Source organism: Eulemur rufifrons, chromosome 1, assembly GCF_041146395.1.
Source record: "Eulemur rufifrons isolate Redbay chromosome 1, OSU_ERuf_1, whole genome shotgun sequence".
In the NCBI taxonomy this organism is placed as follows: Eukaryota; Metazoa; Chordata; class Mammalia; order Primates; family Lemuridae; genus Eulemur; species Eulemur rufifrons.
The window spans coordinates 54,725,622-54,848,382 of NC_090983.1; the positions used below are offsets into that span (position 1 = coordinate 54,725,622).

Here is a 122,761-nt window from a genome sequence, read left to right on the forward strand (position 1 = left end):
GCCCTTCTCTCAACTATTTACCTAGCTAACCCTCGTTTATCCTTCAACTCTTTTATATGTCATTTTTTTCCCTTCAGTCACTCACTAGCTGATGAGGCTACATCATACAAGAAACACATGGTTCATACCAACAGAGTTTACAGCATTTGATCATCTGGGTCCAGGTTTACTTTTGATGTTTATTTTCCTTTTGTTATCCCAAGACTTTAGTAAAACTTTGTCTAAACATCTCAGGACTCCCCCAGCTGTTCTCTGGATTATGACAATTAAGAAGGCCAGATGGTCAGAGTATCAAAAGTGTAATGGAAGAAAGAGCAGAACCCTCCACTGAGCTCAGCCAGGGCAGGTAATTTACATAGTGAGGAATACCCAAGGTGAAACTATTAGGGTACAAGGATTGAAGCTGCAAAGTCTAGCTTCCCTTCTTTCACAGGTTGTCTGTCTCTACGGAGAGTCTGAGGGTTTTGTTATGTGTGTTATGATGAAGTTTTATTCTGTTTAAACACACACACACACACACACTCTTCTTATATGTACAATTTGTTAGCTCTACTATAAATTAGGTTGATGTAGCTGAAGACCCTAAATGACCACTGGGTGTCATTGCAGTCTTATATAAAACTTGGTGTGGCTCAGTGTTCCAATTTTTTCTGGAGTGTGGTGATAAATTGTGCTCAGTTCTAAATGGAACCAAAGCACATCGTCAATTCAGAACTTAAGCTATGTGATAACACGGGCAAGAAGCACATAGCTGAGGACTGGGAAAGAAACAAAAACAATGTCTTGAAATGGCCTAAAATGACATCCCAAAGTCCTTTCACTTAAGTTTGTATACTTTCCTAAACATTTGGGCCCTTTTAGTGGGAAGTTTCCTTTTTCACTTTTTTCTATTAGAAGTTATTCATTATTAGTACTTCTTGCCTTTGTACTGCCTTTGCCTTGGTTCATCCCATTAACCTAGGTACAATAGGCCCAAAAAAGACTACAGTAGGAAGTGGGCTTATCACCCCATGACAAGTCCTAAGCATAATATGCATGTGCCCAAGGGAAGAGTGACACTGACATGGAGGGGAGGGTCCTATGTGGCAGGGTAACAAAACTTCTACAATCCATCACCTTTAAAAGGAAACACATATGATTTGGACTTAGACCTGCCAGAACCCCACTAATGATCATTTTAAGACTTATGCTCCTAATGATAACAAGAAGCTGTGCTATTTCTATTCACAGGCTGAATGCACCTGAGAGTCAAATGGTTTGAGTTCTGTGCTTGGCTCCCAATTCATCTATTTTCTCACAGATAAAGGATGTTCTGGATTTTTTTCCCCTGTAATTTCCTGACAAATTCATTGTGCCCTGACTCCAAGGTCATTGTATTGGTGATAACTAAACTGCTATATTTATTTTAAATCCCACAAGTCAGTAGCTTAAAATATGAGAAGCTTATGTCTTGGTCAGATAACCTCCCAATCAAGTGCTGAAGATTCCCTTAGGAGTAATTTTCCTAGGTGATTTCCTAGGGCTATGTCATCTACATAGTTGAAGCTGGTTCCAGCCAGTGGAAGAAGAAAGGGAGCAGGGAGGAGTCATAACTCTGTCTTAAAGGTCCTGTCCCAGGATAGGCACACACAACTTCCACATCTGTCCCAGTGTTTAGAATTGAGTCACATGGTTACACATAACTATAAGGGAGGCTGGGAAATGGCTTAACTGCATTCCTCTAAAATCAGATTTTGGAAGACAGCACTTGAACTATTCTACAAGTACTCCTCACTACTCCAAATAATGAAGTATGAAGTTTTATTTTGATTAAACATTAAATTGAGTCACAGAGACGTTAAATAACTTTCCCAAGCTCACACAGCTAACAAGTGACCAAGTTAGGATTTGAGCCCAGAGTCCATACTTCTAACCACTGTATATGTCAACCCTAAAAGTATTAGAAGCAGCCAGGTACAATGGTTCATGCTTGTAATGCTAGCACTTTGGGAGGCCAAGGTGGGAGGATCACTTGAGGCCAGAAGATCAAGACCAGCCTGAGCAACATAGTGAGACCCCATCTCTACAAAAAAAAAAATAGAAAAATTAGCTGGGCTTGGTGGCACAAGCCTGTAGTCCCAGCTACTTGGGAGGCTGAGTCAGAAATTTGAGCCCAAGAGTTTAGACTGCAGTGAGCTATGATCATACCACTGTACTCTAGCCCAAGCGACAGAGTGGGATTTTGTCTCAATCAATCAATCAGTGAATTAGAAGAAAATATGGAGAAATATTTTTATAATCTTGGGGTAAAGATGGCAGCTATAATCATGACCTGAAGACTCAGAAGGCCTAAAAGAAAGCAGTCACATATTTGGCCACACAAAATTTAAAATTTCTTAATTTCTTATTTTGTTTTCCAAGAAAATAAACAAAAGTAAACGAGAAGCAATTAACTGGAGATAAATATTGACTATAAACACAATAAAGAGTTAATCTCCACACTATAAAGATTTCTTACAGATCCATTTTTAAACACAGAAAATGGACAGAGGACATAAACAGGCAATTCACAGGAGAAAATCAAACACCAATATAAGAAGACGAGCCTGGTTCTGCAGCAAGTGCCTGTAGAACCAGCTACTTGGGAGGCTGAGGTAGGAGGATTCCTTGAGCCCCACTGTTGGAGACCAGCCTGGACAACATAATGAGACATGTCTCTTTAAAAAAAAATACCCAACTCCACTAATAGTAAAAGCTATGCAAATTCAATATGGCAATATTTTATGCCTATCATATTGGAAAAGTTGTTGAAGATTTCTAATACTCATTCTTGGTGAAGGTGCTGAGAAATGAGCAAAGAACTTAAAGTGTCCTTTTTTAAGGGGAACTTATTATTATCTATTAAAACCTTGACCCACAATTCAGTTACTAGGATTCTAGCTTACAGAAATAATTGGACATGTGGGCAAACTCTCCAGAAGATATTCATCAAGTGTTTTTTGTAAATACTGCAAATAGCCTAAATGACAATTCATAAGAAGATAAATAAATTATGATACATTCTGCGTATAGTCCTTTTTTTTTTTTTTTTTTTTTTTTTTTTGAGACAGAGTCTCACTTTGTTGCCCAGGCTAGAGTGAGTGCCGTGGCGTCAGCCTAGCTCACAGCAACCTCAAACTCCTGGGCTCAAGCGATCCTCCTGCCTCAGCCTCCCGAGTAGCTGGGACTACAGGCATGCGCCACTATGCCCGGCTAATTTTTCTATATATATATTTTTAGTTGTCCATATAATTTCTTTCTATTTTTAGTAGAGACGGGGTCTCGCTCTTGCTCAGGCTGGTCTCGAACTCCTGACCTTGAGCGATCCACCCGCCTCGGCCTCCCAGAGTGCTAGGATTACAGGCGTGAGCCACCGCGCCCGGCCTGCGTATAGTCCTTAAAAAGAAAGTAGTTGGTCTGTAACCACTCGCATGGAAAGAAAAGATTTCTAAAAAATAAAAATGTAAGCATTTCGATCCCATATTTACAAAACAAACAACATATGTTTACATATATTGATGCATACATTTTTCAAATGCATAGAGAGAGCCCTACGAGGCCTTTTGCCCAATATATTTCTAATACTATTTGATTCTCTGGCAACCACTGTATATTACTTTGTAATTTTTTGAGCAGTAATATTTCCTTTTATTTAAAAAGGATACAGGGAGGGCATAGCTGTCCAGAGTCAGTTCCCTGTAAATAACTCTTCAAGTTTCCTCCCCTCATCCCTCTCTCCATTTTCAAAGAGGCAGAAGAAGCACCCCACCCGTGCCAGGCCAGGAAACTATGGAGAGGCTCGGCTCAGGAAAACTCTGCCCAGCATACTGAATAAGGGCGTCCAGTGCGGTACTGGTTAGGAGCAGCTCCGCTTTTCCAAAGTTCAGTACTGCAGGAGGCCCTGCATTTCCCCACGCCCAGCGCCTGACCTCTTTCCAAAGTACCTGGACCACACACTGCCGCCGCCTGGGAGCCCCACGCCCCAAGCTCCCGGCCTGCTCTGGTCCACTGGAGCCTGGAGACAGCGTCCACCCTCACCTCGCCCGGCCAGAAGGCCTGCCTACGCACGGGTGAGCAAGATGGGCAACAGCCTCTCCGTCTGGACCTAGGCAATTTAAAACCTGTGGGGCCTAGGCCCAGGTTTCGTGGTGAACCTGGCAGCAGACCACAGAACATGTAACGATGTGTTTCCAGGCAATAATCCCATGAGGAAGGTATCATTATTACCTGCATTCCATAGATGCCAACAAGGAAGCACAGAAAAATTAATTTTTCCAAGGTCACAAAGTAGCAGCAGTGATTCAAGCCAGCAAAGCCTGGGTCCCCAGCCTGCTTGTCAGCTCATGCTCTGCATCCATAGGAGGTGGCACAACTCTTTAGCTGAGCAATGGGTAAGATGAGGGAGTGGACAGACTGGGTGGAGAGAAAGGAGTACTCTGAGTTCTGAGTTTCTTTCTGAGGTCTCCCAGTTTGACGCTGTGTGTGTGTGTGTGTGTGTACGTACCACTGAATAGACAATAAAGTGAAATGGGCCTGATTCTGGTCTAAGACTGGGAGGCAGACGGGAAATTGTCTCTGAAAGTTCCAGAAACATGCTGTACTGACAGCCCAGCCCTGTGGATGTCGAGTTTGGGCACACGCACAGGGTTCACCTCCGCGGCTCCCGTAGAAGAAGTTGCCATTTCAACCTGACAGCTGGAGCCAACCAATGCGGACACACAGAGGACCCTAGGGCCAAGACCAGGGCGACGCTCCGCTCCAGGCTCCCCAGCGCAGCTCCCCCGCCACCCGCAGCACAGCGAGGCACAAACATTCCCTGCGGAGAGCTGGTGGCTGCAGAGCTTAGTGTCGAGGACCATAGGAGGTTGTTTTCTTTCAAATTTGAGAACAAATCTTGTTATGGGCCATTTGCACACCTCTCTTTACAACGCCAGTGCTTCTCTAAGTGCAAAGTGAACGTCCCAGCGGTCTTTTTTGTTGCGGGGGGGGTGCCGTCTGGGGGTGTGGGGGAATTAGAGGGAATGCAACTTACTCCATCAGCGTTCGTAGCCATCACGACCTGGGCACTGAGATCTGGAAGCTTTTAGCCATTGAAGATCCCGTCTCTCGCTCCTGCTGAAGCTTGCCCACCTGTGCTCTGAGTGTGGGGCTTGTGCGTTTGGGTTCCACACTTGGGCCACTGGCCCAGAGCGTCGGAGCCTGCGGGATCCCTCGCTCCATGCAAGGCGCCCTCACGAGTCAAAAACCCTAGTTCTCTTTGTTTTAACCATCGAGTCGACAATAAAGGGACTAGGGTCAGAAAGACCTAAGAAGGCAGACGAGAAATGGAGTCTGAAAGATCTTAGCAGCATGCTGAACTGACCACCCAGCGCTGCAGAAGGGCCGACTGGGAACGTCTAATATCCACTCATTCTTGTTCAAGCACCTGTGCTTACACCACAGCAGGGAGCAAAGGCAATCCCTGGCGGAATCCCAGCAGGGACAAAACACCCAGCCCCAGAGCTGGGCTTTTGTGTGCGAAGCCTGGGGGCGCGCGCCTCTCGCCCTCCCCAGCGACGCTTGACGCTCGAGTCAGTTTGGGAATCTTCCCGGGGTCCTTCCCGGGCTACCTTCGACGCCGTCCGGCGCGCATTCTCCTCTCCCAGCAGAACACGCGGGTTCCCCGGTCCTCTCCTTGGGACCGGAAGGGCGCGGTCGACCTCGGGGCTGCCAATGCCCCTTGCCGTCAGTTCCCTGCGCTTGCAGCACCACGCCCGGGGCAGGCATGATGCGGGTTTCTCCCGAGTTCCCATGGCCAGAAACCTAGCCTGGAGCGACAGTGGCCTTGCCTTTGTGACCCAGATCTGAGTTCCAGTTTGGATTCTGCAGCATGTCCATTAGCAAGTGATTTGATCTAAGTCTTGGTTTCCTCAATGTGGATGATGGCGTACCCACCAAAAGGGCGATTCCAGGAGTCAGTAAGATAACCAAGGGAACAAGCTTGGAGGAACGTCGGGCGCTCAGTAAACGCTCAATAAACACATGCTGGCTATAGCTATCTCCACTAGCCTCTGCGCTGCTGGAAGACAGGAACCCCTCGCGCCTAGCATAGTGCCTCTCCCGGGAGGTGGAGGAGCAGTGGCTGACAGACTCTCAAGCTCAAGGGGAGGAAGGGAGTGTAGGCGGAAATCCGAGACAGTCCCGGAGCTGAAGGCCAAAGGAGAGGTAAGGAATGCGGCTGGGGGGCTGCCACGATTGCGGAGATCAGAAGACCCATCCACTCTCTTCACCGGCCCCAGTCGTGACCCCCAAAGAGTTTCTCCAGTGAGTTTCCATTGTATAATCTCGCTGGGTCTATGCAGGGGGCGCGGGGGTGGAAAGTGAGATCCAAGGACGCAGACCCGGGAGTCAGGGATCCTGTCTCCTTAAGGGCCTAAGGGGCTGCGGAGAGCTGACGGCTCAAGTCCCTCGAGGCTGCGTTAGGAACGAGCAGGGAAAACCAGGTTGAGAACACTAGCAACACGCAAGGGTGGAGCGAGAGTTGTCCCATGAAGCCGTCAATGAAGGAAGAACAGGAGCGCTGCGGGTTTGGTCGCGAAAAGGTAGATCTGGGAGGTTCTCATAAACCAAATCCACACCCTCTCCCAACGTCGAGTTCGAGGACAAACCCAAAAGGATTCAAAAGCTTAAGTTCCTACAGCTACTACTTTGGGAACGAAAACACGAAGGAATGTTTCCGAAACCCGCACGGCCTCTTGGACCAACAGCCGGGAAACTTGCGTCCCCGGAACCCTGGACGAGAAAGTGCGGAGAGGGAGACACAGGGCAGTCCAGCAGCAGCGCGTGTGACCCCCGAGTCGGGTAAGCGACTGAGCATGGGCCTGGCCCCGCTGCGCACATGGGGCACTCAGGCGCCCGCCGCCTCCACCAGCCCGCTCCCCGCTCCCTGCCGGCAGGGGGCATCCTCTCCCCGACGGTACCCCTTCCGATAGCCGAGCTCGGGCAAAGCGCTGAGCCACGCCAGCGGTGGGGCAGAGGCCTGAGAGCGAGGCTCAGATCTGTCCTCTCCAGCTCGCCGTCTGCTGGAGACCCGCAGCTGTTCAACTGAGGCTTAAAATACCCTTGAACTGGCGCTATAGCAACAGAGAAAGACGGCTTCTGGCAAGGGAGGAGGGGCACCTAACTAACTTAAAGGAAGTAGTTTCTGTCCTCGAGTCCCAGTGTCCATCTAAGCCGTGGGAATGATGATTCTATCCCTGCCTGGCGCAAGGATTGGCACTAGGCTCCCGCTGGAGGAGACGCCGAGACTCTGAGATCAGATATAAAGTGCTGTGGCGAGAGCCGGGGACACGGGATCCAAAGCAGAAAAATCTCAGCGATGGGCTTGGAACACGCAAGGCCAGAGCAGAGACACAGAGCTACTCTCCTTCCGCCCGCCTTCTCTAGGACCCTGCGGAGGAACCCAGAAAGAGAAAACTGAAATGAGAGAAGGGGAAAGAGGGCGCCCTGAGGGGGTGGGGGGAGGAAGCTGGCTGCACTCAAGCATCCGTATTCCCCCCAAACTCCTCTTACATCACCACCGAGAGGGGCATCACCCTGCTCTGAACTGTGGAAGGAACTGTCAGTTCTCTATGGTATTGTCTTCCTGGATTTAAACCAAAGTAAGGAAATGGTTTGGCTATTGGGATTATTGTGATGTATTAATCAGGTAATTTGGGCAAACCCAAGTTTGTGTTCAAATTTTCAGAATTAATACTTAACGTCTCTATTTGATTCTCCAAATGCAGTTGTGGTTTCCACTTTCTTCTCTCTCTCTCTCTCTCTCTCCCCATCGTCTTTTTCTCCTTGCTCATTGCCTGCAGTGTCTTCTCCCCCAACACACAGTGCCTTGTATCCCAGATAAGGGGGGACTCAAGTCATATTTCCATTTAGAAAGGTTCCATTTTCCAGATCTTGGCTGACCTGGACGTTAGGCTGTTAATGGAGGTTAGAGAAGAAGTAAAATACAACAAACTTGCCACCGTGAAAAAGTCTGGAGTACATGCTTGCAGTGGGAACAAAGGAGCAGAGGGAAGACTAAGGTAGTTGGATTTTTAAATTTTCATTTTCAGATAAAAATTGTTCTATATTGGGTCAAAGCAGCTAGCACTGTGGTGACAGAAAGAGTTGGAATTTGAAGTTAAGACACCAAAAGGCAGTGGTGATTAAATATCAACCATAAATATCAATATCATGATTAAATATCAGAACTATAATTTTGTACCTGGGGCTCACAAGGCAGGCAGAGCACAGGGTAAAGGAAATGTAGTTTGGCGGTGGTGAGCCCCACCGAGTGTGTCTAATAATCTCATTCTTCCCATCTAGGGGCCTTCTTTTCTTGTTTTGTTTTGAGACAGGGTCTCACTCTGTTCCCCAGGCTGGAGTGCAGTGGCATCGTTGTCATAGCTCACTGCAACCTCAAACTCCTGGGCTCAAGTGATCCTCCTGCCTCAGCCTCCTGAGTAGCTAGGATTACAGGTGAGCAACGCTACGCCCGGCTAATTTTTCTTTCTTTCCTTTTTCTTTCTTAGAGACGGGGTCTGCCTACGTTGCCCAGGCTGCTCTTGAGCTCCTGGCCTCAAGTGATCCTCCTACCTTGGCCTCCCAAAATGCTAGGATTACAGGCCTGTACCACCGCGCCTGGCTTTCAAGGACCTTCTTTAGTCAAAAGAAAGCTGGGGACTAAATCCAAGTAGAGAAGGCGCGTTACCCGCCTCATTATTCCGCTGTGCGAATGCTGGAGTTTTAATTACACACTTGATTTTTCTGGAGAAGAAGACCAAAGATCATATTTTTCAAAGTATCAACTTGTTTTCCATTAGACAGTTGTTGCAACAAGTTCTTTCAGCGACATGTTATGTCTTCAGGAAGGGGTGCTTCAGATGGCGCGCACTAGCACAATTTTGTGGCTTTTAATTACTATTTTGTTCTTTTGGGGGGTTTCAGAGGCTGGCGCCTGGGCGTGATTAGACCGTCTACCGGACCCGCCGCAACCTCGAACATTGCCCACCAGGTGGCGCCACAAAGCAGGCGCTGCCGCGTGACCTTCGGACTTGGAGTCCCGCAAGGCGTGCGTCCGTCACCGCCCAGCCAAGGTTCCCAACAACTAGGATATACATAGACATATAGAGGAAGTCGCCACTTCTTATTTAAAAAAAAAAAAAAAAAAAACCAAGAGAAGAAGAAATTGCAATGATAGGGCGGAACAGAGTAGTAATGTGCAAAACTGTAAAATAGGGTCAAATTAAATGTATGAGACAAAAATTTTCTATCCATTGTAATTTAGTAAGACGTGATAAACCTAGTACCTATATTTGATAAATCTGTAATCTCACCTACGTATTATCCCATTTCCTCTTTCGTAAAAATATGGAATTATGAGTTAGAATGAACTGTGAAGGCCATCTGGTCAACGTTTCCATCCTAAGGAAGTCTTAGGGATCGCTTCGCGAGTGTTAATTACCCATCAAATATACATAATTACTCAGCCTCGGTTTGTCAAGAAAGTACAAGGGAAAGTGGTTTCAAATATATTATTAGCAATAATACCTTTGAGTTTATATTGCCTTTCCAGCAACAAGGGGGAAACTTTTACATATTATCTAATTAATTGTCCTTATATCCCTGTGGATTGGTTAGGAAGCGAATATTATACGTGGTTTATGGATAATTTAAATCCATTGACTACGTCAAGTGTCGAGTGGCTGCCAAGAGTAAGCGCCAGACACTTCGAGGAAAATCGGAGATAGAGCTGGCCGGGCTCTCGGCACCTATTTATTTTGATCAATGTGTTTGAAAACTGACCTTGGACATGAAAGTACGAATCACTGGGATTGGCACTTGCACACAGAATGGGATGGGGAACGCGCTTCTTCCTCTGAGGCAAAACGCCAGTCTGTCTTGACGACTTCTGTCTTCCCGCGGCGGGCCACCCGACTCCCCCCACCACCTCGGCCCCTCGCCTAGCTGCTGGCTTTCAGCGGCCGGCAGTGTGCACTCCTCTGTGCGCTCGCGGCCGCCGCCACAGCGCAGCGCCAGCCATGTGACACCGGCCCCCCGGCCGGGCGTTCCCGGGCGCCTGGAGGCCCGCGGCCCGTTGCTTCTGATTGGCTGTTGCTAGGTGACGTGGCCAGTGCTCACGTGACAAGTGTTAAATGCCCACCCTGCAGGAGCCCGCCTGGCAGACAATCGTAAAGCCGATCCGGGCCGCTCACCTGCTCCCGCCTCCCGGAGCCCCGACCCGGCCCCACCACCCCTGCCCCCTCCACTGCCCGCCCCCCGCCCGAGCCGCGCTGGGCAAGGAGCCTAGCGGGCCAAGAGGCCGAGAGAGGATGTGGCCCACGGCAGCTGCCCGGAGCAGTGCACGGTGATCACCTCCCTCGGAGGAGGAGGAGGCGCCTAGACGGTTGCCTCATTTCTTGTTTTTCCCCCCCACCCCCGTAATTACATTGGCTGCTGGAGGGGACCGGGAGAGACGGAGGAGGCACCTCGCTTCCCCCGCGCGCCCGCCACCCCTGCTCTTTCCTGTCCCGGGCCAGGATGACTGGAGTCTTTGACAGTCTAGTGGCTGATATGCACTCGACCCAGATCACGGCCTCCAGCACATACCACCAGCACCCGCAGCCCCCAAGCGGTGGCGGCGCGGGCCCGGGCAGCAGCAACAGCAACAGCAGCAGCCTCCACAAGCCCCAGGAGTCGCCCACCCTTCCGGTGTCCACAGCTACCGACAGCAGCTACTACACCAACCAGCAGCACCCGGCGGGTGGCGGCGGTGGGGGTTCGCCCTACACGCACATGGGCTCCTACCAGTACCATGCCAGTGGCCTCAACAACGTCCCTTACTCTGCGAAGAGCAGCTACGACCTGGGCTATTCCGCCGCGTACACCTCCTACGCGCCCTATGGGACCAGTTCATCCCCGGCCAACAACGAGCCCGGTATGTATAACTCTGGCGTCAGGGGTATCAAATCGGTCTAGTTACTGGGATGGATGGGTAAACATATTTGGGGAGAGGGGCCGAAGCCCTGGATTTTCACACTGCCTGCTCACCACCTGCTCTTGCCCTCTACCCTCCCCAAACTCCAATCTGCCGCAAGTCACCGGTTACATCCCTCAGTGCTCAGCTGGTGAGAACTGGTGGCCTCCTGGGCCGGGTGGGAGCGCGGTGCATGCCTCGTGGTTACTGCATTTCCATGCTACCTGCTAATTTCTCTCGGGTGTGCGCCTGTCTTCCCCTTTCCTGGAGGGTTCAGCTGCCGGCGGTGATGGCGCCAGTCCGCGCGCTGCAAAGTTGAGCCTGTAAGCCTCACATCTCAGGGAACCCGGTTTTTGGCTCAGGCCAAGTTCCCTGCAGGGCCCTCCAGGAGGGCGGGAACTCTGGGACCCATACGTTGCGTGGTCCTCATGATTCCGTTTCGTTGCAGAGAAGGAGGACCTTGAGCCTGAAATCCGGATAGTGAACGGGAAGCCAAAGAAAGTCCGGAAACCCCGCACCATCTACTCCAGTTTCCAGCTGGCGGCTCTTCAGCGGCGTTTCCAAAAGACTCAATACCTGGCATTGCCCGAGAGAGCCGAGCTGGCGGCGTCTCTGGGCCTCACCCAGACTCAGGTGGGGCTCTCTCGCACAGCAGGCGCGGAGGGCACTGGCCTGGAATGGCCGCGAAACAGGCGGGTTCAGGACAAGGTTTTTAAAAATGTATTTTATGTAGCTTTAAGGATTTCCAGGCCCGCGTCTCAGGAGTTCTAAGCTTCTAGGCCGAAAGCTGAAAACTTCTAAGGGGCCGTCGCGTGGGAGGGAAGGAAGGACCCGGGTGGACAGAAATCCCGTACTTCTCGCTTCTGATTAAGCGGGTGACATAACTGGCCCTCTGACCCACCTCCCGCCATCACCATCATCACAGTGCGCATAGCCTGTGGCACCGCAGAGGCACCGCAGAGCCTCCGAGGCGGCCACGCGTGATCCGCTTACCCCGCCAGAGTGCTCTGTGTGCTCGGGGCCCACCTCTAGCTGGAGGTCTTTCTCAGCGACCTCCCATCTCCTGCCCCTTGCCCAGGTTCCTCCACTAATGCTCGGGTCTTATTTCCACAAAGGTCAAAATCTGGTTCCAGAACCGCCGGTCCAAGTTCAAGAAGATGTGGAAAAGCGGTGAGATACCCTCGGAGCAGCACCCTGGGGCCAGCGCTTCGCCACCTTGTGCTTCGCCGCCAGTCTCGGCACCCGCCTCCTGGGACTTCGGTGCGCCGCAGCGGATGGCAGGCGGCGGCGGTCCAGGCAGCGGTGGCAGCGGCGCGGGCAGCTCGGGCTCCAGCCCGAGCAGCGCGGCCTCGGCTTTTCTGGGCAATTACCCTTGGTACCACCAGGCCTCGGGCTCCGCCTCACACCTGCAGGCCACAGCGCCGCTGCTGCACCCCACCCAGACCCCGCAGCCACACCACCACCACCACCACCATCACGGCGGCGGGGGCACCCCGGTGAGCGCGGGGACGATTTTCTAACCCCAGGGAGAACACGCCAGAGACTGAGAGAGCAGAGAACAGTTACCCTCATCGCTCGCCCCCGAAGGTCCCTCCTTCTGGCCCGCCGCCACCCACTCCTCCCGGAGGTTGCGACCTGTGATGGCCCGCCCCAGGCTCCACTCCCTCGTGCAGCCACCAAGCGGCCGGGAACTGGGAGGCGTCTCCTCGCCCGGTAGGCTCCTCTCGGGAGAACCGGACAGCGGTGTACCGAAGGCCTCCTCCCCACGGCCGCATTTCCGACCTGAGCCCCTGGGCTCGGCCACTTCGAGCCCGCCTCGGACTTTCTCCTCTCTTCTCTCCGCCGGACAAGCTGCTCCGGCGCCTTCCTTGCCCCGGGCCAAGAGCTGGGTCCCAGAGAGGGAAGCCTCCCCCGCCCCTGAGCCTTCCCGGCGTTCTGAGGCTCCTTTCTCCTCGCCCGCCCTGGGGCTCAGCTCTAGTCCGCTTCGGTGATTGACCCCCGGGGTCCTGCCTGGCCGCCCTCCCCCACGTGCCCCCTTGACCCGGGCGGCCCCGCCGCTCTTTTCCGCCGGGCTCTTCCCAGCCCTCTGAGCCCCATCCCCTCCCCCAGCTGAGCGCTCCTCCGGGCGCGCTCCCTTAGCTCTCTCCTTATCCATCACCAGTGGAGTTTTTTTATTTTTATTTTTTTAAAAGTTTAGGTGCCTTTGCGGATGACCTCATTTTGATGTTGAAAAAATGATTTTTTAATATGTGAACATTGCAAAAAAATGCGTTTAAATTATCTTTTTTAAAACCTATTCAGGATTATTAGCCTGGACTTGGACACAGTTTGTAAATAAAGGTGTCTGTGCAGATTTTTCCCACTGATTTATTTGTATAAAAATACTCATCTTTTCAGGCTTTTTTGTAAACCCCCAGTTGTGAAAACTGCGGTTTAGCAGTGACCTCAGCAATCCCTCCGTTTTATTTTTCCCTTTGAAAAAAAATTCTGTTAAATTAAGCTACTGATTTGGATTTGTTATATATTATCCTAAAGTCTTTGTTGTTGAAATGAAAGGTATTTTGGGGTTATTTATTATGAAAACAACGTGCTCTTAATGTTGATTTTACAATATGAAGAGATTATTTAAATAAATTATTGTTTTCTTTGGATGTATGCGCCTTTTCCTTGGTCCAAGGTTTGATCGATCGGTCGTGTGGTCAGAGCTTGAGCCGCTGCCCAGGCTGGGAAGCCTGTCAGCCGAGAGCGACATTGACATCTTTCGGAGGTGCGGCGAGGCGAAGACAGGCGCTCTGGCGCGGGACCCAAGCGGAGGGTTCACGCTCCGCTGGCGCCCGAATCCTCGCGCAGGGTTTGCCAGCCGGCGGCGCGGTGACTCACTGAGCGCCGGAGGCTCCAGCCTCCGCCCGCTCGGCCCCTCTGGCGCCTGGGCCACCGCCCCGCGCCTCAGCCCTCTTGGCCGCCCCCGCGTCCGCCTTGGTGGCCAGGCTGTGCATCCGAGCTGCCGCGGGGGACTTGCTGTCCCAGGCTTGAGCTCAGCTGCAGCCTGGGGGTCAGACCCCTACGTTGGATCTCCCCTCCGTTTGCCCCACGGCCCTTTGGGAGCTGGCTGAACCGAGAAGTCTGTGAGTCACCCTGGGGAGGAACGGTTGGCTGCTCTGGAATGCAGGGCGACCTCAACGCACAGGGCTGCGCTAGCACATACACAATCACACACTGATGCACACTCTCACAGTCCCATCTATACTGTTCACACTCTGATACAAACACAGTCACACTCTTGACCTCGTTCTCACACACAGGCATACACACGATGACACGCACTAGAACACCATCACAGGCTCATAATCACAGTCTTACACACAACACTGACGTACAAATTCATACACATGCACATACACACTCATGTATACACACACAGAAACTGACACCCACTGGGATGAGAGTGACATCTCTTCCATCTCACACTCTTGGAGGGGAAAGGTCCACATATCATGCAGCTCTCTTTCTACCTTGGGCCCCACACAACCAGCGTCCAGCTTTGGAAGTGACCCTACCTTATGGCATTCTCTGCAAAGGCCAGGAGTTGGTTAATGCTGGTTTGAACTATTAATAAAAGTCCCTTTCCTTGAAAGCTCTGAGGCCTAGAGTTGGAAGCTCCCTGGCTTCAATCACTGACTGTGTGACCTTGGGCAACCCACTTAACCTCTCTGTTACGGCTTGCAGATCTATAAGATAGGAGAAGTAACAGCTAAGGCTTAGAGTTGTAAACATATAATGATGTAACAGTGCCTGGTACATAATAAGCACTCAATACATTTTAATTAGAATTTAGTATTACCTGTTGTATACAGTACCCCCAAACAGAGAGGCTTTACTTTTGCCTGTGATTGTAAAACCTGGAGTTACCCAGATGCCTTTCCAACTTCACCTTGTGAAGCAGCATCCTGGGGCTGGGAGAGCTCTGGCCGCTTGGGGAGGGATAGGAGAGGAGGTTGAACCCCAGCCATCCCCTCTGAAAGTACTCTCCTTTACTGGAGAGGAGATTGGGCACAGGCTATAGAGCCCCGCTTACATGGTCCAGGCCTCCTTTCCTTTAGGATGGTCATTCAGGCCATCCATATTGTAGTGTGTCTTCAACTCATCTGCCAAAAACAGACATTGGGCAGAGGTGACTTTCTGGCCTCAGTGGCATCATCCTGAGAGGAATCCTGACTTTTCTGGCCAGACTGTTTTGGGGAGTCCTCTGAGTCTGGTTTACAACAGAGTGCTATCCAGGGTATTGGGGTGCTGGGAGCGGCAACGAAGGCTACACAATCCAGTGTCTTTTTGCATTGTTTTCCCAGGCTAGGGGGGCCTGGGCTGAATGAAGCCTGTTGACCCGCGTTTCTGGTTTTCCCTAAGCAACCATTGCCTGGCAGACCCCCATCCGTTTCCACCCACCCCCACCCCAGCTCCAAATTCTGTGGGTTTTTTGAGTGCCAGTAGCTGGTGCCAGCCTTCCTCCTGCGGTTGACTGTACCCTCCCCTCCTTTGCGCGCACTCCCCTCCCCCCTCCCGAAACCAGCAGGGAGAGACGGGCAGTAAATTGGCTGGTGTCGAGGATCTGCAGCAGACAAGATGATTAAGAGGCCTACGCCGGAGCGCCCGGGGCAGGGAATGTCAGACCAAGTTGGAATCACGCAACAGGCCTTGGCATGAGCCGAGCCTGGGAGTCGGGAGGGCGGGCGGCCCCAGCTCCGGGGTGGGCCGAGGCCCCACAGACTCGCTGGAGTCACCGAACCTGGCACCCAGCGGCGGCGGGGTCGGGCCGGGCCACGGTGCGCCTTTCCCCGGGGTGCTGGCGAAGCCGAGGGCAGGAGGGTGCAGGGGCCATGCGAAGGGGGCGTTTCCACAGACAAGGAGAAGGGCAAAGAGAAGGAATCCCAAGGACGCACCCGGGTCCCAGAAGTGAGGGGGCGGGGAGGAGGAGGGGTGGGCCAGGGGAGAGACAAAGCCCAGCTCCAGGAGGCGGGGGCCGGCTCCAGCTCCGCCGGGGGCGACGCGCTGGCAAGCCTTTCTCACAGTCTCCCGGCCCGCCCGGAGACGCGGAGCCCTGTGATCAGCCCGTCGCCACGCAGACAGGCTCCCCCCGCTCTCGGCTGCGCTCCCCAAGGCGCGAATGAAAAATGGAAATGGGAAGCAGCGATCTCAGCTCCCTACACTGGGAAACCAGCCGCTCTCAGAATACACATAAATCTCCATTGTAATCCCTCTCCATTTGCTTGCGTGAAATATCAGGCCAGAGACAGGATATGACAAGCGCTGGGAAGCAGGGGGAGGGAAGCCGAAGAAAGAGGGGTGCCTGGCCCTCTCCGCTCCACTCTCTGGCAGGGCTCTGCGAACTCCGGCAGAGCGCGGGCACTGAGTTCCAGTGCCAACTGCAGGCCGCCGGGCGCTCCCGCGTCCTCCTCGCGTTCAATCCTGCTCTCCCCCAACCCCGGGCGCGCTCGGCCCACAGCCACCTCGCCCCAAGTGCATAGCTCTGCTGGGCGCAGACTCCCCTCCGGCTGCCCGGAATTCCCGCCGGCGGCCCCGAGGCTCCCGGGACTTACTGGGGAGGGCAGAAAAGAGAGGGAATGGATCCCAGGCCTAATCAGCCCTGCTGCAATGTGGGATCGTTTAGGAAGTTTCCCCCACTCCCCACCCCGGCCTTCTTTTAGGATCACTTGTGAAAATTGTGAATATCCATACTGTGTAACGATTTCTGACATTGGTGGGGCGAATTTCGGGGAAGTATCAGATTTGGTGGGGGCGGAGAGAGCGCGGGAAGACTGGAACTTTGTTTACAAACAGTTCTGTGATAGAAGACCGGGCGGGGTGGGGGGCAGAGAGAGCAGGTCAAATCCGAAGTAGCCAAATGGTCCTGGTCCCCTCCGCTGATAGGAGTCCCACCCTGGTCCCTTCTGTTGTTAGGAGTCCCACCCACTAAATAGAAGGACGTTGGGGAGCAGAAAGCCTCCTTGCCTTTCAAAAAGTCGTTCTCACGGCCAGTAAAACCCAAGCACAAGCCCCCTACTCCCGGCGCTCCCAGCACTTGCTCAAAAGTCACAAGCCTGCTCCTTTCCCTCCAGGGAACAGCGACCACCAGTGGCTTTAACCTGTTTAGGGTCAGGGACTCCTTTGAGAATAAAGCTACAAATCCTCTCCTCCTAAAATACAGACAGGTCCCTTGGAATTAAACTTTGGGGTTCGGAGTTCTAGACGAGGTTAGGTGGGGCGCTATCCCGGGAGCCGAGTTACACAAAGTCCCCCGTGGCGCTAGGGGACCTAGGTTTTGCGGAGACTGGCGACCTCTCGCAGGGTCGTGACACTCAAAGCAGCCCCAGGGAAGCCAACACTACGGACCCCCGGCTGATCGTCCCTCCCCACCCGAGATCTGCCGGGCAAGCCGCGGCACCCCACACTCCTCACACACACACACCACTGCGGGAGGATGCCGAGGCCCCACATCCCTCCGAATCTCCTCCCCACGGCGGGAGTTCCCCTCGCGGGGACGAGTTTGGCAGTGATTGCCACATTACAAGATGTTACATTCCACCCTGGGGCCTGGGGCCCGACGGGTTGGGGGAGACTATGTTTCCTGAAAAGAAAGAGCAGGCAGGTCTTGGAGTAGCAGCTGCTCGGCGCCTCCACCTAAGAACGCAGATACAGTCTCCAGACAGACCTTTCTTCCGGGGGCCGCCCCGGCTCCGGCTTCCCACTCATCCTCCGGAACCACAAAGCAAACACTGCAGTGTCTTAGCAGCTTGGGGGCTGCATGGAAGCGCTCCGGGATTCTCCAGAGGCCACTTTAGGGGTCCCCAGTTGAGTCGAGTCCCACGCTAGGAGTTGGGGGCAGAGAGTAAGGTGCAGAATGGGGTAAGACGAAGAATGGGTCCGCCAGACGGGCCCAGGCTGCTAGGTAGAGGACTGCAAGTTGGGTGAAGGAGAGGCGAGGGGGAGGAAAGGACTGGATTCGGAGTGCTCTGGGGTGACCCCAAGGGGGCCGACTACGGCCCGCAGCGAGCAAACATGGCGGGCTTGCCACACTCCCGCCCATCCTCCCGATTTGGGTCCAGAAGTCTCGGACACTCAGAGGTGAAATCATCACTCCTGGAACAATGGGGACCTCTGGACAGAGAACCCAACCGAGTCCCCGCTGCTCCAAGCCGCTGCGCTCTTGTCGGCTTCTCACGCCGAGCGCCACCCGGCTCCCCCGCCTTAGGGGCAGCCCCCGCCCCGCCCCCTCCTCCGCGGACCTGGCCTCGGCTTCTTAAAGTCGCAGGGTGTCTCAGTGCCCGAGAGAAGCGCCACTCAAATGGGGAGTTAATGGCTTTTTTTCTTCTTTTTTTTGGGGGGGGGTGGGGGGACGCTATCTCCCCGCCGTAGAGACAAAAGAAGAGCCTAGGCAGTCTCAGGGTGGGCCACGAGGACCCTCAGGTCCTTCCCTCCTCGTCCCACCTCCCCAATGCCTCCAAATAGCAGGCTCGTATTCGCCTGCACTGGGCGACCGCTGGCACTCTCTCCTGAGGTGATCACCGCTGGCACCAACACCCGGTTAGCCAGCTCTCCCCCACACCCCGCCACCCGCCCCAGAGGCCCGGCCTGCCCCTTCCAGGGCCCTGCCTCAGTGCACAGTGAAACGGGTTAGCAAGAATCCGGGAATGGGGCCGAAGGAAGGAGGTGGGAGAACTGAAAAGAAAGAGAAAGGAGGAAGTGGCGGGCGGGGGGATCCGGTTCAGTCACTTTCTTTCTCAGTTGCTGCGTTTAGGATGGGGGGCCCAGGACCTCTGGGGCATCCAAGCGGGGAGAGCAGGCGCGCTGCAATGGGATTCTCTCCTCGACATGTTCACGGGGAGGACGGTGAAAATTTGCCCTGGGTGGCCAATTTCTTCATTTGCCCCTATTAAAAGAAAAAGCCCAAGAAATTCAATTAAAGCCACCCTGGCCAAGGCGCTATTTGAGGCATGAATGTCTCCCCTAAAGCTGCAGCAATCATGTGGCATTAGACACTTCCGGAATCCTATAGCCAACCTGAAAAATCCCAGACCCCCTTTTTCCCTAATTTTTGCTCTGATCTGTAATTTTATCCACATTTGCACTAGTTTGAGCATTCTGGCTCTCCCATCTGAAAGCCTGCAATTACTATATAATTCTTCGCAATTTCAGATGTCCTAATATGGACTGTAATTTTTGCGCAAGACAATTTCCTGCTATTTCAAGCATCAACATTGTCAAAGTTGTATGTACATAATAAATGGGAATATCAATGCATAGTTTTTAGCATAACATCTTGACTCCTCGATAATTATATCCGTTCGGAGCCTACGCAGAATTAGCCTGAATTGCATGGTAACTGCTGCTGCTTTAAAATTTTTAAAAATTACTCATAATTTTCCCAAAGATTACCAAGATCTCGAGTGCACAATGTCATCAGCGTAATGAAGAGTAAACATTTATGCTAATAATCTGCAATTTTTTTCATCAGCTATAAAGACAGAGGCTATATAGCCGAAAATTTCAGTCCTATTCTGCAAGCGCAGCGCTGCAAAAAGCCTGCGGCGCTCGGAGGCGCCTGGTCCTGGGGACCTCTTTCCACTCTTTACTCTCAGGATAGGAGGATGGGGCTGGGGGAATTCTTTTTGGTTTTCTGGTTTTGTTTTGCTGTGGTTTGGTCGGTTTTGTATTTTTCTATTTTTCCTTTTTTTCCCTTTTTTCTTTTTTTGCCTTTTCTTTCCCGTTATTCTCCCAGCCAAAAGCTGCCTTCGACCCTTTTGATTTGATGTAGCAAAGAGTGTGTGTCCAGATTATCTGAAATTGACACTGAAGAAGGTAAGGGTGGAAACCGGTTTCATTTTTCAGAGGGTTGGAAGGCTGCGCTGTGCCCGCCGCTGCGGCTCCCGCTCCGGGAGTAGGAGGGTGGGGGAGTGATTATGTATGCACCAGCTAATTCTTCCATCAAAACTTCTTGTCAGCGATGTCAGGATTATTTTTTTTCCTTTTTATAAAAACACTTGATGTTTCAGGAAGTGTTAATCCCTGAAGATTGGGGGATGAGGGAGGGGGTAGGAAAGCGGTGGGTGGGGGTGACATGTTTCTCGAGGCTGGGGAAGGCACCCTTCAGAGGCGTTTGCCAGTTTACAATGGAGTTGGGGTTTGTCGTGGAGCTAGGGACCAGAGGAGGATTTCTTTAAGGCAAGGGAGGGAGGGACCCTTGCCCTCTGTATTGCATTTGATGGAGGTTCCTATGGCCAAGTGGTATGAAGAGCAGAAAAGTTTGCTTTAGCCTATGATTTCAAGGGTGTTTAACCCAGGCGGTGGAATGACAAAAACCAGAGAATTCTGAAATCCGTTTACAAAAGATACAGAAAGAAAGAGATGGAGACCAGGTAAAGATTTAAAGCTGGGAAGCTTCTTTCCTCCCAGTTTTCCTTGATCTAGTATCTCAGATCCTACTCCAGCACCCAGATCTAGCTTTTGCCTTTGGGCAAAAGAAATTGACAATTTCTTCAAGGGAGAGATTCAGTTAGTTTCTACATCAACTGACTCTCTAAGAATAAATTCACGCTTCTGTGCATATAGATGCAGGGGATTTTAAAAGTTTTTGTGGCCCTAAAAACTAGTACAGAATTAGGAAGACTAAAGAGCCATCCATCCCAGCCGAGGTGCAGATTCACAGAAGAAATAAAAATAAAAGAAAATGATCAGTGAGAGAAAGCTGTGAATTATAAATAGGTTTGCAGTATTATATTTTAAAAATCTTGCCTAGGTTTAGGATCTGAGTTCTTCCCCAATTAGATTACCACTCACAGGGCTACTTAGCCTCTTCAGGCTTATGAAAGCCAAGACCAGTGAGGAAGGGGCTGGGGACTGTTTCTTCTGTCCCCACCCCTACCCCTACTCCCACCCCCACCCCCTTTTAGAGCTAGTGTGTGTGAGAGAAGATATTAAAGGGGTATCTGTTGTTTGGCAATTTTGCTAAGTCTGTCTTCATTACTTTGCTGCTGTGCATTTGCTAATTTGGAGGCCCGGCCATTGACAAGCTTGCTCCATACACCTGCAAGCAATTTGCCGGCTCCGGTACGGGAGAATTGCAGAGATGGCAGCTCGCACCTATTTGATTTTTTTTTTTCCTTTTCTCAATGCACAGCAAATTTGGCTTTCAGTGCGTTATCTCTTTTGTTAATGCAAAAAGATTCCCTGGGCGAAAAAATTGCTCATAATTACCAGAGAGATGGGGAAACTGCATTAGAATAAATAAACCTGAAATTACTGTAATTATGTTGTGTTTGATGGGCCCGGCTTGTAATCAAGAAGAGAATACAGTGAAATGATGCTGACCCTCTTGGGTTTGCAGCTGTACGCGCACTTTGGGGTCTTTTTTTGCAGAAAAGAGTCATTTTGATAATCATTAAGCTGTGTGTAACCTATTTCAGAAGTGTTTTAAAATGAGGTTCACATTTTTTGAACAAGGGGAAAAAATCCCAAAATTGCATTTTGCCATTACAGACTCATGCATAAGGAAAGGTTGTGTTTTCTAAGTGACAATTGTTAAGACATAATATTCGAAATCAGTATTTAATCTTTATAATGAGGTATTGTTTAACTATAACCACCTTTAGATTATTCATAGTTTAATTAATATACTCATTATGAAAATCTTTGAATCAGATATTTGATGAACTACTTGTCAGTAACAAGGCAGCATTAATTAGGCCTATATTGAGATTAACATTTTTTAAAAGTACAACCGCTTATAATTATAATAGAGCCTAACTAAAGACCGCCTTCGTTGAGCTAAAACTAATAATTTCTCTATTTGAACTGTTAGCAAGAGATTATTAAATTAGTATAAGCTAATATCTCAAAGTATTAAAATCTGCTTGACCAAACAGATTTCTCCTGTGGCTTGAGGCATTGCGCCCTAGCTGTAGTCTGGGAGACCCGAATCAGTTGCGTGATTCTCCCACAAGCAAAGTCACATCTCCCAGGGGAATCCAAATCTAGGAAGACCCCTGCCCCGGCGCCGCCAGAGTCTAGCCTGGAAAATTGGTTCCCTCTTTCAGCTTTGAGGCCGGTCCAATTGCTCTCGCCCTGGTCTCTGAGATCTGATCTCCCTCATTAGCACTCATGGTTCTAGGGGTCACTGGGAGAGGAAAAGTCCCAATCCCAGGCCCAGAAGGAGCCTCGAAGTCCCAGGCTTCATCTTCCACTACCTCCCTTGCTTCCTCCATCACGCCCCCCGCCCCCCAGCCCTGCCACTTCCTCCTCCCCTTCCCAAAGGGCGTCGGAAGAGCCCGGCGCATCTGATCTTTCACCAGCACCAATTGAAAAATGGGTGCTTGTCACAACACAGATCACTGCCTTCCAGGCTTTGCTCCCCACCGCGCGCCTGAAAGGGCCCCCCAAAGGTGGAGGGCCAGCCCCCGCGGGCAGCAGCGATGGAAGGCGGATGCAGGGAAAGCAGAAGTCGCCCAAAACAGCCAGTCTGGGCCTGCACCTTTCCGGAGCTGCCTCGGCTCGGCTGCTGGGTCTGGGGTTGGGAATGGGGTTAGGCTGGGGCGCGGGGCCACGAGGAAAAGGGAGCCAATTTGGTTTTAGCCCCTTGGAGCCCACGTGCTTCTGGAGGGAACTGTCCGTAGCACTTCACTGCAGGCGTCCCCCAAACGGCCAGGCCTTGAGACTTTCGGGCTGGGGTGGAGTAGGGATGATGTACTTGACTCTGGTCAGCTCCCTTTCCCATAGCACCTCCATTTCTCGGTAGACGCAGAGAAAAGCCCCAGATCATTAGACAGGAACAGGCCTTTGGGCCTTTTTCGATGTGGAGGGGCCAGCCAGGGTGGCTCCCTGGGACAGTACCCTGTCCCCTGGAATGCACTGATTGATTGGGGAGTAGCCTGGCAGACGTGTCCTTCCGGTCCCTGCCTGGCGTCTGGCCCCGTTTTTTCCGCGACAGACTCTAGCGCCTCGGGGCAAGCAAAAGCTGGGAGGCCAGAAATCCGGGTTGGAGGTTAGTGGCAAAGCAGAGTGTCTCTGCTTCCTGGCCTCCAGGCCTCCCGAGATGTGGCTGGGCGTGGGAAGAACTAAAATCTATCAGGCGGGCTGATTTTGAACTCTGGCTTCACCTCTTCTCATCCGGTCTTCACCGTCCTTTTGGTTCCTATGCCTCAAGCTCTGCCCTGCAGCACCTGTTCCTGAGCCCCCTTACCTGGGACCCTCGCCAAGCACTCTCTCCCTAACCCTCCAACTCAGGTAGAGTTCAGACACCTTAGGGGTGGAGGGAGCAAGGCAAGAAGAACAGATCCAGTGGGGCACCCCACAGACCTCAGACAATATCCTGGTGTGTGGGAGGCTAGTGACCTCACTCAGTCCTCATGAGTTGCCGCTCTGGGCTACCTGTCTCCAGAGCTGGGAGTCTGGCCCACCCGGGCACACCCTCACACAGTGCACGAGATAGCAGCTCTTTCTCTAAATCATAATTTTACTGTCTCAAAGAAACTTTATAACTTATTTACAAAGTTCTTTTTTCCCCCAAGATACAAAGCAATAAGTTAACATTCTCAATATAAAACTAAACTTTGACATAGAGAACACAAACACGGTTGATTTCAATTGATCACATTTTCCAAATTTCACAAGTAAATGTCAAGATTCTCATTTCACAAAGCATGGGGTTTTACAGCCACACAAAACAGAACGGAAAAAGGCTAAGCTTGTGCAACATGTTTACAGAACAATAATAATAATAATAACAATAATAATATGTACAGTGATTTGATCCTGCACTGGAGACTGTGCGTTCAGGGTGGTGACTGGCATTATTCTGTGGTCGAGCCTCTAGAAATTGTTGTAAAGTTGCTTTTGTCTTACTTTAAAGCCCACTGGAATTAGGGCGCTTACTCAAGCCTGTCTGTTCTCTCTCCGCTGCCCATCGGTCCCCTCTCTCTTTCTACCCAAGGTGGAAATCAGAATTTTTCTTCTTGTCCAGGCAAAGCAACCAAGAGTTCCTCCCGGGAGGAGAAAATCATGTTGGCTTCATTTATCTTTTTAAAAAAATTTTTAAATCAATACTGGACATGTAAAAAATGCAAATCATCCGGCTCCAAACTCTCCATACCAGCAAAGTACAAAACTTATGGTATAAATTAAAAATCACCACGTCCTCCTCATTCGTTTTTCCGGGTGCGTTTAAAGTAAACAGTGCGTTTGAACAGTGTGTTCCTCGCTCTCCACAGAATCTCGAATTGGCAAACACTCAGCCTCAGGCCAAGTCTATTCCTCAATAAATAAAACCCCCTCCCTCCAATTTCCCCCAATTCCCAAACAAGCTACACAGATGGTCAGGCAAAACGTCCCAGGATCAGAAGCCCGGCGGCCAGGCAGGACCCGTGCCGCTGGGATCTGGTGACTTTTTGCAGAGGGCGCAGAATGAGGACAGCGGATGAACGAGGACCTTGACTTTGTCAGCACACAGAGCAAAAAAAGACAAGAGACTGACAGGACAGAAAAGATCTTTTGCTTTTTCTACATTTTTTTTTCCTGATAGTCCCACAAAGCTAAGGGTCGGTGGGTCGGGTCGAATGGGTTTGTCTTGCTGCTCAGGGCTGTCTCTGGTGGCTGTGCCTCTGAGGCCACTCTCCGCTGTCACCGCTCGGCCCAAACCGGGATTCGGGCTGGAGCAAGGCCGCCGGGAGGGGAAGTCGCTGGGCCGGACCTCGCGGGGAGGAGATGGAGGGTATCCTGCCTTCACTGTTCCTTCTTCTTCCCTCCCTCTGGGCCCTTCTTTTCTGGGCCCAGGGCACGAGGACGGGGTAGATGGACCTGGAGGCGGAAGGGGCCCGGGCGAGGGGAGGCGGGAAGGAGGCAGGTGGGCAACCTCACATGAGTTGGGGTTGCTGCATAGCTTCTTGGTGCGCCGAAGGGTACCAAGACGTGTAGCTGGGGATGTAGGACCCCGTGCTTCCGCCTGAGCCCTTCCCGGATGAGGAGTTAGGGTTCCAGCCTGGCGGCACGGGTGGGGAGCCAGCAGAAAGGGCCCGGCCGTTGGCCAGCGCGCTACCCTCCAGAGCCGCCCCTCCCTGCTTCATCAGCTTCTTGAACTTGGAGCGCTTGTTTTGGAACCAGATCTTGACCTGCAAGAGCGGACAACAAAGTGACTCGGGCTGGGACTACTGAGCCTACCCTTGGTCTGGGGAGGAAAGAGAGGGGACCGCAGGACAGTAAGAGATACGAGCCCCCCACTACCCTGAATAAGCTGGCAGCTCCGTGCCGGAGGTGGAGATTCCCCCCCCCCCATAAGAGCCAAAGGATCCAAGGCCAGACTGCCTGCCACCGGTCCATAGGGGCAGCTCTCAGAGAGCCAGTGGGGAGTTGTGGTGAGGGGCGAGCCGCGATCCAGGGGCTCAGTCTGACCAGGGCTACGGTCTGCGGAAGACGCAGAGCCTGCACAACACCCAGCCAGCAATTCCAATATCAACATCAATAAAATAATCAAAAACCTAGGAAGGAGTGGAAGAAATTTATTTGCAAAGCTACCCGCCTTCTCTTGCACCGTCCTTTCTGCCCATGAGTGAGTTGGGGATTAAGGGAGCCGCAAGCTTTTGTTGCACTTTTCTTTGGACTCAAACCAATCTTTCCCTAGGGTCCTTTTGCTTTCCCCAACTCTGCTCCAAATTCCGAACTTGACGTTGGAAACCCGTGCTGGCGGTGGTCAGAATGCCCATGGGCTCCCTGGGGTCTTAGAGAAATCCGGGAAGGAAAGTCCCGTTTCTCCTTGAAGATCTGGGACTTGAGAGGTGAGAGGGCGGAGGAAAAGGTTCGCCCCCACCCCCTGGCCGGTGAGAAGGAGGAGGAGGAGGGAGACAGAAGCACGAACCCAGGCCCAGAATGATTAGTCACACACTTTAAAGGCAAAGGAGGGATTAAACCCCGAGTCTATTGTTCCAGTTGTTCAGGCACGTGTGACCTCAGTTCCCAAACAAAACGTCTGGGGAAATCCTTCCTGCGCCCTAATCAGATTGTCCAGGGGCAGAGGGCCAGGCGGCAGACAGCTCAGGGTATAGAGAGCAGCTAGGGCGGAGAGAATGAGGGAGGAAGGAGAGACGCTGAGAGCCAGGGGTGAACACAAACACACACACAGTGACACCCCGACCCTGAGGCCCAGCGAGCAAGAAATGAAGCCCAGGGCGCAGGCCGGCCGCGGGAAGCCTGCTTGGCGCAGCGGAGTGGCAGCTGCGAGGTACCTGCGTCTGCGTGAGTCCCAAGGAGGCCGCGAGCTCCGCCCTCTCGGGCAGAGCTAGGTACTGAGTTTGCTGGAACCTCCGGTTCAAAGCCTGCAACTGCAAACTGGAATAAATCGTCCTGGGTTTGCGGATCTTTTTCCCCTTGCCGTTGAAGCGCACTTCACCGCCTTCCACCACCGTGCTCTTCTCCGAGTCTGCCCCTGGAGGGACAGCAGAAGCGGGAGCCGTTGTTAATGCGAGGGGCCGCCTTTAGTACGGAGAGACGAGAGTGAGTGGCTACCGAGGGGTGGCAGAGGCAGGGACGGGGAGAGAACGTTCAAGAAACTCTGAAAGACATGGAAGGGTTTCCCAAAGTCCGAAGGCCTGTCCTGGGCTGCTGCAGGCGGGATGGGGCCATTCCCAGGAGCGCTGCTCCCGCCTTTGCAGGGAAAGTTTGCTATTTTTGCAGACGGTAGTTGAGGTTTAATTACCCTTAATTGCATACATTGTTTATAGCGCTACGCAATAAATAATTACCGAGACTAATACGTGCACATGTGGGTTTCTGTTTTCCAGCGGGGCATTGTATGCTTAGCGCACCGAGCCGCCCAGAGGCCCAGCCAGTGCCAGGAGACGCTCTCGGATTTATCTCCTTTGCTGCATTGTTGCAAATTGAGTGGATTTTTAAAAATTTTTCTTTGCTATGACAAGGATCCATAGATTGATATTTGAAACCTCTACTACTCCCACGTCCTCCCCACCCCCACCCACCTCTGTCTCCCCCTCTCCTCTCCTTCTCTATTCTTCCCCTTTCTCCTCCTTTCCTTCTCTCCCTAGTACCTCCTTCTCTCCCTCTCCCTGGCAAGCGCACGTACCTGGATCCTCCAGGCGGCTCTGGGCGAGGCTGGCGCTGCCCGGGTAGGACTGCACCGAACTGATGTAGGGGCTGGACGCGTGGCTGCTGACCGAGTTGACGTAGGGGTAGCCCAGCGGTCGGGAGAAGGATGAAGCTGAGCTGTAGGCGCCGTCGGGCTGCGAATGGCCCGCCGAGTGTAAACAGTGCATGGAGTAGTGCCCGTGGGACATGGGAGAAGGAGACATTTGCTGGTTGGGCGGCCCAAACTCCATAAACACCGCCTTGCCCGACACGGGGCTGTTGAGACTTTCTGGCATGGTGGTCATGGTCATCTCTTCTCGCGGGGTCTGGGTGTGGGACTTTCTCTCCTCTGCTTCCCTTTTGGGGGTCTCTATGTTTCTCAGGACAGGAAGGAACCCAATTTAAGCGGAACAGGGGTTTTCACTTTCCATTCATAAGAAAATGGAGTTTGTCTCTTTGAAAAGTCTAAGCATGATGCTGCCGAGCTCCCCAAACTCGGTTCAAAGCTTTGACTCAGCCACGGTCATAAATATTCATGAGCTGGCGGAGCTGATTGGTCCGCTGTCTTGCATAATCACTGGGGATTGGTCCGAGGCGCTCGGGCTCCGCTGGACTAGAGCGGGCGAGGCGGCCGGGCCTCTGGAGAGACGTGTCCACGCTTCCCGGCCGGGGCTTCTCTGCAACAGAGCGCGCGGTGCGGGACGCACAATGGGCTGCGGCGTCCGCTCCGGGACCTGGGCGGCCCGCGACTCTTCGGCCTCCCCCCTCCCTCGAGCGCTTTCCTCCCCAGAAACCAACTAGCGGCTCGGCGCCGCCGCCCTCTCCCCGACTGTCCCCACCCTTCGCCCGCCCCCAACGCTGGGGACCCGGGACCGCTTCTAGTCTACGCCATCCAGTCCAGCCCTGAGCTAGGGAGGCTCAAGAGCCTAGCCGCGGCCTCCAGAGCTCGGAGTCGCGCACTGGGGGGCGCCCAAGGAGGCCAACAGACTGCGGTCCTCCCGAGAGCCTTGTGCCTAGCGCAGCGCCTCCTGGCCGCGCCTCTCTGGCCCGGGTTCGCTGTGCCACATCCCTGGAGTCTGGGTTTGAGGGCCCTCCGGGCGAACTCACTCGGCCGCCGCGCCGCCGCCGCCGCCGCCGCCGCAGCTCCCTGGGGCCCGCTCGCATTTCTCCAGGCCCAACTGGCCACTCCAGCTCGAGGCTGCACGGGTCTGATTAAAGCAGTGCGCGCGGAGAGCCAGAAACCCGCGCTTCTCCTCCCAGGAAAGGCGGCCGCACCGCCCCCTCCCCCAACACATCCTCTTTCCCTCCCAACCTTCCTCCGCCCCCCTCCCCTCTCCACTCCCTCTGAGCCGAGCGCCCCGGGCTCACTCGCCCCGAGGGCGCAGCGCAGCGTGGAGCCTAGGGGCCGGCGAGCTCGAATCTGCTTGAGTTGCGGACTCCAGGGGGTCATTCTTCGGCCTCCTGGGGTCTGGTGAGAGTACCTAGGATTTCGAAGTCCCTGGGGGACCGAAACCCTCAGCAAAACCAGGCCTGTGGTGGGCTCGCATATCTGCGTGTAGACTTCTCTCTCATTGTCGCCCACGATCTTCCTCACCTTCAGTGGCCAAAGCGGGCGCCACGGGGCCGGGGGCAGGGGGGGCGGGAGCAGAGCTGGTGGAGGCAAGAGCTGCCAAGGCGCCTTCTGATATCTGGGGTGCTAAGTACAGAAAAGCGCACAACCACCGCCCCCCACTACTACCACACAGCTACCCCCTCGCGGCGTGGCGCACACCACCCTGGCTGCTAGGGGATGTTGTTCCCCATCCCGCCAGCCCACGGTGAATCCCAAATTACTTTGTTAGGTAATTAGAAAGTGTTGATAATTATTTCTTTCATAATTTAGCGGTGTGACGGGAACGGGGAAATGATCTTGTGAAAGTTCACACGTGCAGATGTATTAGTTACTGATTCATTTGATTAAATGGTAGTCTCAAGTGCTCAAATCCGCAGCTGAAGGCGCCCCATTAGCATAACACTGATGTTTAATTTTCATACGCATAATTAGCCATATATTTAACACTAATAGCAACATGCAGCCTTTCAGCGTTAAACAGCCCGGGATTTGATCTGGCCTGAGCTGAACCTTCGTCGCTGCACCTTCCCCTGTCTGGAGTGTGCAATGATCACAGGACAAACCTCTGTAATCAAGCACATTTTGGCAGAGGGAACACCAATAAAAATGAACATTCAAAACAAATTACATCGGTGCTGTCATTACAGATATTAGTAAGAGGGGGTTTCTCTCTTTTTTAACTTGTGTAGCAGCTGCGGGTGCCCGCAGAATTCCTCTCCTTTGGTTTAAGGGCATGATGCTGGGGGCAGAAATATTTCAGGAAGCGTGGTTGGAGCAAAAAGAAAAACAAAAGCCAAAGAAAACCCCCCCAAAACCACAAACCCATTCTCCAAACCAATAACGGGTTTGCCAACGTTTAAAAGATTTTTTTTTTTCTTAATCACTGAACCCCACACGGTGAGGCTTTGTGGCAACAACCAGCTAATGACTCCGCCACCAGACAACACCGGGAGCCGCTCGGCTAGTCCCGATTTCCGAGTCGCACTTGTGGTTTTAATTGCTCCTTTCTAGTGCCTGTTTTGGGGTGTGGAGTGCCTTGCCGCGTGCCCAGCACAGCAGCTCGGATGCCGCACGGGCCCCGGGTCTCTTGCGCGCGCCTTGAGGGCCCTGCCCACGTAAGTGATCGCCGTGGTGGGCGCGGGGTTGGGGTTGGGACCTGGGAAAACGGAATTGGTGACTTCTCGGAGCTCAGGGCAAAGCGTGAGGAAACCCGACGGCCTGGCTGCCTAGGCACAGTTTATTCCAGAGAATTGCGAGGTGGGGGAAGGGGAGAGACCGCTGCACGTTGTGGCAGTCTCCTGGTTGCTCCGTCCCTCCACATCTGAAGGGGGATCGAAGACCTTCGCGGCGCAGGGGACCTGGCTAGCTCCAGGGAACAAAAGTCTAGCATGCGCTCCCTCGGGAATACGGTTTCAGAGCCTTGTTTAATTTAAAATTGAATTGTGTGTGGGCGAGGAAGTGTCTACACGCTGAAATTATTTCTTAGCCCAGAGAAGCAGGTCTGAGGAGGGGCGCCGAGCCGCCTGGCCCTAGCTAACTTGTCAATGTGGGATCTCATCTGTACTCAGTGAGCTTGGAGTAAAACCCTCCTACCCCCACCCCCACCCCCACTGCTAAGGCGACACCTGTTCTGAAATTCTGGTTTGCTTAGATCGTTGCCTGTCCCAACTCTGAGAGGAAACAAAACTCTTCCATTTGTCCTGAGGGTTTCGGATTCTGAGTAGAACCTACTGGGGGGTCACCTCAGGACGCGGTGGCCCTCGGTGGTGTTAGCGGTAGCCACACTTGGCTGGAATCCCGGTGGCTCTGCGTGAGGTTTGGGGCCAGTTCAGCTGGCAGAGTGGTAGGGAGGCGTGGACGAGGTATTTTTAAATCTACTTCTTAATCTCTATTTCAGAGCATGTTAAACGGAGTTCCTTCTAATTCAAGTTTGTTACCTAGGGAGCTGCTGAGTGTTGGCAGTATTGACATACGCGCGCACGCACACGCGCGCGCGCGCGCGCGCACACACACACACACACACACACACACACTTTAGGTTAGTCACTTTAATAAGTGGGATTTTAAGCCTGTCCCATAAATACCTCCACCTCGAAATAATTGCTGCACAAGCAGCGTGTTACCCAGTGGTTGGTAAAATCCTGTGGTCCTAATAAAACCATCCTTGGGGAAGCTCGTAGTAAACCGATTCGCAGATAAAATACAGCACTAATGGTTGTAATCCAATTGCTCTAGGAGAAAAGTGAAGTCACTCTCTGGCAAACTTTTCAAGGCCAGCTGGGCCCTGTTCCTCTCTAGATAAGCCGGATTGTTCTAGGGCAGCAACCCCAGTCTCTGGGCCTCTTCTTGGCCAACTCCTGAGCACATCTAAAGTTTTTCTATGGATGTTGTAAATCCTCATCCCCTCCCTCGTCTTTTCTAGCTGTCAGACCCACTAGACTCAGACTCAGCTCTATCCAAAAATCTACATTCTGGACGCAGAGAAGCTGAGCTGGAAGGGCTGGGGGCAGCCGAGAGAATCCCATGTTCAGGGAAAAGCTGGAACTCATCATGTTAGGAGCCCACTCATTGTCCTCAGTTTCCCATCTTCTTCCCCACCCACCACTCTGAGTGTCATAAAGATGAGCGGGCCCTTGGTCCCAGCCATGAATGCCACCTGTCCTGGTAACTACAGGTGCCCATGTTTCCTTGGCAGTCCCTCGAGTCTAAGCTATATTTAGCCGAAGGCAACTTTGCAAAACCCGCTTCAGTAGAAACAAGAGTTAGCACAACCAGTGACCGCCCCACACCCTCACTGTGCTTGTTCTTAAAACCATAACCAGAAGGGGACGGCTTCCTTCGTGGACTGCTAAAGGCCCAGCCGCTCCCTACCCTTGAGCCCAGGTGTGAACAGGTACTGGAGAGCAAGCGCAAGGAAAGGAGGGTGCTGGGGCAGGGAGGGGCCTGGGGAGACAGAGCGTGGGCCCTTGGATTCCTGCTCCTCAAGCGGGTTGGAGATGCCCGCCGGACGAACCGGAGTTAAACCCGCCAGCTCCAGCCCGGCCAACTAGGCCCTTTCTCCCAAATGTGCAGGTGTCTCCTCTCGCTGGGACCTGGTCTTCAGAAACACCAGATCTTCGCGAACTCTGCAACGCCCCAGCACGGGTTCGTAGAGGGCCAGTCTGGGAAGGGGTCAGTTTAGGGACTAGACGGCCCGCTAACCCGCCAGAACACTTCACTTCTGAGCGAGTGGGGCCGAAGCTTTAATTCCTAGTGAAACAAACGGTCTAGACTGCGTGTGTGGGAGGGGGTGTGGGGAGTGGGGAGGGTCTCAAACTTAACCTCTGGGATGGCCCAGGAGGGCTGGATGCGGGCGGGGGAGGAAGAGCCACAGGGGACAGGGAAATTCGCGTTTCTGGATTGATAAAATCCTGCGGGCCAGACCCAGGGTCCACTGCCAAGGAAATGTTTGTAATCAGTGCTTCGGTTCGCGGGCTAATCTTTTCATCGCAAAGCCGTGATGAAGGTGGATGAAGGTCAAAGAAACGCAAGGGCTGGGGGTGGTGGGCAGGTGCTGGCCTCTGCGATCGTCCTCAACAGATTTTAAAAAATTCCCAGCTAACAGGTTCCAGTTTTTCTCTCCGTGTGCCCGCCTTTAAAAAGTTCAGACACTCCAAATTAACCACCCGCACTCTCTCCCTTTTAACTGTCAGAGACGCAAGGCGCGCAGGCACAGTGGGTTTAAGAGTTTTTATTTTTTCACTTGGGCAGTGTCCGCGTAAGACAAAGAGGAAACCGTGCTTCTCCTGGAATCTCTTGTCTCCCAAACGAGGGCGTCCCCGTTCCCCTCCAAATGCGTTTCCCTAGCTGGGAAACCAAGCCCGAAGCCACATGGCCCTGGCAGGGCTTCGGATCTGAGTCTCCAATTGTCCCCAATCCCCACCGCGTTTCCCAGGACGCTATTAGGTGCTAGGTAGGTTATCGCGCGACCTGTCGTCCCCCCGTTTCTTCTAAAAGTTCTTCCGCTAGATTTCAGCAATTTAGAAAAATAAGACGCCCGGCCTCGGCGACCTTTTCGGGCTGCTCCTCAGGCCTCGTGGGGCAGTTTGGTCAGGATCTGCGAGCCCCCCGACGTGATGAGAATTGTGTGTTCGAACTGGGCCGACCTGAAACACACATCGCAGCCGTCAGGACGCGCCCGCGGGGCCGCGAGCTTCCTCGCCCTCGGACCAATCGTCCCTTCCCATACAATTTAAAAGCAGTGGGCAGAAAGCAAACACCTTTGATTGTCTAAGGAGATCGCAGTCCATGCATCCTCCAGGACTTTAAATTCTGGGGATCCTTCGGTGATGATTGGCTCTGTAAGAGGGAAAATATTTACTGCAGTGACCTCACCAGATTCTTGTCAAACATTGTTTCGTCTGATTATCAAAAAAGAATAAGAAGGTTCTCCCTCCCGCCCCTCAAGTGCTTCCCCCACGGGTTCATGTTGTCATCTTGCAAGGGCTGATAATTGATGTTGCTTACATGGTATACTACAAACTAAACAGTAGGAAGAGGAAACACTACGGCATTCAAAAATGTATGAAGTTGCCTAGTTCATAATTTTTTAGAGAAAGAAGGGCATTTTAATCAAGACTTAATTAGGACCCCGTGGATAATAACCACCCAAACACCAGTCCTACTTATAAATACCCGTCACTTTTTAAAAATATTTGAATTTTTAAAACATGCTCAAAATGTTCATTAATCAGCAAATAACAATTTTCTTATTTCACTCTAATTGCTTCCCCATTAAGTCCCACAGTCAGAAATATGATGCCTTTGCGGCCCTAGGTGATTGGAATTTGGTGGTGACACCAATCACATGGGCCACCAAAGAGAACATGCCACTTGCTGACAAGGAGCAAGGCACATAATCGCCTCTAGTTACTGGGTGTTAATGAAAAAACAAAACAAAACAAAAAACCAAGCATCACATTATGTTGGTAACAGAATTAGAGGTTGGATGACTGCCGTCTCCTAAATGTGTCGGTAAGTATCTGATTTAGGAAGATGGGGCTCAAGGATATTATTTAATCAGATTTACTATGCATCTGAATTATTTCATTATGCTGATTGGCTTTATTAGTCCTTCATGGGACTGCCGGGCCTAGGCCAGCACTGCAGCTTCTGCCCAGCAAGCTATGGCCTTGGGAAGAGCTCAGCATTTACCTATAGTGAATGCCATGCCCTCCTCCATGAGTAGATCGTTGTCATTTGCTGCAAAACAAAAAACATGGGGGCAGGGATGAGAACACAAAATGGGGAGGAGAGAGAGTAACAGGATTGGGGGGGTTGGGGTCCCTTTTAAAAACGTGGTCATTTTGTTTCTTTTCTTTTAGAGGAGAAGGAAGGGTGGAGGATTCTAGAGTCCTAGGCTCCGAGCGGGCCTCAGTCTTAACACTATCTATGCTCTGAGTCGAGGCCCCTCCAGAAGAGTCTGCCAAGGCCTGGCAGGGGCAGCCTGGGTATTTTAGACACATGTCTGGCTTCCTCTTCCCCTCCCACTGTCCCTCCAGGCCAACTGCTGGGTCCTGACCCTTGCCCCCATCACTACCAGAAGAGAAAGAAGTTTTGGGAAAGTATAGAAAGGGAGGGCAGCCTCCTTCTGTGTGGGTTGGAGGAGGAGGTAGGGTCCCAGCTTCAAATAATTTAACTCCAGGTATTGGCACCTGGTAGGGCAGAGGGCTGATGAGCCCTTTCTGCACTGTCACCTGGACCTCTTCCAAGCTGCCTCAAGTGAGGCTCTTTGGCCAGAAAGGAGTTCTGACCTGCTGGATCTCCAGGGATCCTCTAGGAGTTGGGTCCCAGGCAGTAGTTCCTCTATGGACCAATCCGACCTCAAATGCACAGGTCAAGACCCCAGGACCAAATTTCCTTTGGTCCCTGTCTAGGAATGTCTCTGTCCATACAGCTGTCTCCTACCTTAACCCAAATCTCACCCCTTCAGGCCCACCCCTGCCTTCTCACCGTAGGGTGCACACCCAAGCAGTGAAAAACAGGCGATTCTAGGGAAGGAACACAGGGTGGGCATAATCTAGAAATCACTAAAGAGTACATGCTGCTAAATACATCAGCTGTCAACGCTGTGTAGGATGTAATGAAGTTTAACCACAACAGTCAGCAGTTAGAAATGGGGGTAGAAAAAGAAAAACAGAAAACAGTCATATGTGCACGCTGCTGGGACACTGATGCAGTGGTGTTTTGTTTTCAGTAACTTTTTCTAGACAAATATCCCTTGTGCCTTCCAGCCATGTACCCTTCAGGAGAAGACAAAAAGCAAAATAAACCTTATTTTGGGATTGAAAAAACTGCTGGGCTCTAATCCAGTAACATAGTAATGTGCTGGTTAAAATTAAGTAGACACTCCCCTACCAACCTCACACACACACACACACACACACACACACACACACGGATGATAATGTGGATTTGAAGTTGGAGGAAGAGCTTGAGGGGCAAAACTGCCATATCCTGAGCCCATTCAAGAAACAGCTTCCAAATTAACTTTCTTACCATGATGCCAAATTTCTGGATGTCCATGAAAGTAAGATCCTATTCCATGTCCTACAAAATATGGACAGACTTGCAAACCATTCTGATGAGTTATGTTGCTTTAAAAGTGACCAAAAAACATTTAATTAAATTAGGCATGTTTTTAATGCATACTAAGATTAAAAAGTCTTTAAAAATATTCTCTGAAAAAGAAAAGAATCAATTATAGCTAAAGTCAGATGATAACATTGTTTTCATTATTCTGTAATAATTTTAGTTTTTGCTGTTGCTTGTAACAACTCCCTTTGGATATATGAAGAAAGAATGTATCTAGCATAGTAGGTTGAGTCATTTACCTAAGTACACCATTCAACAAGGACCCTTCTAGACAACAAATGAGTGTGCATACACACATATAGGTTGATATACATAACCAAGATATATGCACATATAATGCAGGTCATAAAAACCTGCCTGGTTTTTATGGGTTTTCACAAAAAGACTGTTCAAATTACTACTAATTTGGGAACCAGAGGGGAAAAATACAATATAGAAATATGAATTTCTACTTCTATGGTTCCCTTTATTCTTCTCTATTTCAAAACATTATGCATTTTACAGACACATTCACACAAAAGGTTGAATCTGCTTTGTCAACATTCTTGAAACCCTCCAAAACTTTGTGATCATTTGGGAATTCTATTCAAGAGCTACAACACTAATAATATTCATAAAGAATGCTTTTTAATCATAAGGATCCTTAAGAAAGCTAATATTGTGATTCCTAATTCTTTTATGTTGTCGTTGTTGTTGTTGGAGACAGGGTCTCACTCTGTTGCCTGGGCTAGAGTGTAGTGGCATCATCACAGCTTACTGCAACCTCAAACTTCTGGGCTCAAGCGATCCTCCTGCCTCAGCCTCCTGAGTAGCTGGGATTACAGGCACACACCAGCAAACCTGGCTAATTTTTCTATTTTTTTTTGTAGAGATAGGGGTCTCACTATGTTGCTCAGGCTACTCTTGAACTCCTGACCTCAAGCGATCCTCCCACCTCCTGAAGTGCTAGGATTACAGGCATGGGCCACTATGCCCAGCCTGTGATTCCTAATTCTTAATGCTTCATTAGTTACTTCTACATGCAAATGTTTTGGGTTCCATCTATCCCACATAAATGAAACCTAGCACATAGAATCCAACCCTAAAATCTTCACCTAAAAGTTTGAAAAGCTGTTGAAATCAGGTGAACATGTTTATTTTGGGGAGCATCAGATAAGAACACATATATCATTAACAATTTATATTTTCATGTTATCAAAGGGCATAATGCCCCTAACCTTAACCATAACAATGGATTGGGACTTATAGGAATACTATTTCAATTCTTAACAGAACCAAAGTTTCTAGTTATCAAGCTGGAGTTTCCAACAGACCCTAGGTTTACTTTAACATGAACCCAAAGGCTTTTAGCCAGCATCCTTATGGGCATTTGTGTCTATATACTTTTTTCTAAACACTCCAGACTTTTAAGATATCTTCACTTATACCAGGATGTCACTATAACCAGCAACAGACAGCCTCTTAGTCAGATTTGATTTTGATGTAACTGATAATGCAGAAATAGGTAAGCTATGCATATGTTGAGGACAGGAATGGTCAGTCAACAGTTTTCATCTCTTAAGGTTTATTTTATGGTTATTTCTGCTGGTCTTTGCACTTTGGGCAGGAGGTATTTCTATTTGAGATGGGTGTTTAACCCTCAGCTGTGAAATCCTCTAACCTTTATATCCATGACAGCTTTCCCAAGGTGTTTCTATTTGCACCACACAATTTCTGAATAGAAAGTGAGGATAGAGAATGGATAGAAGATAGAAGAGAGATTATTACATAAGACATAATAATTTAGATTTTGTTTTAACAGGAATCGGTTCTACCCAAACCTATAAATTATGTTAGTTTAGTCCCAATAAACCTCGATGATTCTAAGAGCATTCAATATAAACTATTCTATTTTCTTTAAAAAAAAAAAAAAACTCTAGGTTTTTTTTTGTTTGTTTTTTAAAGAATCCAACTGATTGGCAGGTATCATGGCTACATCTTAAATGTGTGTTACAATGGCAATGTTCATTTTAATTTCCGATGGGAGGAAAGGAAGAAAGCCCATTCTGGAAAAACACTTGGGGTCCCACCCCCATCATACCTCTCATTCGTCTTCATATAATAAAAGAAGCTGTGCAATTACTAGGTGGCTAAGGATCTGAGAGCATTCTCCTATAACTATCTACTCCCTGGTCCATCTGGGACTTCTGGCTATAGGAGGATCACAGAATCTGTGTGTCATGGATGCAAAGGTTAGAGGATTTCACAGCCAAGTGGAAAAAAGAGGACAAATTTTGCTCAGTTCCTTGGTTGAGCACCCATCCCAATACATGATTCCCAGGAGCTAAGTACATACTTTTGTCTGCTTTTCAGGGTATTTTCCTTTTGGATTGGTAGTTAGTTTTTAACGTCTATTTATTGGGACTAAATAGGATAAAATCTCACTAATGTTCCTAATTACTGTTTAAAAGCATGCCCCTTCTACTATTTCAGGATAGACGGGGAACACAAGATTGTTTACCTGATTGTAGGCTTTAAATCTGATTCTTAGAGACAATCCAAGTGACTTGTAGTAGCAAATCCCACTCCTCTAACATGAAAGCAAGAGCTAGTAACCCTAATTGTGGGTAGGTGGAGCATATCTGCACCTCTTGGCTGGTGTGTTGGGGGAAATGGAAATAGCAGAGCGGGCAGGAATGTCCAAGAAGTGCCACAATTGCTCCCCAACACTGGCCACCACGGGGCCATGACCCTTTTCTTGCCTGGACATTTCACCGATGAAATCTGCCTTCTCTTTGCTAAAATCTACTGAGAAGAACGCTCCTGGTATTAGCTCTTCTGATTTTTTCTAACTAAAGTCCTTTAAGACAGTACAACACCTACCTACCCATGAACCCAAGCACATTTATGATTTGAAGCCCTTCATATGGAATATTTGGGGAGGGAGAAGAGGAAGGTGTATAAAGGTAGTTTATGAATTTAGGTTTCAATTATACTGTATCATTACAGTTCATGTTTCAGTTATGGTTTATAGTTGAAAGAAAAATCTCTTTTAAGGAATTTCACCTTGTGACCATTTTCTTCTGTTTAATTCCCTTTCATGAGGCAGTTGTACTCAACTGAAATGCTGTCTAGATAAATTTCTTAATACATTTCAGCTATTTTTTATGATTAAAAATACATTCCCCAAGAGGGCAGAGGAGTACTGTGTTTAAGTACATGCTCTTATAAAGAAATAAAAATGCACATGGAAATAGTTTTATTACCATTTTTTTACATGAATCCTATAAACAACACTAATCTCCAATGGTCACATCTCTAATAAAAGATCTCAAATGACATCTGATTTTGTAAGTTAATGGAATTTTACTTTGATCTTTCTAGATATTTATTTTAAGCAGTTGTCTTTGAATGAAGGAATGCACAAATCCAGGGATTCCCTGGGATGACAAGGGATGTTTAAGTACAATTTGTAATATTTTTGAAAGCCAACAACTGTTTTCAAAAAAAGTGATATTTTTTTTGTTTCAAACTGGATCACAAATTACTGTATTTTTCTTACAATAGTGCTGAACTTTTATTGGAGGTTTTCTGTTTCTGAAAAGCAGACATGATAGATTGAAATAAAAGATAATTTATTGCAATGCTTACTTTCATGTGCAGAGAGAAGCAGTGTAATTGTAATTTACAGTAGCTGTCAAGAAAAATCCATCACAGATGACATTAAAATGACTTATTTTGCCTGAGCCACTTATTGTTTAAATGTGCATAATCTAATAGAAAGAGATTATTTTTTAAAAATCTGCTTCATATTGTTCTAAATTAATATCAAAACATATACTTATGAATTAAACATTAAAAACCATTTATTGATACTTTCATCATGACATTTACAACTCTAAGTTTAAATTATTTTTGATTGAACTGTCACATATTTGTGATGCATGAATCTACACATTCACAATATACTTGTATATACAGATCATATAATCTAGAGATAATTACAAAAATACAGATTTAGAAATATTTTAAAGCAAATGGAGGTGCAGTGAGTATGATAACACTATGACCTAAGGATCACTAGGCAGCCCTCCCAAAGCAAAAGGGCACATAGAGAACTCTTTTCATTAAATCATCTTGACTGATACTTTTTGAGAGACATCATCCTATTCTTTAGGTTTCAGAGGAGAATTTCAGAATTTCCTATAGAGAGCTCAAGGTTTTTGGTAACATAATACTAAAATAAGCTGCTTGAATGCTCTTTTCAGAGTGTATCAGTGGAGGGGAGGCTATGCAAAAGATGGTAAATATCTTTAAATAAATGGGACTGAGTTGAAGGATGTTTGTAAACCTTTGGTCTGTAATGATTTCAAGTACTTTTGGCTTAAAGGTGGATATCATTTGTTTATTTACTCCCTTAAGATTCTGCCTGAATAAGAACAGGCAAAATAATAGATGTCCAGCAACACAGCTTTAACACATCAGAACAAACATTTGTTAGAATCAGGGCAGTTTCCTCTCCTGTGGCAGACATAAACCATCTAAATAATGAAATGTATTGGGGTAAAAGTAAAAAGTTCATTGTCTATTATTTTCCACATAGTTTTGTAAGTGCAGTTGTTCGGACTGATCTGGTTTTCAAAGGAGCTTGTACATGCAAATTCATACTCTGCGAAGACTGACCTTTGTATCCAGATAGCTAAAATCCAATGTCACTTTCAATTCTACTCTTCTTCTTCTTCTTTTTTTTTTATGTAGCTAGAATTAATGTAGTGAATATGTAATGAAATGCATTATCCTGCATGGAGATTTATCAGATTTTCCAACTGAATGCTATGCTTTGCTAGTACTAGCTGGAGTTCACCTGCATGTTGGTGTGGCGTGTGGCTCTTTTTTGTAAAGAGTTAAGTCGTACACAAAAAAAGGGAACAAAGGTCAGCACCCAGCCGCCACTTGAATGTGAGATTTTTCTTTTTATTCCCCTTGATGTATACTAGGCTCTGTGTTATTAGTCTTAATGATGGAAAATTGTAGTGTTGATACAAATCTTTTTTTCAAAGTAGTAGGCGGGAGCTCCATTTGTTAGTAAGTTTTTTTTGTGACTAAAAGCCACGGACAGTACATTTATGTAGCAGTAAAAGGCCTAGATGCTCTTTCCATAGCAGAGCTAATTATTCCTACTGTGACCTTACTGATCTAGCCTGTTCCTAGTACATCTCATCTGCACGCCTGTTCCTCTGTGTAGATGGTGTCAGAGAATATGAAAAACCCTATAATGAAACCATTTTCATGATGGAGAAAGGCTACTGGAGTTGCACTTGCTACAAAGAGGCTCAATTATATGAGTAATTGTGATAATTTTCTACATTCATAGCCTTCAATGGGGAAAAAAGAATGAGAGCCACAAAGGAAAATTACTTTAACAAGAAAGTACAGAGAGTAAAAATGGAAGAAGAGACAAAAAGGGGAAAAAATAACCAGAAAAAAAGTTTAAAAAATAGATCTGGAGGGAGGAATAGCGAGACAGGGAGAACAACAGAAATGCTCAAAAGCCCATGTGCAGCTGTGTTGCACAATTAAATTGAATTTTTTTTTTTCTGCAGTTGATGAATGTGACTACTGCAAATGTGCCTCTGTAGTTAGCTATCATTTGTTGTTCCGTGACAGGAAAAGGATAATTACCTCTCAGAGAGAATCAAAGGCTGACATGCCCTTTAGACACAGCCATGAATGCAGAGCTCGATAGAATGCTTGAATAAGAATCTAGTGTTCTCTGCCCCCTTCTACTGAAGAATAAATTTTGTTAAAATGCAAGAACACCACCAGTAAATTTGTTGAACCCTAGGTGTTCAAAAATATGAGGTGCATCTATCGACTCATCCCATTTGCAAAAATAAAACTGCATTTTGAATTCATTTCTATTATATTCATGGACAGTAAGATAGTGAGATATGCATTAAATTTCTTTTCCCAGTAGGGGTCTGATTCAACATTTCCTATGAAAGAACAGAGAGACACTATCCTTTTTTCCCAGGCTAGTTAGCCTATAATTTAAAACTGTCAAAAACACAATTTTGTTCAAAGTCTTCAATAAAAGCTTCTCAGATATAACCCAAAGAGATTTTACTAAAGTTTGATTCAGACACTGTTACAATATTTTTAAAGCCATACATACATTTAACTGATATTTTACTGCCTTTTTTCTTAAAGTATTTGAAGGCTTACAAAGAAAAAAGGCAGCATCTTTTCAAGGTGACTAAGCCTTCCATCCTTTAGACAAACGGGAAGTATTCAATGGTTCATATTAATGAGAACAGTACTTTAAAGGGTACTGATGTGATCATCTTTAACAAAATGCATTACTTTAAAAGAAAACACATATTCTGCATGTCTACTTCAAAACACTTATGGGGGGAAAAGACCTAAAAGTAGGTAACATGTTACCAAGAAAAGTCTTAGATTCAGAAAATATACATACACTCAAAAAGTAAGCATAGAATACTGTGTGAAAAACAAACAATGGTTTAGAGGAAAAATGAACCAGACCAAAAAAGGACAGAAGACCATCCTTGCAGGCTATTTGCTAATCTATTAATTTGAATGGTAAGGCTTGCTTGAGCTGACACTTTTTATCTTTGTATCATAGGAATACATTTCACTTCATTCCTTTATAAAATTTAGCTTTTCTCCTGTCTCATTATCCAAAGATTGGGATGCTTATCCCTTCTTAGGTACTTTCTTCCCTAGGGTGTGATAATATATCAAGCTAAAACAAAAGCAGCTATATAAATATTGCTTGCTCCTCCTAGAAGTTGCTTTGCTGACCCTGGTATAATTCACTTGTTTAAAACCCCTTTTTTTTTTCCAATCCCAGGGAACAACATTGCAGCCTGGCAGTTCACATACTGATATCAGACTGAAATGATGGTTCTGAATCATAAAACATGTCATCAACTTTATACCAAGCCACCAATAACCTTTGTACCATTTGCCAACCCTCCCTTTACTTGTCAATGTAAGGCTTACCTGATTGTGTTTCCAATTACAGAGAAGGGAGCCCCTGCTCTGCAGGCTGCAATTGCTTCATCTCTACACCTTCTGGCAACCTCCACTAACTTTTTCCCACATTCATCCACATTGCCCACCAAAAATGTTTCAGCGGTGTCTCCATGATAGCCATTGTAATAGACCTAAACACAGGCAAAAATTTTAAAATATGTGTCCTTGTTTAAAAATCTACTCTCCCTCAGTATATATTGTGTTCATCTATGTATTTAATAGACTCATGTGTTTTACCCTTCCACAATTACTCTCCAGTTTGTGTATAAAAAAGAAACATATATACCAAAGCCTTGCAAAAATTAAAAAGATGAAGCCATAAAATGATATCATAAAATTTAAAAACAAATAAGTAACTACTATGGCTAGTTCAGCATTATGATTGGAATACTGCTGTAATATTTTGATTCCTCAACTTATTTCTAAGAAGACAAAAATATATATCCAAAACTTAATGACCAAAGACAATGATCTACAATTACCACAATAGGTTTAGAGAACCAAGAAGTATTTAAGAGTGAAAAGTTTTCTTCAATGTCATGAAGACTTACTTGATCTTTTCTTTACCAGTTCTATATTTGGAAGTAATATATAATGACAAGAAGAAATAAGATAGACGTGTTGCTATTATAATAGACAGTAGGAGAATTTAGTTCTAAGAATTGAAGTGGCCCAATATAGGAGTGCAATATGGTATAGAAAAATCCTATGTCGAGACTTGAAATCATAATCAAATGTTCCTGATGGGGAGGTGGGGGGCCATGGGCAATATACATAACCTAAACTTTTGTACCCCCATAATATGATGAAATAAAAAAAATCTTAAAAATAAATAAAATTTAAGGTTTTGTGAAATTACAAAACAAACAAAAAAAAATGTTCCTGATAGAAGAATGTTAGCAGAAAATACTATATATGAATTTTTAAAGAATTAGAATATAATAAAAACAGGCTTAAAAGTAAAATTACAGAAAATAGAATTTTATCAGTCTTCATTGATTCACTAGCCCTACAGAATCTTGAAAGATACCAGATTCATTATAAAAAATCAATGATTACCAAACACTGTAACAGATATAGAAGGCAGAGGAGACTGGTTGAATATTGATCCTTTGATGTAGCATGGAATCTGTTATTTTGCATAAATTGTCCTATCTAATTATTTTTCATATTTTTCTCATAAAGTATTAGAATGCAGAAACTATTATAAAAATATATTTGAGCTTTCTGTTTTGACACTGAATTAATATCTTAAATCTGTATACCATCCTGCATTTTAAAAAAGCTGCTTTCGTACACTTTGTGAAGGTAGCAAGAAAGGTCTTCATTAGATCTTCACTTTATAATTCAGGAAACTGAGGCATGGACAAGTAACTTGTTTAAGGTTAGTGACACAATAAAAGGGCAGATTCAGACTAATATGATGCATTATTGGCTTCTAATCGAGTATTTACTATATCAAATTATCCCAATTACCTTGCGATAGAGTAGTGTTTTATACACTTATTCTCCGTGACAGTACTTTGCAATCCAGGAAAATATAAGTTTGGATTTTATACATAAGAATATAAAATTTGCTAAAATAAGCATGATTATTCAAGAATATTGGCAACTGTGAATGTTTATATAACTGCTTGTTAAGTAAAAATGTATTATTTTTTAAAAATCTTTATTTGCCTTTTCATATTACTGTTACCTTTCAAAATGACTACTTGAAGGATTCAAAATATATGGAAATACAATACTTTTGAAAGTCTATGGGGTAGTCATCTGTAACTTCTGTTTGTACCCACAAACTATTCTTGTCTTATACTTCATTTATTTAACAAATATTTATTGAGCAACTACTATAGGCATCAAGTCTTTTTTTGAAAAAACATTCAATTTTCAAGAGGGAAAGAAATCCATTTTCTTGTGATGTATACTAGATGTATGTAAACAATTATAAAATTCAAGGAGTATTTTTCTGATAAAAGTATAGGATCTGATAATGGACTCCTTCACTTAATAAAATATTTCATAAAAAATATAATTTGTTAAGATACTAACCTGTTTCCTAGTTCCTTCACATTTCTACACACTTGAAAGTATTTTATTTTGCTTTATGAGTTTCACAATTGTAAAAGAATCTGAATGTTAAAAACAAAACTGTTTATTAAAAGTCTTCAGGAAACTTAGAAAAGGCATATAGTATTCTCTTTGGACACATTGGAAACAGTAGGGAAGAATATGCCGATTTCATTCAAAGCAGCAATGTTTTATAGAGGGTGATTAGGTGAGATAATAAATGTAAAACCCTATAATCAGATACAATCCAAAATAAAAGCATACCATGAAAAAGATTTTACTCCAGGTACACTTAAAAAAATACCTCCTTCTACATGATTCTGAGTTGGAAAGATACCAACATGATATATGTGGAGCAAACATTCAAGTATTCTAAATAGGACAAAATGATATAGGAAATAGTATCAGCAATGAAAGAATCTTTGCCTATCTCCCCACACAAATTGATATGAAGAAAAAGGTTAAATTAATTTAACTAACTAAAAATCTGACTGAATACAACCATCAGATGCCTGTTTCCATCTCATTCCCACTCCTGCGTAGGTCTCATGGTCTAGATACAATTCTTAAAAATATTTCATTAATAAAAACCATATTCCTTGAATAGTGTCCATCTCAACTAGTTCTCATCAGATGTCTAAATTTCATTTATTTATTTAAAATTTATTTGTTAATCATCAGATGTACAGAATTTATTTATGATCTACATAATCCAAAAATACCGTTACAAATTTTTTTAATAAAAGGAACTGTGAAAATATAAATAATCCAAGTCTGAGAAAGGTTAAGAAAATTAGAAAAGGGTAGAGCTTATACAATTTGAAGTCCCTACATTAAATTACTTAGGCTTGTTATTTAAAAGAAAAGCTATTAACCATTTAGTGAAGACTTAAGTTCAGACAGAAAATCACTCTGCTTGTAGGGCTCAAGGCTCTCTATACCAGAAATGGAACATGACGATATCTTCAGGGATTTTAATAAATCTAGGGAACACTGCTAGCGAAAGAGTTGCTGTCCAAATAGACTGACACACACAGGCCAATGTAGCCCCTAATGACAGAGTAAGATAATGACAGGCCCCACTCAAAATCAGCAGGAAGAGGAAGATCAATCTTGGCAGAGTGAAGGAAAAATGCTGGCTTTCTTCGTGTTAGCTCATCTCATACATATCTAGCTTCAGCAGCTGCCCAGTGCTATGGTGCTCTGCGTTAACTACACAGTGGATCAATAACAATTACACCTTCTCAAAAACATGACACATAGCAGGATTGGGTTGACATTTCACTTAGGCCAACATTGATCTCAGTGCATCTGATTCCAGCCCTAAATTCAAGTCAGGCCTGGGTTTACTTGGAATAAACACAGAGTTAAAGACAAAAAAGGAAACCAGCTGCTTGCGTCTGGGTCTAGAAGTAAACAGCACTTCCACCGGTGCAGTTCACATTTTCAATTCACTCTTCCTGTTGCTACCAGCAATTCTGAAGTTGATCAAAGACTATTTTTTATATGATTTACTCACTGTGACATCAATGTTGATAATATCTCCATCCTGAAGAGGTCGACTGAAACATAAACAGAAAAAAAATGGTGATAGGCAGATCTCAATAAAAGGAATATAAAAATAAATAGCTAATGACTGCTATCATAAACCCAATGAGTTAACAATGATGATGTGGAGTGAAGGAGGAATAAATGGAATAAAGATATCTCACCTTTAACTTATGTCAGACACATCACATTTTACAAGCAATATATAATATGAACACATTGCCATTGTTTAAAAATCAACTATTTTTTTTCAAAACATGCACTTGTTACCTTAATTTTACCAAGAACTAAAACAATAGTTGATAGCAAATATTTGCCAATATTTGGATTTTTACCATGTATATGGTTAAAATCTAAGAAGGTAAAAGAAATATTTAATGCACAACCTCTTTTCTAGATTACATACTGCTTTAATAAAACATTAAATGGTGGTGTTATATCCATTTAGAAGCAAAATACTTCCAAATTTCTATTTTACCATATTCAACTTCAGAAGTTTGTCAGTGGGGTTCAAAAGAATGATAGTATCTTTCAACATATGTTATAGATCTTAGTTTCATGTTTTACTTTCCAAAGGAACAATGTGTTATTAAGAAATGAATACCTGTCAGGAATACCATGACAGAGCACGTTGTTTACAGAGGTACAAACAGATTTTGGAAAACCTCCATAGCCTAGAGGTGAGGGATAGGCATTATGACTGATGATTTCCTGATGAACAAGAGCATCTATCTCTTCAGTTGTCATGTCAACCTAAAATATTCAATAAAGAAATTATGCAGTGACAGTTGAAGACATCTCCTGTATTTATCAATTATGTCTATAGCAATGGTACTTCTATATGAGACTGTATAAATGTACTATGACAAACTTATGGTACAACATTTTAATTAATAATGATTAATGTTACAATCCTAAATTGTGCCTTTTTTGACAATCATTTGGGTATATGATGGTGTTATAGACTATTGGGAAATAGGAATTTTAAACTCTAGGATTCTCTAAATCATTTGTGAATCATTAAATGATACAACTCCATTTTAGCTTGAAGATTTCAAAAATATGTTCTTCAGCAATTCCTTCTTCTTTCTTAATGGTTAGTGCCCTGAGCTAATGAAGGCATATAAATAAATGCTCAAAAGGATCTTCAGTTTAGACAACAAAGCTTAAAAAGTAGGTCAACCCACACCTTTTTATCTCAGTGAAACATTACATGGTTTTTGCAGCAATGGCATGGATATTATGGGGTATCATTTAAAAAACTGAGTCTGCTATATTTTGTAGAGATTTGATTTTCACTAATCTTGATTTCTTTCATGCCTAAATAATCTTTTTTTCTTTTTTTGGAGACAGGGTCTAGCTATATTGCCTAGACTAGTCTTGACTTTTGGGTTCAAGTAGTCCTCCTGCCTCAGCCTCCAGAGTAGCTGGGATTACAGGCGTGAGCCACTGTGCCCAGTTAAATAAATGTGTTTCTAAAAAAAATTTTTCCCTCACTAGAAGGTATCCCAAACTAAATTGCTCCCAAACTAAAAGAAAGCTGAAATTGAGTTTTCTAAGTTCACGAACATTATCTCCATGAACTTATATATAGCATTCTCAACCAAAAATAAAATCTCTTATTAAACATTAAGTATTTATTCAACAATGTTCTTTGTGTTATTTTATATTCACATTATGCTTAGTCATGTTGCTATAACAAGTTTATTACATAGACGATACCATAAGTTATTTCATCTTTGAGTATTACTTCCTAAGTCTGCAGGCCCTTATTTTGGAAACTATAGGCTCATATTTTCTTTCATGATCCTTATATTTCAGGGTATTTCAGATTATTATGAAAGAACTAAATCTTGCAGGACAGTTTACACAATTACATTGCTATATTACATAGCTGTGCATATCTGGTCTGATCTTTCTTTGCAAAGCTAACGCAAGAAAACAGGAGACAAAGTACAAGGTAGGGCAAATCTTCAGGTACACACAAATAATGTGGGGAATAAAAGCAGAAATTACAGGCAGGAGCAAGAGAGCAAAAGTCAAAGCTATCTGCCACTGATCAACCTGGATTGGCTGATTCAACCCAAAGTATCTCTAGAATTCTGTTAGTTAAAACTGAATTTGGATTTTAAATTACTTCTTGAATGAACACATAAAATAATAAAATTCCTTTCCCCCATATTGAGGCCTTACTTAATGCTTTAAAACAAATTAGACATGTACAAAGAAAAGTTAAAGAGTTAAAAGGAAAGAAAAAAAGCAGAGTGTTTGTGGCCCCTTATGTAAGTCGTTCGGAGGCTTGGTGAGACGCCACCTTTAAACTCTTTCCAGCCAGGAGGAGGACATGACGGGCCAGCTGACAAGCCTGACGAAGCCCTTGAATCTGATCTTCATTCTTAACTTCTATGCTGTCTCCCCAGTCGGGTACAATGCCTGTCGTCACATAGTCTGGCTTCTTTATGTGCTTGAGGAAAAAGGATTGAAAACGAAGATCAGAACCCAGCGCACGACAATGGGATCATTTTTTCGGACACAGCCTCCTGCTTCATGGAGCTCTGCCCTTCCTGCCGGAGCACCGACCTCCGAAGCCAGCACAACAGACCCTCCAGGCTGCCCTGGTTCCTTCCCCTGCCCTTTTGAACTTAACATTGCCTGTTAGTGCTGCCTCTGGACGGTCTGTTAACCTTACCAAGCTTTGAGTCAAACTGGACTGAAGTAGACTTCTGGTCAAAACAAACAGTAGTTTTCTTTTCTTCCTACTCCCAACCCGGTTAGAAGTATGTCACCATTGATGAAAAATAGCACCAAGCTTCCAATTTGCCAAATGGTTAATTAAGAGCACTTTCATCTTCTTAACACAAAGATAAAATTTATGCAAAGGATAGCTCCCAACACCCTCTCTCCATGAAAAATATGTAAAAAGGCTGCCTGTCAAGTTCTCTGAAGCCTATTACACACACACACTTCTTACACTTTGCAACCATACTCAAACCGAGAGGCTAGAATAAAACAACTTTCTTTTTTCCCCAAGTACATAAAAATCACCTAGAATATTTCCATTATCTGTCAAGAACAAACAAAAAGCACCTCCCAAAACTCAAAACAGACGACTCTGATCACTCTTACGGACCATTCTCCACCACTTACTTAAACTTGTGGGCAGTATTGAGAAAATAAATACTATCTTACACACAGAGCTTCTTTCAGTCCAAGGTTTTGCACAGTTCTTTACAAACTATTTATAGTTTGTAAAGCATTACAAACGATTAACATTGTTGAACCGTACATAGTAAGGCTACACAGCAGTTTAGGACAGGAAGCTGAGGGAGATAACAGTATTCAATTGAAACATCGGCAGAGCTCCGGAAGAGCTGAGGTTAGGGCTCGCCTCTTTGTGAGGTCCACCACGCAGGACTTCAGGATCTTTACTTGTTCTCCTGCTCAAATGGGCTTTTCTGATACAGGTAACGCTGTTGTCTGGCTTGCCACAGCTGAGCTCTGGAGGAGCACCTGCTCTCCTGCAGCTCCACTGCACGTGCCCACAAATGCTCCCCAGGTCTCCCCCAAAGAGCCTGTGTTCTTGTATCCACTCTGCTCTGTGATCGGGCAAGGTTATAGCTACAGGCAGAAGGGCTGTTGGGTTGTCACTGAAATTGACTGAAATGTCTAAAACAATACATCTCCTCTCTGGAGATTTCTTTTTCTTTTCTACTAAGGAAAAATAATGTCAATTTTGTGACTAATTCCAAACGCTGGTTCTCACTGTGCCGGCCAGGCCTCAGCCGAGCCAAGGAACGTACTCTGGATCTCGAGGCCTTTCTGTCACAGCAGCCTTTGCCACGAAAATGGGCCACTCATCTTCAGGAAGCATAGCACATTTAATGTGGGTTCAGTATAAAAAAATGCATAAAAGGGAGAAAGCAGGTGATTTTTGTGACAAATCTATATTTCTTTTAGCTGTTCTTCTTCCTAAAGGACTCACACACCTCCTTTATATTGCATTTTGAAAAATGGATAGACTGCTTTCCACAGAATTGCAATCTCTGGGAAAAAAAAAAAATCAAGAATGCTCTGAGACGAGATGTTTTATTTAATTTACTCTAAAAGACAATTCAAAGACAGTGGCAGCATCAATAAAATGGAAAGTATAAGAGCAGGCTTTCAAAAAAATCTACTGTATTAGCTTTGAGAAATCTCTTTGGAATCACCCCAATTTTATAGTCAATTTTTTTCCTCTAAAAAAGTTAGGAAACTACATACATGGAGTTTTATCTTCATCTTAGGAATTTAATATAGAAAATTTCATGATAGAAATTTTAATTCTAAATAAGCTAAGCAGTTGAAAGCTCAGAGCTTTATTTTTAAAAAATTGATGTTACAGCAATGCAGGATGTTAAAACTTCTCACATCACTATTTTAAATCACAAACCAAGTTTTAAAATTATGACTCAAATGGCTCAGAAATCAAAGATACAAAAACGTTTGATCGCTTCTACAGTCAACCTTTATCTTGGCTGGAAAAAGCAGCAGATAATAGGCGACACGGTACCTTAGGGACTGGATGAGCTGAAGAAACTGCAGCCGGCAAAACTATACTGTGTGAAATATCTCTTTGTCTCCGAAAAAAGAAATTTCTTCTTTGTTGACTGCTTGACTGCTTGTGTAAGTAGATATGATTGAGTCGTGAAGAGAAAATTCTATGACAACCTATGAGCAGAAATAGACATATGTTAAGTTAAAAAAAAAACCTAACATAGTACTCCATTTGAAGATGTTGTACTGTTATCTATTAAATCATCATTCTAATACTTTATTGACTCAAAAAGGAAAAGCCCCAAATAGAAAGGAAAGCAGTGGTATTCTGAGCTCTAGTACAATAGTAGCACAGCATATTTATTAGCTAATACTATGTTTACATAAATGCTTGACAATGGAAAACTCTAGTGGGAAACTAACATATAGAAACATCTGCTAAGCACCAGGTCTGTAAAAAGAACAATTTCTGCTGTGATACCTTATGTGGCAATGTCCAGGCTGACCCTGGATTCAGGGCACTGTTTTGATGGCTTTATACTCTTTAAAGCCGTTTTCCTTTCAAGAATCACGGACAAATTGCCAGCTGCACTTTTTGCCCTCCATAGGATTACTACCCTGTGTTAAGTTCTCGGGCAGTGAGGTATTACACTGAAATTCATTGTGATGAATGCTCAAGGCAGATAAAGACTAACTAGCAAAAATGTAGTAGGTGTAACCTCCCCCCATAAATGAACATAGGGTTCAAAGTACTCACAACGGCAATTTAGAAATATCTATTAAATTTTTAAATGCACGTATCCTTTGACTCAGTAGCTTATCTCCGAGGACTTTTTCCTGCAGATATTATACAATGATAGATGTATAAAAATATACCCTCAATGTAGCATTGTTTATGGTGGGAAAAAATGGGAAACAACCCAAATGTTTCTATATGGGAAACAGCAACAGGGACTGGTTAGATATATTATGGTATATCTACACAACAGAAAACTCCGGAGCCATTAAAAAGAATAAGCTAAATCATCTCTATGTAACAATATGGAAAGAGGTCACAATACACTGTTAGGAAAAAAGCAAATGCTGAAAAATATGTATAAAAAGCCCACTAATGTAAAAAGAGCTTATACACTTAAATAAGCTTATACATGTCTATAAAATTTCTGGAAATTGATATTCATCAATAGTGGTTATTTCTGGGGTATGTGATTGGGGCTGGAGGTAGGAAGGAAGACTTTTTGATTACTTTTATTTTCTCCTATACTGTTAGGATTTTTTAACTATACATTTCCATTATTTTTATAATAACAATAATTTTAACAAATACCCAACAGGTCACAACTGCACGGCAGGAATTGGCAAACTACACTCCAAGGGCCAAATCTGGCTTGCTTCCTGTTTTAAATAGCCCAAGACCTAAAAAATGATTTTTGCATTTATAAATGATTGCAAAAAAAATAAAAAGAAAAAGAACATATTGTAATACATGAAATTCAAATTTTGGTGCTCATACATAAAAGTTTATTGGACCATCGCTACCCTCATTTGCTTACAATTGTCTATGGCTGATTTTGCGCTACAGTGGCAAAGTCGAGTAGTTGTGACAGACACCACATGGCCCACAAAGCCTAAAATATTTACCCTATGGCCCTTTACTGAAGAAGTTTGCTGATTCCTGGTCTAGAGCACTGTTTCTCAAAATGAGGTTCCCAGGCCAGCAGTATTAGCGTCATATGGGAAAACAGTGCAAACGTGGGCCTTTTGTGACTCAAATTCTGAGGATGAGGCCAGCAATCTGTGCTTTAACAAGCCCTTAGGGCGATCCTGATGCCCTCTGCACTCACGTTTGAGAACTACTGGACCGGAGTAACATTTCAGCTGTGAAACGTAATGAAAACCTGAATTGCAGGTGAGCACTGGCCCCAGTACTCAGGGTCTCTGAGTTGGGGAAAGACAATGATGCAAACAAACCCCAATGGTCAGAGACTCAGAGTCACAAGGTTCACTTGATTATGTTCTTCCATAAAGTTGAATGGGATATTGTTGAATCAAACCTACGGAGGTGTTTTTAAACAATTCCAAACACCAGACAAAATGCCAGTAATATCATTTCTTTAAAAAAAAAAAAAAAGTTGCAAAAGCTGAGCAGGGTGATTCATACCTTATCATCCCAGCTACTGGCGAGGCTGAGGCAAGAGGATCACTTGAGCCCAGGAGTTCAAGACCTGCCTAGGCAATATAGCAAGATCCTATCTCAAAAAAACAAAAGAGAAAAAGAACAAGAAAAAGAAAAAAAGAGAAAGAAAAAAGAAAAGAAAAAGTGGCTTGACAGAGGTAGGTATATATTCCCTAAAGCTTATGAAGTACAATCCTTCCCTAATGACAATACCAGCAGCCCTAGGATTGTCTGTCAACTGATACATGAGGGACAGGGTTGTGTCCTAGGAAAAGCAGATAGTTGGAGAGCAGAAGCCTGGACTTTGTTTCAGCTCCACCACTTGTTAGCTGAGTAGCACTGAACAAGTTTCTTCTTTTGAGTCTCAGGTGAAAAGTAATTGAAATAAGGAATGTGAAGGTGCCTTGCACATTTATTAGATGCCCAATAAACAATAGTTCTTCCAAGAATACATAATAAGTAAAATAGGAAAGAAAACATGGGCTCCAGTATAGCTTCTAATAGTTAACACTTACTTTGTGTCAATTACCGTACTAGACACTTTACATATGTTAGCTCATTAACCTTCACAGAAACCCTATGAGTTGTAGACGGTCATTACCCCACTGCACAGCTGAAGATACTGAGGCACTCAAGGGGACATGCAGTAAGTGCCAAAGCTGAGGGAAAGCAGGTGGAGTTGCCTCCAGGAAGTATATTACTTCTCTCACAGCGTGAGAAAAACATGAGCTAACACACATGCCAACACCCAGGAAATATAAAAGTCATCATAAAACTATTGTTATGACTACTATTATGTTATTTCTCTAAAAGTGGTAATGGGTTGACCCAATCCATCCACTGCCTCAAGCCAAGCTCCCTTCACTGACCAAACATAGGCTTCCGGGAGGTGGCTGACAGAACTGTTAGCTGGGCAGTCTGCGGGTATGGAATGGAAAATGTGGACTCAGGTGGACTCAATCCATGACTCCAGCCCCCTAACTGCATCTCTAGGTAGGACCACATACCAGACACAAGCTCACAAGTGCTTCCCTTTGGAGGAAGGTATGTCTTATGATTACTATTAATAATGATAATACTAACAGAAATAGTAATAATAGTGGCTAACATTTCATGGACACTTTCTTTGATTAAGCTCAGTGCTATGTGCTCCATATACATTATCTCTTACCAGCTCTGTCAGTAGGCAGGCAGCTATTAACATCACTATTTTACGGAAACAGAACTAAGGCTCACATCTCTCTGGTAATCAATTACCTGGCCTCAAGCTTAGTCCTCTGAGTCCAAGTCCAGAGCTATGGCTGGTATTCCAAGCCACTCTCAACAGTGTGCAGGGGTTCCTGTAAGTTCTATCGGCTAGAGTGGTTTGCTATATATAATGTGTTCTTTCAGGGATTGGATTTCAAGGACATTTTTTTTTTCTTATCATGAAAATGTAAATATCGTGTGACCAGTTAACATTTAGAATAAAGATATTTTTTCATGAAAATTCCTAGAAATTATCTAATTGGGAGGCGTTGTGGTAGTGAAAATAGCATGAGCTTTGAAGTCAAACAGGTTTGAGTTACCAAAACTCTTGAGCCTCACTTTCTTCACTGTTAAATGGGACTAATAGTGCTCTCTCTACCAGGAGGCTGATGTGAGCATTTGCTGAGATAACATATATATTTACACCATCTTTAAAAAAATAGGTGCTTGGCCGGGTGCAGTAGCTCACACCTGTAATCCCAGCACTCTGGGAGGCCAAGGCAGGAGGATCGCTTGAGGTCATGAGTTTGAGACCAGACTGAGCAAGAGTGAGACTCTGTCTCTACTAAAAATAGAAGTAAATTAGCTGGACAACTAAAAATACATTAAAAAAATTAGCCAGGCGTGGTGGTGCACACCTGTAGTCCCGCCTACTTGGGAGGCTGAGGCAGGATTGCTCGAGCCCAGGAGTTTGAGGTTGCTGTGAGCTAGGCTGACGCCACGGCACTCTAGCCTGGGCAATAGAGCAAGATTCTGTCTCAAAGACAAAAAAAAAAAAAAAAAAAAAAAGATTCTCCATAAACGTTCATTTCTTTTCCTTTCCCTTCTCTACTTTCTGACATGTTTACCTCTAGGACCTCTCAGTTTATTCTTTCATTCAACAACTACTTACTGAACTCATTGTATGTGCCATGCTCTGGATGCAGGGAATACAGTGGTGAACAAGGTGACAAAGTCCTTGCTCTCATGGAGCTTACATGCTTGTAGTGGGAGGCAGGAAGTGAGCAAATCAACAAATACATTAGGTTATATCAGATAGTGTTATATATGATGAGAAAAGGACCACAGTGACATAACATTGGATGGCACCTTGCAGTTTTACCCCTGGAGCTAACCATGTGACTTGGAGCAATACACTGGACACTGACCAAGAGCTTACTGGTGCCAAGCTCCGTGTCGAGCACTTCACAGATGTTATCCACTGAGATGCAGAAGCTTAGTAAAAGAGTTGGACTTCATAGTCTTTGAGGTCCCTTCAGCTCTGAAATTTGTGCCTTCATAACAACATTTGATTGTCATGCTTCATCATAGGCAATGGGATGATGTAGCCTCTGATCAATTTTAGGACTCAGGAAGATTTTTTTCAATGTGGCTGATTACACAAAAGAGAGAGCATCTTTATCAGTATTATAAAGTTCAAGGACATAGTCATTTGCAGGGGAACCTTTTCTATGTACTTAAACTTGAAGCACAAAGTCATCAGGCCTCTACTAGGATATCTAGATGAGGCTTTTCAGACATTCACTTTTAGGATGAACAGTGTTGCCAATGTACCTGTGCTGCCAAACGACGGCCTCAACGCAGGAAAGATGCAGGCTCACACACAAGACTAGATGGCAACGTTCTAAACATCGGGAGCACAGCCTGAACAGATCCAATCTGTTGACAATTATGGTTCTGCAATGTACTCAGCAATTCCACTTTCATATGAAATTTTTGTATTTGAAGTGAAATCTTTTCTTTCAATCTGATAAAAGACACCCTTATAAATGTTGTCACAAAGTAACAGGATAATAAGGTACCATACCGTGTTTATTCCACTAACTATTCATTACAAACGAGAAAAAAAAAAAACCTAGTATTTTCACAGGTGAAATGAAGAAATGGGCTTGAGTCATGGTACCTTTAGAAGATAATGGTTCTCCAATTAACCTGGCAAAAAGTGGGGGAGGTCCTCAACCTTATCATATTGTAATTAATAAGTAGTAATTAAATTTTCTAAATACAGAGGGTACAAAATTAAAATCCCCAGACCCCCATTACATCAGGGTCAAAAAAAAAACAAACCAAAAACCCAAACTATGGTATCTGATATAGATCAAAGTAGAAAAGGTGTGTTGAGTTTCCTACATATTTCTTTTTTTTTTATAAAGCACAACTGATACCATATAACTACATGTAACAACCAACTTGCTACAATCAATGTTACAACTAATTTGATGGGTGACGACCATCATCAGAGAAAGGGACGCCAGCCAGTTCCCACCAGCACCAGGGCTGGCCTCGCCGTCTTCTTCGCACTATCTTTCACCCAGGACCCCCACAGCACACACTCTTTTGGTAAAGCTATTTTGGGGAAACAAGACGCAGGTGTGTACTAATTACCACAGGGGCAAGTAGACTATCTGATGCTTAGGAGACGCCCGTGGGAACTCATCAGAAACCTCAGAGGAGTAGGAGAGCCCAGAACAGCAAGGAGTTCCTTTGAACTAATTTGATCTTGCAAGAGATGATCATAATGAGTATTGTCTCTGTTGATTACCTAACAAAAACTTTATAAAGGGTTTTCTTAGGCAGTAAGTCTATACAGTATTTGTTATGAATAATAGAATATTTACTGTTACCAAAGGTAATAAGAATTAATTTCAGTGGCACAAAAATTCTATCAGCGCCTAGTTTGAGCTAAATGCTGAAAATTATAGGCAACTGCTTCTTTCACTCCATGGACGAGCACGCTGTGCAGCCTGAACGTCTCTTGAAATTGCTATATGTCCTCTGGATCCTGCAGCACATTTTTCACATTTAAAATATGCATTTGGAATGTAAATCTAGGTTATGGTTTTAAATATTTTCATATTTGGTAATAGCATCAGTTTCTAAATGCTGCATTTTGTTTCCCTTTACAGATTAAGTCTGAAAGGTGGGATTACAGAATTCAAGCATGGTGGAGGGAGGAATGCATTTTAAATAACTAATGTTGTTGCACACAACATGCCCTATATTTATTGGCCTCTTACTCAGGGTCCATTTTAATTGTCATCTGCTCATGCATTCTATACCACATAATGAAACGCTTCCATTTCACCCACTGTGCCCTGGGTTTTTATGTGCACCTTTACTAATGACCCTTAATTAAGCTGATTTCATCCTTGAAAATGTGAGTTTTCTTTTGGTCAACAAGTATTTTTAAGGGAGAGGTCTGAATGAACTTTCAGAGAGACATTTAAAATGCCTATTATTTTAAGCAGTTGTAAAACCGAACAAAGTACATTTGTACTCAACTGTGGGCTTCCAACACCTATATTTTTCATTGTACGTTTCCAAGGAAGCACTTTCACCCTGCAGCGTGCCCTCAATCCTCAGTTATGTTACATTTCAGAGGTATCAAATATCTGGGTAGAAAACAACACAATCAAATAGCCTGGCACTACTTTACATCAGCTAACAATGTCAACCAGAGATAATATGTAATTTAAAAGACACCCTGTAAAATGTCTTACTGAATATATTTTTTCATAATGATCAGTAAATGCCAAAGTCTAGTAACAAAACTATTATTTATAGCATATTAACATCTAATTGATTTTACAAATGGAGGCAATTATTTTGGATGAAGGGAGGAATGCCTGCCAGATTTAAATGATTTATGATTACCAAGAGAAAAAACAACAATGTTTTGCTAATTCATTTTCAAATATGGCTCTTACCTTCATTGAAGACTTTAATTTTAAACCAAATGATTTGCCTTAAATACTATATTAACTTTAACGACCAAAAAAAGCAATATGCTTTGCAACAGCAATCTGATGTATTTTTACCTGTTTAAAAATGTTGCTTTCTACAGTAGGGTCAGAAAGGACTATACCATAGGAATACATTTTCAAGGTGCTGATTTAGAACCACAGAAAGATCACACTTCATAAACTCCAACCAATTACCCAGAATAGGAGCACAGGCTCTTACAGTGCTGTGAGAACAGCAAGTCCAAGAGAACACTGCAAATGCGTGTAGACCTTATATTTCTTCACCTAAAACACTGTCTGCTTGACAGGTTTCATAACTTGTGCAAATGTTATGAAAGAAAAATTAAATTATCTGCATCACTTGATATAACTTTTATTGATTTTTATAATCTAGTACTAAGATGTACATGTTTCAAATATAAATGAAAAAGATTGAAGGTTCCTTCCCATTTCAAGGCAACTATAAAGCAGAAAAGAAGCTCACATTTCACAAGAAATAACCTGTGCATTTGTTGAAGGAAAAAAGAAAAAACACCCAACTAGGGAATGCCCCAGGCTGAAGCAGATACTGATTGGGCAAAGCTAAAGGACAAGGGCCCTTGAAACTAAACAAAAGCAAATTCATTCTGTTGACAGATGTTGATTACATCAAAGCAACAAGGAACTCCCCCAAGTCCCAATTTTTTTTTAAACAATTAATACCGCTCTCCAATCTACACAATAAGGACAAAGTTAAGTTTTTTAACCAATCATAATAAACATTATTAAACTTGTTTTAAAAGAGTTTCAGTTCAGTCAGAGACTATTCCAGTGTGTTTTTAGCTATGGGCTTCTCCAAACAGTGGTTTATTCATTCCCATGGACATGTCTGGGAAGCCAAGCTGGCCATGCCATCAGCCCCTTCCCTCCAGGGGTTAACTGCCCTGGCTGCCAAATAAAATACAGAGCGAGCCATGTAATTATGGAGACAGTCAAAGGGCAGGCTCTATTTTGAAATCTATTTGCACAGACAAGGTCTTCCAATTGAACTTACAGGAAACAAGCTGGTAAAGAGCCTCCTTCTCCCCAGATGCTTTCCACACTTTTTCTCCAATTCAGGAAATCATGGATATGGACACCATACACCACTGCTTCCTGGAGTAAGCTAAGATGCCATTACAGAGAGAAGAGTGGATCTGTTTCATGAACTTATAAAAAACATTTTTTTTTGGCCTAATTAACAGCATTTGGCAACAGCCTCTGGATGATAAAGCTACACTGTTTATTAAACAATATTTCTGAAGAGGATGCAGGCCCAGTTGGTATGCAGGTGTTGGAAAACAGCTCATTTTTTTAAATGCCCAAAATAAAGCACATAGTTGAGTCTAAAATATATTGGCATAAATACTTGTCTGAAATAAATATTCTACTTGACATCCAACAGTGTTGTCCTTGAAGTTATTTATAGCTAAGACTGTTAAAAGAGTAACAAAGATTCCACAGAAATACAATGGAAATGTGTAAAATATTTTTACGTGACAAAAAAGTCATAACTCACTTTTATGCCCAAACATAAACGTTCATCCTAGTTGCTTGATGCTCTAAGTTGGCAATTTCTATGAGGATGCATCATCCTCATGTTAAAGTAGGACTGGGCCACTAATACTAATGAAACTTAGTAGTCAAATGAAGCTGAGACAGTTACTAGTCTGTAGATGTCAGAACTCATCTTAAAACCATAATCCTGGGAGCCCTGGTTCTAGAAAAGTCCAAAGCCTGGGAGCCCTGGTTCTAAAAAGATGAACTGGAAAGTCAGTCATAGTTAGAGGGCTTCTGGGGAGGGGAAGGGTGGCAGCCTGAGGGTCCCGTCTTCCAATAGTAACAACATTCAAGAATGGTGCCCAGGTCACAAAACATGACCTTCCCCAAGGCTCCATCAGGAAGTTGGCTCTATGCTACATGCCTCCTCCTTGTCAAAAATTCATCAGTGGCAACTGATGGAGTATAATATCAATGACAAGTTCAGAAATAGTTTAGGAAAATACTTCATTTTGTTTCTTTACAAAAGCTAGATTTGATAATATATGATTATTCATTAGTGTACACCACCAGCACCCAGGGGAATCTATATTTAAACAAGCAACATTCCCCTCTTCTTGGGAAACAAAAACACCCCAACTTACTCTAGAAACACAGATCAATAAATAGTCCAATGTAATAATGTAGACTCATGTTTGTGGGCCTAGGAAAAAAAATTCCTTTAGGTGGGCCCAACTATAACTTGAGGAAGGGTGCCAAAGATTGTAGTAAGAACTCAAAGTGTAAAACTTAAAGCAGATCGTTTGGTGGATAAGTGGAAGTTATATAGAAATGATTAATTTGTACAAGGAAATAGGGCTAATGTATGAAATTTTTCCATTTAAGATAAAAAGTGTTTACTTCAAAATTTAAATTGAAATTCATCTTTATAATCATAAAATATTGAATCCCACTCAAATAGCATATACTTAGCAAATACCATTGTCTCTCAGCTAAAGTTTAGAGAAAAGCAGCTTTTTAGCACTTCAACAATACATATACTCAGGCAACTTCTCGGACAAAGAAATATTGTATCCTTCCAGAGAAAAGAAAGGAGCTGTTTATTAGGGCTGTGGTTAAAATGTAATAATTCATTCTAGTTGAGCCCTGTGAAAAATGTCATCAAAATATCATTTTCTTTGCCAGATTTTCTGGATGCCGTAATATCATTAAAATACAGAATAAAAGACAAGCTCTGATCACAGTAGAAGCAAAACACCAAAATGAACCAAACGCTCCATCAAAGTAATAGCAAAAAATTTCACACAGTCCTGGTACCCAGGGAATGCACACTTCTAGGTTAGCACAGAACATCTGGCAAATTTCAACTTCCCAAAGTCTCTCAAAAGAAACATTCCTGTTACCTCACACACTTCGGTTAAAGAAGAGGAAAATAGAACAATTTTATATTAAAGCACACAAATAGGAACCAGAAAGAGCAATTTCATAGAAATCACACATGGAATTCAATTTTAGAGAAAGTCCATATAAAAACATGAGTTTAAAGAAATTGCCATTGTAAGAAAGCCCTTCTTTAATTCTTAAAAAAAAAAAACTATTCATAAATATTACTGTCATGTAAAATACTACTCAAAATATTAGTTATTAGGATTAAAATATCTAATAATAGAAGATGCAAGGACTTATAATCTATGATCAAACACAGGCTTTAATATGAATATTTTAAAATTGTATGAAAGCATTTGAAAACATAATTTTAGTCTTCATATTATAATAACGTCAACTGAATTCTATATGCAGCATGCTCTAGGTATATTGTTGGATGCATTTCTTTCTTCCTTTCTTTTCAATGAGCTATTTAAAGTTATAGTTACATAAGCAAACAATTGGTACGAAATAGTGCAGAGCTCTGACCAAAACTGTAGTATCAATACAAAAACAAACAAAAAACACCAAACCAGCCAAAAACAAAAACAAAAGAAAAAAAACCTACATCTTAAAGCTTTCCTGAGGACGTTTTCACTGTACAACTCCAACTGAAAGGCATGAAATAAAAAGAAAATATTTGAATATAGATCTTACAGAGGTATTTTGACAATTGTGGGAATTTTGTTTCTGCCCTGTAACCAGGCAGTAGGAGTGGCAGGTAGGTCGATAGGTACATCAATAATCACAACCTAAAGTGACAATGCTAAAGCTTCGGGAAACTATATATTTCTAAGCTTCCACTGCTGAGATTATACAGATTCAGAACAATAGAAGCCATGATCATTCATTAAGGAGTTATTTTCAACCAGAAAAATAAAGAGAAAGTATACAGTAGCCTCTTTAGCACAAGAGAAAGCTACAAATATTCTGAAAGCAGCTTTTTGGACTGGTATAGATATGTTGCCATAAATAATTTTATATTCAATTCCACTGGGTAGACTTGGTTAATCATATGAGTAATCACTCCACAGCTTTAGGCATTAATGCAAAAAGTACAATGTATTAAAATGGTACAGGCTTAAAAGGGGAGTTCCATGGAAGCCTGCTTGTTTGGCCCTTTTATCTTTTTGTTAAGATATGGATATTCAACTCTTTGTTATTTTTGTTCTAAAGATTAAAAATTAAAACTACCACCACCAACAAAATATACTCTTTACCTGTATATAGCAGGCTGCTTCTCATATCTGAAAATATAATATTACTTGAAAACTTTAGCCAACTAATTCACACTTACTAGAATGACAAATTCATCATCTCATTTTTAGATTAAAGTCTTCAACATTGCCAAAAGACTAAAATATTTGATGTGTAAAATATATTTATTGTCTAATGTGAGTATATTGTACACTTTTTGAACTATACTTCTACCAGAGTGTTACAAAAAGAAAAACAAGCCCCAAGTGCCTAATAAAACACAGCCAATGGGGGTGGGCGGTAAAAAGAAGGAAATTGTGTGGAATTTAAAACACTTTATATTTTGTTTGTGAATGTATGATGGGAATTTCCCCTAAAAGATGTGCCTTCCTATTTATATTTACTTGGGTTCTTGTTTAAATTGGTTTTTCTTCTCTGAGTACTCTTTGGTTTACTTGGACAAGTTAGTTAAATTCTCTATGCCTTAGTTTCCTCATTTGTTAATAGGGATAATAATACCTTCCTTACAGGGTTGCTATGATAATTGTATGACATGATATTCAGAAAGTGGTGGAGAGTAAGCACTCAGTAAATGCTAATTACCACCATTGGTTACCTGATTCTGGGAGGAGGTCACTCTAAAATGGACTAATCAGTAGGTAGAAACCAGGCTGAATTTTGCTTTGGATAATCCACAAAGTAATTAATTCAAAGTAATCCATGACATGCTAGGCTGGGTCACAGTGTTACTACTTAAAAGCCATGCTATCCAAGGCACTGGGTCTCTCCTGACCTCATCACGGGGCCAGCCTGACCATCAAGTAAGACTGTAGATGCAGAAGTACTTTACAAACTGGACAGCATCTCATGACTGTAGTGTATTGACAGAAGGCTTAAACTCAGTAGAATGAATTATGTACAGCCTAATTTTGATGTTTTTCTGAGAGCTCCTTACTAGCAGTGGGCCCTTGCTAGTATGCTGATGGTTAATGGTGAGGTCTAAGGACAATCTCTTCTTCCTTTCACAGGCATAAAAGACCCTGTTTTTTTTAAAGAATCATATCCTTCTAAAATGTATTAGTATACAGAATAGTTCTTAAATTTGTGCAAAGGCTGGGATAGGAGAAATCATGTTATAGAATGATTCCACTTTGCAGTGACGACAGCCCCTGTAAAGCTCACTATCACAAACAATTTTAAGAGTTAGATCAGAATGCTGCTATTTTTATTCTGTTACTAAATAGTATTCAGTCAATGTTGTGCTTAGCCATAAACTGTAATGTTGTCCTTGGTAACTTCAATAACTTAAAGTTTGTAAGAATTTAAACATATTTGTCTTGGTGTGCAATCTGTTTAACAGAAATATTCTAGAGCTCACCAAACCTTATTGTTTAAATGTACCAAGAAGTATTCTTTGCATAAAAATTCCTGTTTATTAAACAGTGATACAGGAAGAACTTATTTACATTTCAAGCACTACCAACATACATCATTTATGACAAAAAAGGCAAGCACTCCATAAGAAATGTTCAATCACTGTCAATCACAAACACTAAAATATACATAAACCAAAGCATGCCGTGTGAACTGTATTAAATTCAGCTAAACACAGAATTACTAACAGAACAAACAAAAAAACAAATAATTATCAGTGACTCACAGACCTATTTACACAATACACAAAATAACTTGGAAAGGTGTAACCATGGAAACCTGATAGCCTAAATTCAGTGCCTTTAAATTTTGCATTTATTTAAACACTGCACATGATGTCCTTACAAAATTTAAATATTTTAAAAGCTGCCAAGTCTTATCTTTGTTATCAGATCACTGATCAAAATAGTTTGAACTATAAATTAGTTGTCTTTAAAATTATTCACAGACCAGTCTAATGAAACTATGATAAAAATGTCAAACAAATTTTTCCTAAAACTGTTATTTTCACAAGCACTGCTTAACAATTGAAAAAACTCAACTATTTAGAATAAATCCCATAATAGTGAAGTAATATTAAAATATACTTTCACATAAAGACTTTTCTTAAACTCACACTGTTGCATGCAACCACCCTCACTTCCTCTAACTACTAAAGCAGAAATGCTATTAGTTGTTTTGGTTTGTAAGTTATTTTCACTGACAATTACCATTTGAATTGTTTAATATTTAATGCTATAGTTAGTCCTAATGTCTTATACTTTATTTCATAACCTAAATAACTAAAACATTATTTTGTAGTTCCCTGGCTCCCACACTTAAGATGTAACGTTCAGTGTGTATTTCATTATGTAGATGAGCAATGGATGTTGTTTGACATGATTTAAATGGGTCAACAGTATTTTCCTAGTCACATTAATCATTCAGACAGCTAGAATGGGGAGAAAAAAGGCCTTGAAAACTAAAACTAGAGAATCTATTCACACAAATGACACTTACCACTGGCGGGTTATCTAGGATGTGGTCAAAGAGAGGGAAGAGTTACAGACTTTGAACACGTTTCGTTATTTATTCAGAAACCACTTAAAGACCCTAGTTCTACTTTCAGAATCCAAGTGAAAACCCACAGAGACAGATTTCTGAGATACCAAATATTTTAATTTTTAAAAAAGCATTAGATGGAAATCTTTGAAAACTTTTTCCATTCAAGAAGAAAGAATAAAATTTGGGGAGCCCAGTTTTAAATGAGGCTGAGCCCTGAAAAGTGGGGCCAGGACTACGGTATGTATAAAAATACACAGCAGCACAGGAACGCAGCTGACACTACAGGCCACAATCCTGTCTTCACTTGCTGAAAAGGCCTAGGAAGTAAAAAACAGAAAGGGAAAAAGGAAAAGCAAAACTGGCCTTTAGAAATAGCTGCAAATCATCTTGCCCTGGCCCTGAGTCAAAAGAAAGTCTGATGAAGAGCATAGAAAGCAACAGATGTGAATTTACAAAGCAACTCCATAGTTTCCTTTTTTTTTTGTTTTGAGACAGGGTCTCACTCTGTCACCTGGGCTACAGTGCAGTGGCGTCATCAAGCTCACTGCAACCTCAGACTCCTGGGCTCAAGTGATCCTCCTGCCTCAGCCTTCCGAGAAGCTGGGACTATAGGCGGGCACCACCACATCCAGCTAAATTTTTTGTAGAGATGGGGGTTTCACTATTGCTCAGGCTGGTCTTGAACCCCTGGCTTCAAGCCAGGTATGGAAGTGACACACAATCATTTCCCTCCCAAGAGAAGCTCTTTGCTGGGTCCGGAGCAGCTGTGAAGACAGAGTCTACCAACTTTTTCATTCTGGACCCACTTCTCAAAGGTCATCCTCCTGAGTGGATGTGCTCTGCCCTCTCCCGAAACCTCAGGGAATGAGCCACAGAGTCCATTGGAAGTCCATGTTTTGTTTTGTCTTATTTCTGATTATGAAAATGGTATATTTGTGGTATCAAATATTTTTATAACAATACTGAAAAAGCATAAAGAAAAAGGTAAAAAACTAGAAACAGTAAAAACCTTCCTCAAGTGATCACTAATATTCAGCAAATACACTTTAGAACACTTCTCTATGCATCTACTAACATATAATATTTTTATAATATATTAATTTATATTTTATGCATATTCTGTTTGTACACACAATTTTATCAACTATTTTGGAAGCAGTTTCTCTCCCTAATATATGGAAAGCATCTGTCTCTAACAAAATACAGATTTACATGATCCTTTTTAGTGGTTGCATAGCCGTCCCTTATACAAATGGGTCATATACCACTTTATTTAACCAATGCTGAGCATTTATGTAGGTTCTTTTCAAAGTTTTTTTTTTGGGGGGGGAGGCTTGCATAATATGCTTTTTACAAGCACAGTTGCACAAGTGATGAATTATTCTTTTTAGTTTAAATATGTAGAATTCTTGGGTTAAGAAACATGCACAATTTTAAGATATTTGCAAAACTATTCTTCATAAAAGTAGCAATTTATATTCCTAATGATATCTACTTCCCTACAGCTTCATCGATATTTTAATGTTAAAGTCTTTGTTAGTCTGATAAATCTAAAATGGTTTATCACTTTTACTTATTTTTCTTCTGATACTACTGAGCTTGATGATATTTTCCTTTGTTTATTTCCATGTCCTCTTTTGTGAAGTCTCCATTTAGGTCTCTTGGGTTTTTTAACCAACTTATTTTAGAGAGTGCTCTATGAATTAGACACATTAAACATCTGTGTACTATACTGTTTCAAATACTTTTTCAGTTTGCTTTTTGCATTTCAACCATGTTTAAAGTGTTTTTGGCCATACAAATGGGTTTACGTTAAATTTATACATTAATCTATGAAGAATATGACCCTTTAAAATATTTAGTTGTTTTAGTTAAGACAAGAAATGTCTTCACATTTCCTACAGTCTTCTTTAATGTCCCTCAGTAGAGATCTAAAGTTTTCTTCATTTAGGTCCTGTATGTTTCTTGTTATTTGTCTATTCCTGAGTATTTTATCTTTTTGGTTGCTATTACAAATGAAATTTTTATAATGGAATATAATGGTATTATATATAATATAGTAATTTATTTTGTATAATATTAAACTTATTTTTCTTTAAAAACTTAAGTTTTAAAAATTGAAGCATAACACTCTAGTGCCATATTTTTATGCTCATTAATATATCAAAAATCAAACATACATACAGACTCACACACTTTCTCCACTGGAGGGTAGTGAGTTGGGACTGACTGGGGTTAAGCAGACTTTCCTTCCCATCACTGCCAGTTGACCCCTCTCTCACCTGGCCTCTCCCCAAATAGTAATATCACCCTCCCTCATCACAAACACGGAGTGCTAGACTAGGTGGATTAACAGGTGATGGAAGTGCCAGCAAACTAGAACACCAAAAAAAAAAAAAAAAAAAAAAAAGAATATATATATTTTTCGAAGGATTTGATATTTAGATTATTTCCCATATCTGGGCACAGTGGTACTTAGGAGGCAGAGATGGGAGGATCACTTGGGCCTAGGAGTTCAAGGCCAGCCTGTACAACACAGTGAGACTCTGTCTCTATAAATAAAACAAATATTTCCCCCCAAAAGGCAATGACCTAAGTATCGGGAGAGGAAATTAAAACTTTTTTAGCCTTATTGTTCTTATTTATTCTAATTTTACAGCTTAATCTTGGTTTTTTCTTTTTTTTTCCTTAACTACATGTGAACAAAAATCTTTTTTTATTAAAAAATTTCTCTTATGGGTGCATAATTGTATATATTTATGGAGTACATGTGATGTTTTGATATAGGTATACAATGTGTAATAATTAAATTATTATATATTTATAATTCCACAGGGTAAGTGGGGTATCCATCACCTCAAGCATTTATCATTTCTTTGTGTTAGGAACGTTCCATTTCCACTCTTTCAGTTATTTTAAAGTGTACTGTAACATCGTTGGCCAAAGTCTCTTTGTTGTGCTATCAGATATTGTTCATTCTATCTGTCTAATTATTTTTGCATCCATTAACCATCTCCACTTTTTCTCCCCTCCCTGCTACCCTTCCCAGTGTTTTTGTTTTGAATTATGTATCTGGGTTAGGTTGGGGCAACATATTCTTTTCAGTGCTAGAGGTCTGTCTCTAATAAGAAAATATAGATCTACATGATCCTTTTTAGTGGTTTCATAGCATTCCTTTGTATGGATGGGTCAGATAGCTCTTTTTATTTAACCAATGATGAGCATTTAAGTCAGTTATTTTTTTCTTTTTTGCCTTACATAATATGTTTTTTGGTGGTCTCATCCTGATTCAGTCTTTATATAACTGTAACTGTATCGGGCACAGGAGGACCTGAATGTATTGCACAAACAGCACTATCAATTGCAAAATTTCCCCTAGTCTTACAACAGTGAGAGAGACCAAGAACTTTCAACAAAAATAACTTTAAAACTAATCTGCCAGTCTGCTGAATAAGGACTCTGCATAGCTCTAGTTCTTAGAATCCTCTTGCATTCAGTTTGATTTCCCCCTGGGAATTACACTATGTCTTAAAGTTGTGGAAGAGTGGGTAGGAATCCTCTCACTATTGCTCCCTTAGGGCAAATGTTCTCCTGATGCACTTTCCTCCATGAATTTCAGAACACTACCTCCAACTCCACCTACAAGTTTGGAAAATCACTGTGCCATACAGTTGATTTAAAAAGTTGACTGACAGAAGCGCTGGGCGGGGTGGCTCACACTGGTAATCCCAGCACTTTGGGAGGATCTCTTGAGGCCAGGAGTTTTAGACCAGCCTGAGCAACATAGCGAGACCCCCACCTCTACAAAAAATAAAAATAAAAATTAGCCAGATGTGGTAGTACATACCTATAGTCCCAGCTACTAAGGAGGCTGAGGTGGGAGGATCTCTCCAGCCCAGGAGTTAGAGGTTACAGTGAGCTATGATCATACCACTGCACTCTAGCCTGGGCAACAGAGTGAGACCCTGTCTCAAAACAAACAAACAAACAAACAAAAAAAAACTGATGGAAGAGAAAACTAATTTTTTTCCATTAAAAATATCTGATCTAGCCGGGCACAGTGACATGCCCCTATAATCTCAGCTACTCAGGAGACTGAGGAGAGAGGATTACTTGAGCCAGGAGTTCAAGTCTAGCCTGAGCAACATAGTGAGATTCCCCATCTCCAAAAAAATCCCAAAACAACAATGATAAAAATATCTAATCCACAGGTAATAGCACAGAATTGATTATACCCTTTCCTCTACTTTTGCCGATATTTGAAATTTTCAATAGCGAGAAGTTTAGAAAGTATTTGATCCAGCACCAAAAAACAAAACAAAACAAAAAAAAAAACCTTTCCTAAAGAATTCTAAGAAGTGTAGGAAATGGAAGAGTTATTTTAAGTGTAGGATCCTCTGTTCATATGTGAAAAAACAAAGCACTTAAAATGGACATGACCTGCAGTTGCTCCTGGGCTGTAAGTTAGGAATAGCCCTAGGACTACTGCTTCTTAATGGTAGAAACCATGCAATTGTTCATACATTTTAATTTGCTGTTCACAGCCACACATGCTTCTTGGAAAAGGTCCTGGGCTCAGAATTGTAGCTGCTCACTACCTTGTACAAGTCAAACTCCTAAAGTACACTAGAGTACAAGAGAGCACACAGGTCCGGATGCTTAATTGTTTCTGAGCACAGTATGATATAAGGTGCTGGCAGGGATCTGAATGTGTTTCGGGCTTGGCCATTGTGATGATGTATAGAGGGACAGGAAGTCTTCATGGAAGTTAAGTGCAATAAGGGTTGGAGAAACACCACAGAGCGAGGAAAGTTCCATTTCCACCTTCGTGTTAATGAAACCTTAGGTGGCAAGTAGATTTTTGCAGAATGGTGTGGAGACTTTCAGGTATGTATCCCAGCGATAATATATAACATAGGAAGGCAATGAATCCTATAAGGGAGGTAGCAGTGGACTAAAATGAACAGAATTTATACTTATAACTAATACTTAATCATTGCCAAATCTACCCTGCTCTCAACTCCATTGCCATGACTACATGATGCTGACCTTAATGAATAATCTGAAACACTGGCAATATTTGGGTTTCGTGATGGCTAACTTCAGATCTCATAAATATTATGTAACCCTAGTCTTTTTGCCTCTAGCCAACCAGCTTGACTACACAAGTGGTAGGCTGACATTGAGAATTTATGAGCTCTGCTACATTAGTAATGCACATTTCCTTTTGAATTATTCTAGCCTGTAGCCTGAAGCAGATTATAATTATCATTCCTTTGCCACACAAGTCTGAAGATCTACAAGTGGTTCAGGTAGTTACATTAATATATTTCAATGTTTTACGTGGGTTGATAAATAAAAACCCATATGTGACAAATGAAAAACAGATGAACTCATGTATTGTGACAATTTTTAAAATATCTTAGCTAATTAAAATTTGGTCTCAGTCACAGTAGGTCCATACAAGATGATTCTCTATTAGAGATGTTTTTCACTTTGCCATTAAAAAAGTGATGGTATTGTTCAGTTTGCTTGGAGCAGAGTATCCAGGTAGTCAATGATCTATCTAAATTACAGATAAAGTTAGCTCTACACTAAAATAAACATGTGGTCTTAGCTATTTGCAATGCATTTTCCTGCATAAACAATGTGGCTAAGTTCTCAGGCTAGCCCATTCAATAACTGAAATACATTTTTACAATGAAAACGAAAAACTATTATAGGAAACAATTCAGCAAGCACATATTTTACTTACATTATGACTTTTTTTGAGCTAGCCTGGGAATGTTACTGCCATTTATTAAATACAACATAGTTTTTAAAGGAAAATGTGTTCCACATTGTTAGACAATGAGGGAAAGCAAAAAGACCACTCTACTGCTTCCTACCTCCCATTCTCAGCCTTTTCCTTTCAAACCCCAAGTGGAAAAAGATGAAAGCTGAGTACTCCTGAGAAAACTAGAGCGGAGAGGAAAGGGTCAAATCCCATCCCTTCCCATGGAACCTGTACCAGCCCCAGAGTCAGGACTCTCATGTCCTTGCAGCTTCTTCCATCTTCTATAGCAAGTGCAAAGAAGCAAGTCTCTGTCTTAAAGTTCAAGCCACCCTGCTTACCTACCTCTTAGCACCAGAAAGAACGTCTCAAGCCCCAAACAGCCACCTTGAAAGGAAACATGGTGGGTCTGGCAGACTAACATCACTCTATCCAGAGTTCACCAATATGGACAGGAGGTCTAGGGGATTTTAGCATTCATAACTCAGGTGGAACCAGTGGAGCTAGACTGTCTAGCTTCAGCTCTGGTCTGTGATTTACTAGCTGTTAAGTAACTTGTCAGCAAGTTACTTAACCATTTCATGCCTCAGTTGCTTCATCTGTTGAAAAATGGGAAAATAGAAAATTATTATAAAGAATGGGTTTATATGTATTAAGTGCTCATTAGCACAGTGCCTGGCACGTAGCAATCAAAAAGTTGAGCTATCATTCATTATAGGTTTAATATTACAATGAATGAAAAAGGTACAAAAATGCTCTCTCTTTTTTAAAAGTGACACCATTTTTTTCTGGTCTCTAGAGTAGTAGTTGGTAGGTAGGAGGATGTAATTTAGCAAATAGATATCAACGCCCAGGAAGAGTTTATGTACCTCTGAAACACTTCTACAAGTGCATGCCTGCACACACACAAACACACACACACACACAGTCCTCAAATAAAACCCAGACTTTAAAATTACAAGTATATATGAGTAATAGACAACAGTACCCTATTTTATCTATGTTGTTTTTAAAAGAAAGCATTTTAAAAGTCTGACAATACCAAGTGTCGATGAGGATGTGGGGCAACAAGAACTCTCATACACTGCTGGAGAAAGTGTCAACTGGTACAACCACTTTGGAAAACTGTCAATATAAAGTCACTAATTCAATCCTAGGTGTATACATAATAGAAATGCATACACAGATGCACCAAAAAGACAAACACAAGAATGTTTGTAATAGAAAAAAAATTGAAACAATCTAGAAGTCCTTCAACAGTAGAATGGATAAATTATAGTAAATTCCTAAAATGGAAGACTATACAGCAAGCAAAATGAATGAATTACAGCTACAGACAATAATATGAAAGGATCTTTAAAATATAAAAATCGTGCTGTTTAGGAATCTATACATAAGGGGTAAAAGGAAAGCAAGAAAGTGAACACTGCTAAAGTCAGGATAGTGGCTACCCAGGGATGGAAGAGATTTGGACTGGGAAGGGACATGCCAGAGATCTTCTGAGGTGCTGGAAATGTTCTGGGTTTTTTTTTAAACTGGCAGAGTAGTTACATAGGTATTTGCTTTACAATCACTCATTAAATTGTACGCTTGTTTCACGTGTTTCTCTCTACATATTTCACAATAAACTGCTAGAAGGGAGAGAAGAAGGAAGGAATGACAGAAGGAAGGAAAGTAAGAAGGAACAAATAAGCCCAAAACAAGAAAACAAACAAAAAAACCAGAAAAAATATTCTAACAATCAGGTTTCTGTATATTATGATGCAAGAAATTTTAAATATTTATGTTAAATTCATGCATTTTTTTAAATCAAGGAAAATCAGAAATCAGAAATTATTCACAATTCTTACTACACAGTGAAAACATTAATATTAATAGCAATAGTCTATACTATATTTAATTGACTAGGCCATGAGAAATTTGTGTTTGTAAATTTAAAAACATGAATTCTTATAATTATTACTACAAACTACTTAATAAATGTCCTTGATAGCTACTTAATTATATTCGTATTCCAGAGCTTTATAATTGACATAATGTACCTGGGACAACCATACTGTTTGCTGAAGTAGAAAAAGCTACTAAATTTTCTTAGCAGAAAAACTGTATCTTTTAGGAATTTTATAATAATAATAAAACAGCTGACATTTGTAGCAATTTACAAAGTAACCTCATACATATTATTTAGTTTGGCCCAGCAACCTGGACCAGGTAAGGTAAACTGGGAAGATACCCTTGTACTTATTTTACAGGTAAATCCTCTGCCCCCCCCCCCAAAAAAACTCCACAAAAACCAAAACAGCTGAGACTCAAGGAGGTTAAGGAATTTGTTCAAGATCATAAAGTTAAAAGCAGTAAATCTAGGTTTCAAACCTAAGCCTATTTTCTTAAACGTTTTATTATAGAAGATTTCAAACATACACAAAAGTTGGCAGATTGGTATAATAAACCCCCATGTACCCATCATTCAGCTTCAACAACAGACAACTCATGACCCGTCTTGTTTCACCTATAACCATGGTCCCTTCCCATGGAATTATTTTGCAGCCAATCCCAGACATCATATCATTTCATCTGAAAATATTTCAGTATGTATATCTAAAAGATAAGGACTTGTTAATGATTTAACAAGATAACATCATACCTTTAAAAATTAACAGTAATTCCTTAATATCATCGAATATTTGGTCAGTAGTTAGATACCCTCCTTTTGTCACATATATGTTTTTCCTTTTTTTTAAATTAAACAAATGTTTTATCGACACAGAATCTAAATAAGATCTATTGCATTTGATTGACATGTCTCTTATGCTAGTTTTAATTAATTCCCTTCTCTTTTCTTTTTTTCCTTGTACATTATTTGCTAAGAAATTGAATTTGTTTGTCCCTAGCAGTTCCCACATTCTATAATTGACTAGTTGTATCTTGGTGGTGTCATTTAACTTGTTTCTCTGTCCCTTGTATTTCCTGTAGTCTGATGTTAAACCTAGGGACTTACTATGATTCAAGTTCAATTTTTTTGGTAAGAATATTTATTTATTTTTTATTTTTCAAGGTTTTATTGCAAACCAAAATTGGTTTATCACACACACAAAAAGTTGTGTGGTAGGAGGAGGGAAGGATTGTACATATTATAACCATGTTAATTACAGTGCATTAAAATGGTGGTTTACATTACAAATAAGCCTATAAGTTTAAATATACTAGTGTTATAACCCAATGTACAGACTTTCTTTATACAATACATACAATTATCAGGAATGCAAAAAAAAAAAAACATAAATAATACCCATTTTACGGGTGACATTTTAAACAATGAAAACACCAACGGCTCTGACTGACAACTGGGGCATTGGTCCATAAAAACCCTTTCTAAAAATAGAAATATTTGTAGCAGCAATGCTTTCTTTAAGCATCTGAATACAAGTCATTGCAAGTTGGTAAGAATATTTAATGGGCAGTGGTATGGCTCTTCATGTGATGTTAGCAGCCATTGATGATCAATTCCTAGATCCATTATTCATTAGGGTTTGCCAAATGGTGATATTCTATCAGTCTTTCTTCACTTATTGGCAGGAATATTTCTATAAAAAGAAACTGTCTTTCATCAACTATTTGGTCATCCTGAGGTTCATTTCATACAGGAAATCAAATTAAAGGCATGATTCTTTCCCTCTACTTAATCAGTTTTCAGAATAATAAGTTAAAAACCTAGGGCTATGAACAAAAAATTCAGTATTCTTAATCAGAGATTAGATAAAATGTCTATCTAGAAGATTATTTCTATCTAAATGATTTCCATAGGAAAGGCTGGGTCAGTGAAACTTAATTTTACTTGGAAGTAAAAATACTGGTCAAAATCCACTAAAACAGAAACATTTTACTAATTTTTATCATAAAGTAAAGATTTTAATTACCCAGACTTAGTAAATCACATATCTTCTCTGTCCTTTTCTTCTCACACTGTCATTTTGGGGGTGGGATGGGGCTGGGAGAGTAGAGGTAACAAGATAAGACTGTAATTTAAAGGGGGGGGGGAAACTCAACTCCAAATAGATTTTTCTTTAAGAAAGAAACCCAAAACCAAAAGAAAACAGGTAAAATTAGCTATTGAAATTATGGCCACGTGAATCAACCCTTGCTCCCTACATCTGGCAGTACTTAGCTCCCCGAGGGCACGCTTGGTGTCCTAGGGCACCGTTACACATGTTTGACCAGCCAGGCAACAACAAAGGACACACAGGCTACAAAAAGAGGCAGCAGGTAACCATCAGGCCGACCAAATGGCTGAGGCACTTTGACAAAACACACAATGAAGCAACTGGTTATTCCCATGGCTGAAAAGTCAACGATGGAGGGCTTCATTTTAGGATTCAAATTCCACAACACGCCTCTTTAAGTCACTGGGTTACTTCCTCGGTTTAATCAGGTCCTCCAATCCGCCCTTTTCTTTCAGACAGTGAAAAGCATCAGAGATGAGCTGTATAAAGCCACCTTGTCTTCTTGCCAAAAATGCATCCGAGAATTCAACTAGACTGTTTTCTGGACTCTACCCCCAGACCGTGCAGGAAGTGAAGATGCCAAGTTATTCTGGAAACATTTTGGCATTATGCTCAAAAAGAGAGTGAAAGCATGCATGAATAACATCTTCCATCTTATGATATGATATCCATTTTATAATACAATTCAGATGAGCACAGTATTATAGTTTTAAATACTGGTCTCATCTAAGTGAACATTTTATAATTATAAAGGATGGGCTTTGCCTGCCTTTTCCACAGCCTAAAGCCCTCTTTTGGAGCCCCTGGTAGGTGAATGTCTCCCTTCTTTCTCACCAGGAATCCCTCCCTTCTGCTCTTCCTCTGGGGTCTGTACCAAGACTATTAGAAATATATCCAACTCACTCTAATGCAACTTCAGCAAAACACAGGAGTAATAACTCCTATTACACTAAGGCATTTGGGGGATACTCCCTTAACCCAAAGAAATAATTCTAACATGTAGTTAGAAATTTTATGTTCCAAGCAGGCTACAGGGGAGATATTTTGAGGCCAATGGATCTTTCCAATTATGTCAAATTATACCATTTGTTAACAATCTGTTTTGTAAATATGAAGCTCTCAAGTGAAAAACTATAAACATCTTTAGTCTCCCAGTAAAATATTTCTGAATTATGAATTTTTGAAAATGATAATTTTCAAATTTCAAATAAAATATTCCTAAATTTTCAGTCATTACTCCTGAAAATAATTTCTTAGAACTATGCAACAGAAGATATTTTTAATGTATGATTATACATATTACACATACATGTGAGTATATGTTTAATTGTAGAATTAAGACATTCCTTAACAAATATATCACATAAAATTAAATACTTGAAGAAGCTAAGCATATTTTCATTTTTAAGTATACAAAAAGTTAAATGGAAGACTTTCTTAAATAGACTATTTCCTGCTAATTGACGTTACTCCAGTGTCTCCAATTTAAGACAAAAGGCAGAAAGGTAATTGCTGACTGCATTACTATCACTCACGACTTTATTACAAAACCAGAAGCATATCAAGGATGTGAATTTAGAAAGATACTTTCAAATGCTGAAGGCTGAGGCTAGAGTTCATGGGTGAAGAATGCAGACAGTGGTTTTGTGTGGCATATCCCTCCCTCAACGTAGCAGCAGATGTTTGTCACACAACCTTGGACTCCCTTACTTCTTGCCTGCTTTAGTTCATTTCCACCTCTGTGATACTTTCTTTTAAATGTAGACTTAAAAATGAGCTACATCAGGGCCAGGCAGGGTGGCTCAAGACTGTAATCCAAGCACTTTGGGAGGCCGAGGCAAGAAGATTGCTTGAGGCCAGGAGTTTGAGATCAGCCTGGGCAACACAATGAGACCCTGTCTCTATTAATACAAATACTTCAAAAAATTAGCAGGGCATGGTGGTGCAAGCCTATAGTCCCAGCTACCAGAGAGGCTGACGCAGGAGGATCACTTGAGCCCAGGAGTTCAAGGCTGCAGCGAGCTATGATCACTCCATTGAACTCCAGCCTTGGTGACAAAGAGAGACTCTGTCTCTTAAAAAAAAAAAAGAGAGAGAGAGAGACAGAGTGTGTGCACTACACCAGGTACAGTTATTTTTGTGGGCTATAGTTTTTTCATTCACCTGCTATTCTGGAAAATGTTTGCCTACCATACATGATCATATTATAGGGAACTCTAAGATCAGCAAACATCATCCCTATCTCTGCTTCACCATAATATAGACAGTTTCTTCAAGCTTTTGCCTATATAGTATTTTATAAATGGGCAAGAACTAAAAGATGCTGGAGTTTTTCTATTTCAAGGATTTTTTAGGCATATTTTCCCACAAATAAATAAATAAATATATATATATTTGAGATGGGGTCTTGCTGTGTTGCCCTGGTTGGTCTCAAACTCCTGAGGTCAAGTGATCCTCCTGCCTCAGCCTCCCAAAGTGTTAGCATTATAGGTCTGAGCCACCAAGCCTGGTAAATATATTTTTAAAGCAGATAAATCAGTACATTTATAACTACTGGCAACAGTACACTGTATTTTGAAAAGTAATACATTCTCTGTGGAGTTTTAGCATCTGCTGGTATGTTATGCTTTGACCATGCACTTCTATTGAATTCTTATTCTTCTATTTTCCTACTTTGTTCAGGCTGTCCTGTATCTAGAAGACTAAAAATGGTCTATAAATTTATTAATACTTTAACAATAAATATATAAAGTAACAATCATAAGAAGTTGATGAGAAAATCAAAAATCAAATCATAATACATTTTTAATATCCTTATTAATATTAAAGGGAATTCATATCTCTGATGGGCATTAAAAACAAGGACTGTCCTTTCTTTTTTACTCCTAAGAAACTGGTTTTCCACCATAGCTTCAAATTTTTACATATCTAAATCTATTTGTTATATAGTTCACAGCAAAACAAACTTCTTTTTCTTTACAAGTCTTTGTTTCATAGATGTCCATGATATTATTGGTAAATAAAAAAGTTGCAGATCATGTACAGCATGATATCATTAAGAACACACACACACACACACACACACACACACACACAGGTTTGCACATGTACAGGAAAAAAAGCCTAGGCAAGGATCATTACTAAAGTTTTCCTACTTAAAACTTTCACTGTTTGTCAACTGCTCTTTGAACACAGTTCCAGCTCCTCCTTATGGCCTCTGAGGGCCTGCATGGTCTGGCCCCACCTCCCTCTCCGGCCTCCCTGTCACTCAGTGCCCCCCAGCCACAGGGCCCCCTTCCTGCTCCTCAGACACACTAAGCCCTTTCGGCTCTGCGTTTGCTCTTTCACCAGCTCCTCTCATCGCTGGCCTGTTCACATCCTTCAGGCCTCAGCTCAAATATCACCCCATCAGCGAGGCCCTCTGGGACCCCTCTCTCTAAAGTGGTCCCCCCAGTTAACGCTCGCTCACCCTCTTAACTTTGTTTCCTTCCAAGCACCTTCCCCATTTTGTAGTTATCATGTCTATTTGTCTAGCAGTATCTTATTGTCTCCCCTATCAGAATGGCAACCCCGTGAGGTCTGGGACCCCACACCCACCGGCCTACCGGGCACACGCAATCATGTTACACCTGTGGGGCTCTGTCCCTCCCTTTCTTCAGGTCTCTTCAGCCAGGTAAAGCCCTTATCACTTTGCACTTGAATTTTCTTCTTTTAGACTCTAACTTTTATAATTTGGACTTTACTTTCTTGTCAAAAGAACTATCCATAGGAGCAAGACACAAAAGGAGTAGAAAGTATAGTACTTAAATTGTTACTGAAAAGCTGGGGGTGAGAAAACTTCATGCTTTAGTACAAATGACAGTTGAAGATAAATTAAAAATAGAGAAAAAGCTTTTTTAAAATGAAAAGGTCAGAAGAGAAAATAAAATACACACGTGTGTATACATATAAAATTATATATATATAAAAATCAAATACACATGTATACACATCCTTACATACACAAATACAGTCATGTGTCACTTAACAATGGGGATATATTCTGAGAACTGCATCGTTAGGCAGTTTTATCACTGTGTGAACATCACAGGGTGTATTTACACAAACCCAGATGGTATAGCCTGCTACACACCTAGGCTATATGGTACAGCCTAATGCACTTAGGCTACAAACCTACACAAGCATGTTAGTGAATATTGTAGGCAATAGTAACACAAATACATAATGTATTTGTGTTGAAGTATTTGTGTATCCCAATATATCTAAACATAGAAAAGGTACAGTAAAATACAGCATTAAATTCTTATGGGACCACAGTCATATATGAGGTCCATCATTGACTGAAACATCATTATGCAGTGCATGCCTCTAGGGGTGTGTGTGTATGTGTGTGTGTGTATTTGTTTTAACTATAAGTACAAGATGACACCTGATGCCTAATTCTAGATGCAAATGTATAAGGTATATGGTTTTATGTATTAGGTTGGGAGTTTCCTAGTATTTATCACCTATCCCAGCGTCTGACATATAATCGGCAATCAGTACATTTGTTGAATAAAAGAGTAAGTCCATTCATTCCCAGTTCCTGGAATCTATCAGGACGTAAGATCTTGACAAATCCAACCACATTCTCCTGGCCCCTCTTCTAGACACACACATATATTTTTTTTTTTTTTTTTTTTTTTGAGACAGAGTCTGGCTTTGTTGCCCTGGCTAGAGTGAGTGCCGTGGCGTCAGCCTAGCTCACAGCAACCTCAAACTCCTGGGCTCAAGCGATCCTCCTGTCTCAGCCTCCCGAGTAGCTGGGACTACAGGCATGCACCACCATGCCCGGCTAATTTTTTTTTTTTCTATATATATTTTTAGCTGTCCATATAATTTCTTTCTATTTTTAGTAGAGATGGGGTCTCGCTCTTGCTCAGGCTGGTCTCGAACTCCTGAGCTCAAACGATCCGCCCACCTCAGCCTCCCAGAGTGCTAGGATTACAGGCGTGAGCCACCGCGCCCGGCCCTAGACACACACATATAACCCTTTGCATTCCCCTGAAGGTAGAGACTAGGGTGTGGAGAACTAATGTGGTAATTGCTATATGTAATAACTGTCTGCCCCTGATCCAGAAAACTTCGGTTTGCTGTCAGGACAAAATAAATACAGATGTTAAAAACTCATCACCTTCCCTCAGGATAGGATGGTGGTACAGAATTGGTGGCTCTGGCTCACTTGTACTTATATGTCGGTCAACTTATCTGCAACTGTGATTTCACCATAAGCCCCCAAACTTGCTATTTAATTGTGTGGTCATCCATTCATCTTAACTTGTTTCAGAAACTGAAATAAATGTTGAGGCCACTAGCATAAATTTTAAAGATTACTATATTATGAAAATGAAACTAAGATATGAAAGCAAGAAAGCCTCTGTGCTTTCTGTAGCAGACAGAATGTCTGAATAGGCAGCTCCAAGTTCACTTGTGAAAGCTCTAAAAGTCTAACTCAGAAAGGAAAAACCCATGATGAGATGGAGAGGTTCATGAGCTACTTACTAAGTTACTTACTTACCTACTAAGTACGGGGCTCTCCCTAAAGAAATAACGGACCTCCACAATGATCATCAATGGCTGCTAACATGCCAAAAAGAGAGACAACCAAACATGGGCCTCCTGATGGATGTATATGACACTACCTATGATATATTCCTGCCACAAAATTGAACTTGAATCTGATCAAACGTCAGGATGGAAGTGATGGAACAACCAATTTGCAGGAAACAGGAGGGGGAAAAAGGTAAATGGCATCATAGAGATGTACTAAGCAAAATCTAGACTGAGAAAATCTACAGAACAAATGATCTGGTTTCTTCAACAAATAAATCACAAGGAAAAAAAAAAAAAACAGGGAGGAGAAACCTAGAGATTAAAAGACACATGAATCAAGTGCGATGTATGGACTATTTTTGGTTCCTGATTCCAACAAATCAACTATGGGGAAAAAAGAAGAGATAATCAAGGAAATCGAGACACTCACATACTGGATACTAAGAAATTATTCTCTTAAAAATTTTGTAAGTTTTAACAATACTATATTTTTAAAAGAGGACTTATAGTTTAATATTTTAGAGATGCTTACTAAAATATTTACAGATGTAATGATGTATCTAACATTTGCTTCCACAAATCATCTATGGCGGAGGGGTGAAGGAACAGATGAGTGTAGAGGTGAATCAAGATTACTGGCCACGTGCTGTGGCTCAAGCCTATAATCCTAGTGCTTTGGGAGGGGCCAAGGCAGGAGGATTGCTTGAGGCCAGGAGTTTGAGATCAGCCTGGGCAACATAGCAAGACCTCATCTCTACAAAAAATTAAAAAATTAGCTGGGTATGGTGGCATGTACCTATAGTCCCCTACCTACTGGGGAGGCTGAGGCAGGAGGATAACTTGAGCCCAGGAGTTCAAGGTTACAATGAACTATGAACCTCTGCACTCCAGCCTGAGCAATAGAGTGAGACTCTGCCCCCCGCCAAAAAAAAATTATTGAAATTGGCTGAAGTTGGGTGATGGGTCCACAGAGGCTTATTATACCATTCTCTTTAATACCTTTAATATACATTTAAAATTTTTCATAAAAGCTAAAAAAATGAGATTCTCTGAGTTATTAATAATATCCATCAAAATACATCTATGCCATATGTCATGTAGTCCAAAAATTGCATCAGGATCACACTGGGTGCTTATTAAAATGCAGGTTTCTGGGCTCTGCCCCAGACTTACTGACTCAGAAAACCTAGTTAGGAACCCAGGAATCTGTATTTTAACACACTACTGATTTTTACACACACTAATGTTTCTTACACAAATGACTTTTACATACACTTAAGTTTGAAGACCACAGGCCGGGCACTTTCTGTCAGGTTTTGTGTCTCACTTTCCAAATGAGAAAATCAAAGGATGGAAATAAATTAACTGGCCAGAGTTCACTATGAAACCGTGAAGCAACTGAGATCTCTGAACCTCTCAAATCTTGACTTTCGAGTTTACTGCTGAAGTACCAACTGAACAACATGGCCTTATTTAAAAATACATTATCATTAGTTTTTAAAAGTTTGGTTCAAATTCCACCAGAACCAATTTACCCTTTTGATCATTCAAAATTAAAACAGACACACATACCCATATCCCATATAATATATCTTTAAAAAGAGGGCTGTATCAGGATGAAAGAGATAGCTTGGCACTCTGATAAAGTGGAGGTGTTCATGGCTAAATCCCTGGGATTTGGCTGAAAATTGAAAGCCTATTTTCATTTCTTAGGGTTTTAGTAGAAGGCAGCAGTCCCCAACCTTTTTGGCACCAGGGACCAGTTTCATGAAAGACAATTTTTCCTGGGATGGGGGGATGGGGGGACAGAGCTCTGTGGCCCAGGAGTTGGGGAACCACAGGTAGGTATAAGGTATATGGGGGCAGCAGTGGAGACCTGCTTGCTGTTGCATGTCAGGAGGCCATGGCCTTTTCCATGGTTAGGGGTCTGGAGGCCAACTTTTACCTGCCCAGAGAGGTCACTCGTTGGGCTGTGTGGTTTGGGTTTCTCAGAGCTCTTCTTGTTTGTTAAGACACCCTGGGCTTCAGTGCTTGGTAATGGTCTTTCAGCAGGTAACTAGAGAAAGTATGAGGTGGGCACATTTTTCCATCTAAATGGCTATGTTCATACCACTCCCCCTTTTTGGTATTAAACCAAGTGGTCTGATTTGGAATTAAGGGAGGGATTAAAAATGGAGGTACACAGATCCTTAAGCAAAAACAAGTACCTTCATTTTCTCCCCATATTTTATGAAAAATTTCAACATACAAAAAAGGTGGAAGAATTTTACAGTGAATACTCACACTTACTACCTAGATTTTACAATTTTCATTTTACTATAGTTGCTCTTTATTACATTTCTAAACGTTCTACTATCCATCCATCCATCTTTTTCTTTTTGGATGCATTTCAAAGTAAGTTTCAAAGATCAAGATCAGTACCCACCCTCACCACACTTCAACATGCATACATTAACTAGACTTCAATATATGTTTACAAGTTCCTTTTTTGTATTTCAAGGTAAAATTTACATACCATAATATGCACAATTCTTAAGGGTACCATTCAATGAGTTCTTACAAATGCACATACCTGTGTAACCAAACACCCATTCAGATATAGGCTTTTAACAGCATTCCAGGAGGTTCTTTTCCTCCTTCCCTAGAAAATCCTTACTTTCAACCAGGACCTATGGAAATATGTGATCTGATGCTTTCATATAAGGGACTAAAATCACTGTAACTCTTCCCAAGAGAGACAACTTAGGCCAGAGATTATTTTTCTTAGATCACATTAAAGTGACAATGAGAACAAAAACCAGTACTTGAACAGTTTGTGCTTTTTCACTTCACTATATACCAAATTTTCATTTTAAAACTTCTAAATTAAATTAAAATCAGATTCATGACTTCAGACTGTTTCCAAGCAAACAACATTTTTAATATAACTTTTTATCAAGACAAACCTGCAGGAATAACTAGTATAGAGGAAAGGAATCATAAATGCATTAAAAAAAGACTAAAAATAATTCACATAGAAAATGCAATTAAGTTTAATTACATTGCCTGCTAATACTCCCCCTGCAATCTCAGAAACAAGTGTTTGAAATATTGTCTAATGAAAGGGACAGCCCCTAGTATATTACACAGGTAAAAATCATACATTTGCTTAACATTGAATTTACATTATTACTCCAAATCTAATACAACACAGATTTCAAAAATTCATTAATTATGAAAAATTAATAATTCTACCACTTTCTACTCATACAAGCAAAGGCAGTAAGATTACCAAGAATATTCTTAGGATATCTGAAAACTACCAATAAGCAGCATCTTTTCTCTTATTTGTTTAATAATTGCTGTCATTCTTTTTGTAAGCAGAAATCACAAGATGTCAAACAAATTCTGCCTTGACTGTGAGTACTGATAGATGTCTCTGCTTGTTTTTATTAAACACAAAAAAATTTCCCTCCATTAATCACCAACACTGGAGAAGTAGGGGCACTGCGGGGATGTTCACCAGCCTCTGGGCAAGCAGAGATACAGCACAAGGAAACCACAAAGCAAATGTGAATGCTGGAACACATTTTTCTTTAACTCCCTTAGGGATCTAGTGACTCAAAGTCTTAGATTCTTTTAAAGGGAAAAGCAGGAATATGCATGGGGGCAGGGTGGGATCATGTTTATCAGTCACAACAGTTCATCTGGGCCTGGATCCAGGTAGTCTGCATGTCTAAATTTGATGAAATATAGGCGCCACCAGGTAACAGTAGTGGCCAGGGAGCCTGCCAGAAACCTGTAACTCAAAACTAAAAAATGAAATTAAAAGACTGCTTTAGCTGGGCAATTTCTTTCTTCAGGATGCAATAACTGCAAACTACAAAGTTGAAAGAACAGACAATTCTTTGTGTGTTTTAAAGGTTCTTCTTCCTAATGTGATATAACATCTGGACCAAAAAAATACATGCAAATATTTTCAAACTTGCATTTTTATACCAAACTGTAACATGTCAGCAGAACTTGCCCTCCTCTTCCTCCTTTCCTCCTTCTCCCCTGTACATTCTGCACCGGGGTTTGGCCTGTGGCAGGGAGCCGAGGCCGGGGAGGTCTTGGGTGTATCCGGAGGGCAGGTACTGGGGCAATGGTGGCTGAGCCGACGCCTGACCCTGTCCTGTCAATAAACCTTAACCCCGACCTGCCAAGCCCCTGAGCCGCTCTTCTCTGTCTAGCCTCTTCTCTAATTGCTCTAAAAATGACTCTTCATTTAAAAGTACCTTTGTGTAAACACCCCACAGGAACTGACAGTCATCAGAATTACCACACAGTTGTAGTATTTAAGAATTGCAAGAAAAGTCTTTCATTGTGGTAGGACTTTGAAAAACCATTGCAACTGCTGTGCAAAATAATACTCATCTCTCGTTTAGCTTGCTCTGCAGGTGACATTAATTTTGGCTTTTAAGACTGTTTACAATGAAATGCTAGATCTTTTGATTAACTTATTTGAGAGTAAAGCTGGAGACGTGATTTTCCCCGCAGAAACAGACCACTTCTCTTACTTCTAAGCACCCCCCAGAGAGGTAAAGCTAAAGTCCCTATGCTTCCTTGCTTCATACAAGGAGGCTTCCCCATAAATTCTAAAAGGACCAATATCTTTTTACCTAAATGTGAAAATGTCAACAAACAAAAAATTAAAACGGAGAGGTGAGGAGATTAGAGGTTTGGGAGTAAACGCTTTTGTTGTGGTGGTGGCTGTTTTTAAATAATAAAATTAACTCAGCCTTGTAGATAAGTGCAAACCACTTTTTCCTGGTTTGTGGCTTTTTTTTAATAGTAGTAAAAAATTTATATCAACATAATTTATTTTTGACTCCTTGGAAGCAATTCCCCGAGCCACTAAATTATTTCTTTTCTATTGACATAACGGGAAAGCCATTTACCATCAATTTTATAAAAAGAAAACCAGACCTGAATTTTGCAAATACAAAGTTCTCTTCTGACTGGGCATAGGTTAATTTCTGCCTTTTAAAGTATGGCTTATTTAAATGGCTCAAATTAAATAAATTACTAACTCCAGTAATTTATTATTAAATACTGACAAAGTCAAAGAAAGCCCCCCTCATGTTCTGTTTTCTCCACAGTACTTATTGTCTCCTAAAATATTCAGTGATTTACTTACTATATTTATCGCCTATCAGTGCAAGCTCCTTGAGGGTAGGGATTTTTGTCTGTGCTAATGTACTCCAAATGACCAGGACAGTGTCTGGCATACAGTAATACCTCGATAAATAGTTTTAGAATTAATGAATAAAAATTGGACACATTAAGCAAACACTCTTAAAAGAAATAAGGATATTTATCTTATTTCTACTGATCTACCTTGCCCTACATTTCAGTATAATAGGCTATCTTATTGTGGGCATAAAAGAAAACTGCCCATGCTTTTTTGTTGTTGTTTTTAATCAACTATCCCAAAGCTTCCCTCCCCAGTACCATTTAAACTGTAAAGAGGAAAAGCCTTGATGTTTCAGAGTTGAAGAAGATTTTAGAAACCACTTAAAACTGAGGTTGGAGCCATTAGAATCCCCCAAAGAGCTTGTGGAACATGCAGATTCCCAGACCCCATTCCCTAGCTACTGACTCAAAAGTCCCTATATTCAAGTGATTTGTAGTCTAGAAGGGAAAAAAGATAAACCAATTACCCACTAGAGGTATGACATGGATGTTACTGGAACCAACAGTTGGTGCATATAAATCAAATTGTGCTGAATTTGAGCTGAATTTTAAAGAATGAGGAGAATGTGTTGGTAGGTGAAGATCAGTGGCAGTGTATGCATATCACAGAGAGTAGTCTTTGTAAAAGCCATAGGTGCTATGGCTTGAGTAAAGAGGTCCATCGCAAAATTAGAGATGTAGGCTGAGGGTCAAAAGAAAAAGGGCTTTGTGTTCTAAAATAAGGAGTTTAAATTTTATCTTAAAAAATATGGGAAAACAATAAAGTATCTTGAGCACAGAAAAGTTATGATCACATTTAAACTTTAGAAATATCTGCAGAATGGACTGCCTGGGGTGGGGCTGGGATGAGGGGGAGGTTGGAGACACAGATAAACGAAAAGGCTATGGTAGTATGCAAGAGGACAAGAGAGGTGGGCCTAACTGCAAAGCTACCCAGGAGGCAGAATCTACAGTGGCTGTGTGTTGGGATGAGTAAGAAGTCTAGGAACTACCTACCCACCCTTTTCTCTTCCCACGTTTCTGGCCTATGACCTTGGGTGAATGCAGGAGTTATTAACCTAAACAGGGAAAAGAGGAGGAGGAGCAGACTTTCAGGCAAAGATTTTGGACACGTTGACACTGCAGTGGTGTGATTCTTTCCGAGTAGCATATTAGCATCACCTGGGAACTCATTAGAAAAACCAATTCTTCTAATGGAGCTCAGTGATCATTCAACAAGCCCTCCAGGTGATTCTAATGCACACTAAAGTTTACAACCACTGGGACAGACTTCATCTCCAGTCCAGAGCACAGTTAGATTTGTGGAGTCATCAGCAAAGGAAAGGCAGCTGAAGCCATAGGCAACCAACTAAGAGAACCGCATAAGGTTGCGAGGTTATTACTCCTCCTATAGTCTTGTGTTCCTGCCTCCTCACTAACCCAGAAGTGTCTCTTACATGAGCCTCTTATTTCACATAGAGATTCCTAATACAATTTAAATTTGGTGTCTTAATATAGCAAGTTATCACTCAAACCCTGAATGCAATTTATTTTTAGAGTCCTTACATTCTCATGAATTGTCGATAGCCATTAAGTCAAGTGATCACCTTTGCTATCTATGGCATGAAAATCCCCCCTATTCTCCAAATGCACATACAGTATTTTCTAATAACTTCTTTTAAAAACTTCTCTGCTTTATCCTAATCAACACAGTAGGTCCATCTGCCTCAATTCCCCCCCTTTTTTTTAGACATGGGGTCTCACTACACTGTCCAGGCTGGAATGTAGTGGCTATTCACAGGTGTGATCATGTGCACTGCAACCTCAAACTCATAGGCTCAAATGATTCTCCTGCCCCAACCTCTTAAGTAGCCAGGACTATAGGCACAAGCCACCATGCCTGGCTTGCCTCCATTCTTAATAAGCAGACATTGGTTTATAGGGCTCGATTCTGTTTACTATTCTGAATCTTCTCATTCCAAACATCATGTGCAACAGCAGTTACACCTCCCGCAAAGGACACTTCTTTTTATTCAATGATGTCAGGAGTATCCACAGGCTCTCTTCTCTCCAACGTTGGAAAAGAAGTTATTTATAGCTAGAATCTCAATTCAATTTCTTTTTTTTACAAAATTTCTGAATTTTCCCTTAGAGTTTTTCAGATTTCCTTCTCATTATTACTTTATCTGGTCTGGGGTTAATATTAAAAGGTTTTTCTCTTAAATCCAAGTACTGGTGCTACTTTTGGCAAGATGACTGAATTTCACTCATTCAGCAAGCAGTTATTCAGTTCTTACACTCTACAGAACCTTGTGTGTTTATTGTGCAGGGGGTATAGCAATTACTCATACACATCTCCTGCCTTAGAAGACTTGGTAATCCAGTAAGCACGATGAGGTTACTGTAAAAATTAGTATGAATACAACAGCTCCTGGCTCACAGGAAATGAATGTGGAAGAAGTGATGGACTCGGCATTCATTGAAATCTCCTCCTAAGCTGTCTTCTGTACTGCAGAGACTAAATAGCTAAAAACTACATTTCCCAGACCCCTCTGTGTAGAGGTTCTATACCTAATTTGGCTCTACAAATTATTAATAGATGCATTCCTGGGAGATTTGAGAGGGGAAGTGCAGAGGAAGCCTCATCCCCATTGCTTCTGCTGTTCTTTTTCCTTTTGGTGAGCACAGCTGTGGGAATGGTGGGTTTTCCAGCAACAGCATTTTAGTGTCCCATAATAGTTTTGTGAGTATTGAGAGGTAGTTAGAGGTGGTGACAGCTTAGCCTTCCTGGTGGGCCAGTTCAGAGGAGCTATTCCAGAAGTTGTTCCTGTAGGCTTAGCCTACAAGCTATTTCTCTAACCTCCCCAAAATTAGAAACACCCAATTCCTATGTTGAAGGCACCTCCACTTGAAATAGCAGAGGGATTTCAGTTTCCTGCAACTGAGCCCTAACTGGTGAGGTTCCAGTACTGGTGGAAGGAAGTAAGGGGTGGAGGAAGGTAGGCAGACAGGCAAGATCACAATTATCAGGGAAGACAAAGAAGGGCTCTATGGAGAAGATGGTGCTTAAAATAGTCCTTGATATATAGACAGGATTTTGACAAAGATGATGAAACAGTATTCTAGGCTGAAAGTAAAACATGAACAAAGGTGTAGTAGAGCTATGAAAGCCCATAAGGTATTATGTATACTAAGGGTTTACTGGTCTGGTTTTTGCTGAAGTATTGAATAGGCTTATTTGGAAGAGTAAGCTTTGACCATACTCTGAAGGGTTTAAAGTACTTAGCATAAAGAGTTCATATTTAATCCAGCAAACCACTAAAGTCTTTGAGTAGGGGATGCCAATAGCAAAAATAACTCTTCAGGGAAAATAAAAGGGTAGAACAGTTTGGAGGCCATTACAAGGGGATAGATGAGAAGCAAAGAGGGATTAAACCTCTTTGGTGATTTAGGGAATGTAGAAAAGGGATGCACACAAGAGACTGCAGAGGTATCATTTGCATAATGTGACAATTGATTGAATATATACAGATTAGGGAAAAGGAGTCAAAGATGCCTCTGAAGACAGTGGTGCAATTAACAGAAAGAGGGAACACAGGAGGATGAGTTGGTTCTGGTCTGGGAAAGATTCAAAGTTTAGCTTTGGATTTACTGAATGTGAAGTAGCAGTGGCACCCTACATGAGATTGTCTAGAAGCCATTTGAAAATGCAAGGTTGGTGCTGAGGAGAGAGGTCAACCACACTGCAGCTCGAAACTTACTTCAACAACTGATGACAATTTATTTAAAATGTTAACCAAAAAGTAATCAACTACAGAGCCTTCCTACTTCTCTAGCTACTCCTCATCCCCTTCTGTAGGCTTTTCTTCCCTGATCACCCCCTACACAGCAGCTTTTCTTAGGGTTCTGTCCTTGCTCCTCTTCTTCTCAAGCAACCCACTTTCCCTAGGAAGCTTATATTGCCAGCATATGTTCATGACTTCCAAATCTACACCTCCAGCCCATCCCTCTCCAGAACTCACCTGACCTGTTTATTACCTCTTCTTACTGAAAATCTCCACTTGGCTGTCTCCAGGCACTTCACATTCAATGTGGCCCAAGTTAAAGCAATCATATTCTTTTCCATATTCTTTTTTTAGAGATTTGGTGTTGGGGTCTTGCTATGTTGCCCAGTCTGCTCTCAAGCTCCTGGCCTCATGCAATCCTCCATGCTCAGACTCCTGAGTCACTGGGATTATAGGCACACACCATTGTGCCTTGCTCCCCTAACCCACTTTTATTAATATATAGAAGCAGACATAGAAGCAGACAACCATGAATTTCTAGATATCTGAGAAAACCTCTAATATAAAAGATAAATAGTAAACAAAAAAAAAAAAAGAAAAAATTTGGAGGCTAAACAGAGAAGAAAATTTCTAGAAAACTATTAATAATATACTCAAGAAAAATACTCCACCACAAAACAAGAACTGAACACTATTTTAAAAAAACTTTCAGGGAACAAGAGAGACTTTTAGAGATTAGAAATAAGGCAACAGAAATGAAAACCTCAATGGAAGGGGTGAAGAATAAACTGACAAACTCTCCTAGAGGGAACAAAAAGACAAAGTTCAGAGAGGATCTGGCCATTAAAGAAAAACCACGCAATGGACATGTAATTTTAAAATGTGAAACGTTATGAAGGAGAGACATAGACCACAACAACAGAATATATTTGGGGCCCCTCCTTGGGGTAGAGAGGGTCAGGAAATCCCTCTGTTGAAGTGATAATGAAGCTAAGACCTCAAGAACAGGCAGGAACTAGCCAGAGGAAGAGCTGGGGGTACAGCATGTCCAAAGATCCCATGGAACAGGCGGCTCAGGGAATTTGAGCACCTGAGGAGAAGGCCAGGAGACAGGAGTGCAGGGACTGGAGAGTCAGCAGGGACAGGATAAGGCCAGTGGGCCTTGGAGGTGAGGATTTTCCTGATGAACACAACGGAAAGCCAAGAAAAGATTTTAAGGGGGAGTGAAATGATCCGAAGTACTTTTTTTTTTGAGACAGCGTCTTGCTCTGTCTCTTGGACTAGAGTGCAGTGGAGTTATCACAGCTCACTGCAACCTCCAACTCCTGGGCTCCAGTGATCCTCCTGCCTCAGCCTCCCAAGTAGCTGGCTCTATAGGCATGTGCCACCACGCCCCACTAATTTTCTATATTTTGTAGAGACAGAATCTTGCTCTTGCTCAGGCTGGTCTCAAACTCCTGGGCTCAAGTGATCCTCCCGCTTCAGCCTCCCAAAGTGCTAGGATTGCAGGTGTGAGCCACTGCACCCGGCCCTGACGTACTTTTTAAAAGTCCACGTGCCTGCAGTGTGGAGAATGAGCCAGAGGAAGTATTATAGTTTAATGGACAGTATTTTAATGACCATACAACAGTCCATCTCAACAAATGAATATATCATAATTTACTTAATCATCCCAGTTCTGTGTTAAATAAGCAATACTGAAATAGACATCCTTGAACCTAAATCTTTGCCAGCGTCTCTGATTATTTTCTAAATATAGATTTCTAGAAGTGAAATTAAAAAAATGAGTTAAAAGGTATGAAACTTTGTGGCTATTTTGTAAAAGTTATTTTACTTTTACAAAAGATAAAGGTTTTGATCATTAAAAAAGAAAAACTTCCTTTGCAAAATGGATATCTTCTCACCTATACAGTTGACTTTCCACAGAAAATTACCTGCTTTAAAAAGATGAAAAACTAGCTACATGCAAAAATTACTGATTTTTAAAAAATGAGTAGCAAGCACTTACAGTCATCAAAACCAGTACTGTCCACCTTGGTTGGGACAGGCCTCATTTAAAACACTCAACATGCCATCCAGCAGGCTCCGATTCCGAATCAAATGACTATGCACTTGAGACACCCTAAAATAATTCCAACGTAATGTAATGTGCTAAGTGTATATTTATTTGTGGTTTACCTTTTTATAATAATAAATGTTTTTGTTATAAATATATTTGCAAAGGGGAAAAAAATGCTCTGTCAGACGGGGTCTCCCAAGGGCACGCGGCAGGGCTGTTGTTCTGCTCTGTCCATTCTCTCACGTGTGGCCTCTTTCACACGCAAATTTGCCTCTTTTGTTCCTCATCTCAGTGACTGGCATCGCCATGGCAAGCTCCTTTGCCCCCTTACCTACTTCCCCTGCCATCCTGTCTCGCGGCATGCATGCCTCTCGCTCACGTTCTCACACGTTTACTTTCTCGTCAGCTGACGCGCTCCTCTCCACCCCCCACCCCCCACACTGCTCCACTCACACCTACATGTCCCCTCAGACTCCAAAGACCTGTCACCTCTTCTCTCACGTTCTCCAACTCCTGCCCCCTAGTCCAAGTTCAGGGAAGAACTGTTGGTCGGGAAATCTGCCAAGGATGGCTGAGGGGACAGTTGGGGCAGGTGCATAGATGCTGGGCATGAGGACACCAGGTGGCCAGCAGGGTTTTCCCAGGCCTCTGAGGCAGGAGGGGGTGGGCTTGAACCAAAGGATGGGGCCAACGAAGCAGAGGACAGAGGCCGAGTCCTGCTGCTCGACAGCCGGAGTGCACACAAGCCACTCCGAAATGCTCTGTGGCCTGGATGGGCTTTGAGAGTTGCCATTTGGACATACTGACCCAGACAGCCAATTAGGCGTTTTCAAGGTCTGCTGCACAGAACAGTCTTTCAAACGAGGCTAACTCCCCTGTTAAGAGTTACTGATTTTTCTCCCCCTAAATTTCCCAGATTTACAGTCACCAGGAGATCTGGAAGACAAGTCAGACGAGGGTACTGAAAATCTGACACACTGAACATTAGACTTAAGGTTCTTTTATGTATTTTTGGAAACAAACCAGGTAGTCAGTGAACTCTGAGAGATCTAGTAGGTATGCTTGATGAGAATTTGTACTGGGGAGGAATTTGAGATCAAGGTCAGGAGTGATTAATATGCATGCAGGAAGTCATCAACATTTAAGCATAAGCAATATGAATCTCATTAAATCTTCAATAGCTTCCTATTGCCTGAAGGAACTGGTGGTATTCTAATGATTAAAGCAGTAACATTAAAGTAGAAAACAGCATTAGAAAATTAATCTGACCCTTGTAAAAGAAGCTACCACGAAGTACTAATCTACCTAAAGTGACTTTGTAAGATTCTCCTCAGCAGCTGTGATTTTCCTTCAACATGCACGGTGTCCTTGCCCCGAGTTGGAAGGCTTTGCCGAAAAGTGACTTGTGACAGAGAGGTTCAAGGGCACTCTTTTTTTTTTTTAATCCAGGTAACTGATAACCTTCCCCACGCTCCACCCCACAGCGGGGCCACCACACTGCTGTCTAGCTGTTTGTGCTGTCTCCTGCTCGCTGGCCCCGGCACAGCCTTCTCTCTGCAGTGTCGCTCACTCACTTTTCTGATGACAGCACCCCTGAGCTGGCAGCGCCCTACAGCTATGCACAGAGCACAACATAGCGGGGAAATGACAGAGACGACAAAGAGGAGTTGTCTTTTGAAATATCGGTTCTTGCAGGGGCTGGTATTCAGCAGCATCGGGCAGTATGTGAGGAATACGGCCAGCATGTTCTTTTCACTCCTGATCTATTTCTATTTGATCTTACAGGAAAATCATAATCTTACTGATCGCACAGACAGGGTGTGTGAGGCCCCAAATTCAGAATTATCACAACGCTGAGTTGAATGAAGAGAAACAAGGTTGTGATACATAGACTCCAAATGTGAGTGATAAAAGGGATAGCAAAAGTTAATTTTCCTAAGATAGTATTTCAGTAATTAATAAACTTTCTCTTGTGGATATGGTAGAAATTTTTTAAAATATTGGTCATATTACTAGCAGCCTTCCTTAAGAAGAAAAAAATCACTTTAAAAAAGCCCACTCTTTCTATCTAAATGGTGGTTGATATTTACTCTCATTTTTCTGTCTCAGTCCTGCCACTGTGAATAGTTATTCTGGGCTTATGTGTCACGTACGGTGCTACGTGATGTTGTAGTAGTCGGCCTCCAAGGCAGCCCCCACAGCCCAGCTATCAGTCCCTGATATTCACACCCTGATCCAGTCCCTGCCACACTGTACTGGTCTGTGTGATCAATAGCATATGACAGAAGTGATAGGAAGTCACTTCTGAAGTTTGGTTATAAAAGACTGTGGCTTCTGTCATGTGCACTCTGGTTCTCTGCCTCGAATCGTGAGCTCTATGCTGTGAGCAGGCCTACAGAGAGGCACTGGTGGCAAACAACTGAAGTCTCCAGCCAACAGCCAGGTGAGTGAGCTTGCATGTGGTCCTTCAGCCCCAGGTAAGTCGTGGGGTGACTACAGCTCCAGCCAGCAGCACCACGGCAACCTCATGAGCGATCCTGAGCCAGAGGCACCCACCTAAGCCACCCCTAAATCCCCAGCCCTCAGACTGTGACTTAAGTGTTTGTTGTCTGGAGATAATTTGTTACACACTAATAGGTAACTGATACAACTGTGCAGCCACGATTTCTTCTAATCCTCATAGTAGCCCAGTAAAGTAGGTATTCTCACCCCCATTTCACAAATGAAGAAACTGAAGCTTAGAGAGGTAAACTATCGAGTCCAGGGCTCTACAACTAGTAAGCTGCAGTATCAGGATTCGAACCTAAGAAGCCTGACTTGAGGACCCGCATTTTTAGCACAGTCTTCCTTGTATTACTTTTATAATCAGAAAATATATTTTTAAAGTATTTTTCTCTAGAAAAAGAAATTCCTATTCTTTCTTCATTCTTGCCTCAGAGGTAGAGGCCCCCTCCCCACTTCCAAGGGGAACCTTCCCCCTGCCCCCTCCATTCCTTCCCATCTCTTTTAGGTCTGCTGTCTCTCTGGGAAGCCTCCTAATTTCCAGGATTGCTCGTGGCCCTTTTTCCTTACCAGCCTCTTTCCTTCTCTCTGCTTCTAAACACAGCCAGGGGCTGGGCGTGGTGGCTCACGCCTGTAATCCTAGCACTCTGGGAGGCTGAGGCAGGTGGATAGCTCGAGGTCAGGAGTTCGAGACCAGCCTGAGCAAGAGTGAGACCCCGTCTCTACTAAAAATAGAAAGAAAATATCTGGCCAACTAAAAATATATATAGAAAAAATTAGCCTGGCATGGTGGCACCTGCCTGTAGTCCCAGCTGTTTGGGAGGCTGAGGCAGAAGAATTGCTTAAGCCTAGGCGCTTGAGGTTGCTGTGAGCTAGGCTGACGCCACGGCACTCACTCTAGCCCGGGCAACAAAGCAGGACTCTATCTCAAAAAATAAATAAATAAATAAATAAATAAAACACAGCCAGGGCCTCTATTTCAAAAACAAAACAAAACATATGCCCACAAAAAACTTGTATACAAGTGTTCACAGCAGCATTATTCACAAGAGCTAAAAAGTGGAAGTAACCCAAATGTCCATCAACTGGTGAAGGGTAAACAAAATGTGATCCATTCATACAGTGGAATATTATTCAGCAATAAAACAGAATGAAGTACTGATACATGCTACAATAGGGATGAATCTTTTGAAAACCTCATGCTAAGTGAAAGACGCCCAGCACAAAAGACTGCATGTTGTATGCTTCCATTATATGAAATGTCCAGAAGAGGCAAATCTACAGAAACAGAAAGATTGGTGGTTGCCCAAGGCTGGAGGAGGTGGGGGTATTGGGGAGTGACTGCTAATGGGTAAGAGCTTTCTTTTTGGAGTGATGAAAATGTAAAATTAATTGTGGTGATGGCTGCACAACTCTGTGAATATACTAAAAACCACTGAATTTATATACCTCAAATAGGTCAACTGTACAGTCTGTGAATTATAGCTCAAAAAAGTTGTTATTAATATTTAAAAGAAACAAAAAGGAAAAAAACACCTCCAGTGTTCTCTACAACTATCACCAATGATCACCATTCATAATTAGTTCCTTTTACTGCTAAATTTTGATCCAAGTCACTATCATCTCTTAGTGGCCAAATTCACTGATCTTTACTCAGTCATCCCAAAACTTCCCCTTGAGACTCTTTCCTGACTAGGCTCTCGGTTCTGCCAACTCCTTCTTTTCTGCTTCGAAGGCTCCTCTCCATCCTCAGGTCCCCTTTCCAACAAGTCACCAGATCCTGATGACTTCTCCTCTGTACCATTTCTCTTGCATCCGTCTCTGCCTTTCCATCCCGCAGTCACTACACTAGTCCAGGCCCCTCACTTTATTCCTGCCACTCTCTTCCCGCTGACTGCATTGGCCTTCTCTCCCAAAACATCCAGAACACGCCAGCAGCAGGTTAGAACGGAGACCCCACTTCATTTGCTTGTCGAAAACCTTCGTTGGTCTCTGCTGCCTATAAGATAACCCTAAGCTGGTTCTCCAGAACCCGATCCTGTGATGTCAATCTTCATCTCCTATGACTCCCCTACACAAACTCTCAGCTCCCACCAAGCCCTCCAGTCCAGAACCTACCAAACATGTCTTGACTTCTGACCCACATGGTTTTGCTCCCCCTGCTCTGCCTCCTCCCTGTCGGGTGCCCTCCGCAACCCCTCCTGACCGCCTTACTCATCCTTCCAGGTCTAATTCAACTCCCGTTTCTTCTGTGGAGTGAGCACGCCAGCCCCAAGTTATCTTTCCCTCCTCTTATTCCAAGAGCACTACTACACTGCTCTGCGTTATTACACGGACGAGGCTGCTTTCTCCAATTAAACTAAAACCTGTTTGCCCCAGTTCCGAGTCACCTCCACCATGAAACTCCAGACCCTACCCCACCCTTCCGGTTCTCTCACTCCTGCTTCCCATGATTTCTGTTCTTTGACCTCACTTGGAATTCTCATCTTTGGACAACTCCTTTTTCCCCAAACTACCGGCTTCTTCTCTTTTGGCTTCTTCTACCCTCCAGGTTATTCATTTTAACAATGATGGATGCAAATACAAACAAAACAGACATAGTCTATGTCCTTATGAAGCTTCCAGCCTAGGCTATACTCTGTGATTCGTTAGTTCAATCCCCCTCTTGTCAACCCCCTGCCTCTCTTACTCCCTGGTCCTAATGCATCCATCTGGAAAATTCCAGGCAATCCAACCACCCACCTCCACACTTTTACACACCCAGGGTGGTGTCCATTTGGAGAAAGTCACACAGTGGTAATGAATGGGGCCACTACAAATACGCTGCCTCTAATGCCACTTAGGTCTCAGCTCTGCTATGTAAACAATCCTTCTACTTCTCCCTTATCAGTTTCTTCTCCTATTTCCCAATCCCCTACCTCATCATTTCATCTCTAATCTCCGCAAAAATGTAGAAAAGGAAATAGAAGTCACTGGGGACAAGGAGCTTCTTCAATTTTCTGTGCCCTCTCCCACATGAAAAACTATCTGCATGCATATCTATCATTTCCTCCAACCCTAAGGGAACAGGAGTCTGCCTAGCTTCACCCCTTCATGCCTCCACTGTTCCATTTAGGTGGTCCCCAAATCCTGTATATTCTACTGCCAAAAGCAGTTACCTCCACCCTCCTCTCTGGCTACTTGCTAGCTCTCACCCTACTTGCCTGCCACGTTAAACCAGCAGAGATCTCAGAAGGCTACACATGCTCTCACTTCTCCCCCTGCCTGTGGACCAGAGGCCCTCTCTGTCCAGACTTCTTCCCCTGACCAAGCCCAGGACTTGAAAGAAAGGACTCAGGCTCGGGCCGGTCTTCACCTCCTCTGTGAAGCTGACTCCTCAGTCTCTACTGTATGATCTCATTGCACTATCTGCTTACGTCTACCTGTGCATGCACCTTACTCTGTTGCAATAATTGATTTACATGTCTGATTCCCCCAAAGGACTGTGAACTTGTGGAGGGCAAGAACCATGTATTCCAACACATCTAGATTCTTTTTGTGTTTCCACAACACTTAGGTCAAACATACTCTCTCTTCCCATTAATTTTGTGCATTAATGCTTTGTGGTCAGAGAATGTGGTTTATAACCTTTTTCTCTCTAGAGGCTTTTAGTGACATAACAAGTTTTTTCCTATTTCATGTGTATTTGTAAAAATTAATCTTTAATCCAAGGTACCAAATTCAATACTAAATCAAATTTACTATAATAATTACAACATTCTGAACATCAATAACCTTATTATGTCTACTTAAATTGCCAAATTCTTAGAGGCATGCTAAAGTTTTCCACTATGCTTATGGTTTTATCCATTTTTCCTTTTATTTCTAACAGCTCTTGCTTTATGTATTTCAATATGTTATTTGATTCATAAAGGTTCATTACGAATAACTTTATTATACACCGTTAACTAGCCACTTTTTATTCATTCATTCATTCATTCAAAACATCTTTATTGAATGCTTCTTATGTGCCAGACATTGTTCCAGGTGCTCGGGATAAATCAGGGAACAAAACTTACAAAAATCCTCCTCCTTGTGGAACTCGCACTCTAGTGTAGAGAGTGCCAACAGACAATAGGCTTGAAGGATCATGCTAAAAAGCAGTAAGTGCTATGAGCAGGGCCTTACAGGACATTATAAGGAATTGGGTTTACTCTGAGTGAACTAGGTTTCGAGCAGAAGAATGACATGATCTGACTTACATTTGTAACAGAGACTGGCTGCAGTGTTGAGGATGGAGTACAGAGGGCAAGTTAGGAGCAAGGAGGCCAGAAGGAAGTTATATAGTAACCCAGGCCAGATATGACAGTGGCTCAAATCAGGTGGTAACAGTCAGGGTGACAAAAAATGCTTGAATTCTGGGTATATCTGAAAGGTAGATCCAAAATGATTTCTCAACATATTGAATGCAGCGTGGGAGAAAGAAAGGAATTGATGATTTGAAGGTTTATGGTCTGAGAAAGTGACAGAACAAACTTACCAACAACTAAGGTGGGGATATCTTTGGAGTGGAGCAAATTTTAGGGGGGAGGGAGGAGATTAGAAGTCCAGTTTTGGAGTTTTGGACACGTTGATTTTGAGATGTCTATTAAGACATCGAGTGGAAATGTTCAGTAGGCAGATGGATGTATGAGTCTGGAATTTAGGACAAAGGTCTTGGTTAGGGGCATAAATTTGGGAGTCAACAGTTTAATGGATGTTGTTTAGAGCCATTAGACTCATGAGAACATCAAGGGGATAGTGAGAGTAGATACAGAAAAAAATCCACGAACTTCTTTGTTCTATTTGATGCTTTTTTGTCATAAATGCTATTTTTTCCAATATTAATATTGCTACCTTGCTTTTCTCAATGGATACTTCTTTATGGTCAAATCTGACCTTGGGTTAACTTTCTAGCTCAGTTGCCCTGGAAACCTGGTAAAGGTCGAACATCCGCTGTGATACGAAACAATATCACATGATAAAAATGACTCCTAAACTTCATCTAGACTGTGAAAAAATGATAAATATCTGGTAAGAAGCCATACTTTGTTGTAGTGGTGACTCCAAATTTTGGGGAGACATTTTGTTACTGCCCACAAGTATTCTCTGCAAGTTGTTCTTTGGATTTTCCACTGAAAAATAATTGTTACTACTTATAAGACACTATACTGTTCCAGTTACTAATGCTGTGTAACAATTACCCAAAACTTAACGGTATAAAAAAAATCCAACCATTTTATTGTGCTCATGGCTGATATGGATCAAAACTTCGGAAATGAATGTCTGAGGCTGCATGAGTCTAAGGGCTCAGTCAAGAAGACTTGAAGGATGGGAGTAACTCAATGGCTGGGAGCTGGAACCCTCTGAAGGCTTATTCACTCATATGTCTGGGGCCTGGGATGGATGACCTAACGCCCAGGACTCCTGACTGGAGTACCTTCATATGGCCTCTCCCAGTGGCATGGCAGCCTCAGGGTCGCTGGGTTTCTCCCAAGGCAGCTCGTGCTCTGAGCATGAGGGTTTCAGGGAACAAGACAGAAGCTGCATCCCCTTTTATGACAGCTTTGCAAGTCACACAGCATCGTCTCCCCCATACTCATTCGGTTGAAGCTGTCATAAAGACAGTCTAGATTCAGGGGAGGGAACAGATTCACCGCTTGATGGGAGAAATTATCAAAGAATTTTCATACTTAAAGGGAGATACTAATTTTTTTCAAAAAAACAAAAATCTTACTTTCAGGAATTAATGAAAGCCATGCATATTTTCCCTCAGGGAAATGCTCATATACACAAAATGTTGCGTGTCTTTTGGGAGCTAATTCACTCTCTCTCCACCACATTCAGGAAACAGCCTTAGAGTGTCAAGATTCTTCTACACTTATCCCACCAAGAGGGGCTCTATGTCCCCTCCCCTGAATCTGGGCCGCCTTGTGATTGCTTCCACCAATAGAGGACAGAGACAGGACCATAAGAAGCACATCTGCTAAATGGAAAAAGACATTTCTTATGCTAGGTGCTTTCACCTTTAATTACTTTTTTAAAAATGGACTTTATTTTTCAGAATAGTTTTAGGTTCATTATAAAGTTGAGTGGAAAATTAAGTTACTTTTCCAATTCATGTAATAATAATTTGTAGGGACAGGATTCAAAACCAGATCTTTACCCAGTTGCCTTGTCATCTTATATACAATCACCCTATGGATGTTAAGATTCATAGTTATATTTATTCTAAGCACAAGGTCTGACATTTCACTATATCCAGGAATGAGCATCTTGTTATAATGTGAATGCCTAATACCCTGAGACCCAACTTGCAATAAGCTCTGGAGGGTACTCAATCTTCTTTTACCCTACAATCTTTTACTCTAAAATCACGTTATATTAATAGTAAGAATTTTCAAATTCCATTTTTAAAAATGCTACTTCTGGGCCGGGCGCGGTGGCTCACACCTGTAATCCTAGCACTCTGGGAGGCCGAGGCGGGTGGATCGCTTGGGGTCAGGAGTTCGAGACCAGCCTGAGCAAGAGCGAGACCCTGTCTCTACTAAAAATAGAAAGAAATTATCTGGCCAACTAAAAAATATACATAGAAAAAATTAGCTGGACACGGTGGCGCATGCCTGTAGTCCCAGCTACTCGGGAGGCTGAGGCAGTAGGATTGCTTAAGCCCAGGAGTTAGAGGTTGCTGTGAGCTAAGCTGACGCCATGGCACTCACTGTAGCCCGGGCAACAGAGCGAGACTCTGTCTCAAAAAAAAAAAAAAAAAAAAAAAAGCTACTTCTGTCAACAGCTTTTGCTATTCTATCTTGAATCGTGCAATCCTACTTCAGGATTTGAACATTCCACAATCCTCTCACATACTTCCAGAAAATTAAAGAAGCAGATACACAATTAAAAATTAATCCATATAGAACTCACTGGTTACTCTCAGAAGATAAACTTGTTACAGTAGTCTTCCCCTTATTTGTGGTTTTGATTTAGAAGATTTCAGTTACCCAAGGTCAACAAAAGTCTCAAAATATTAAATGGAAAATTCCAGAAATAAACAATTCATAAGTTTTAAATTGCATGCCATTCTGAGTAGCATGATGAAGTCTCTCACTGGCCCACTCCATCCTGTCCAAGATGCGAATCTTCCCTTTATCTATCAGACCCACGCCCTGTATGCTACTCGCCTATCCTCTGCTCCTCACATCCAACCATTGAAAGCATCATGGCTGTATGATCCGAGATCACCCAAAGCAGATGATCCTCCTTCTAATATACAATCATAAAGTCAGTAATAGCCTAACGCTAAGTCACAATGCCTACGTCCTTCACCTCATTTCATCTCACCATATAGGCATTTTATCATCTCACATCACCACAAGAAGAAGGGTGAGTAAAGTACAATAAGGTATTTTGAGAGAAAGATGATATTTACATAAATTTTATTACAGTATATTGTTATAATTGTTCTATTTTATTATTAGTTATTGTTGTTACTTTCTTACTGTGCCTAACTTATAAATTAAACTTTATCATAGGCATATATGTATAGGAAAAAAACATAGTACAATATATACAGGGTTTGGTAATACTTGAGGTTTCAGGCTTCCACTGGGGGTCTTGGAACAAATCTGCCACTGATAAGGGCGGACTACAGTATTTCAAAAACTGGTAAATAAAGAGACTTAATGAAGCATTTAACTTTCCCTGCCAAGATAGGGCCTAGTAGGATAATCAAATACTTGATGAGAAAGTTTCTCTTTGTAGATATTTTCTAGCTGAAAAATGAAGAAGGACTAACTAAATTAAAATGTTATCACTTTGTAAACTCCTAATGAATTACTGGAGCCAGGTAATGATCACAAATGGCCACTAATGTCACAAAAAGCAACACCATCTATTAAGTACTTTTACCAAAAAAAAAAAAAGTCTAACCTAAATCAAGTCAGGCCTTGGACCTAACTGCCAGTTACAGAGGAACATCTTCAGTGAGACCAGTGGAATATAATGCAATCAGCAAAATCCAGAAATTGGAACACTCCATAGGGCGACAGATTAACCAGTTGCTTCAACAAATAAATTTCAAGAAAAAAGGAAAAACAAACAGGGAATGTAAACATAATAGATGTTTTAAAAAACTGACATCCTCTTCTATGCATGATGGCATAACTGGTACTGGAATTCCCTCATGCCTTAAGCATCTAGACAAAACATGTGAAGCAACTGGTTTGGGGCATTGGATATTAGGCAATGTAGGACAGTGAATCTTAAAAGAAAACAGCACACAATGTGAGCCCACATTGGCCCCAGATTTCTGCCTGGGAAAACCTTCCCAACTGTGGCATTGGGGGTGGGTCCCAAGTAGAGCACAGTGTCTTGGTGCTTAGCTAAGGAGTCTGAGAAGAGAGGTCCAGCTGCTGAAGCCGCTGGAACCTGTGTGGCAGTGTACTGGAAAAGAGGCATCCAACAGCTGGGTGACATTCCACAAGGTCTATCAGACAGCATGTGCTGCAGGCTGAGAGCTGAATGGAGATTCCAGTGCTGGGAGAAGCTGGAGTCTTAGTCCAACCAGAGTAGACAGACCTCACTGAGCCCCTCTGGCATTCAACTGAGACCTCAAAAAGATGATTCCTTAGGAGTAAGAACCATGCACTAGCAGAGCAAGGGTGGGCAAATTAAGGCCCCTGCAGGCCAAATCTGTTTTGCTGCCTGTTTTTGTAAATAAAGTTTTATGGGAATATAGCTATGCTAATTTATTTATGAACTATCTATGCTGCTTTTGCACTACAGTGGCAGAGTTGAGTAGTTGCAAGAGAGACTGTATGGCCTGCAAAAGCCTAAGATATTTACTATCTGGCCCTTTACAGAAAAAGTTTGCTGACCTCTACACCAGAGTAAGGGCTACCTCCTAGGACTAAACGCAAAACACAAATCGATCCATCCTAAACAAAGAATAAAAAAACTAAGCCTGGCAGAATCAAACAGATTTAACAAACTGCTTGCCAGAACACTCAATGTATTTTAAAGAAAAACAACAAAATGTTTGCCAAGATATGATCCATTATGTCACTTATACAATTATTACATGACACATGAAACAAAAAAAAGTAACATACAATCAAGAAAAAAAAGCAATAAATAAAATATAAATAGACCCTGAGATGACCCAGATGATAGAATTAACAGACAAGGACTTTAAAACAGCTGTTCTAAGTATGTGTATTCAAATACTTGAAGGAAAAGATGAACATAATGAGTGAACAGGTGGGAAATCTCAACACAGAAATGGAAACTATAAAAAAAAGAATCAAATGGAAATTCTAGAAATGAAAAGTACAATATATGAAGGAAAAAGCCTCCTTATCTTTTAGAGATACATGATGAAAAATGTACAGATAAAATAAAATGATATCTGGGATATGCTTTAAAATAACCCAGCTGTGGGGAGGTGAAATGGCTGGGGGTAGAGCTGAAACAAAAGTGGCCATAAGGTGATGACTATTGTAATTAGAAGATGGATATGTGAGAGTTCATTATACTGTTCTCTCTGCTTTTGTATTAACATTCTCCATATTCAAAAGCTAAAAAAGAAAATCAATCTCCACAAGAACAAGCTGTTTTAACCATAAAACAAGATGTTGTTCAAATGAAGCTCTGTGTACATATAATACTTCCCCCATCTTTGCCAAGTTCCCTAAGATATGCAGTATTCACTCTGCATTTTCACGGATTTTCAATGCTTGGGGAAAGTTAGCATTTCATAAACACCGTGAATATTTAGGTGTATGCCAGTTTCTCCATGTACATGTTATAAGCTTAAGACACACATAGACACAAATGGAGATATTGGTATTTCATTTTACAAAACGGGATTGTATTATATTGTTCTTTAACTTGCTTTTCCAAAATAATATATTTTGTGGACATCATTCCATGTCAACAAATATAGGTCAACATCATTTTTTAAATGACTGCAAAGCATTCATCATTGAGAGTCTACATGCCCTGTACTATGCATTGAAATTTCATAATTTCAATGAAAGACAGAAGCTATTTGTGTTATAGAAAGTTGTTTCAAGCAGAGGAAAAAACATACAAGTACATATATGGCTCTAGGAACACTTGTGACTTTAGGACCATAATTTGATTGTAAGTATGTCTTAATCTATGTAGTCACAAGCCATATTATAATACAGTTGGAATAAATTTGTTAAAAAATACTGTACAGTAAAACTCCACTTCCATTTTCTGGCTACCAATAGAAATATAGTTTAAGTAATAAATAGGAAGCTCGTTATCAATATTAGCATTTTCTGGCTGGGTGTGGTGGCTCATGCCTGTAATCCTAGCACTCTGGGAGGCAGAGATGGGAGGATCGCTTGAGGTCAAGAGTTCAAAACCAGCCTGAGCAAGAGCAAGACCCTGTCTCTACTAAAAATAGAAAAATTAGCTGATCATGGCAACACACACCTGTAGTCCCAACTAGCTACTCAGGAGGCTGAGGCAGGAGGATTGCTTGAGCCCAGGAGTTTGAGGTTGCCATGAGCTAGGCCGATGCCACAGCACTTTAGCCTGGGCAACAGGGGGAGACTCTGTCTCACACACACAAAAAAATTTAGCATTTTCCAAATAACCCATGAATTGTATTCCAAAAGTTTAATTCTAAGGTGCCTTGGCAAAATTGAGTATACATTTTCCTAGGGAAGCTATACAAGATAGCAAGGATCTCAGGTCAGCTGACAAAGTTTAAAGTACTTAATTCATGATGTACCATAGCCCCTCCCCTACTAAATTTTTGGAAAACCACTAAGGTAAGAGAATTCTCATTGGAGGAATCTATGGCCACAAGTGAGCAAAAGCACTTTTAAATATTTTTTAAATTTATTAAAATAAAAGTAAATAAAATATTAGTAGCATTATATGTATCTTAAATTATATAATAGTAATGAATATATTTACATATACCATTCTTTGATCAAGGAAATCTTAAAGATGTTCCTTTCCTATGTTACAAATTACATAGATATTTTGCTTTGTTGCAGAGAATATACACAGTAAAAGATATTTCCCTCTGGGTCTGGTTCCACTCAAACATTCAATGCCTTTATTTTTTTTTTTATAATGACAGTAAAATATTTGTTTTCTTGTTAACCTACTCCCCTAATTCTTCCTCCAAAAACATAATAACATTGTTAAAAATCTGGCCTTTCCATAAGCCATCATAGTAAAATATAGAGCTTAAGCTTTACTTATTTTTGGCTTTTTCTTAAAAATTTTGAGAAACATAATATATAAAGGATTTTTAAACTAGTACCAGTGAAAAATTCATTGACTAATAAAAGAGTACACATTGGCACACATTTTAATAAAACAATTTACATATAGGTACAGTATTTTAAGAAATGAAAAACAAAACAAAATGGAAATGAATAGTAATCATCTCTAAATGGGAAAAGTTTTTCTCACATAAAATAATGAAGTAATCACAAAGGAACATATTTATGCTGTCAATGCCTTTTAATTCAATTTTTTATACTAAAAAAGAAATTACTTTTTTAGGTAATAAAAATGCTATCTGCTCAGTATATAAAATTCAAACATATCAAATATAAAGAAAGGAAAGATAAATTCAATCCCATCATCTAGAAGTAACAGCTATGACTATTTGGATGAACATCATTCCAGATCTCTTTATGCATATATACGCCTTAAGAAACACAGATATGTAATTTTACATAAATGGGATATACTGTTTTATACTTTGCCTTTTTTTTCTCAATACATGTCAATGACTATAAATCTACAGTACATCTACATAATCTTTTTTAATGGCTGCATAGCATTCCACTGCATGGATGAACCATAATTTATTTAGCCATTCTCTTACCAATGGACATTTCAGATTCTGTCCACTATTTCCCACTTATTATTAATACAAAATTACGGTCTTATTCATCCATCTTTGCACACTCATCCTTTTGTTTTCTTAGGATAAATTCCTAGAAGCAGACCTGTTAGGTAAAAGTTATGCGTACTTTACACCTTGATAGAGGCTTCCCCCTGGAAAGGCCAAACTATTTCACACACCAACCAACTGGGCCTTTCTGCTTAGACTTTCTGCAGGGCTTGCCATAGTCCACTACCTCTACCCTCACTAGCTTCAGCTCCCTCCAAATGGACTATGGAAGGACAGCAGGATAGACCTTAGGTCCTAAGGTTTACTTCTATCACCTTCCTTCATCTCATCTCTCCCAGGGCTACAATGCTCAAACCTCAAGCACTTCTCCTTTAGATTCTTCCCTTCCCCATTCCAACCTCTTTTTTCTAGATCTGTTTTTTTTTTTTTTTTTTTTGAGACAGAGTCTCACTCTGTTGCCCAGGCTAGAGTGAGTGCCGTGGCGTTAGCCTAGCTCACAGCAACCTCAAACTCCTGAGCTCAAGGGATCCTCCTGTCTCAGCCTCCCGAGTAGCTGGGACTACAGGCATGCACCACCATGCCCGGCTAATTTTTTCTATATATATTTTTAGCTGTCCATATAATTTCTTTCTATTTTTAGTAGAGATGGGGTCTCGCTCTTGCTCAGGCTGGTCTCGAACTCCTGAGCTCAAACGATCCGCCCACCTCGGCCTCCCAGAGTGCTAGGATTACAGGCGTGAGCCACCGCACCCGGCCCTCTTTTTTCTAATTATCTCCAACAAGTCTAACTCACAATTCAAATTACCTGGAATGAAAATGAAATTCTCACAGTTGCCAAAAAAGGTGGGCAAAAGTAAAACTGCCTTAAATTATTCTTGAAGGGAGGTGGAATGAGAGAAAGAGAGAGCATGCGTGCACACACCAGCACACAAGCAACCAAGCAAGCAAACAGGAATAAAGTCACTATCTTAGCCTACCAAGTAAAGAAAACTGACATTTAGGGACAAATTACTCTTTCGACCTACCATATAACTTTTATTCAAAAATACTACCATCTTTCTTTTAGTTATGAAATTGAGTACTTATTAGGTGCAGACACTGTACTGCAGGCTTAAGGGAGACTAAGATGAAGAAGGTAAGATCCTTGCTTGTAAGAAGCTCATATTCCAGCCAGCAGGAGAGTTATCAGGAGAAACCTGATAGAAGAGCCTAGTGAAAGTTTGACAAAATCAAACAGGAGGCAATCCAGGGGAGATCAGCTCATACAGGAAACAAGGGCATAAAGGAGAAAATACACCTCCTTACTTGCCTTCTCCATTCCTTCCCATACTCACTGGAATCTTGGTTTGTGGCTTCAGGAACTAGAATAGGGATTCCAGTAAAGTGAGGGTTAGGAGTGGGAGACTAAGCTAGGAGAGAGTTCCTGGGGCCCCAGGGTAGGGATTCTGTGCTCTTGAGTTTGGGATTTCCTGCCAGTGATAATACCTGGGAATACTTTAGCTCCTGAAAGGCTCTTGTTACCTTCTCTCTTGGTTCCAAAAGGCTGATCTGTCTTCTCCCCTTTCTAATGTCAATATTCATAATTTCTACCAATCCCTTAGACCATGGTGGAAGAGAACAAGTCTTAAAAGCCTCTAAATTCCGTATACTTTTAATGATCTTAACTTTTAGCCAGGTACTATGCTTGTAAAGACAGAAAGATACATGAGACATAGTTCCTGTTCAACAAGAATTAACAATCTAGTTAGGAGTAGGTAGCTGGGTAACTGCTGTTATATAGGGTATACTGTGGTTAAAGCCACAATAAGTTAAGGCATCATGAAAGAAGCCTCATGACCTTCTTAAGAGATTAAAAAATGTCTTCCTGTATTGCACGAGGGAAAGATGCACATAGATGCTAATGATTAATCCTGGTATATAAAGACTTGTAGTGGATTGATTTATATCAATCTAAATGGAAGAGGGAAAAGTGAGTAGAAAGAAGTCTTCATGAATTTACCCTTCCTTTTCAATCCTGGGGGGGGGATGGGTACCAGGTGGCATGAAAATCTGTCTGTAATTTAAAACTAGCTATGGATAGTCTAGAAAGGGTCCCTTTCCCCATCACTAAAATCTCTTCCTGATGACACATTTTCCCTTCCTCCTCTAATCAGATCCATCTCTTGGTTGTAGCAGCACTTTGGGGTATAGTGGGATGGATTATAGTGGATTATGGATTATGGATCACAAAAATCATAAGTGATTGAAAAGAAACGAAAGAAGAGATTGTTATTTCTGTAACGTACAAAAGATTTTATATATACACATATATACATACAAAAATACATATATACATACATGTGTGTATATTTACACATACATATGGTTTGAGGGGATTTGGGGATCTTCCTTTACCTTGACTATCTCCCCAGATCCTCCTCACTACTACCTGAAGTGCACAAAAATGAAGTCTAAACACCATTATTTCTTGTGAAAAGAAGGAACAGAAAAGTAACTTAATTAGTAAATAGAGTTTGGACTGGAGCCCAGATCTTAAGAGATGTAAATTGGCTCTCTTTTCATAATGCTACACTTTCATGTTGACCTCCATTCTTCCATGCAACCAGTCCAAAATGCTTGCTACATCACCTTCTCCTTACACATCTCTCACCTCAAATCTTCCTGTGGCTCCTTACTCATCTCCACTAACACTGAAATACTGAAGTCTCTTCACCTAGAAACCTTCTTCCTCTCTAAAAACATCTTCCTCTTCACTTCTTATACACACTCATCATACTTGTCCTGTCTCATCTAAACTTTGCATACTGACTTCTATGGAAAGACCTTGCCAGGCAGGAAAGATAAATGAGCCTTATAAAAAAAAAGTTAAGGTCATGTTCAAATGCACATTCTGCCTCTTACCATCTGTGTGACCTCAGTCATATTACTTAACTTCTCTGGCCTCATTTTTCCAGTCTGCAAAGAAGGAATAATTCCTAGCTCACTGGGTTTTAAAAGGCACCTAGCATATGTAAAGTGCTTAACACAGTATCATGTACTTAAAAGGCACTTAATAAACAGTAGCTATTACTATGACAATGACATTTACCTAACACCACTCTTCCTACATGCCTGACACTTAAGTAGCCTCTCAAAATAAGTTAGTTTTCCTGTCCTCCATCCTTGAAACAACTTCCTTGTTCTTTTCCAAAACGATTCAGAACGTAGTTCAGATCCAACAAAGATCTCTCCAATTCAGCTGTAAAAGTATATGTGCATTTACTAAAATCTCAACACTCAAGTAGAATGATCCATATTTAGAACTACCCAGACGTCGTGTCTTCTCTTAACTTTAACTCACTGGAAGAGAATCACATTTGGCAAGTTCCCCAAAAGACATGCCTACAGAATAGCTCTAGAGAAGACAACTGGGTGTCCAGATGCATTTCAGAGTTACTATAGGTGTCCTCGCTCGGCAGCCAGAATAAACGTTGGTTACACTAATCATACAACGTAAGTGAAGGAAGAAAACCAGACAATGGCCCATAAACATCAAGGAGTAACTGCGAATAGATGCGATACAGTGATGTGGTCTGGGAGAGTGATAAGCGAACAAATTTCCGTGTGTGTTTCTGCGGCGTGTGACTGTGTCATCGTGTGTGCCTGCGAGTGTCCGTAGGACTGAAAGTACATTTGTGTGCGCCTAGAAGTCTGAACGCGGGTGTGCATCCCTTTGAACCCCGGTGCGTAGCGAGCAACCGACCGTGCGAACCCTTGTGGGGGCTGTCCTCCAGGCTCTTACCTCTGCGGACGAACAGGTGGACGCCGCTGGGCGCCGCCATGTTGGCGCCGGTCACGTGGCCGCGAGCACTCGCTCGCCGCCCCTCCCGCTGGAGCGGTCCAGTTGCAGCGCCGCCGAAGACCGGAGGCGCCGAAGCCGCCCGAGGGGAGCGCGCGTGCGCGCCGGGGGCCGACTGCGGGAGCGCTGGCGGGGGAGCGGCTCCGGCACCCGGGCAAGCAGCGGAACCCGCGGCCGGCCAAGCCCGCTCCGGCCGCGAGAGGCGGGCTCCAGCCGCGGCTCGCGCGCTCGCTCCGAGCCCCGGCGCCCAGGTGGGATGGAAGAAGCCTGTCAGGTAAGCGTGGCATCCAATATTTATAGCATCAATATTTTGGTGCATGGAAACGTGAAGTTGGGCGGAAAAAAATAAAACACAATCTAGTGTTCAACATAGCACTTTGCATTGCCTGCCACTCTGTTACAGATTATTTCCCTGGATTAAGTTAGAAGGTAAAATTTGATTCAAAGTCACAGCTGCCCCTTTGCTGTCCCAGGATCTACATTGCTCAGCAGGGACTCCAGACAAGACAGGATCTGTGTGCAGCTGCAAAATCTATTCTAGGTATCCCAGTGGGTATGTTCTGGGGACTTCTCTTTCCCCAAGGACACCCCCCTCTTGGCAGTATTAACTGGAGTCTTAATCCTAAATTTGACATTTAAGAATAAAAGGATGACGCCTGCCAATTGCACTGCCAAGACATGAAGCCTACCGAAGGCCAATTATGGTCAAGTGAGGGAGCTGATGTATCCCTATTTGTGACGGTGCCCATTTTACCAAATTCGTTGTTCCTGTTACCTGTATTCTGGGGTAGATGCCATCATGTCATGGGCCAGTTGTTATTCATCTTGGTGGCTTCCGTGCCTAGCACAGAACCTGATACCCAAAGAATGTCTGGTGAAGGAACCGTCAAACCGAAAATGTGATAGTTTCAGGACTTTAAATGCAGTAAAGATTGATAAGGTTTCTTGGTGAATGTGTGTGATGTCTCCTAATTCGTTTTTAAGAATTTAGTTTACACACTTAGTGAAAAATCTAGACAGATCAGAAATGAGTAAAGGAAAAAGTGCAATTCCCTTCCTCACCCTCTCTACACTGCACAGCCCCACTCCCCAGTCAACTACTGTGTGCCTCATTCCAGACCTTTGCCTTTTACAGGCAAATATGTGTAAGTATTTTATTGAACAAATGGAATCATATACTTATTGTTATGACTTGCTTTTTCTACTCATCATAAACATGAAATCTTAGAACACTTAGCTCAAGCTCATTTTTTTTAATGACTGCATAATTTTACATTTAAAGAGAATTTTGGCATTTCATTAGAGGGCACATGCTTTAATTCTTAGAGACCTAGTTTTGGATGGTTTTGGGTCACCTTGAAAGATAAAGATAAATAATGCTTTCCGCTGAGGTAAATATGATGTACGAGAATGAGAATGAAATGTACTCCTACAGGTTACTTCCAAGTCCTGCCTTTTACAAACTTACATCAATTCCCGGGGGAAGCTTTGTGAATGTGGTAAATCTGTTCTCTGTAGAACCGAAGCCAGTGATCTGAGTGCAGCAAAGGAGCCTGAGAGTTAGCTGGGCACAGTGTCTCAGAAAGTGTGCAGAAGATAGAAACCTAGACGTTCCTAGAAAAATTCCTTAAGGCATTAAGCCCTATTTCAAACACATCTGAAATAGAACACATGTTCATGTGATTCAGCTTGGCCAACCCTTGGAAAATAAATGCATGATTTGTTCCCCTACAACTAGAAGGAAAAGGAAACACTATAAGGCCCCAGGTGGCACCAGCATAGTGGAATCCAGTGAGGAAATCCCTAATAAGTTCATTATGCAATGTGAATATCCAGGATGAACTGCAAATGAAGCATATGTGAACTTGCACAGGTGATAGCTCATGCACTAATCATTGATTTGGCTTCTTTCATACATATCCTTCTGACATTAGAAGGATTAAAAGCTGCCAGCATGTGTCCTCCAAAGTCATCAATTTGTGGGATGTGTGCATACTGACCAACAAGGTAAAGGGCTAGACCACTGACATCTAAAATACCTTGCATTTTTAATGTTCTGTGATCCTGGGCATTCAGAGCATTAGAATGCTTTTATTTAGATGAGTAACCACTATTGAGTCACTTTTTCTACTCCCGCGGTCCCCAACCTTTTTGGCACTGGGGACTGGTTTCATGGAAGACAATTTTTCCATGGACCCAGGGTGGGGGGAATGGTTTTGCGATGATTCAAGCTGATTGCATTTATTCTGCACTTTATTTTTATTATGATTGCATTGTAATATATAATGAAATAATAATACAACTCACCATAATACAGAATCTAATGCTGCTGCTGATCTGACAGGAGACAGAGCTCAGGCAGTGATGCAAGCCATGGGGAGCGCCATGGGGAGCGGTTGTAAATACAGATGAAACTTCGCTTGCTCACCCACCCCTCACCTCCTGCTGTGTGGCCAGATTCCTAACAGGCCAGAGACCAGTACCGGTCTTTGGCCCAGGGGTTGGGGACTGCAACACTACTCCATTTCTGCCCATGCTCCTACCTGTGAGATGAAGGTTAACTATATTGTGACACTTCATGGATTTGAATTCTCACCATTATTCAGATTTTGTATTTGGGATTCTTGAATTAAAAGTTGAATATTTTTTCAAAACCAGGGTTCGAGAAATAAAGGATATCTTCTCAATACCTTTAGTTTCTGTGTCCAAAAATTCATTCTTGAATGTTAAAATATTTTTATTAATAGTGATTAATTATTGTTTTATAGGTCTTTGACTTTGAACTTGTAAAGATCACATCTCACTAGCATCTTTTAAAATCTTATCTTCATTTACAAGAGAAATAAATCAGAAATAAATTCTGATATGCATATTTTTCGAAAGTCAAATTTTCCTTTCTCCTTCTTCTACTTAATGATATTATAGACTTATACCATGTAAGTTTTTCTAAAGTTGTACATAGTTTGTGATAAAATTAAATTATACAGATTTCTGTTATATATGTATTGAATTTTTAATTTAATACTCACATTTTTAAAATGTTCTAAGGGGTTATGTGACATGAAGTAAATCTTTTTAAAAATAAATTTTGTTGCTTAATACATTATCCTGTAACTTGTCCCACAAGTTTAGATTTTTATATATTTGTTAGGATTGCCTATAATGCAAGATACTTTAAAACATAGGCTATAAAATAGGGGCTAGGATGCTTACATCACCCTAGGAAAAAAAATTGTTATGTATGAATACGTTGTAAAATTAACTGAAATAATGTGATATTTCCTACTGGGCACAAAGCAGGTTCTATGGCCTGCTGGGGGAAATTGGTGTCCTGGGACCTACACAGCTTCAGTGGGTTTGTCATTTAGACCCAGTGCCTTCATTCTTCCTTCTTGACCCTGCTTTTCAGTTTTGCCATCTGAATAAGAAAAATTAGCTGTTTGACTTGATTTCAGGATCATTTCTTAGCATTTTACTCTGTGGCTGCAGAAGAATATTTCCAATCCTGCCTTCTAGTTTGTCTAATTGTAGTATGTGGAAATGCTCTTATTTATTTACATATTCTAAGTCAAATAAACATTCTTTTCAGGAACTAGGAGTCCTGCATCAACACAATCCGCACATACACAGAGAACTGTCTTACTAGCTGATTGGACCCCTCTAAAGTTAGGGTCCAGCTTTGAATTTTTATGTGTTCAGGAAGATAGTTTCTAGGACATTCTCTTAGCCAACTTGCTGGCAGAATGTCATGTTTCCCATACCAATCATTTGAGGTAATAATGGATATGTTACTGAGTAATGTAGGGGTACTTTTAGAGAAAATGTGTAAATATTTCACGTTTTGTAAGGAAAAGTAATGCCATATGTTAGGCAGTTGTGAAAAATCAAGTGGATTTCTCTGTGCTGTTTGTGCCCTGTTTCCTTGGTCTTTAGCAGTGGTAAGAGGAAGTCAGGACAAGAGGAAGAAGAGGACTTTAGTTGTATGTGACCCTCCTGCCACTCCCATTTTTGATTTGTCTAATGATATTTTCTCAATCATATAATTCCTATGCAAATGAACCTTTAAGTCCCATTCCCTTCTAAAGAGATCGCTCTACCTGAGTACCTACCGCACTGAAATTGTGAAGATTTCAGGGATATATAGCCACTTATAGGCATAATCCAAATGGGCTCAATGAATTGCATACTGTATCCTCCTGAGCAGTCTGTCAGGGTAAGAGGGGTAGGATGGGACCAGACAGGGCTAACTTAGCTGTAGGGTAAGACCAAATCATCGTCCCAAGGGAGTAGTTGGTGTCTGTTCCAGTCTGGCCAGCATCCATTTCAAGCTGGTTCAATCCTTTGGCTTGAAATATGGTGATAACGCTTCAGCATGATACTGTATCATTGTTGGAGGAGTAGCCCACCTATTACGGTGGCAGGGGTTGAGGGAGGGAAGGGAAGAGAAGGGTATAGGGAGGAACATGAGGGTGATCCCAGACCCCACTCACTGGTGCATCAGAATTTTCTGATAATAATTCTGCTTCTGTCAAGTTGGCTTTGGAACTGTGCAGGCTTGAGAGACAAGGCTTCCCTGACCTCATCTCTTGGGATTGGCTCTGAGGGAAGTTGGGTTAAAGCCCAAGTGTGCATTTGCCCCATGGAATCTCAATAAAAGCATGAACCATTATAGGCTACCATCTATTCCCAAATTGGTAATCCCTGTAAAAGTAGCACCTGCTTATACACTTCTGGAGAATGAAGAACCCCATTAAGAGTAGAAAAGAAACACAAAAAAATTCTAAGAGAATTTAGTGGTAAATCAACCAATTAATAAATATGTAAGTGCCTACTCTGGGCTCCAAGGAGATACTATATTGTCTTGTTCTGAAGAAACTAGTAAGAAAGCTGAGAATAACATGCTCATAAGATTGTCCATAAAGAAAGACCAAATTGTACCCTTAACTGTAAACTCCATAGGAATAATGCCAGGTGTAAGAGGTCACGGACTGTAGCCATCCCTGGCTGCCAGGAACTGAGAAAATTGCTGAACTCTAATGATATAAGTTCCCAGGAAATTATGCCTATTTAATCTCCTTCACTTCCTGCAAAGATGAAGGTGAAAGGGAACTAATGCTTCCTTTAGCATCTCTAATCCATACTCATAGAAGAGAGAAAGGAAAATGCTCTCTTTATCTCCTTCTTTTTAAAGTCTGTTTTGATTCTTCTTCTCTGTTTACACGTCATACTGCTCTTTGAACAACATTCCAAAAATACAGAAATGTATGATACAGAAAGTAGAAGTCCCCCAGATTCTTCTCAGGTAAGCACTGGTACCAAGTTGACATATAGTCTTCTGTACTTTTTTCTATGCAAATACCATTGGCTGTACTTTCTAAGGGAAGGTGTCCAATTTTACCATGTCCAATCACACATCTATATAGAATAAAAGACAGAAGACTAGGCAAATCACATGCTAAAGGAAAGGAACGCACAATATCACCTACGTCTTTACTGCAGTCTACAACGCATTCTCTTTCCTTTTGCCTGCACTCTGCAGCTGTTTCTCGTCTTTCTTTGATTTTTTTTCCACTCTTCTGTAAGGTTACATATTTTCCTATGGCTTTTTTCCCTTTCCCTCCTGAAGTGATGGTACATTCCTGGTTATTTTTCTAGCTTTGCTTATTCTTTTGCTAGATTTATGGTTCTGTGTTTGCTGTTAAATTCTTAGCATGTTTGGTTTAAGATATATGGTCCTGTAGGACTGCATGAGGCCAGTTGATATGGAGAGGAGTTTGACCATTAACATTAGAGATTGAAAATTTTTATGGTTTTTATATTTCCTACCTATATGCATGAAATAGTATTCCTCGGTCAGTTAACAGTTACACAAAATAGACTGCAGTAAGAAGCTCCAAAGTGGAGATTATGAAATAAGAAGGGATTTAATAATAGAAAAAAAAAAACTAGCTGTATGTCCCTTTCTCTGCTCCCACTCTCCACCTCCACTCCCCAAACTGGCTGAGAAAAATAAGCAGTAGTGCATTTTTTAACTTCTTCTGCTCGCCTCTCACTCGACACATTCTATATTCCAGACCGAAACTGTTGAAACAAACAAGGGGGGCAGATGCTGCCTCGACCTCTCTTCCCATTGAGCTGAGCTCCTCTGTGCTCACCCCGTCCACTTTAGCCTGGAGAATAACCTGTCTCGAGTGCATTCTCCTCATCTGAAGCACGCACAAACATCACTGCATTTTCTTTTGCTTGATAAAGGATAAAGGAAGAAAAGCGGCAGCTGCTCTAGGAGCAGACAGCAAACAAGCCTCGCTGTGGTGGCCCCCACGGCCTTCACAAAAGGGGATTCAGAGAGCCCGTTAAACAAACACGTACAGCCGAAGACTTCCACACAGATTCACCTGCCAAAATTATTAATTGAACATTTAAAGAACTGTCCAGGTGAACTGAGAGTCTGACCAAAGCACATTTTCCAACCAGTCTTTTATTAAGGTAGAGGAGAGCGAATACAGTTGAAGAACTGGAAATGGCTTCAAAGATCACCTTATCCAACTCTAACCCTGCCCTCTAATTTTAAGATAAAGACAGTGAGGCCCAGAAAGATAGCAGGAAAGAAGATTCATTCCTTCTCCAGCCTGTGTATAACACTGGAAGTTTTAAAAAATACTTTGTTACATTTACACAGTACTCCTTATAGTGTCCTATACACAAGAGCTCATCAGATATTCATAAGTGATGACATTATGCTTTTATTGCATTATATTTCTCCACAGGGTTAATGGTAAGTCCAAGAAAATTTATGACATAAATTTTCAGAGCTTTGGTTTTACATCTAGTGTCTGTTGACTCATAGAACCAGGGTATCAAAGATGGAGACAATTTACTTGTGGTAACAAATTTTTTTTCCAGATTAGTCCTTTACCAAATAAAGTGCATTGTAAATGATTCCCTTGAGAATCAGTTTCCAAAGAAAAGAATTGAGTATTGCTCTTTTTTTTTTTTTTAAGAAAGCTTTTTATTGTCTTTTCTTTGGGTGAATTCTGCTTTGTGGAAGTCAGGCAGAGCAAAGTCTCATTATTTGAAGATGCCACTTGCCTGCTTTAGGTAAACTTTTATTTTTAAAATTTCCTTCATTTACAGTTGTCTCTTATTTAACAATTATATGGAGCTTCAGTTGCTGAACAAAATACCTGTAGTAATTTTATTTAAACTTTAAAATTTTTATATTAAACTAACATGGGAATAGTTTTTAAAAACCCATACAATTATAAAAAGGTTTGCAATGAAAAGCAATATTCTCTTATTCTACCCTTTCCCATTCTGATGCCATGCTGAACCAGTTTGAACTGGTTTTGTTTCTAGTTACTGCTCAAAGCCATGCCAACTGTAGTTTATTATATTTGGACTTTGACTTGTATGGACTTCTTTTCTGGAGTTCATAATTTCCTATTCTAATTTGGACCAATTACTTTCTTAAACATGTTATTCAGTTGCCATCCTGAAGTTTCTTTTTATTGAAATCAAATTAGTTTTACTATTTCTTGTGCTCTCCATCTTACATGCTCTTTGATTTCACCTTCCTTTTGCTAAAATAGATCTACAAGTAACTTCATCAGAAAGAGTGGGAGGTAAGTTTTCTGGTTTCTGATATTTCTAAAACCACCATTAGTTTGCTCTCACACTTGATTGATAGTTTGGGTATTAGGATTCTAGGTTCAAAATAATATTCCATCAGAATTTTGAAGATATTGTTCCATTATCTTTTAGCATGCAGTATGGCTGATAAATCTAATGCTAAATTTCCTCTTTTCCCCCAGATTACGTGTGTTTTCCCCTCTGAAAGCACTTAGGATCTTTATGTTCTGGGTTCTGAATCTAATAATTTAGCCTATGAGTGGATCTTTTTAGTAAGTGGTACAGTGGTTAAGAATCCAAGCAAGTCATACTTCATGGACCAAAATCTCAGCTCTGCTGTTAACTAGCTGTGTAACCTTGGTCAAGATAACCTTCTTAGGCCTCATTTGAGGATGATACTATGTACCTCAGAGGGTTGTTATGAGAATTGAGGTACCTGTGCAAGTGCTTAGTAGACAGTAATAAGTGCTCAATAAATGTTATGTTGCTCGATCTTCAGTGAGCTCTTCTAGTCTGAGGATTCATTTCTTCACCTCTGAGGAATTATCCTTTCTTTGGTAACGTCCTGTTTGCTTTTCCTCTCTGAAACTAAAATTATTGGCTATTGCATTTCCCATATTGATCCTCTGTTTTATCTTTTCTCTCACATTTTCTGTCTCTCTTTTTGACGTTCTGGGACATTCCCTTAACTTTATATCTCAGTCTTTCTGCTGCTTGAATTAGAGCAATCATTTAAAACTTCTAGGAGCGCTTTCCTCCTCGCTGATTGTTCCTCTTTCATAGTATTGTTTTTATTTCATATATGCTATATCTTCTTTTCCAATTTTTATTTTGAAAACTTAAAGGTTGAAAGAACCATACAGTGACACCTGTATATACTTCCACCTATATTCAATAATTAAAAATTTTTGTCACATTTGCTTTATTTCTGTTTATATACATATTTATTTCTATGTATGTATATGTGTATATACATATACTCCCAACTACACAAACATAAATTTTTCTGGACCATTTGAATGTAAGTTGCAAATCCCATGACTCTTTGCTCCTAAATACTAAAGCATGTGACTCCTAGAAATAAAGACATTGTCCTACACAATCACAATACCATTATCACAACTATGAAAATCAACAAAACTTATCATCTAATAATGTCCATATTCAAATTTTCCTGTTGTCTCAAATGTGTGCAAAATGGCAAAATCTACCAAAATGTAAAATGTCCATACCCTTTCACTTAGTGATTCCATCACTATTTATCCTGCATACATACTCCCACATACACAAAATCGTGTATACAAGAGGGATATTCACTCCAGCACTGTTTGTAGAAGATAGGAAACAACCTAAATGTCCTTTAATGTAGTATTGGGTTAAACACATTGAAATCAAACTATGGAATATTATACAGCTGTTTAGAACTAAGGTATTTAGAACTGAAGTAATATGTACTAGTAAAGATACAAGTTAAATTTAGCTGGAAGAGGCAAGAGTCGGTAGTATGTAGTAAGTATGTCACATTTGTCCTTGTAACAAAAATTATGGATGTTTGCAGACTGATAATTAATTCAGATAAAAGAGAAACTGGTAAAAGTAATTGCCTCTGAAGAAGTGAATTGGGTGACTGGGCAACTTATTTCTCATCAAATCACTCTCACTCATTTTGAATTTTATACTATGTATATGTTACCTAATAGAAAATAGTGCTTAAAGTGGATAGAAGTTCAATCCTATAGAGCAGGGGTTCTCAACCAAGGGTGATTTTGCCCCCAAAGGCCATGTGGCAATGTCTGGAGATGTGTTTGGTTGTCACAACTGGTGGTGAGGGTGGTACTATTGGCATCCAGTGGGTAGAAGCCAGGGATGCTGTTAAACATCCCACAATATACAGGTCAGCCCCACAAAACAAAGAGTTATCTGGCCCAAAATGTCAGTAGTTTTGAAATTGAGAAACCCTGATGTACAGTAATTCTTATAGATGCCAAGGTTTGAGAAGAGCTAAGCAAGACTAAAGGAATAAACAAAAATAAAGTCATGTGCATATGCCTAAGTATTAAAATCATTGTGCATTTAAGATAACTCAAATTTCTAGCCACGAAAGGAGATGGAGAAGTCCAATATGCCACTGTTTGCATAACAGAGTTTATTCCAGATTGGTACATTATCAAGCTTCTATAACCTTAATTCATGTTAATTTTAACCATTATTTCTAGGATTTTACAGGCATACTTGTGCATGTGTGCACAGCACATATACAAGAATATGCATTGCAGCATTGTTTGTAATGGAACATATTGGAAACAACCTAAATAAGTTACTAGTGAAGTAACTTTTGGTATACCCATACAATGGAATACCATGCAGCCATTAAACACTACGGCTGTAATAATCTCCAAAATATAGGCCAGGCACAGTGGCTCATGTCTGTAATCCCAGCCTTTTGGGAGGCTAGAGTGGGAGGATTGCTTGAGGCCAGGAGTTTGAGGCTAGCCTGGGCAACATAGTGAGACCCCGTCTCTACAAAAAACAGTGGAGTGAGTGACACACTTCTGTCTGTAGTCCTAGCTACTTGAGATCCTCAGGTGGGAGGATCCCTTGAGCCCAGGAGTTCGAGGCTGCAGTGAGCTATGATCATGCTCTATTGCACCCCAGTCTGGGTGACAGAGCAAGACCCTGTCTCAAAAAAAAAAAAAAAAAAGTAGATTAACTAGAACACAATGTATGGTAGGTTACCATGTATATATGAGATATAAAAAATATACATGATATGCTCATTTATGCATATAACATCTGAAAGATATACAAGATATTGGTAACGGTGGTTGTTTCTGGAGGATTGGGGCAAGAATCTTTTCACTGTATGCCCTTTTGCTTTTTATTTCTATGTGCATACTTCCTGTTGAAAATAACTCATATGTACATAAACACAGCTCTACCTGAGTCAATGAGTAAATTAAATGCACTGTATAATTCCACTGCACCTCATAATACAAGAAGAATGAAATATGTACAATACAGATGTAAAGAAATGGGAACACAGAAAAGTTATAGATTAAACGTTGGAAGGAAATGAGAAACTTCAAGCCATATTTCAAAAGAGGCATCGATTACTTCAGTCATTGCTATCAAATATCCTTAATACTTGTTCCTTTGAAGATATAAAAACAAGAGGGCAGTTGGGTTATCTATCCGGCAACAAGGGCAAATGTTATGCAAGTGAGGTATTTTCCAGATGGTGAGGAGAAAAGCACCCCTCTTAGGGAAGAGGGCTAGTGGGCTGGCAGGCTTGCCGTGGTTGGCCTACTTGATGTAAGATGGGATGGAGTGGAAGTCAGGAGCCCAGTGTACAGTCCCAGTGTGACCTTACGCAAGTTACTTAACCTCTGGATCTATTGTCCATTTATAAATTAAGAGTACAGATTGAAAAAGATACATTTTAAAAAATCAAATGGATAATTCATATCAGGGAAATATTTCACAAAAAATGGAAAAATAGTCAGCCTTCCTAGTAAGTAAAAGAAATGTAAATTTGAGATTTTATACCTATTGAAACAACAAAGTCAACATCCCATGCCTTTGAAATTCTGTTAAAATCAGTATACACATTCATATCTGGTTTTAACAACATGGCACACTTAGTTAACAGAGCCATAGACATATTCCTACTGTTTGACTCAGTAACTACATTTCCCAGGAATTTATTTTAAGGAAATTATTTAACAGATACAAAAATATATATACACAAAGATACTAATTCATTTGAATGTTGTCTAAAATAGTAAACACAAACAAAACCCTAGGTAAACGTCAACGTGAAATATTGTACACTTATGAGAGCCATTTTGAACACTAGAAATGTCTGTTAAAAATATTATGTTCAATGTATACAGAGATAATATACAAGTGTAAAAATTTTATTTGGAAGGAAGAATTATGGGTATTTATTAAATCAATTTAATACTGTTAAACCAGTTTTTCTATTCTAAGAAAAAGAATTTAAGAATTAATTTAAGGAACTAAATCAGTTGATCTCTAAGGTCTGTGATTCTTTTTTTTTTTTTTTTTTAGCATGAAATGCCTGGAAGGTCTGTGTGTGATTCTAATCATTCTCAAATATGGCTCTGGGGACTTTGCTGTCAGCTCTTCTCTAGTGGGCAAGGATGATGGTGGATCAGAGGATCAGATAAACCTTCACAAAAGACAAGGTTCTAGTATAGTAAACCAGGGTAAACCAGGGAGGGCCCCAGCAATTTGGAGACAATCAGGGACATACAGTGCATTTAATTCTCTCTCTCACACAAATTATGTCACATATAAACTGTGAATTTCTTGTGTGATTTAGAAAAATGTTTTATTTTAGACATACACCACATTTACTCCCACATCTAAGTATAAAAGCGTAAGAATGAAAAGAAAAGATATGAAAAGCATAATCACCAAATTTAGAACAGGAAGGAGGCCGGGCGTGGTGGCTCACGCCTGTAATCCTAGCACTCTGGGAGGCCGAGGTGGGCAGATCGTTTGAGCTCAGGAGTTCGAGACCAGCCTGAGCAAGAGCGAGACCCCATCTCTACTAAAAATAGAAAGAAATTATATGGACAGCTAAAAATATGTATAGAAAAAATTAGCCGGGCATGGTGGTGCATGCCTGTAGTCCCAGCTACTCGGGAGGCTGAGACAGGAGGATCCCTTGAGCTCAGGAGTTTGAGGTTGCTGTGAGCTAGGCTGACGCCACGGCACTCACTCTAGCCTGGGCAACAAAGCGAGACTCTGTCTCAAAAAAAAAAAAAAAAAAAAGAACAGGAAGGGAGCCTAGATCACTCTAGTACAACTTCATTTTTACCGATGAAAAAAACTGATGCTCAGAAGGAAACATGTTATTATATGTAAAGAAAATACACTTTGTAGAGGACAGGGAAAAAGTAAACTAAGGGTGGCGGAGGAGAGGAGGACATTGAAAAAGGAGGTAAAAGCAATAAATAAATGCAGTAGATATGTATGTGGATGACAAATGGGGTGAAGGTTAAGACTGGGGGTGGCAAGTGACCAGTAGGCCCTAGAGGTGGCTGTGGGTTTCACACACAATCCTATACATCTATCCTGATATTTAATTACCCTACAGGGTACAGGTCTAAATATCAGACTTTTACCATTTTAACTCCAAGGGAAGGTACAGCCTTGCAAGTCTCAAAGATTAATGCTAAACCAGATCTTTTTTTTTTTTTTTTTAACATTTTGTCTTGTAAATAGATGAAAGCAGGTCTTTATCCATGACTGAACACAGGAACATTGCTTTAAAAAAAAAAAGAGTAGGGAAATTATCATCACATTTACTTTTTCTGGTTTCTACACACACACACAAACTTGAATGACAACTAGTTTAGATTGTATTGATATTTTTCCTCAGAGCGCATCTTTAAGTATCAATTGTGAATTGTCAATAAAAAATTTAAAAATTATTAGCTAATTTAGATGAAAGACAAATTGCTTTCATAGTTTCATAAAGGATTTCAACTGAACTAGTTCATTTTATCTGTAGCAAATTATGTACATATATATAATTTCTCAGAAATCAACAAGGTTTATCTATATACAGGCTTCTGAGATAAGATGGTTTGAAACTTTTACAGCTCCCTCATTTTAAGGGACAGTTTAGTACCATTGGTAAGCTGCAGGCCATAGCTATTTTGTGTCCAGAGGCTACCAGTTACTTGCTTCTCCTTTGTTTGACAGGTTTTACTGATGGGAAGTCGATCCTAGGACAAGATAGTTCTTGTCCAAGTTGGGATTTTTGCCCTAAGCATTAAACAAATTAGATTTTTGAAAGTTCAACTTACATCTTGTTTTTGATGTTATATAATACGTGGCTTACTAGCACACATTATAAACATTTTAAGCTTTTTCTTTTAATGATTCTCTATCAAGCAGCTTATTTAATTATAATATATTCTATTTCATTAAAAATAAAACTATACTAAGCAATTTATCATTAATTTGGGTTTTTTCTTGTTGTATTTCAACACCTTGGTAACCTTATACACAAACCACAACAAATATGTATCTCACTTTATGCTAGATATATTTCAATAATGGTATGCAAATAGGATTTTTATA

The 122,761-nt window shown here is 41.9% G+C and overlaps 3 protein-coding genes across 4 annotated transcripts; 1 reads left to right on the forward strand and 2 right to left on the reverse strand.

The window, feature by feature from the left end:
* The first annotated feature begins 10,218 nt into the window (after nt 1-10,218).
* DLX2 (distal-less homeobox 2) lies at nt 10,219-13,662 on the forward strand. Its single transcript, XM_069471041.1, has 3 exons — nt 10,219-10,972; nt 11,460-11,644; nt 12,127-13,662. Exons 1-3 carry the CDS (start codon nt 10,576-10,578, stop codon nt 12,529-12,531), a joined length of 987 nt encoding a protein of 328 aa, XP_069327142.1. The 5' UTR covers nt 10,219-10,575; the 3' UTR covers nt 12,532-13,662.
* Nucleotides 13,663-23,495: 9,833 nt separating this feature from the next.
* Nucleotides 23,496-27,611, reverse strand: DLX1 (distal-less homeobox 1). Of its 2 annotated transcripts, XM_069471057.1 has the most exons (3): nt 27,129-27,611; nt 26,275-26,474; nt 23,496-25,164 (listed from the first exon to the last, which is right to left on the reverse strand). In XM_069471057.1, exons 1-3 carry the CDS (start codon nt 27,439-27,441, stop codon nt 24,910-24,912), a joined length of 768 nt encoding a protein of 255 aa, XP_069327158.1. In that variant the 5' UTR covers nt 27,442-27,611; the 3' UTR covers nt 23,496-24,909. The 2 variants fall into 2 exon arrangements, with proteins under 2 accessions (XP_069327158.1, XP_069327168.1); XM_069471067.1 differs by lacking the exon at nt 26,275-26,474.
* Nucleotides 27,612-32,466: 4,855 nt separating this feature from the next.
* Nucleotides 32,467-109,386, reverse strand: METAP1D (methionyl aminopeptidase type 1D, mitochondrial). The gene is given in 11 exon segments (XM_069471081.1): nt 32,467-32,887; nt 33,002-33,080; nt 33,936-33,983; nt 35,280-35,377; nt 42,381-42,544; nt 46,000-46,042; nt 46,633-46,781; nt 48,343-48,492; nt 50,578-50,735; nt 108,959-109,358; nt 109,360-109,386. Coding segments are annotated over 11 exon segments (1,395 nt in total). The 3' UTR covers nt 32,467-32,808.
* Nucleotides 109,387-122,761: the final 13,375 nt, after the last annotated feature.

What these genes read in the sequence shown, in the direction of transcription:
- DLX2 (XM_069471041.1), top strand. Translation starts at nt 10,576, where the DNA reads ATGACTGGAGTCTTTGACAGTCTAGTGGCTGATATGCACTCGACCCAG. An exon ending in CCCGGCCAACAACGAGCCCG is followed by an intron (nt 10,973 to 11,459) that starts GTATGTATAACT and finishes GTTTCGTTGCAG; the next exon opens with AGAAGGAGGACCTTGAGCCT. An exon ending in TGGGCCTCACCCAGACTCAG is followed by an intron (nt 11,645 to 12,126) that starts GTGGGGCTCTCT and finishes ATTTCCACAAAG; the next exon opens with GTCAAAATCTGGTTCCAGAA.
- DLX1 (XM_069471057.1), bottom strand. Translation starts at nt 27,441, where the DNA reads ATGACCATGACCACCATGCCAGAAAGTCTCAACAGCCCCGTGTCGGGC. An exon ending in GAGCCGCCTGGAGGATCCAG is followed by an intron (nt 26,475 to 27,128) that starts GTACGTGCGCTT and finishes CTGTCCCTCCAG; the next exon opens with GGGCAGACTCGGAGAAGAGC. An exon ending in TGGGACTCACGCAGACGCAG is followed by an intron (nt 25,165 to 26,274) that starts GTACCTCGCAGC and finishes CCGCTCTTGCAG; the next exon opens with GTCAAGATCTGGTTCCAAAA.